The 144,179-nt window shown below is 34.9% G+C and overlaps 1 protein-coding gene across 2 annotated transcripts; it reads left to right on the top strand.

The window, feature by feature from the left end:
* Positions 1-26,819: 26,819 nt before the first annotated feature.
* Positions 26,820-143,303, top strand: LOC149543822 (Homeodomain-like superfamily protein). 2 transcript variants are annotated; one of them, XM_089798508.1, is made up of 6 exons: positions 26,820-27,098; positions 79,275-79,467; positions 122,732-122,818; positions 133,767-134,156; positions 141,002-141,176; positions 141,332-143,303. In XM_089798508.1, the coding sequence occupies exons 1-6, from the start codon at positions 27,046-27,048 to the stop codon at positions 143,077-143,079; spliced, it is 2,646 nt and encodes an 881-aa protein (XP_089654634.1). In that variant the 5' UTR covers positions 26,820-27,045; the 3' UTR covers positions 143,080-143,303. The 2 variants fall into 2 exon arrangements, with proteins under 2 accessions (XP_089654634.1, XP_089654635.1); XM_089798509.1 differs by lacking the exon at positions 122,732-122,818.
* The last annotated feature ends 876 nt before the right edge of the window (positions 143,304-144,179 follow it).

Here is a 144,179-nt window from a genome sequence, read left to right as displayed (position 1 = left end):
AATCTCTTGATTAGTTAGTATGTAAATAGACATTAGTAGGATCTTGAAGAAACCTTGACTATAATGTAAATTCTATAAGATGAATATTACTATAAAAAAATTATGAAATGATGAATTTAGATCAAATGTCTTTAGAAAAGAAGCTTAACATCTAAATTTCTTGGTAAGGAAGATTTCATGGAAATACTTAGAAATAAGGAGGATTACGATGTAAAGGAGGAATGTCATATTTTTGTTTTATAATATCAACAGTAGATCTATTAAAATAAATTAAAAACAACTATTGTATTTTGGATGGTCCTTGATCTATTTGATGGTTTATGGCATTGCTTTATATCACTATCCATTAGCACTCTCTGGCTTTTTCCCAACTGGTAATGGGGTTTAATAACCTTTAAGGATCATCACTTAGAGATTTGTAGTATTTATCCTTGGAAAAGGGTTCTCCAAGAACAAACTTATTACTTTCAAATAAGTAAAACTAGAGGTAAACAAAAGGTTAGTTAACATAATTAACTCCGTCCTAATAAACATACAAACCAAAATCCCCATCTTACAAAAGGTTCACATAAAGCTTCAATTTGTCTACAAACAGAGTTGCAAACCAAGATTAAGAGGAAACTCCACCTAGTTATCCCTCAATCCTTCAAAATGTATTATGTCAACTTCAACTATTTTTCACCCTTGTATAAGTATGTATTCCTAATAATTAAAAGGTTCTCATAATATTAGTCTCCAGAACCTTAACCCTAAGCTTCAGAGGAATGCAAAAAGAATAATGGATAATTGGTGTTCATGGTAACTAATACGTAGGAATTGTAATACTTAAGTTCATATCAAGTCTTAAGAAAAATGTTCTTTTTGAAGGATCCTTCATAATCATAATCAATTAATATCTTGGGAAAGATCAAAGTGTCCTAGGTCATCCCAAATGATCCATCATTTCACTCTTTATTGTGGCTTTAAATAGACCAAGTTATTACTTCTCATATAGGCTCTCACAATGAACATTGTCATCAAACTTAGGAGGCGACATACCAGGCAACCTTTGATGAACCAATATTAGGTCTTCATTTAAGATTTCATCTTCTTAAAATATATTTTCTAATTTCAAAATCTGTTTATAGAATTTTAGGTAAAGAATTTGTCACCAATACTAACTGGTACCAAGTGCACAATGACATCACTTATATGTTTGTATCCATGAGTTGTTTGATAGAACTGGAAAAATATTGCATCTACACCCCATGAATTTATTTTTTAAAGCTTAATTCTTAGGGAATTTGGAGAAGCCTTTGGCGAATATTCAAAATGATCTGCTAATTTGTATACCTTGCCATTATGATCTCCCTCAACAAGGGATATAGTTAGTCCCACTTTATCCTATTGTATCCTCTTTTGATTGTGCTAGACTTATTGAATGGTTCCCAATGATACATAGGAATCTAAACTTTCTTTTATATTATATGCATATTCATTATTCTCAAAATAGAGATTGGATGGAGTGCTTCATTGCAAAAGACAAGGTGGGAACATGGGAATGCACTTCTGATTTGGATGAGAATATATTAAAATTTCCTAGTGTAGAAATCAAATAATTTATAGAGGATCCTTACTCTCCCTCTGTTATGCTCATAGATTGATTAGCTTTTATAATCATAACTTACTTTAACACTTTAAAATTATTCTCATTCTTGTTTGGAATATATTCCAATGGTTCTCAAATGTTATTTATTGTGAATCAACAAATGCTTTAAAATATGTGGAATCATTAAGAAGGATTTCATATATAGCTCTTTATTCAATTTATTTAGAAAAATCATCATCGGTGTTTGGAGTAATAACCAACCTACATAAACTAATATAATAACTAGGTCAAGACATATTCTATCAATGTGCCAAACTCTATTTAGTTCAATCATTTCTAACCTTCTTCAATAAGGATAACAAATTAAAAAACCCTAAGGATATATGCTAATAGGATAAAAAATCCTTTAGAAGAAGGTAAATACGGTTCAAATATTTGAGAGAAGAAATCAATCTTTCTATTTAAAGAGTGGGTAATGAGATGTAAAGGTAAGAACATGCTCACAATTTGGTTTGAACTTGATTAGTAAAGCATTTTAACTATTTATATGCAAAGAAAAATAATAGATAATATAAGTTTTGGTTCTCATGTGGATGTGCGAAGATTCTAAACAATAATAAAACAATTATTTTCCCCAACTTTTGTCTCACAAAAATATAATAAAAAGAAAGAAAAAAGGTTCTAACTATAATGCCTACCCCTAGTTGACTTTTTAGATCATTTTTCTAGATTCTTTTAGGCCTATTCTATGATTATGTTTTATGATTAGCGGTACTCGATTACCAAATTGATTAGATTTTATTTCATACTCAGTTGATTTATGTGATGAGTTACTTAGTTATTTCACATATTCATGATTATTTTGATGATGATACATGTATGTTCATATAGTGATTTAGTTATTTCATGATATTAGTTAGAGGAATGATTTATATGCAGTTTCTATGGTTACTTACCCCATACTTTCATGTGTATGGCATACTTGTATGTTTTACTTTATGTATGGCATTTTTTATGTGGTTGAGGGAGGGAATCATAATCACCTACTAGTCAATATCTAAATGATGCACCACTCCCTACCATTTCCTATTTAGTTTAGATTATATGTGTATGTACATGCTCTGATTTTATGCAGATTGTAGGTATCGAGTATCGACTTCCCTGAATTGCCAGGATGAGAATACCCTAATGCGATATCTCAATGGTAAAAGAGGGGAGATATTTATTGAGTCCAAGTCCTAACCTTAAGCCAATTGTCCTAGAAAGTAGGACAAGTATATGAGTTGTTTACCCCTTCGAATTTGTCAAGTGACGTGAATTCATGATTTTAACCCTGGAGTTTGAATCTATGCTTTGTCCTTTTAGTTGAGTTTTCGTATTTGGTTTTGTGGGTCTATTGTGATAATTAGATAAAATTAAAAAATAATTTAATGCAAATTTATTAAAGAAAATCAATATTTAATTAATTGAGAAATAAATAAATTTAAAATATTTAATTAAAGTTCAAATTTTGGCATAATTATATTAATTTAATTTAATAATAATTTATTTAGGAGTTGCATTTTTATAATAAACTCTAAATATAGGATGCAAAAAAAAGATACGATGGCGATAGAGTGGGAAACAGGTGATTATGGCATTTGGAAGCAACGATCACCTGTTTATGGTGGAGGAAACCAGAGAAGGCATGAAGATTTTTGTTCAGATTTTCGCAGACACGAGGGTAGGATCTATGGGCAGCAAGCTAGACATAAATGGCCTTTCAACCGATATGCTAGCAACCAAAGAGTGATGCCCTATGCCCAACAGAATGATCAGTTTCATCCTCCACAAAGAAGACCATTCAGGTGGAATGAGAGGAAATGGGGAAATTAGTCCCAAGGGAAACAACTGGTTTATAGAAAATTTGATAGATTTGATTTTACAAAGATTATCCATGAGTTTTATAGGCCCAAAATGTAGCAACCATAGGAGGAAATGGTGAAGGAGACAATCAGAGATATGTCTCAATACCCTAAGGAGAATATAACATATGAGGTAATGTCCACTATGCACATTGATAATGTAAAATGGCAAGAATCTGTTGAAGTTTTAAAAGAGAAAGCCTTATTTTTTAAATGGTTAGGACCTTGGCCCTCTATAAGAACCATTAGGTTAGGATGCAAAAATATATGGGGGAAAGAATGTAGACTGAAAACCAATGTAGACTGAAAACCCTAGCTAATGGTTTTTACATGGGTTTGGCGCCAAGTAAATCTAATAAATGAGAAATTTAAAATAATGGACCATATCTGTTAGAAGGAAAAGGCATATATATGAAGGATTGGGAACCAAACTTCGATCCAAGCAAAGAAAAGTTACAAATATTCCCTTTATGGATCAATCTCTATAATCTGCCAGCGGAGTATTGGGGGGAGGAATCTTTGATAGAGATTGGTAACACGATTGGATCTTATGTAAGAGGGGAAGAAATGTTGAACACTAAGGATTCCTCTTCTCACCCAAGGATTCTAGTCAATATGAAAGAAGGGAATCCATGCCCAGATTTTATCACCATTAGCATAGAGCATGGAGTATGGAAACAACCTATAGATGTATGGGAAAAAGATTAGAACTCAATACAGGAAGAAGCTTTAGAGAACATTTCACTTACAAAAGGCAAAGGTTTAGCGGTGGATAAACTCCTAGAAATCTTGGAATGGATGAAAGACTAAAGAGAGAAAGAAGACAACATCCTTTTAAATTCTCACCAACACAAGCCTTGTGAAATTAGTAGCAGCCTACAACAAAGATAACTGAGCAAGGGATAGTTAATGTGGAAACAGAAGTCAGAATCCAAGAGGTGATGGAAACCCCCCTAGACCAATGGGGGATGAATAGGGAAGAGGTGTTGAAGATGGGGGTTCGGGAGCAGGGCATAAAGCCACAAGAAATTGTCTCTCCCTCAATGCTAGCACTGGATATTGAGAATAGAGATAATGCCCAGCCTAAGATTGTAATATCTGAAGGCTGTAAAGGAAATGTTAAGGAAATACCTCTGAAGATGCAAGCCCACAGTAGCAAAATCCCAATAGATGAGGAAATCCAAATTTTCAAAGATATAGAAATGTCTCCTACTAGGAATTTGACTGATTCCTTTGAGAAAACTATGGAAAGCAATAGTTTGAAGGAAGATGAAGATTCATCTTAGGAGAATTTGGAGGATGAGGACATGGTGAATGATCTTGACCTTTTTGAATGCCTAGGCATCTAAGAGGAAAGATCAATAGAATAAACAAGCTCAAAAAAGAAGAAACCAAACATGGGGAGTAGAAAGAAAAGAGGCCCAAAATCAATCAAATTAAAGTTGGAGGTGGTAGGCAATGATGCAAGTCAATTCAAAATCTTGAGATTGGGAAAAGGTTTAGCCTTTTCCTAGGCATTATGAAAACCTTATCATGGAATGTCAGGGGCTGCAATGCCCCTGACAAGATTCGGTTGATCAAAAGATGTCTTGATCAATCAAAACCAAACTTGGTGCTGCTACAAGAAACAAAGATAAAGGATGAGGACTTTTATGTGTTCAAAAAAAAATTTAGAAGATGGGAGTGCTTGCTATCGGGAGCCCAGGGAGCTTCAGGAGGTATGGCTATTCTATGGAAACCATATATTATAGAAATTATTGATTTTTTCTTGGATAGTAATTGGTAATGGGTTAGAATAAATGTGAAGCAATTACACTATTTTTTTTTTGGTTTACAATATTTATGGCCCAAATAATAGTGCTCAGAAAAGGTTATTATGGCAAACTCTAACCACAAAAGTGCAAGAGTTAGAAAATGAGGTGGCAATCCTTGGAGGGGATTTTAATGCAATTTTGAACGCAGGGGACAAAAAAGGGGGGAAAGGGTGGATTTTAGAGAGTTAGAAATATTTTAGTAACTTTTTCAATGATAATAGATTAGTGGATATTCAATTTAGGAAAGGTGATTTCACATGGACAAATAGAATGGAGGGTTTCGTGCATATAGTAGAAAAATTGGATAGATTACTTGTGGTTGGAAATTGGGTTGAGGCAAATTGATCTTGTTTAGCGGAAATCCTTCCTTATCAAGGTTTAGATCACTTTCCAATATGTGTAAGGATTCAAGATGAAAGAACTCCAGAAAGATGCCCCTTTAAATTTGAAGCTATGTGGATGAAAACCGAAGGATTTGCTACCCTTATTGCTAAGTGGTGGGAAAAGGCACCAATTAGGAAAGGAAATAAAGCTTTTATCTTTTTAAAAAAATTGCAATATCTTAAAGAGCAACTAAATATTTGGAATAGAGAACACTTTGGGAACATTTTTGATAAAAAAAAGGGAGGTAGAGGAGAAACTTAAAATTTTGAGTCTCCAAGTCATAGAAAATAGAATGTTTGAGGAAGACTTTAAGGAGGAGGAAGTGCTAAAAAAGGAATTAGATGACTGTTTAAGCAAAGAAGAATTTTATTGGAGACAAAAATCTAGAGAAGTATGGTTAAAGGAGGGGGACAGGAACACCAAATTTTTTCACAATTTAGTAAAAATTTGAAGGGCAAACAATAAAATATATGAGATTCAAAGTGCTAATGGATCACTTATACAAGATAAAGATGCAATCAATGTAGAGGCAATGAATTTCTTCTCTCATAGAGGCTAGCTAAGAGTGAAGAATCAGAATGAAGTTGATGAAGTGTTGAATGTTATCCCAACAAAGATTATCGTTGCACAAAATAAAGCTTTAATGGAACCAATCAAAGAGAGTGAAGTGGTGGAAGCACTAAAAGGTTTGGATGGAGATAAAGCCCCAGGTCCAGATGGCTTTCCAACTATGGTTTTCAAAAAATTGAATTTCATTTTTCAAAAGGATTTATGGGAGGTTGTTGAGGAATCTAGGCAAGGTGGTTTTATCTTGAAAGACTTCAACAATACCTTTATAGCCTTAGTGCCAAAGAAGGATACACCTGACACCTTTGAAGATTTTATACCTATTTCCTTGTGCAATATAGTGTATAAGATTATCTCAAAATTTATGGCAAACAGGCTTAAACAAGTTCTAAGCTCTATTATTTCAGTGAAACATAGTGGTTTCTTACTTGGAAGATCTATATTTGAAGGGGTAGTAGTAGCACATGAGGCAGTTCACACGATCTGAACCTCTAAAACACAAAATATGATGGTAAAATTAGATATAAAATGGGCCTATGATGAGGTAGATAAAGGCTTTTTGCTGAATGTTCTAAGCAAGTTTGGGTTTGATCAAGAATGGATAAAATGGGTAGAGCGCTGCCTATTCACACCACACTTTTCGGTGCTCATTAATGGAAGCCCTCAAGATTTTTTTGAACAAGAAAAAGGCATTAGACAAGGGACCCCTTATCACCCTTCCTTTTCATCATAATGGCAAAAGTTTTAGGGAGACTCATTCATAGGCAAAGGGAACAAGGTGCTTGGAAAAGCATAAAAATCACAGAGACAGTGGAAGCCTTAACCCACTTACAATTTGTAGATGACACCTTTTTAGCAAGAATAGCAAGCTTAGAGGAAGCCAGCAATATGAAGGAAACTCTAGAACTATTTAGTAGAGTATCAGGATAGTTTATAAACTGGAACAAATCCGAGATCTTCTTCTTCAACACCCCACAAATTATTAGATCTAGAATTTGCGGGATTATGAATATAAGAGTAGGGATGATGCCGAATAAATATCTAGGTATTCTTTTTTTTGCAGTCAGAAATAAAGCAGAGTTTTGGGACAGTTTGATTGAGAAATGTTAGAAAAGAAAAATGGAAGGATGGAAAGGGAGATGGTTATCCTCAACAGGTAGAATTTTAATGCTTCAAATGGTAATCTCAGCTATGCTCATTTTTTCAATGATGTGTTTGGATCTACCCAAGAAAGTAATTTGTATTTTAGAATAGAAAATGAGGAAATTCTTTTGGAATCAATCAAATGATGGAGACAAAATCCCCCTCTTTGCATGGGAAAAAATCTGTAGGCCAAAAGCAGAAGGGAGTGCTGGAATGAGAAACTGGCAATTAATGAATAAAGCTTTGGGAGCAAAATTAATATGGACAATGTTCAAGAACTCACAATAATATTGCGCTAGAATTTTGAAAGGCAAATATCTGGATTCTGAAGAGGCACATAGAATTTTAACAATCTGAGACCAACCTAAAGGTTCAGCTATTTGGAATTTTATACTCTCATCCAGACAACTAATAGTCAAACATATATCATGGCGTATTGGGGATGGCAAAGAAGAATTTTTTTGGGAAGAATCATGGAACAGGCATAAGATTTTGGATGAGGAGGTTACTAATATGGACCTAAAAACATATTTTAAAGGAAAATGGGCTAATTATGTAGCTGATTATATGATAGAAAATGATGGACCTTTAGGAGGATTGGTGTTGGAAAGATGTTTCAAATGAGGATTTAACAGAGGCACAGAAATAGCATATGCAGATCATCTTCAAACAGAGAGACATTATGATGAGTTCTAAATAGGACAAAGTAATTTGGTGTGGTTCCCAATCAGGGAACTACTCAGTTAAATTGGGTTATAATATGTTGGCTGAGAAAAATGAGGAGATCTTCACTTCAAAGGATCTATGCTAGGACAAAGATATTCTCCCTAAAGCAAGAGCTTTTGCATGGCTAGCTTACAACGGAAGAATATTAACAGCTGAAAGACTAAAGAAAATAGGTATCAACGGCCCATCAACATGTCCTCTATGCGAGAAGAATGAAGAGACTATTGATCATCTCTTGGTTCAGTGTCAATATTCAAAGAAATGCTAGGATATAATGCAATTCAAATTAGGATGGCAAGGCCCTAGAGATCAATGTGTCAAAGGTGTAATGGATGGATGGCCAAGAGAGCAGGGTAAAATAACACTCTCGAGCATATGGCAAGTAACGCCATCTCTTATAATGTGGGAACTATGGAAGGAGCATAATAGAAGAATTTTTAGAGGAGAAAAAGAAACTCTAAGAAGATGCTTAAACAGAATAATTAATGCAATTGAAGAGACAGTTAGTGTCTCAACAACAACTAGACAAGTAATGAATATCCCATATACAAAAATTGATAGAATATTACAAGCATCATGGCCAAGGATCAGATTTAAATCTCCATCAGGAGCTTTAGTAACCAAAAAGAAAAAGAAGGAAGATGGGAAAATTGACTGGAAAGTCCCACAAGAAGGTTGGATGAAGGCAAATTCTGATGGTGCAGCTAGTGGCAACCTAGAAATCTCAAGGGTTGGAGTTATTTTGAGAGATAACAAAGGTTGTGTCCTTTTAAAAGGTGCTAAAAAATTACCTGTAGGCACCAATAACATAGTTGAATGCCAAGTAGCTCTATTAGTAGTTAGTCTAGCAAGGAGGGAAGGAATTAAGAAACTGCACTTGGAAGGAGATTCTCTTCTAGTTGTGCAAGCAATAGCAAAACTACAAACCTACAAACTAAGACATCTGGCATCTTGAAGTTTTTATAAATCAGATTGTAGCAAAGTTAAGTTATTTTGAAGATTTCAAAATCTCACATATAAAAAGAGAACAAAATTCAGCAACAGATTTCTTATCAAAATGGGCTCTATCATTGAGTGATGAAGAGATTCGAATCCAACATTCAAATAAAAAGAAAAGTATTAATTTAAGCCCATATGAGGAAGAGTTATTATTGAACACCAAGTGATCCAGTGAAAGGACAAGAAAGTTTGTAGGACAGATATGGAAAGTTTTTAAAAATCATTTCAAATCTCTAAAAAATTGTGCAAGTTCTCAAAATTGTGTGTGAAAGGACAAGCTTTTAAGAAACGAGTAAATATAATGATGCAACATTAATTGATCCCATCCAATAGAGTGAGAGATAAACTCTATAAAAGTGGAGAGGAGGTGTTATTTTTTCATTCACAATTTGCATAAACTAGGGATAGTTGTAGGTCCAATGGAACCAACTTTTACTTTTAGAACATCCAAACAACAGAAAGCACTATTTGGGAGCATAGCAGATCATCGACTGAAAAAAATGGTGAAGTGCCAATTAGAGGAGGTAATTCACGCCCTACAAGAAACATTAGGGTCATTCTTTTAAGAGGTCGAACACCAATGGAAGTTGTAGGTGTACATAGCAGCCATGATCATGGCTTGGGGTCTACATATTGGGGAGCATGAACAAGTGGTCTCATGGGTGATGAAAGAGCTTTTTGAGGAAGCTTTAATTTTGAACATGGAAGCCCTATTGGAATGGGCTCACCTAGGTTGGACTTTTGACTTTAGTGAAGGATATGCAACTGAAGAAGAGGGTGCTAAAAAGAGGATTTTTCCCTTTGTGAACTAGCCGAGAGGACAAATTGATCAAGAAGCCTACACGAATGAGCACCACCATGCATGGCAGGCACTCAAATGTGCAATATTGAACTAAAATGAGTAGAAGAGAAGGGGGATAGTCCCTCAAGATTTTTTGAAAGGAAAATGTTCAGCAAGGAGTAGACGCCAGGCATGAACTGAAGAAAATGTATCCAAAATTTTGAAGAGGAAAGGACCCTTGTAGATGCGATCAAGTTTGTGAATGAAGAAGGCAGTTGGTGAGCATAGTTTATGAAAGATGTGATGGTTTTTGAAGAGCAGAAAGCTATGCAAAATGCCCATGCAAAAGAGGCGATTTTGGCTCGATGAAGAATTTTTTTGATGGAGTCCAGACTGAGAAGAAATGGATTATTGAAGTAGAGGAACTCCCTGATCTCAGGTGGAAAGTCGAGGTGTATGCGAACGTGGCAAAGATGTTATTAATTTTTTGTTAAGATGATCATGATGTAAATAGCCTATTAAGAGGCTTTTTGTCTTAGAATGTATAGGTTATAGTGTTTTGGAAAGGATGGTCCAAAGATAGAAGAAATGCCCTTAAAAGCATATTGTATTTACTACTATATTATTAATAAAATCAATCCTATTACCAACCAAAAAAAAAAACCTCTAAATATATTATTAGTTAAATTAATAAATATTTAATTAAGGACATCTTATGATTTAATAAAAGATAGAAATGAATTGACTTAATAAAGTTTATTTTAATTAAAATGCAAAAGCTTGCACATGAAAAAATTAAAATAATAAAGGAAAAGGGTTTCGTGTGATTGCAAAATTGAAGCCCTAATTTGGGGAAAGCTCTTTATCATGAAATCAACACTTATTTCTCCACACAAAGGTTTGGAGGAGCCAATTTCTGAGAAGAGGGGTTTCTAAATGAAAAATGATTCACTTGCAAGCTTTGTGCATTCATTGTGAGCTCTATGCATTTGTTGTTTCAACATTAGATCGAGATAGGATCTTGTGGGTTTTGCACAATAGTTATCATTCTTTGATTTCTCTATCTTCTTTGTGTTTGTGGTGAACTGTTTTTTTTGAATTTCAATCAGGTTGAAACCCTTTCTTGTGAAATTTATTGTTCTTTGTTTTCAAAGACGTACGTGAATGAATTTCATCTTTTTGAAACCTTTATTTGTTAATTTGGATATTCATATTTGGAATTGTTAAAATCAAGATAAGGGTTTGGAAAAGATTACCAGAAGTTAAATTGACAGATTTGATACGCTGTGTTTATTTTCATATTAGATCAAATTATGAAAATTATCAAAAAAAAATTATAATTGAATTTGCAAAGTTTATTGTGAGGACATTATTTTGTTTGTTTTAATATAAAACAAAAAATTTAAAATGAAAATAAATAAAATTTGAAACCTGTAATTTTATTTAGGAGGGCACTATTTTTTATGTTTTTATAAAAGTATATATATATATATATATATATATATATATATATATATATATATATATATATATATATATATATATATATATATATATATATATATATATAGAGTGAGGAGGGGTCATGACCTCCCCCCTCACGACTGCCAAGGCAGCTCGACTGCGATGCAGCAAGCACTGTCAAAGCAGTGGTTGCTGCTGAGACAATGAACACTGCCAAAGCAGTGGTTGCCTCAAGAAGCATACCAACTAGTGGTCTCCCCTTATGGAAAATGCATTTTGAAAACACATAGTTATGAATGCGATTTAGTTTATGTTTTCATTAATTGTTATTTTATTAAATAAAAAAATATGATTATAGTTTTAATAAATTATTATTATTAAAATTTAATAATTTAATTATTATGTTGATTAATTTAATATTTATTATTATTAATAATTATATATATTATTTTACTGACCAAAAAAATTATATATATTATTTTATTAATAAGTTTATAAATATTATAATTAATAATTAATAATTGTTATTAAATTTGTTTTGATAATAATATTTAATTGAATAAATTTGTTTAAAAATATTTATTTATTGAATTAAATAAATGAATAGATGGTTTCTTTGGTAATTAAGAATACTTTTATGAAGAACATTATTCTAGGAAGGGAGTTAGTTGTTAGAAAATATTTGAATACAAAAGAAATCTTATTTTATTGTGAACTCGAGAAAACTGGGAATGATAGGACACTTAAGGAAAACAAAATTGAAACCCTGGTTGTTATTGAATCTTTGTGTTTTGATGACGAAAATGAAAATTGAACTTTTGTGTTCTTAAAACCTATAGAGTTATGAAAGTTACATTGTTTTGTACTTGATGTGATGTGTGGGTTATTGATGTTGGGTTCGGGTTTTGAAATATTACTTTGACCAAATCAAGATGTTTACTGGAGGCTTGGGTTTTTTTCTGTGATGATGTTATGTATACAATCTTTTATACCTGACCATGGTGATGTGTCACATGTTTCTATGATGAGTTATGATCAGTGCTTGTTTGTTCTTTCTAGTTGCTTGTATAGAATTGAGGTGATAATTGTGACTTTCTTGTTGTAACCTTTGAGCTTTCGATCGGTTATCTTCTAGTGTCTTCTAGTTGCTTCTTTAGGACTGAAGTGATTATTGTGATTTGTCTTGTGGTGCTTTTCAATTACTTGCATAGGACTGAGGTGAGTGTTATGATTTGTCTTTAGGTGCTTTCCAGTTGCCTGTAAAGGACTAAGGTGAATACTGTGTTTTATCTTGAGGTGCTTTCTAGTCGCTTGTAAAGGACTGAGGTAAAAAATGTGATTTTATGAGTTATACTTTTATGAGCCTAGGGTAGGTAATCTATTTGTACATTGGGAAGTGGCTTGCAATGGAGGTCGGAGCCCTAAGTGGTTGCCTAGGTAATCCATTGTAGGTTGTTTTAATAAGTGATAATATTTCACTAAATGGATTTTTAAATGAATTAAGAAGAGTCTATGTTTTTCCTTGCCCATGCCTCGAGTGCTAGTATAAGCTAGGATGGGAGTAGAGAGGATGCTTGGTTGCAACCTTGCTTCATTAGTATGCCTTGTCTGTATCAGAGGATATTGGTACCGCATGCAGACATTAGGGGGGCAGAGTCCAGAAAGGCTACCATGGTAACTTAGAATTGGCTAATGAGATGACACTTGCACAATTACATATTAAATTTCCTACGTGTCTTTGTTGCCTCTGGGATTAGATGATACTTGTGTCTTGGTACCCTTTGAGATAGTTTGCTTTCAGGTGTTTCCTTGACTTAGATGTTGGTTATGACTTGTGTTTTGATATCCATTTGGGACTTGAGATTATCTCCTCAACACAGTGGGAGTGAGCCATTTAGTTCCATGAGGTCGAGTGGTAGTACATTTTTCTTATATCATTGAGATTCGATAGCTAGATATTGTTGCTAGATGTGTTTGTGCAGATGTTCCTTTCTATTTGATCTTGTATTTCTATTGGATGATTATACTTTGTTGTATGCATTTGATGATAAGAGATCATATGAGATGATGTATTATATTCATAATGTATATTCTTTGAGCTTTTCATACCCTGTGACAGTGGATGATTGAGCATTCTAGTTATGCCAAGTGGCATCTTATGTAATTGTATATTATTTAATTTGATTCATACTTGTGATTATTCCATGATGTGGATTTTGGTTATGTGTTAGATTTAATATTAATAAAACTTAAATGTGATTCAATGTCATGGGACCCTTAAGAGATTTAATTTGTTTATGATGGTTGTATGTATGTGAGTTATTACTTCTGCTATTTTATCTCTTGTTATTATTGCTTCCACTATATTATGTATGTTGTTGTTAAGTTGAAAATAAAGGGGTAAAAACTTTATTAAATATCAAAAAACACTAGTACAAAGAAACCAAGGACATAAAGTCTCGAGAAGAAATAAAATTACAGCCCCAAACAGAGATAAAACAACCAACACCATCATCTGACATCATTCTCAACCCTATCCTCATCAAGAATGCTCCTTAAGTCTAAATAGAGCTCTTGAGGAACCAACTCCCATTCCTCAATTCTCCATCCCTCAGCATGTTCGGAAGCCCATTTTGCCAAACAATCCGCTATCCTATTCCACTCCCTTGGAATATGAGCAAAAGTCACCATTTCCATCAAAGAACTAATTTGCAAAATTTGTTGCACAATCCTAGCCAATTGCTAATTAACATCAGCCACTTTCTATTCAATAAGCATGTTGATCAAAACCTAGGAATCAAATTCACAAACTATTCTTCTCCATCCTAGAGCGTGAGCTTTCTCAAGAGCAGCAAGAATAGCCAACCCTTCCACCAGGTTAATGGTCTAAATCCCTTTATAAATTGAAAAGATAAAAATCACTGAGCCCATAACGTCTCTACCAATCCTACCAATCCCAGATGGACCTAGATTACCCCTTGAAGATCCATCAGTATTGATCTTCAAGACCCCATAGGAGGGAGGTCACCATTTACCAACCCTGTTAATTTTTTGTTTCTCATGACGCCTTCTCTTAGCCCTATTTAATGCCAAAGAAGACCCCAAAGTCCCTAATCACTCCACCAACTATGTATCTCATTTAGCCAAAGGTAATTCCACTTCACACTTAGCCTCCATTGTCTCCTGAATCATGCTCAATAACATCTACCAAATTTGTTGCACTAGCCTCTGCTCTCCACGAAAATCCTTCGATTGTGCTCCAGCCAAATCTGCCATAATAAGAAAATAGGTCCCACAAACCACACCTCCTATAGAAAAGGGGCCATAGAGGGGGGACACCCCATCCCCTACCAAAACTCAATCAAGGAGGAAGCATGAACACAAGGAGCTATCCAAATTCCCCACCAAAAATGCCAAAGTTGTAGGGTGAAAGAGCAATGAAAGAACAAATGGGAAGAATCTTCCTCATTAGCCCCACATGTTGTTGTTAAGTTATTATCTTTCAAAAAAAAAATTGTTTGACAAACTTAGTGAAACTTTAGGTAAATTTATTTTGGGTTGCGACCTTGCTTCGTTAGTATGCCTTGTTTATATCAGAGGATATTGGTGCCGCATAGAGACACAAGGGGGATAGCATCCAGAGAGGCTACCATGGTAACCTTAGAGTTGGCTAATGAGATGAAACTTTCCCACTTACATATTAGATTTCCTATGTGTCTTTGTTGCCTCTGGGATTAGATGGTACTTATGTCTTGGCACCCTTTGAGATAGTTTGCTTTTAGGTGTTTCCTTGACTTAGATGTTGGTTATGACTTGTGTTTTGATATCCATTTAGGACTTGAGATTATCTCCTCAGCATGGTGGGAGCGAGTCATTTAGGTTCCATGAGGTTGGGTAGTAGTGCATTTTTCTTATATCATTGAGATCTGACAATTGGATATTATTGTTGGATGTGTTTGTGCATATGTTCCTTTCTATTTGATCTTGTATTTCTGTTGGATGATTATACTCTATAGTATGTATTTGATTATAAGAGATCATATGAGATGATGTATTAGATTCATAATGCATATCCTTTGAGCTTTTCATATCTTGTGACTTGTATAGTGGATGATTGAGCATTCTAGTTATGCCAAGTGGCATCTTATGAAATTGTATATTATTTAATTGGATTCATACTTGTGATTATTCCATGATGTGGATTTTGGTTATGTGTTAGATTTAGTATTAATAAAACTTAAAAGTGATTCAATGTCATGGGATCCTTAAGAGATGTAATATGTTTATGATAGTTATATGTACGTGAGTTATTACTTCTACTATTTTATCTCTTGTTATTATTGCTTCCACTATATTATATATGTTGTTGTTAAGTTATTATCTTTCAAAAAAAAATTGTTTGACGAACTTAGTGAAACTTTAGGTAAATTTCTTTTGGCTTCCCTAGCGGACCGTTACACTAACTTTCTTTAGATTAATAATCACTAATAATGGAAGTAAGCTAATAAGAAGGAAAATTGGTGTCTAAGTCTAAGTATCAATTAACAAATAGAGAATGTTATAAAATATTTCAAATTTTCATTTGAAAATTAATATGATACCATAAAAGAGACCCACATATCCAATATAAAAGAGCTAGAAATCATTCCCAACCATCACTAGATAAGGGTTCGAGATAATATACTAGTTAAATAATTGCATGCAGTCAAATATAGGAATAAATTTAGCATATTGTTCAAGTCCTTCCATTTTAATTTTGGTTACTTTCAAATTCACTAAAATATTAATTCAAGAACAATAAAGTTAGTCACTGATCTTTAAGCCACTGCAACACAAATTTCTTTAACTAGTGAAAAGATAATCCAAGCATGGCCTACAATAGTAGATTTTATAGACATTGGGTACTTAAGCAAGATTTATCAACTGATCAAAGAAATATTAACGAAAGGTAATAAATAAGAGAGGAGAAATAACTCACGACCTTAGAAGCATTATGTCACTTTCCTTTCACATATGGCTAATTATTTTGATAGATATAACAAAAAGGTTTATTTCTTAAAATTGATAGAATTATTATATTTCAACAAAATAAAAGGAGGAATGTCAGAAAGCATCATTCAAATGTTTCAATTCAAATATTTAATTTATGAATTTGGTCCTTTTTCTTCATCTCCTTGAACCCAACCATTCATGTAGTAGGCACTTGGGAAGATTTATTGCTAGAACTTCTACAAAGTTAAAAGCACATGCCTGGGCATAAATTGTACAATCTCTTAAAGAGAGAAATGAATGACATTTTAAATATAACGATTTTAAAGGAATGAATTCCTTCTCAAAATTCCTCTTGATATCCATACAAAGTAGACAAGATGTTACTGTCCCAAGCTACACCAGATATTTCTTTCCCATTTTCCCCCCCTGGTGCTTGCACTTGAACGAGGATAAAAAGACTGATGTAATTTTTTAAAATAATTAATAAAATATGGCCAATTGCCTTTTATTGATAAAAAGATATAAAAAAATTGCAACCTAATTTATAAAATCAATTCATATTATTTGTGCAACTTATTTTTTGGGTCTTTGATTTAATAATTAATTGTTTAGACAAAAAATGGAAGCACTTAAAAAAGATGTGAAGCAAATAAGACTTCCACTTTCACACTAACATTCAATATAAGAGAAAGAAGGGCTTTCAAACGTAACTCTCGATATAACCCAAGTTAGATTAGTAAACCCAAATAGAGGAAAAGATGCCAATACTGAACCTAAATTATATCAAGGAAGTATGCAAAAAATTCCTTTTTCATGCAATGTAAATTGATTAAAGTTATGCAATGTAACTGTGAATTTAAGCTATTTTCTTTAATGATAAGTGTAAGATAGATTTAGGTGGTAAATATATGGAATCAACCCAACTAAAATACAAAAATAGGTATGTTATAGGAAAATAAATAAATTATGAGGGTCTTTACCTTGAAATGTGTGAGAGATTATGTTTTTTCACTCTAAAAATCATGGATCTGAACGTATGACTGAACATCCGACCATGAATTTACAATCTCCATAGAAAACCTAGGAAACCTATTTTTCTCAAACTTCCAATAACATGTCAAGTTAGTGCTAAAGTGTTTGAAAACTTTATAGAAAGATGGACATGTTCCTAGAAAATAATTGAAAAGTTGACCCAACTTCTTTGGAGAGGTCTCGACAAGTACTTTTCATATTTGTAAACACAATTTGAAAACTTACTCCTATACACAATAAAAGTTGGTTTTTTTTGGTATGATGAAAGCTTGACTTGGTCAAGCCCTAGATCGAGGAGTCAACCTTGAAGTTGAAATATAAAATATGAAATAAAGTAATACAAATGTAAATATTCACCTTGCTTGAAGAAACCTTTATCAATAATGATTTTGTGATGCTTGAGTTGTCAATGTTGAATTTATAATGAACCATGTAAGAAATCTCCACAAATGCAATAGATCTACCAAAACCACATCATGAAGACATGGATGTAAATGTGCATCAATAAAGAATATGATGATAATCATAATGTAGATCCCTTTTCTTGATGACCAACAGATACTAGATCTTGAAGAGGAAATGCTCACATAAGACCCTTGAGTCTTGAATGCTTAATAAATTCTTGAAACAACTTAGAAAACTTGTTATTTCAATTTTCCTAGCATGTTTAATGATTCCTTGTGATGTGAAAATGAGGTGCCTGAGATTCCTTTTATACTAGTTTCTAGGTGTGAAAATCAAGCAAGTTGACAAGGTCATCCGATTTCCAAATATGGAACCCTGAGACTCAAAATCCGTAGGGAACAAGTCAACCTATTCTAGGGTTATCTTGAGAAGGGGTAACCTCGAGGTCTTGGAAATTTCACTGATGAAAATAGAAGAAGCAAGATAAAATAGGAGAAAGAGTTGATTGAGCACAAATCCATCCATGGTCCACAAGGTCACTAAAGGACATGAGCTAAAAGGTCTTAAATAATGAGTGCTTTCATCTTAAGTTGATACATTAATTAAATATTTTATTTACACATTTCTTCCTATGTCATAATTAATCTTAATGAATTCATTTCACCAAGTAAACACATGACAAAATTGACATGATTGAACTACATGAAAATAACTCTAAAGATTATCATGCTCAAGGTTATGTTCATGAATTCACGTCACCTTGATGAATCAAGATAGGTAGTAAGACAAATACTTGTCTATATTTTAGGATGATGATGGATTAGGATAGGATCAAGTATGTATATTATCCCCCCTCTTACCATTCAGATATTGTGATAGGGCACACTCATTATTGCAATTCAAGAGTGTCGATGCCCAATACCTACAAACATGCATAAAAGATGAACATGTGCAATAATATATTTATGTAGCTCTCAACATGTAGGTGATTATGACTCCCTCCCTCAACCACATCAGACACATCAAACAAAAATATAAAACAAACATGCACCCCATACACATCCAAATATGGGGTAAGTAATCCATAATCATAAATAACATCATAAATTATATATAATCATCATGAAAATGACCAATGCACACATGAAAAGTGGTCTAAAAGATTCTAACATAAATACCAAAAATTAGACTATTAGAGGGGTATTAAAATTCGACTAAGATTTTAAGTTTGAACTCTATTTTTTAAACAAGAGAAATGTAGCAATTTCTTATTTACTAATCTGGCCTATGATCATGATGGTCATAGACTCATACATACATTCAACTTCAAGACTTCACAATTGTACCAAGGTTCTAATACTAATTTTGATGTTTTCACATGTTACAAATTGACTAGAAGTTGTTGTTGTTCCCTTGTTTCTATAAAAGGGAATTTAGGGTCATTTTCTAAGGGCTATAAACTTGAAACTAGATATTGACTTTTAAAAATAGAATCACAAAGAGTTGTGTACTTCCTATTACTAATGAAAGAATTTTATCATATGTGTAAATAAATTAATGAGAGTCTCTATGAATTGCTATATTTTTAAATAATTAATGAAAATCTTCAAGAATTATACCATATGAGTTGAATAATGTAACTAAAATTCAATATTAATTGTAAAAGCTGATTGGTACATAAAATATCATCAAGTTATCAACCATATTCATATTTTTGACATTAGGATATGCTATTATGCACATTGATGATGAGATACATATAGTATAATAATAAGTTTAATAAATTTCCAGGACCTTGATGAAGAGTGCTCCCCTTAATACCTGCTCCCCTTAATACCATAAACCATAATAGAAAACAAAGAAACAAAAAAAAATGCAAGAACAAAATATGGACTTCTTATTTGCGTTGCAAATGCGAAATTATAGAATTCATAGGTACAATATGCTAACCCACATGGGTGCCTTCATTACAATAATTTGTAAGACAAATTATGAACTATCACCCAAAGCTATTATAAACAATGTTTGGGTCTTTCTTAAATAGGCAATTTTATGCCGCCCGAGAAGGTTCTAGACAATGAAACTTAATACCTAGGGCCAACAGACCCTAACAATACATATATAGTTGGCCAAATAATCTTTGACAATTATTTTAGATATTTCAAGTAGCCTTACTTCAGAAGGCCATAACTCTCAAACCCTTGCTCTAATTGGCTATTATAACCACTTTTTAGAAATGCCAGCTCTTGATCTACAGGATTGGAATGGCACAAACACCCTTCTATCAAGTTTTTGGACTTCATCTGGGTACTCCAAGGCCTCCAATAGTGAGCCTGAAGATTTTTCTTCAAAATTTTCCACCTAAAATCTGCAATAACTTCTTTGATACTTAAGTTGGAGTAATGAGATTTTTATGGTAGGCTTAAAACTCTAAAATGAACCTTCATATAGAAAATGAGAACATTCCAAGCTCGTATGAAAAACTTACTAAAAATAGCAAGATCCCATAAATAGTAACCACCCTATCTACTAGTCCTTATTAAAATAGAAAAGACTGAAATGAAAATATTTTTGGGTGATGCAAGATTGCTCTTACACCCAGGATGCTCCTGCATCAGACCTACTAATTTGACAATGGTTCAAGTTTCCACATCATCTCATTATTGAGATCCTCAGATTCCTTGCCATCAAGTTCATAACTTCCTTTATTCTTTGCTATGTTTTCTTCACTCTGCATACCGTCGCTTAATTGCATCTCAAGTTAAATGCTATCGATACTAGTACATGAGTCAGAAACATAATTATTTTTGGTACTTCAAGTTGGTTTAAAATGTTGCACAACCCTCGTCTTTGACATTTGTTCCTTCACATATTCACTTCCCTATCATAAGGAAAAGTATAGACATTATACCTAGATGTATAGAGCCTCAAGAAATTTTTTGAATTCTTGTTTCATTTTTTTCTTAGCTTTGAATTTAGGAACTCCAAAGCACTAGAAACTATCTCATTGTCTACAGACCCCAATATCATGGTCATACATAAATCAACCAGCTCAAAAAATTCTAATATTGAATCAATCAACATTTCTCTATGGAATTTTCCAAAGCCTTCTTGCTAATCCATCTTTGTGGGGGTTCTGCATAATTTTAAATTGGTCCCTCACTATTTGTAAGAAATGACTTGATTACTGTCTCAAATGATTTATCTAAAATTTAATTTAGAGTTACTCCATTGAATTCTTTGGTTTTGGAAAAATGATTTATCCAAGTTAGTAGCTTAGTTCAAAAATCTTTTGAATTGTTGAGACTTCAGTATCTAGGAACACAATAGCCATGGATTCAAGTAGTCTGATTGGAGGGAATCTTTCTCTCATTTGTGAGGAAAGATTATAGACAATGTGCTTCACAAAAGTAGTTACAGACTCGACAATCTTGATAAATTTTTCCCTTATAACACTTGATATTAACTTCCTTGGGTTCTTTCCTAGTTCCTTAGACTTGACTATCAAAAAATAATACATTGGTATCTCAACTCCACCTACTTCTATGCACAACTCCTCGTTTGCACCGATCTTTAAAAATTTATCAGGATTATCCAAATATATGATTTATAGCCACTTGGAAAATTTGACATCACATAGTGTTGGTTTATCTTTACATTGATTGTCGAGGGACACACATGTATCTATCCCTTTTTGAACTGTATTTGATTTTCCCTTTCTATGCACCGTCATTGCTAGTGGCATTTTTAGTCTCACCTAAGTTGATTATTTTATGCTAACTATTCATGGTTTTACCTAAAAATCTTCTTAAAGATCATTGTGATATCTTTAATATGCCATATAGGTTATGAATCTTGTAAATCTACTTGTGATGATGTAACTTCCTAATTTTGGTCATAAACTTTTCCACCACCAAAATATGATGATAAGGTTCTAATATTTTGCTAGCCTCTCTTGGATTTCCCCACATACAAGAGCCTTGTCCTTATTCTTGTTCGACATCTTTGATGAAATAAAGGTTGCTAAAAAAACTTGTTGAAGAAGTGAAAATAGACTATAATATATATGAATATGATTCATTGGCCCCATGTTATATATATATATATATATATATATATATATATATATATATATATATATATATATATATATATATATATATATATATATATATATATATATATATATATATATATATATATATATATATATATATATATATATATATATATATATATGCCATTATGGTAGAGGTCTCTTGGGTGACCATTGAACACTAACTAGTCCCCACTAAATAAGAATCAAATTAAAATTATAGACAAATAGAGGTGAAACCTTAAGCGAATTCATAATAATATTATAACATAGTACACTAAAAACTAATCACTTACCTTTGCCTCAATTGCAGTCGCTAATGCATTTAGCAATCTGAAACTTTGCCATCGATCATAATTGAAATATCAAAACAAATCATATTAGAACCAAGTTTTGTAAAATACCACTTATCTATGAATATATTTATACCAATTCTTTTTGGCAAATTCGACAAGAATATTAAATGGAACACAAATATTTGGTGAAGACATCGTAATTCTATTGTATCTTATGTAATTTTTGAGGCAATTATGGTTCATCCAATAATTTGCTATGATTAATAGAATTGGTGAAAATGACATTAGTTTAAGAAACGTGCCCATAAAATGCTATGCAAATTTGGTGCCTCCTCTAAATATATCTTTATAATACCATTAACAAATATAGGTCATTGATAAAGACAAGCTTTGGAAATTGTAGGAAAAAAAATCTATTTACTCTATACAAAAATTACATTCATTTGGCGATATTGTGAAAGAAAAGGATAACATTACATAAATCAATGGGCAATGGGCTTAGGCATTCAACTTATAAAGTTTAGATGACACGATCAACTTGATATACCCATTATTTTCACCAAATCCTAACTCACCAACGTAAAATATTAGCCAATTGGCAAATATTCACCACTAAAGTTACACCTGCTATATATTCCTAATTTTAAATGGACAAGGAATACAATATTATAAAATATGATTACATAATACACACTAACATTTTGCACAAACTAAATTTAAATGAATGCTTATAAACAAGGAATTAAATCATCATAAGGAGTGAGATAAAAATATTATAATATAAAATTATCCATCCAAGTAATTTCCGTAGACTAAGGTATATCTATTCTATCTAGATTTTTAAACTTTTAGTTGCTTGAACAAATGATATGGTTGGAACATGGTATTAGTATATTATGTTAAATATATAGGGATTTTGAGATCTTTAATTGTTAGCTATAAATAATAGATATCTACAATTTAAAAGGTTATATTTGTCAATCTGTTGGTTATGCATTGAGAATTTATTAACTGCTTCACAAATGCAACTTTTTAAGCCACACTTTCCCTATTAGAAATATACCCTCTCAAATCTCCGAGAATCTAAAAAAGTAGATGAAGCACAAGTAATTTTTTCTCATAACTAAGTATTTCAAAATTAGACGAATGATAAAGGAGTTAAGAATTAAGAAATTTAGAGCATTTGCTTATGTATTAATTTTTTTACAAAAGTAAATAAACAAGTGTAGGTTCATATTAATTATCAAACAACAAAATACAAGAGTCCAATTCTATGGTTAAATTTGGCTAATTTTGATAAAAAAAGATGAAAATAGTTAAAGTATGCATTTGATAAAAATTAAATATAAGAATTTATATTAAATATTTTGCCACCTTTATCAATAGTCCAAGTATTTTTCAATGAAATTTCAAAATTAATCATATAGTTTCATCAAAATTCATTTTCCCAAAAAAGTAAATAGAAAAGAAAGATAAGAAGAAGAAAAAGGAGAAAGATCAAAGCTCAAAAGAAATGGAGAAACCCTTCGTAGACTAGATATACAAAATGGAGAAACCTTAGGTCAACTAGATATACACATCTACACATTTGAACACAAAATAAATATAGAAATTAAAAGGAAAATGATAAGAGATCAAAATCAATAATCAAACCTTGGGTGGAATATATATACATAGGAAATTTAGAGACCCTAGATAAAGTAGATATACAAAGCAACACCTACAAAAGGGAAAACCAAAATAATCTAAAACCACAATTGTTTTACTAAACCTTCCAATATGTAGATGTTGAAAAATGTTTGATGGTGTGACATAAAATACCAAAAAAAATCTAGACAAATGACACTTAAACAAATTTAGGGACAAAATTTATCATACGTATAAGCCTCGGTGTTGAGAAACCTCTTAGTAGCCTGTTAAATATGCTATGTAAAAACTTAAAGAATGTGGAAAACTAGACAAAGAAAAACTGACCTTAAAAACAAAATACTTTTTTCTTTTCTTTGAGAAACCCTAGCTAAATTAAATATGCAAAGGAAATGGAGAAACTGCAATACAATGGAAGATAAAAAGAGAGAAAATAATAATACCCACTAATTAGTTGTGATTTATTTGGAATTCAAAAAATTCACAAGCGTACAATGAATTGATAGATGTAACATGAATTACTTGATTACCTCTTGTGAGTTATGAGGTGTAAAGATTACACAACATACTAATTAACAAACGATAAAAATCAAAAGTGAAAACTTTGCTCAAATAAAGGAAGGGGCACCTTAATAGTACTTGTCAAATTCTCAAAGCTTGGTTGTAAGTGCACCTACTAAAAATTGTGTTGAAATGAACTATTCTAAAGAACTCTTTTAAACTAAAAGCACTTGCATTAGGTCAATGCTCATGAGTTCCAAACACTTACAATTTTGGAGGTAGAAGTCTTTATTTTCAAGTTTGAACTTGTTACCTAATGTTATTTTTCCACTACCAAGACAAAGACTATCAAAATTATGTGGCCTCTTTAATTCCAAAACATTTTATAGACTACATTGTGAAGATCTGCAGATTTAGATGTCAAGAATTCTGAGTTTAAGATAAAACTAGGTGAACATCAACCCTGATTCAAATACTAATATGTAGGTCTGAATATGCGAATTCTGAGATGACTGTATTATTGAGATAATCTTAAACTGGAGTGTGAAATTGATACAAGGAACCCGATAGGATATATATACGCTTTTAGTCCAGACTGTATGTTTTTGTGTGTCCTAAAACTACATATATTACCTGTCTAAATATCCTTATTGAAGGGTATGTTCTTAAGAGACATGACCCTTTGAAATGCATCCATTATTAAGAGTCTCTAAGTCGGCGACTTTGGAATAGTAATAAGGCTTAACTAATAATTAATTACAAGTCAAACTAACAAATTCCAACCTGATTGCCGACACCTCTATAGAGACTATAAATAATATGCAATGTCATTCTTTAGAGAATATTTAGCAAGAAAAGTGAGGTACGATTCTGTACCCATAGACCTGTAGAATATTCAGGTTACTTTCTTAACATACATTTCAATTTTTTTTTACATTAAATGATATCTTGCTCTTAATTACTTGTACTAGATTTTTACATATCAAATTTTAAAAAATAAATGATATCTATGCTACCACCCGTAATATTTTTAACTAATTAAAATATAAACTATTACCAATATATAACTAATTTTTTTTTATAAAAACAATATACATAAATTTATAATATGTATTTTCTTAAAACACTATTTGATCAAATTAAATAATAATCTCCATAGAATACTTATGAATACATCCCATACATGCCCATAAAAATAAATTCAAAACTTATGAATACATCCCCTACTTTACATTTGCTTTTTGTAATCTTTTCACCATTTTTTTAAATCACTCTAGCAGATTTAAACTTGGAACCAATCACCTTTCCATGATAGCATATTCAAAACCTTTTTAATATAGGCTAAAACTAGCAGTCACATGCTTTTGTGCATGCGACGAGTGCATCGTTAGGAGATGCGATTTAAGAGAAAAATGTAGAATGAACATTAAATAATGTAAATATAAGTTTTTTAAAAATGAAAATACAACAATAAAAAAGTTGAAGATTAAAACATAGATATAAAATTTACAATATTTAAAAAAATTAAATATTGCTTGAGAAACATGTTCAATAATTTCAAAATTTTACAATTAAGTTCAATTTATCAAATATGAAAAAAAATCATTTAAAAAAAACTCCGTCATGAAATCTATTACTAAAAATTAATAAGAGAAATATAAAAATATATTATGAAAAAATAACATCTCTAACAAATATTCTATTGACTAAATAAATTATAAAGATTGAAAAAATAATATTTAAAGAAAAAACTAAACTAATATAAAAAATAATTTTAAAACTAAAACATAAATCAATTTAAAAAATTAAAAGTTAAATAAATAGAAATCACAATATAAGGTAAAATGTGGGGACCACAAATAATTATTTATTAAATAAATAAGAAAAGAAAAGAAAAGAAAAACCATAGTTAAAAGTAGATATTTAAACAATAGTTAAAAGTAGATTATTAATAATTTTCAATTTAAATAACATAATATTTACTAAAATATTTTAAATAGATTAATAAATATTAGTTATTTAAATTAAATTTATCAAATATAAAAAAAATCATTTAATTTTTTTTATAAAAATCTATTATGAAAAATTAATAAGAGAAATAAAAAATAATAATACGTTTAACAAATATTCTATTGACTAAATAAATTATAAAAACAAAAAAATAATACTAAAAAAATTAATATAAAAAAAATAAATTAAAATAATTTAAAAACAAAAATCTTAATGAATTTTGAAAATCAAAAGTTAAATGAATAGAGATCACATCACAATATTAATAGAAAATAAAAATAAAAATGAAGATTAATAAATAAATTAAAATAATTTAAAAACAAAAATCTAAATGAATTTTGAAAATCAAAAGTTAAATGAATAGAGATCACATCACAATATTAATAGAAAAAAAAAAAACAAAAAAATGAAGATTAATAACTATGAAAACAAAGTTAAAAGTGGAGTGGGATAAAAGAAATAGCCATTGGAAACATCGCTTAAATCTTGTCAATACATCCTTTTTTTTTCACTCCAGCAGATGCGAACTCGGAACTAGTTCCTTTCCACGACAACGTATTCCAAGCGTTTTTAACAGGGGCTAAAAACCTTTTGTAAATATTGGAGCTCAAAAATAGTCTTGCTGATGAACTCCGGCTGAAGCTGCCAATTCCAGACAATGCGTCGTTGTAGGAGATAGCAGACCACAAGACAGAAATGAAGCGAAAGGGACATATAACAGAAGGGGACGTGGCGTTGCTTTTGCGCAGGTATTTAAGTTCCTCTTTTGGATCAATTGGCTTGTCGCGCATTTTAATCATCATTTGTCTCTTATCCCATTTCTTTTTGCATTCATGGACTTCATTTTTGTTCTCAAGATCGACAATGCATCGATTATGCAAGGTTTCCAAACCCTTAATATTACAGTCTGGGAAAATCTTGTTTTTTCAAAAATATTTAGCTACGAGTCTTATGATTTTATATGCCATTAGAAAATATACATAAAACATGCAGGTTTTTTTTAGTGTTATATTTGCGATCTTACATATTTCTATACTAAAAATAGCCAAGCGCAGACGTCGTGTAAATATAGAATTATAATAAACCATACATGCAAAATTTTGCATTCGGACCACAAGAGGTACCATGTAAACTAGACAATGAAAAGATCTAGTCTAAATGCAAAATCCTAAGGGAAGGCTCAATTTTATGCCATCAGTTAATTGTATATCTTCTTTTTCATTTTTTTTGGGAACATCAAATCCCACTGTTGTAAATTACAAAGGGGATATTTTTATACGAAATTTTAACTCCTGCCTCTGGCTTTGATTGCTTCTTTCATTAATTACAACATTTCCAATTTTTCTGCTCGCTTTACACTGTATCTGACTGCTCTGTTCATTTTTTCCCACAATCTGAGTCTAACGGATTTGAGAAGATGCAAAGCTTGTTACCGCTGCATCCCTTGAATCCCTTTTTCATCATATTATTTTTTGTTGATAGAGAAAAGAGATTCGCGACTGGGGTCCTCATCCATCAAAAGTTAAGTGTTCAATGTACATTGTGTGTCCTTATGGGCTGTAGCCTGGACGTGTGGCCATCGGCTACAGCTAATCTAACCAAAGCAAAACTGTAGTTATTGAGGTTTACAGATGTCATGAGTGTTAGTAAATTACTGATGATCTTAAGAGAATAACTGTTCCAAGTAGGTTACAAAATCCAAATGTAATGTAATGCCAAACCAAAATATACACCCACAAAAACACTATTTATGTTAAGAAACCCTTTCAAAAAAATTCCAGCAGCAGCAACACCACTCTGATACATTATCTAAATAACAAGATTACAATGTACAAGATATTTAACTTATGCTAAGAGAGATCATCACCCTATATTTAAATCTAACAACATATGCCTTCAAAGAACCTATCCTAAATGTAGCATATACTTATAGAGAACCTCTAGCAATGCACTTTAGGAGGAGTTCACCTTCTTGTGTTCAATCCAACAGCATTTGGAACTGTAATGTCCCCTTTTGGGTTGATCCTAAATATTGCTGTGGAATCACAAGTGCAGTTAAAATAAGGAACACAATACCGCTAGAATTATATAATACTTGAAAATCTAGTCATGTAAAGATGTATACGAATTACATATCAAATGAAACTTTGACAAATTAGCAGTGTAACACGGGGACGTGTCCCCCCCCCCCCCCCAAAATTGGGCCGTTTCGGAGACAGGGACGGCATCTCGGCATTTCGGGTGGCGCCACTTAGAGCGCCACCGCCGTCGGAGACGGCGAGACGTCTCCGAGACGGCTAGAGGCCTTTGAGACGGGGGAGACGTCTCCGAGACGGCTAGAGGTCTCCAAGTGTGGGGGTGCAGGGGGATGCCAAGGAGTCTCCTTCATTGAGGGGGGACGCCAAGAAGTCTCCTTCATTGTGGGGGGGTGCCAAGGAGTCTCCATTGATTTGACATTTTGATTTGGACTCTAGGAGACTTGTAGTTTTTGTTTGCATTATATACTTATTTTGATATCATGATTCATGGCACATGATACTTATTGTAATCATCTTTATGTCATGACTCATATGATCATTGATTACTATTAGATAGTAGAATCTAGATACTCATACTATTGATTTGAAGGCTGATATATAGAGTTTAGACTAATATTTATTATTTGCTGATATTCAATGTTTAATGTTCATTGTTTGTTTGTCATTTGATCATGAATCATGATATTCCAGTTGATATGGTATATGCTATACCATATGTATAGTATATACAACCCTACTCCTTCCGCCACCCCCCCATCCCCCGCCGCTGTCCCCCCGCCGTCCCCTTGCCGTCCCCAAATCAAGGCCTCTCTGTCCCCCCGTCTCGGAAACTTGTCCCCCCGTCTCCCAGGGCGGTGTAACTATGCAAATTAGTAAAATAGCAAATTGCAAATACTAAATACCATAGGAATTGTATGTTTCAAATGTGTCTGCTGATAATAACTGATATTTTATGGACCACTGTTTATATGAAACCCTTATGCATTGAACTTAACTATATATGAAATGGAATTTGATAATATATTGTTGGATAAATATGACAGTAGCAATAAACATGGAAACACAACATAGACACCTCACTTCTGATTTGTATTTAGGGTAGTTAGCATAATCAGAAATAATGTATTGTAAATATATAATCCAAGATTTTTTTTAAACTACACTTTTGAGACTTATGGGGACAGGTGGGAATGTTTGGAAGTCTCTGCTATCTCTGAATGGTTCCATATACCCTTACAAGTGAATGATAAAGCTTTCCTTTGAAGCTTTTTACAATCATATCGAGAGCGAAATGTTCTCTTGTGCCCATCTTCCTCTTTGAAGGGTTTATCTTTTGATGATATGTTTATAGAGTAACTTTCATCATCCATTTTGGTGGTATCACTTCATATGACTTTTAAGATTGCATCTTGGAGAGTGGTTGGATCCAAGGCACTTACTATGCCTTGAATAGATTTTGATAGTTCATTTATAAAAAAGTAAATGAGTCCTTTTTGGCTATTCTAAGAACCACGATGGAGAGCTTCTTAAATATTTTCACATTGTCCTTATTTGTTCCCTCTTCCCTTAATCAAGTTATTTCCTTGAAGTATCCCTTCAAATGTTTTTGGTCAAACCTTTAAATGAGCTTGCTAGTGAAGTCATCATAAGATGTTATGTTTTGATAGTCTTGTGTTACTAAGCCATGGTGCCACTAGTTGTGTGCAACCCCATCTAAATGTAAGATGATGAATTTGGTGACACCTTGTTCCATCATGGTGTTAAGATATAGGTAGGTTTCTAATTTTTCTACCCCATGAATGAGCGGTGATCTTCCTTAATCTATCAGAAGTAGTAAGAGTTATTTTGCCTATTTTATGATGTGAGATTTCATTGAATTGACCCCTTTCCTTTCAAGGGTCAATTCTTGATCCGACCTCACTAAATTCTCTAAATGGAATATTTCTCCTAGTTTCAAGGTCAAGTCAAATTATGATTTATCAATTTCTCTAAGCTATAATTTGTTGTATTAATTTGCTTTTCTTCTCTAGTTGGCTCTATTGATGTGAGTTTCGTGATCACTTCAACATGTAGGATGAAATACTTGGTATTTTAGGATGAAATGCCAAATATTAAATTATCTCTTGAATAAGGAAGCTTAGATGCTAAACAATGGATATGACTGTACGATCAACCAAGACAACCTGAAGGTTCCTTCTTATTGTGGACTTAACTCAATTTTGTAATGTGATATGTTGGCAATCACTTAGGGACTTAACTCTGTTCATTCAATACATATCAACTTTGCAAATACAAATGATTTGGCAATGATGGCTCTATTACGATAATAGATAATCGTCTCTTATTAGTTAATGGTAATCTATTGTAAATATCTAGTTAGCTTTTGTTAGCTGTAGCTTTTTTAGCTTTCTTTCAGCTAGAATAAAATGTTTCTATTCTTTACGATCGTTTCCTAAGGAAACATCGTCGTTTTATTCTTTTGTATATAATGACCTTTCGGTCTTTGTTAATGAAAAGCAAATATTTTCCAATTACTTCGTAATATGGTATTAGAGCGTGGTTGAATTTTTTTTCAAAAATAAGAATTTCTTAATTGAAATTTTTGGATTATAATTTTCGAAATTATTCTGCACATACCTGCTTCCTAATACCTAGTCACGGCTAGGGTTTTGTTTTGCTTTGATCTTGGCTCGGGCTTACAGGCCTGAAAAAAACGCGAATTCAGTTTCCAACTTGAAAATCGCGGCCATCTGCAAATCATGATTTTCTGTTGGCTGTTCGTCTGCAACTAACCTTTATTCTGAGCGTTTCCTTGGGTGTTCCTTCTGCTATTCATGACTGTAAACAAACATTGCAGCTGATCACAGAAAAAACGTGGGCAACTCAAGCCGTCTATCATTTTTTTGGCTGTCGATTTGATCCCTCACACACGCTTCAGACACTTGCTGTAATGTTGTTTTTGCTACCCTCAGCCATTGACGACCTCAGACCAGCTGTTTGTGACCACAAATCGTCAATTTTTCTGCTTCTTCTCTCCATTTTTCTGCAACTTTGACCATTCATGGCTGCTGACTAGGGTTTTCTTCGAAACCCTAGTTTTTGGCCTCGCGTATTTTTTTCCAATTACTTTGTAATAGGCTCTTCAATTACTTCTAATGAAACAAATTGCAAATAGATAAGGGTTTAGAAAACTAGGCTAGCTCTACAATTTAAGAGATTAGTGATGGTGAGGTGAGACTCTAACCAGTCCTTGCTTTGCCAAATGAACTATGCAAATAAGGGGACTATCTTCTAAGGTGTGTGGATGATTTTCATATTGTCAATAGTCATTCATATATCCAATTATGGCGCAATCCAAATGAACATTTCCAATTAAAGTTAAATGCCTGCAATAAGGCCCATACTAACCTTACACGGATACTGACTATCAACAAGAATGAAAAGTTATGGACCCTAGTTTCACCATTAATCATCAACAATAACGTCTTCCATTCGTCTACTCAACTTCTTTTCTTTGACATTAATGAAAATTCTAATTGAAGTGAGGAAATGTCTTTTTCATCTTGAAAGTCTTCTCCATGTTCCCCTTGAAAACAAGAAAATACTTGTGGCAGTTCATAAAATAGTGAGTATAAATGAGATAAAGCATTCCCTCTAATCTCAGCTTTGAGTTGTATCAGAATTAATCCATGCATTAACATCGAACAAATCTCAATCCTATTTGAAATATCATTTAAAATGTTGTCTTAGATGTTTATTTGAAACTTAAAATTGCTTACTTGAATTAACAGATTCAACGAATACACATAGCAATTCACAAGAGCTTCAAATCGAAACTTAAGTCTTAAAATAGGAGAGAAAACAGTAAATAAAAACACCTAAAATGACCATGAATATAAAAGATTCTGCAGAGCCAGCTAAAAATAGCAAGAGACTAAAGTAGTAAAAGAATCTAATCTAAAATATTCTAATACCCTTCCTTGATGGTGATTCTATCGACTACCCTACAGAAGACAATCTGCCGGTCTTTTGGTCACAAATGTCTAGAAGGCTGCTCCCTTCTCGTCACAGATGCATAGAGAAGGCTGCTCCCTTATCATCAGAACACTTTGCAGAATGAACCTGCTACTGAGACCCTCCTTAACTCTGCAAAACTTCTGCAAATGAATAAGATAGCAAAAAACTCGCCAACCTGATTGGTGGGAAACAAAGGTATCACCCCCCATGTAGTAGAGATGCCAAAATGAAACTAAAAGTCTAAAACTATGATTTTGAGAAAAATCGCCAAACCCTTTTGCAGGAGAGCAGTACTCCATAAATAGGCTGCAAGATACCATGATTCTCCAAGAACTTTTGCAGATGAGCACTATGACTGCAAGAAGCGACAGTTTTTATTGAAATACTGACAAAACCCTGAAATTGAAGTTTGCAAAGCTCATTTTTTTTGGAAAAAGGGTAAAAACCTGGAAACAAGAATACTATTGTGGAAAAAATTAGAAAACCCACCAAATGAGAATTCACAATTTCTGTGGACAAATCTTACAAAACCCAGACGTTGAAACATATAATAACTGAAAGTTCACAAGTGGAACACATATCAAACAGGGCCAATACAAAATGTGGCAGTTGCGGCTTAGGAAAGCTAGAGAAGTCCTGCAATGCAGAAAAAATTCCCACAGAAAGAACTATAAAAAACTATGGCACAAAATGCGAGAGTGAGAATGCGGGTCACTGGCGAAAAAAATAATACCATAACTGTTACACAAATATTAGGGCACCTGAATAAGAAAAAATGACACGTACAAAGCAAGATGTAGGTTACAGACAAAGAAAGCCGATGCCTAGATATTACACGTTTCTTGCAACAATGATATCTGGTAAAACATTTTTGTCGCCAAAACATTTGAACAGAAACCAAAATATAAACACAGGCTATAGAAAATAAAAGGCTTGTTTCAATCTGCAAAAGCCCAAAACCGTTATGGAAAAAATCACAATTTCACACCAGAAAACCTCAAAATGTGCAAAGAGACAGATCACAATTTTTCTTGGAGAAAAATTCTTCCTTTCAAAAATTCAGGAAGAATTGTTTCTCAGAAACCCTAGGCGAGCCTGGCAAAATCCTCCACAAAAAAAACTCCAAATTTCTCAACAAAAAAACCTGCAGTTTTTTTTTTCATCAAAAACATCTTAAATAAAACCCTCGATTTTGAAGAAAAATGCCCCTCCCAAAATCTTGAGCCCTCCCTTGAGGGAGTCAGACTTCGATCAGCTCTTGCTTTAATACCATGAAACTTGAAATTGCTTACTTGAATTAACAGATTCAATGGACACTGAAGTTTAAGTCTTCTCAAAATAGAGGACTAAAATAAAACAACAAACTAAAACACCTAAAATAACCATTAATAAAGCTAAAAATAGCAAGAGACTAAAATAGTAAAAGAACCTAAAATATTCTAATATACCTTGCTGACTGATATTAAAAATCTTTGTGTGTAAAGTTAAGATCTTGGGTGAACTCATCTCAATAAGGCTTTGATTGGGAGTTTCAAATAGCCCTTTTCAAATCGCAACCTCTGATTTTCTTATCCAGATCTAAATTTTGTACCTTATAGACTTGAAAATTGAGTTTAAATCCTTGAATTTGCCCAAAATCTGATGTTTCTTTAAGTCTAAATTCAAAATGTTTTCAATGTTTTCTTCAAATTCATGTAGCTGATGTGAAATATGCTGTATTTCCAATCTGATTTTGAAATTGACTTAATTTAATTCCCTTATTATCCATTAGGCCAACTTATACAAGCAATGAGACTGATTTGCAGTGATCAACTCACCCCCCAATTCGTAAATAACTGGGCAGAGATTAGGGGGTTGCCGGAATTTTAATTCCAACATATAGGTGCATTCTAACCTGGTATTGGAACTCGAGCTCTGACATGTGGTTGGATTCCAATCTAGTCCCAGAATTCCATTAATTCTTTGCTTGGTTTCCAAATTGCTAAACTCAGTCCTTTCTCATTTGCACTTTACAATTCCATCTTGATTTTGTTCTCACATTGATGCCTTTTAATCTGATTTTCATTGTGCGCTGGTTGAATTTTGTCAAGGATCTGATTTTTATCCTTCTCTTTATTTTGAAATCAGATAACGCATCCAAAACTTCCATTGATTTTCACCTCACTCCCTTGATTTATATCTTTTTCACCCATTTGAAGCTGAAACTTCATCTTAGACTCGCTTGGACAGTCCCTTATCTTGGGCAGAAATGAAGGGGGTCTCTGAATTTTGTGTGCTAGGAGGAGCAGAAATTTGGGGCCTGTTGGAAATGGAGTCCTGAGAGATGGTTGGAACTAGACTTCCAAGGTCCTCAAACAATTTGGCTAAGTGTGGGCTCCCCCCCTTAAAACTTTAATTTCTTCCTCTTCACTTGGCAGAGAACTCCTCCCCTTGCCATCTTCTCTTCTGATTTTAAATGACATTTGTCTCAGATCTGCGTGTTGAAATTCTCAGTTTACACAACTTCGTACTCATATCACCTTTTCAATCATTGAGTTTCTTGCTTGTTCATGTTGGAATATTCAAATAGGAAGAATGCTTCTGAGAGAGGGGGGGGGGGGGTGAATCAGAAGTACTGTATTTTAACCATTAAAAATTTAAAACCTTTTAACTGAAAGTAGATTGCATGCATATGAACATATTAGACAGTTATGAAAAACACATAAGCATCACCACATAACACTTGAGATTTTTGTAACCCAGAAATCCTCCAGAAATAAGAAGGTAAAACTGGGGTGGGGATGATACCCACAAAATCACTGCAGTAATAATATTTAACCACTTCTGATGGTCTGCCCTATTAAAGGCCTGCCCTGTTAAAGGCTTTACATTGTATCAATAGTGACCTGGTTAAAGGATTTACAAACACTTTACATGAAGTGTCACCCTATTAAAGGATTTAATCACCTATTTAAAGGATCTACAAAATAGCCGTTAAGCTAAACTATCACCATAGGGTTTTTCATTCTAATACAATTGCTAGAGAGTATTAGGTACAATAAACCTGATAGCTTACAATAAACCTGATAGCTTGCAATCCTTCGTTTGCTGAATACAGGCACTTGATCTGCTTTCTCTAATCTTGATCCTCTGAGATCTGATACTCTTTACTCTGAAATAGTGTTCCTTCCACACCCTTGTACATCCACTTTTTTAATGAGATTTCGTCCTCCTTATAAAGACATTCGAAGACTTAGGGTTAGGTATGGATTTACGATCCATATTGAATCTTTGCTTCCCGCTCATTCCTTGCACTTTTCTTATTGGTTGCATGCCTTCTCCATTTTTCTTATTGGTTGCATGTAGATTGCATAGAAAATACAAAATATTCAATCCTATCATTTAATCCTTCAAGATTCGTCATATGTCGGCCATGAAAACGGTTTACATATGAATCAATGAAGTTACAAACTCATATGTACATTCTGTGTTACTTGGCACTTTTTGATTCTAGATGCTCGGCACTAATATCAAACTGGCTTACTCGGCTCCTGTTGCATTTCTGTATTGCTCGGCATCATCTGTAACTCGGCACTTAAATATCACTCGGCACCTAAAGTCATTCGGCACTTGAACTTTGCTCGGCACTTGATCTTCACTCGGCACCTGATCTTTACTCGGCACCTGAAGGCTACTCGGCACCTAAAGATCACTCGGCACCTGAAGTCTTTCCTGACTCGGCTCATGTTGTGGCTCGGCATACATGGTGTACTCAGTTCCAATATAGGAAGTGGTTAAGTGTATTGGCACTCAAGTGTCAAAAACCATTATGAGGTTAACAATCTCCCCCTTTGACATGAGTGACAAAAACACTTACTAATCTTATGAGTACATTAACTAATCTGCTTGGTATATACAGAGGTTTTAAAAATCTTTAATAAAATTTGTGCAACTTACAATATATATACCTCAAAATTATTGTAACTCCCCCTGAGTTGGTTGATTGTACCATTATCTGTATATCATGCTCCCCTTGGTTTTCTTGGTTTTATTTCCCCCATTCTCTCATTCATCTTATAATATCTCCCCTTTTGTTAATAAAATATATATCTCCCCCTTTTTGACACTTATGTCAAAGGATTTTAAGGGTTAAGACCATATTTCGCCAAAAATGTGCTGTTTACCTCCATAATCATCCTGAGAGCTGCATCCCAATTGTTCAAAGCAATTTCCAGTGATTTGTGCTGGATGGCAGTCTCTGCAGCAAGATGAATAAGTCCATCTGAAGTAGAAAGATTGGGATCTTTCTTGAGAACAATTTCTGCATAGACTTGTTCCTTATGGAGTATTTCCAAATGTGGGGTAATGGAGGACTGGAGCTGTATCAATTTTGCCTTGATATTGGCCTCATCTGCTGATAATACAGCTATTTCTTTTTGAGTGTGAAGCGATTGAGCAAAATGCTTTTCACTTTGAGCTGGATCATTTGGTAGCTGCATGCTTGAAATATTTAAATTTCTTTCCAAGCTCAACATCTTTTGGCTTGTCTCTTGTGTGAAGTAAGAAAAGTCACACAACTTTTTGTACAATGAGAATATATTCTCAAGTACCTTTTTCACTTTGTCTATTAGCTTTGCCAATTCAACTTGGGAGAGTGCAATTTGACTTGATACTTGCTCATTTACTTTTCCCTGGAATTTTCTTTCAGACCATTCTATAAGTTTTGCATTTGTCTCTTGGTCTTCATTTGTCACCTGGTGAACAATATCTGATAATTGCTCTATGATATGCTTTGACTCATTTGGTGACTGTAAACTGAAGGCATCCATAAAGATGTCCTTAATCTCATGTAGTGTTTGCTTTTGTTTATACTCCCTCCTGAGTATCTCTTGTCTCTTTCTCCTATTCAGTGCTTCCTGCAACTCATTGATTTGATCAATGGTTATCGTTTTTGAGTCATATCCTGGTATGACTATCTCCTCATCTAATTCAGGGTCTCCATAGTGAAGTACCCTTGCAACTTTTGTAGTACTAGATCTTGGTGCAAATATTTGCAATGGTTGTTGTGAAGGAGTTCCCAAGGTAGGCAAATTTATCAATGTTTGTATTGCCTCTTGCTCTTTAGGAGTTTTCTCTATTTTCTCCTCCTGCTGTCTACTTCCTTGATCAATTATGGTAATCTTAGGAAGTGCATCTTGTGTTTGTGTTGTAGGATCAGATGTAATAGTCTGTCCTGTTTGTTCTGTTTCTTTTTCTACAGCTGCACTCGGCTTCTGTATTGAGGTGTCAACTATGCCTAATGAAATAATTGTGGGCATTTGAGGTTGACCACTAGTAGTTGTAGAGATGATGGAAGGTGGTTCTTGTGGATTCACCTTTTCTCTAACTATGCTTTCTACTAGTTTTTGTAATTCATCCATACTGACCAATACTGGATCTGTACACAATCTTGCTTGCTGCGTACATTGGTCAAGGATTCTTTTGAGGTCTTCTGCAGTTAATGGATTGATGTTCTGACCAGAAGTGTCAGGAACATCTTTTATAATTATAGTTTCTGCAGGTGTGATGGGTACATGAGGAGGGCTAGAGGGTGGCAATTGTGTGTCTTGCACACTCTGGTTTGGTTGTTGCTCTTGCTCAACTGTTGCCGTTACATCTTGTTCTTGTGTCTCTTCCTCCTCTCCATCTTTCTTTTCTTCTTCCTTCTTCTCTTCTTCTTCTCCTTTCTTTTCTTCTTCTTCTTTCTTTTCTTCTTCTTTTTTCTTTTTTTCTTCTTTCTTTTCTTCTTCTTCTTTCTTTTCTACTTCTTTCTTTTCTTCTTCTCCCTTCTCTACTATTGTCTTCTCTTCTCTCCTTTTTCTTCTCTCTTCTGGTGGAGCAGCTGCTTCTTCCTTGTATTCTTCTTCAAGAAAATCTTCAATCTTTTTGTACAAGTTTTTCCATGATTTCATTGTTCTTTGAACAATTTCTTCCATCTTGTTTTGGAGAATAAATAATGCCCTGTACTTAAGTGTAAACCTAGTATTATGCCTTTTGACTGCTTTCTTTATTTGTTCCTTAGTCAAATCAGGCAATACGCTTGCTAGGGTTGATTTCCTCATCTCCTTCTCCATTTTTAAACAAAAATGCCATCTGTCTTCTACAATTTTAGACAGTTCTTTTGGCAATTGTCCATCTAGTTCAAGAGGAGTGTACTTGAACTGTGCCATCATTCCATAAACTGTTTCCTCTATCCTATTCTGTTCTTCTTTAGTAAACTTATTGAAACCAACTTTATTTAAGTTGCTTAAATCACCATTTCCAATCTTTTTACATAAAGTATCAACTGAAAAATGGCTTACCTTTTCAGATTGATCTTCTTCATCAGTATTAGGTTGAGCCACATATCTTCTTCTTTTCCTCGGCTCTTCCTGTGTTTCCTTGATTGGTTTCTTCTTTGTAGCTTCCTCTGTAGCCTTTTTAGTGGAGGCTCTTGTTGTAGCTCGGGTTGTTGGCTTTTGAGGTGATGGCGTAGCAGATTTCTTTGGTTTTTGCTGAGCTGGAGGCTGTTTTGTTGCCTTCCTTTTCTTTGACTCAGCTTCAGTTGGTGCTTCTTTGGCTTCTTTTTTCTCTGCACCTTCCTCCTTGTCTTCACCTAGGCCTTGGGTTAATTCCATTGGGCCTTGTTCTTGTTCATCTTCATCATCATCATTGTCATCTTCATCTTCTTCTGCTTCAGCCTCAATTCCTTCACCAAATTTCTTTTTAATTTTCTTCAACAATTTGTCTTTCTTCTTTAATGTGGAGGCAGTCTTTAGCTCCATATTTATCTTTGATCTTACCACATCATAAGTGCCAAAGTGTGGAGCACTTTTATCTCTCTCTACTGCCAATAATGCAGTTATTGCTGCAGAAGCTTCATCTATATTGATTTCATACCCAAATGGCCTTAGCCATCTCACCCTTGGAATTACTGTTTGAATATAGGTAAAATCAATGTCAACTAAGAAGCACAAATCATTAGTATGTTTTTCCACTAAGGAAACTGGTATTCTTGATCTTTGCTTCATGGATTTCTTGAAATCCTCAAAATAACTTGTCATCAGTGTATCAAAATTTTCTCCCATCTGTTCTATATATTCATTGATTTGGGCAATGATAGTCTTATCATTCCTCAATGTAACTTTGCCGAAAGAGGGAAACTCATTCTGAACATAAAAGAATATACAAACTAGAATTGCTCCAAATTTGCATTGAGCACCCTTTGTCCTTCTTATGGCAGCTAGGTTTTCAGTAATCTGTTGTAGTTGCAGTTCTGCAAGATCATAAGTATGATCATTTTTCACCAATTTGTAACCTACATCTACTGCAATACATGGCACACTGTTGAGTCTACTGGATTGATAGAACTTATGGGCTATGACTCTAACAACAAACTCAACTAGAGGATCCTGAATGGTGTGAATTGTCATTCCTCTTTTATTCCACTGAGCACCAGTGTTCTTTTAAATAACCTCCTTCAATTCTCTTCTCAAGGTTTTGAACCGATCTAGGGTAGGATACCCAGTTACCCTATGTATGATTCCTTTGGTTAATTTGATGGGAATATCTTCCAACCAAAGACTTCCACCATGAATTCTGCTTAACACAAGTTTAACCCATTTTGTCTTGAATATGGTGGAAAAGCTCAAAACTCGGGTCAAACCCTTCCTTTCAACAATTTTGAATTCATCTTTTAAGACTCCATCTACGCACAATTTTTCATAGGCTTGCCTTATCTCCATATCTCCTAGGGCTCCTATCTTACAATTGTAGCATCTTCTCACGTCTTGAACCATTACAACTTTTGGGGGTATTTGGGAGAGAGCTCCGGCTGGGTTGTTTTTGCATGCAACTTCAGGGATGGGACGAAACTCAGGTTGCTTGACCTCATTTGACACTAACTGAACTTCAAACAACTCTATCTCCTCGGTTTTTATGGAACTTGACGCCATTTATGCAAACTAAGTTATCCTTTTTACGAAATATGAAACTGCATAGCTTGGCACAAATGAAAATACCTCAAAATTGATGAAAACGCGTTGAGAGATGTTGCAATCTGCTTGAAATGCTGAATCTTCTGCTATGAAGTCACTATGCTCTCTTTCTCTTCTTTGCTTCTTGATCGCGATGAGGAAAACTGATTGAAATCGCGATAATATACCCTATTTTCATCGCATTAAATGCTCAACTGCCAACTTGGCTTCTGATGGATTTTAATATTACTCGGCTTGTACTACACTTCCACTTTACTCGGCTTGCATTGGAGTTAACCAACTCGGCATCAGTTATCAACTCGGTCATTGTTAGGAACTCGGCATGTGTTGGAGTTTAGCTTGGCATCCAAAGACAGCTCGGCAACATCATTTAGATTTTGTCTTGACATCTTGTCTCATGTAGATTTATACTTTGCATTACTTCTTTGTCTTGGGACTGATTTGTGATATAACTTTGTATATCAGTCCCATATACTTCTCATGCTTAGTTTGATGAAGTGTGATCACTTGACCCATTGGGTGAAGTGATCCCTCCACTTGATGTGTTGTACTCATCTTTCTTTTTCCAAGTCTTATTCATTTGCCTCCTTATCTTTTCGACATTAATCTTTTCTTTGCCCCTATTTTCTTCAGTCTTGGGTGCCTTTGACCTTGTCAGACAGTTTCCTCTGGTATGCCCAATTTTCAGACAACTGAAACATGTAGTTTGGCTCAACCATCTTTTATAGTTTCCTTTGAAATGTGTTCTTATGCAATTCTGGGGTGTATGTCCATATTCCTGACAATAATGACAGCTATACCTGGTGTTGTAATCCCAATGATAGTGACTTTCATTTCCTTTTGATTTTGCTGGTTGATTTGATGTCCACATAGGCTTTGATCTGCATTCAAATGCTCTATGTCCATACTTCTTGCAATTATGACAATGTCCATCAAATCTTTGAGTCCTTGTGGCATTGGATCTGCAATCTTGTGTTATATGTCCTTGCATGTTGCACTTGTGACAGTAACTCTTGCTCTTGGGTGTATTTGTCTGATTAAATCTCCTACTCCTGCAAATATTAGTAGTATGTCCCTTTTTATTACAATAATGACAAGTGGGTTTAGAATCCTTACCTTTGTCACTTCTTTGCTCAACACTCTTTGACGATTCTCCAACTTCAGTGCTGTTGTATCCAAGTCCTGATGTATCATGGGCGGATTTTGGGGATTTCAGCAACTGTTCAAAATACTTGATGGCTTCACTTGACTTGTTGAGATTCTCTGCTACCTCTTTTTCTCTGTTTAATTCATTCTTCAGTTGTTCATTCTGCATCTTCAAAGTAGAGATCTCAATATCTTTCATATTGAGTTCATGATGAAGGTTCATCATTTAGGCAAGTGTATCCATCTGCATGTTTGAGATCCTTGATAATTCAGTACATTTTTCTTCAAGTTTGTTTGCAAGATTTCTTTTGTCATTTTCCATCATGACTTTGTCCTCAACTGATCTTTTCTTTTGTTTAGTGATTTCACATAACATTATGGCCTGTGATTCATGTTCCATCTTGAGAGATCTTATCTCTTCTGCTTGAACTTTGTTTTTCTCCATTAGTTCTGCTATTGCTGCATCAAACTCTTTGGTGTCTCCATTGGCACACAGTTTTGTGGTATCAATCTCCTTGTAGTTTATATCATTTTCAGCTATGGCTATATCCTTCCTTTTCTTCAAGGATTTTCTCAATTCCTCCCTTGCTTCCTCTACTTTGTGTAGAGCCAGTTGCACATCAATCACTTGATTGTCAATAATCTTCCCAAGTTTGAAGACTTCCATCTTTAGATCTTTTTCTCCAAGTTGTTAGACTTCTTCTTGTGAGAACCTTGCTCTGATACCAATTGTTGGAATATTCAAATAGGAGGGGGTGAATCAGAAGTACTGTATTTTAACCATTAAAACTTTTTAACTGAAAGTAGATTGCATGCATATGAACATATCAGACAGTTATGAAAAACACATAAGCATCACCACATAACACTTGAGATTTTGGTAACCCAGAAAACCTCCAGAAATAAGAAGGTAAAATTGGGGTGGGGATGATACCCACAAAATCACTGCAGTAATAATATTTAACCACTTCTGATGGTCTGCCCTGTTAAAGGCCTGCCCTGTTAAAGGCTTTACACTGTATCAATAGTGACCTGGTTAAAGGATTTACAAACACTTTACATGAAGTGTCACCCTGTTAAAGGATTTAATCACCTATTTAAAGGATCTACAAAATAGCTGTTAAGCTAAACTATCACCATAGGGTTTTTCATTCTAATACAATTGCTAGAGAGTATTAGGTACAATAGACCTGATAGCTTGCAATCCTTCGTTTGCTGAATACAGGCACTTGATCTGCTTTCTCTAATCTTGATCCTCTGAGATCTGATACTCTTTACTCTGAAATAGTGTTCCTTCCACACCCTTGTACATCCACTTTTTTAATGAGATTTCGTCTTCCTTATAAAGATATTCGAAGACTTAGGGTTAGGTATGGATCTACGATCCATATTGAATCTTTGCTTCCCGCTCATTCCTTGCACTTTTCTTATTGGTTGCAAGCCTTCTCCATTTTTCTTATTGGTTGCATGTAGATTGCATAGAAAATACAAAATATTCGATCTTATCATTTAATCCTTCAAGATTCGTCATATGTCAGCCATGAAAACGGTTTACATGTGAATCAATGAAGTTACAAACTCATATGTACATTCTGTGTTACTCGGCACTTGTTGATTCTAGATGCTTGGCACTAATATCAAACTAGCTTACTCGGCTCCTGTTGCATTTCTGTATTGCTCGGCATCATCTGTAACTCGACACTAAATATCACTCGACACTTGTATCATGCTTGACACCTAAAGTCATTCGGCACTTGAACTTTGCTCAGCACCTAATCTTTAGTCGGTACGTGAAGGCTACTCGGCACCTAAAGATCACGCTGCACCTGAAGTCTTTCCTGACTCGGCTCATGTTGTGGCTCGGCATACATAGTGTACTCGGTTCCAATATAGGAAGTGGTTAAGTGTATTGGCACTCAAGTGTCAAAAACCATTATGAGGTTAATAGTTCAAGTTGTTCACTTCAAGCCTATCACCTTCAAATTAAGTTTTAGTTTTCTCATGTATTTCAAACTTGCCTCACATCAGATTGCAAGGCTTCAAATTTTTGTTTTTTAATGTGTTGGTTTTATCTTGTCTTCACATCTTGATTATCATCTTATGTCCTCTTCACTCCACTCATCAATCCTCTTTGAACTTTACTTCATTCTCTCCTGAATGTGAAAACTTGGATTCTAGATCAGACTCTTGACTCCTCAAGCTAAGACTTAATCTTACTTTGTCACTTGAGGAAGTGTTGGACGGTTGGTTTATAACTCCATTCTTCCTCATGGATGTTGAGATGTCCATATCTCTGATGCCACAAAGTGCTGAAAGATAAATCACGAGCTGCCATAGCTATTTTAGGAGAATCACCAGTGTTAGTAAGCCGATATAGGCCATGATCCTCTAGACTAGTAGCAACAGTCAGACGAGTCTCTCAATCAATAATGGAGCATTTGTGGGCATTGAACACCACATCCAACTAAGAAGAATTTCTCATAATCTGACTCAAAGAGAGAAGATTGAGTGCCATACCAGGAATGTAGCAGACATTGAGAAAGATGAGTTGACACCCACCAGATTGTATTTGAACATTTTCTTTGCCAATAATTTTGAACTCCTCTCCTCTGCCAAACACAACTGAATCATTATATGGATAGAAATCTGTAAACCAGTCATGCCGATGAGAGAAATGACGTGAAGCACCAGAGTCAATATACCAAGCAGAGGATTGGGTTGAATCAAAAGGGCTTTTAGCCATAAAAGCATAGAACACAGACTCCTTTGTCTTAGAATGTTCAGCAACATTGGCCTGCTGATTGGACCCTCCCATACCAGTTTGCTGATTGGACCCTCCTAGCTTCTTCTGTTCGGAAGCGAGTCGCTGACGACAATCTTTCTTCATGTGGCCGTACTTACGGTTGTAATGACATTGAACACTCTTTTGCTGAAAACTGCCTGAGGATTGATGGGAACTACTTGGCGGAGATGACTGAGATGGCTGAAACTTAGCTGCAAAGGCTTGTTCTGACGAGGGTGAGGAAGCATGATTGCCAAACTACTGCTTCCAACGATCTTGCTATAGGAGTTTGGTGCACAACTTTGGGAATTTCAAATCAACATTAGTTGAGGTAATGTTTGAGAGTCTCTATGAAATGCTCATATGATGTTGGCAAGCTTTTCAAGGTGATAACTACCACATCTTCTTCCTCCATTGTCTGACCGATGGCTTCAAGCTGATCACGGATGTCCTTAATCTTCGTGAGATGTTCTTGTAAGGACATACGTTCATCCATCATAATGGAAAACAACTGATTGTTCAGAAAGAATGCTCGACTCTTGTCGGATGTTTCATGTAGCTCCTTTAAATATTTCCAGATGTCTGCAGCCGACTTGCCAGAGGGAATCTGAGGTAGCTGATCATTTGTAATAAAGAGCTTGAGAAGCATAACAACTTTGCGATTTTGATCATCAAACTTATCTTGATCTATTGTAACGGAGGTCCCACCGAGCGTGCCAGTGGGGGCAGGACGAGTTTCTGTACCTAGAACAAGTGCATCCAAACGACAATACTCAAAGATGGTTAACATACGCTACCTCTAGTGGTTGTAATTGGTGCCATTAAACCGTTGATTGTTTTCCAACATCAGGTTGGTCAAGGATGCCATTTGCACGACGTTCGAGGCACTGTTTAGGCTGACCCAGAAAAAAATGATAAGTACCTAGAAGAATCAGAGAATGACCTAGAAAAGAGCTCGAAAAACCCATAACAAATACGCTTTAGGTTTTTGGATCCGCTAGCTCGAAAATCGAGGCACCCAGAAAAAATGGACAACCCAGTTGAGCTCTCGAAAGACCCACCAAGAATCTACAATCAAAATTTTTTTTTGGACCAAAAAAATAGGGTTAAAGCAAAACCCTAGCCGTCGGCTGGAAAGGTCGAATCTGCAAAAAAAGGGAGTTTTGCAGACAGAGAACGACTGGTTTGTTTTCACAAAGAACTTCTTGTGAACTTAGACACGTGTTGGGTTGTGAAGAACTCCCAATGAGGCACGAACAGGCAGGCTCGGAGCAAAAAAATTAGATAGACCCGTTTTTATTAAAAAACGTCACCAAGAAATCGCGATTTCGTGGAGATCTTGTTTGTGATCAGATCATGTGGATTGGGCTTGATTTGTGGCCACGATTGGAAGCCTTTGAAGCTGCGATTGTTCCTAGAAATATGAGATATGCAGAAAATTGTGATTAGGAGAAAAAACGTGCAGTAAAAGTCACGATTAGGGCACAAACCAAAACGTGAGTTGCAGAGAAAAACGACCATGATTTTCCACGCCAAATACCACCGAAAACGTGATCAGGAACCCTAGCGGGTTGTTTGTGAAAGATCATAAATAATTTCGAAAAATCATAACAAATTATTTTAATAGAAATTATAAAATTTTCGAAAAAAATTGAAATATTTGCTCTGATATCTTAAAATAATCGAAAGATTATCTTGTGTATTAAATAATCAATGAATGAATTACAACGAGCTTACAAGCTCATATATACAAAACGTATATACAGAAAATAGAAACTATCTACATACGATAGATAGAGCATTATTAGAAATATTCTAATACCTACACTATTAATTCAATGGATAACAACTGCTTTAACTTCTTGAGACACTTCCAACCAAATTAACTGCAAGGAAATAAAAACTATCAAACTCTAAGAATGTAAAGAGAATGTTGATGATGGGGTGAGCTTCTAATCAATCTTTGCTGTGCTGTGTCAACTAGGCATAGGAGGGCTATCTTCTACATATGCAAGAATGATTTTCACATTGTCATTATTTATCCAAATACCCTATTGTAATGTCCCCAATTTAGTAGGATCTTGGAGTATGGGTTTGTCAGCTCATCATCACGACCCTTGTGAGTTGACGTTGGTTTTGGGGGTCCTTGTTGTGGTTTTACCATTTTTGGACTTACTATTTTTAGTAAGTCACTTGTGACCAGTTTCTATTTTTGGCAGGGCAGTTTTGGCAGTGGTGGTTGTCTATCATTTTGCTCTTGGACTTTGGATGAAATCATATTCAATTATAATGAGACTTTATAATTATTTAATGCACTTGCAATTATTATTGTGCTTTATATTATAAAGTAATTGGACTTTATATTATAAAGTAATCTTTAAGTGAAAGGTCGCATGGTGATGCTAGGTTGCATACAAAAGCATTATAAATATGACTTCATTTGAAGGGAAGAGATCATCTTGAATATTATATTTTCTCATTGATTATCTGGCTGAGGGTTTCTTTGAAGCTTTTCTAAGAATTGCTTTGAGTATCGTTGCAATTTGTTGCTGAGGTGTAACAGATTGCAAATTCTCCTACTGTTTCTTACTGTGTCTAGGAGATTGGAATTGGTTGACACTAGCTGATTTGTGGAGGAAATCATTGTGATGTTCATGTCAATTTTCTGTGGAATTGAAATAATATTGGAAGATCGATTTATAACTGGAGGCAGTGATTTGGATTTGTTTGCATTTTGGCAAATCTCTGAGCCAAATTCTGATCATAATGACTGGGCGGCAAGTCACATTTGATCTTGCAAAAACCAATTAGAGGAAATCGTGCATGATTTGGGAGCTAGCGGCTAAGACCTGGGCAATCCGTCACCTTTACATTGGCCTGCAATTTCATTTTATGATCTGCGTCTGCATTTGGGAGGACTCACGATAACTACAGCAGGTGTAATCTTGCCATTAGGGGGTCGTTTTCCATGTTGAAGGGCCTGCAATCTTGGAACCCTGCGATTTAGCATTTCTGAGGCATTATTAATACCAATTTGTTGCTACAGGCAATCGCCAGGACCTGCAAGTTGAAGAATCTGTGGAGCCATTACATTGTGCATGGTGAATTGAATTCAGGTTCCTATTTGTCATCATTTTTAGTATACAATTAAGCAATCAGATTTGTCTATCTTAATTCATTGTGGTGAAAACTTGTATTTAATTTTCAGTCATTCTTTAAAGCAATTTTCCATATTAAAAAAAAAAAAAACATATATTCCAAAAATTACAAAAAAATCAAAAAACTTCAAAAAAATTCAAAAAATACCAGTTGTGCATCAGCATTCCAGTTAGAAGCTAGTTCGGGTCTTTACACCTATGAAGGCGCAATCTAAATGAAGATTTCCAATAGAAGTTGCAACTTTTCAAAGGACATCTTTGAGGCTCAAAATTATATCTATTGACACTAGTCCTAATCTTATATCTAGTTTATTCTTGTCAAGGAACTGCTTGTCAAAGTTGTAATATAATTTTTTTCTTTTATTAGGTAAAATGAAAATCTTACACAATTCTCTGCTTGATGAGCATGTTGATATTCAAATGTTATTTGAAGCAAAATTTGTAGTAACATGGAAAATGTCACAAATGAAGGACAATGTGTATGGAATAACCTCTGGGTTTTGACATTTCCTGCAAGTTTGAAGCCCTTCAATTATTATTTATAATATGATATTGCATATATCTTTTTGATCTGTAATATTATGTTGTGTATTATATTTTTAATATTATTATTTATTTGTATTGTGTTTTATAGTTTTATCATCTATATTAAATGCAATATATTTTATCTATACATATTAGTTATAATTTTATTAATTTAAATAAATTACATATTTAAATTTTATAAAACATATTATAACTAATAGTAATATATTCTTAATATATAATATAACTAGCTAAGCACTACCTAAGAGGTAACTCCCTTTATTAAAACAGGAAAATATTATAGTATATCATGCGAGATGGTCATCACTCCATTCATCAGTTTATTAATTTGCTGGACTGGCTGAGGGGAGGACAAGTCACCAAATTCACTAATAAAGTTAGCAAAGGGCAATAAATCCCTTTGCTCTAAACATTCTCTGCATGACTCCAAAGTCTTTGCAACCATCTGGTTTTTCTGGACAGCTTCCAGGTCAAGATGCCAGCAATATTAGTGCTCTTTGGAATCACTTTGATAGACAAATAGCCATCTCCAGATTATAAAGGAAGTCTTCTTTGATCATATGATGTGCAAAACATCTGCATGATCAATGAAACCAGTAATGTGAGCTGCATGATCAATGAAACCAGTAATGTGAGCTTCATAAGTATGGAAAATCTCAAATACTGTACCATCATAATTATGACCTTTCAATTTCTGCTCAGTGATGATTTGCTTGATAGACTTCTTGTTTTCATCCTCTGTCTTTAAAAGTCTTCGTAATTGTTGGTCGACTGTCTCCTGCTCACACCTGCAACCAACTTCAAAAGGCCTTCTTTGAGTCATTGTTTAGCATCCTAACCCCACCATGCAATGTAAAGCCATGACACAGGGTCATTGACAGTGCATAAAATTTGAAAGTCGATAAAGGAAAAGACTTGGATAAGTAATCACTCAATATCTGCCCCGTTTCCAGATGCACAGAGGTACAGAAATACAAGAATCTCTCATGGAAAATCCCAAGGGAACCTGCCATCTACCCTCGCCCTTCTTAAGTCATCGATAACTCAAAGCAAATGCCTCTGCTGGCCATGTCATGCCTGCAATCTAATCCTGGTCATGTCCTGCTCCTGCCAGAGGTCCAAGTCCCGTTTGAGTGCATTTTGCAATTCATCCCAATGATCCCTATGATTTATTTTGTTATGTTTGATATATTTTTAATATTATTTTTATGTATTATTTTTTTAATAATTAAAAATATATACAAATTTGAAAATAATAATCATAAATATAATTATAATGACATTTTTATTATTTAAAATAAAGTACATACACGTACAAAAACTTTATGGGTACCTAGGGCATGCCATATTAATTTAACATAGTATCTAGACTTGCCAAGACTTGGCAAGTCTCGAGTTTGGTGACCCTTGATAAGTTTGAGAGGCCCGGCTCAATTTGTTACATCCCAAATTTTGGCCCAATTTATAAATGTTCATATAGCCGTTAAAGTTTCATGTGAAGTCAGTTGATAGGTAAAATTAGTTACGATTCATGTGAAGATGACATGTTATGATGTTATTATATTGAAAACTTAGAAGGTTGAATTATTCATGATAGATTCTTTAGAGGTGTAATGGTGGTTAGCCTTTATGATAACTTGTTATAGTAATTGTGATTATATTAAGGAATATGATGCAGGAGCACGTCGAGGGGGGGTAAGCATTGCCAGAAAAGAATTGGGCACAGGGGGCACCACCATCATTGGGTAAATAGGTGCGAGTCGTGAACCCCTATGGCTAAGGGAAAATGGCTGGACAAGCAAGAGTGTATGTTGGACAACCATGAGCTAACCAATTAAATTATATATATCACTTAATAATAAAAGAAATCATTAAGCATAAATCGAACTTTGAACAACTTGGTACCTTCATAATTGTGTTATTTGGTTGGAGCCTCATGGTGTTAAAGCATGTCCTAACATATCGACACTATGATACCTAAACATTTATACATATACATACATGTATATGTGTATATATGTAAGCCAATTTTATATATACAAGGATGTATACAAATACTTAATATTTGGCATATACATAAGAAATATGTGGTTTGGGTTTAAGCATGTACACGTATATACATACATACATATATAGGTATTTATAGATACCATGATGCTATATATTAAGACAATATTATTGTTCTTGCATTCTTGGCCAAAGTCTTATTTATTTTGACTTGAGTGGCCACCTTGCTAGTTATTTCTTTGGACCTTATGTCTCTTCGGTGACCTTTATAATATTTAAATTTATGCCACATGTGTGATGGTCTTTTGTTTTCATCTATAACTCCTCAACCGCTACTTTTCTTGTTCTGCTTTATCAAAGCATGAGGCAGTTTATGCAAACGTTGAGTCTTTTACCTTTGGATGGAAGAAGGGAAATATCACAGCGATTAACAAGCTTTGGAAGCTTAGTATCCGCCATCATTTCCAGCCATGACAACTTTGTCATTGGCATTTGACCTGCTGCCACAAATTTCTCCTCTTGTTCATGCTTAGTTCCTCGATGTTTATAAGCAGTACGGTGTGGTAATTGTGATTGGCAACTACTTGATATTGTCGAGCTCGTGTAGAAATCCAATATGGTATTTCCTAATCAAATTTGAAAGTTATTAACCAAAGTGGGTGGTATCTTCCTACACTGATACTCAATCATATCCTTCAAACCGTATCTATAGATTCAGGTCATGCATTATTGATCATGTTTATTTCATGCATTTTGAACATGTTTTGCATTTTAGAGCAGGCCTTGCTTGTTTAAATTGAAAGCTAGAATCAGGTGGCATTGCACGATGTATTCCTTTCAATCAAAACTTGTCACATAAAAGTAATTATATGATCACCGAAAGGGTATTCATGTGATAGTAATTAAATTCGAAGGTACATATGTTTTTTGTCATGAGTACCGAACCATACAAAGATATGATTCATATGTCCCTGAGATGGGGAGCTGCTCTATATGTAAAAGTAATAATCAGAATAGAGGCTTAAGTCACTTATGATGCCATAGGCCAGAATTGGGATGAAAGATGACAAATGTATAAGTACTCCTAGAACCAGATATCATTTAAGGAATCACCTAGACATTCATCCAGGAAGACTAGTATGGTTGAGATGAAGGGTGTAAATGGGAATAAACCTGCATGTAAAAGGTAAGACATGAATTCGTAACATTAATCATTTTTAAATAACTAAGTCGGTTCATGATAGTCCAATGTTTAGATCTTGTTGTCTAGTCGAGTGGTGGGTTGATAGTCTAAAACCAGGTTGCTCAGTGGTTGGACAGGGGGTCCCATTTCTATTTTCGGGTAGGGAGCGCCTTTCTCTGTTTTGATTGTGTGGGGATATTTAAGGGTCCACGATTGGAAGGTTAAGCCCTTGACAGTGCTTCTCCTCTCCACCAGATGCCAAAGCTTGTAGAAGATAAAGTTATAATCTGCATTCAATATCTTCTGGTAATGGTTAATTTACTTTTATGATATTTATATTCTCAAGTTGAAGAAATGTTAGATGTTTAATATCGTTTAATCAGTTATTACCTTCATTGCTTAGAAATCAGCTCTTTTATAAATGTATTATGAAATCAGTGAAATAAACTAATTTTACTAATTGATCATGAAATGTAACTGCCTGTATTGGATAGACTTACTTTATGGTTGTTACAAGTGTCCTTCATTCATGTGAATATGAATATAAATGTATCTTTTATTTACTTTTAATTGTTATGATTAGAAATAGGAGAAAAGGATGTTACATTGGTTTTGTTACCCTAAATGGTATTGGTTATTACGATATAATGGTATAACTTTTGTGCCCTAAGTGATATATGTGGACTAACCTAGGGTTTTGTAGATGTTGCCCTAGGTGGATTCCGGTTTCGGAATTTAGGGTATTGCAAACTTAAATCCTCAATTTAGTTTTATTTGGTAATGCCCCACAATTGTTCGTTATGATATTTTGGTTAAATTGATTGTAACCATTAATCTCTATCGTATGAACATGTAAGATAACTGTTATAACTGTCTTTTCATGAATGTGAAGTAGTAACTGTATTTTGATGATATGCTAGTTGTTAGCTATCGCTTGGGAAAAGGGGGTGTTACACAATCTCAACTAAGTTTTCAGCAAGATTCGCGAAGTCTCAGAGTCTCATCAAATTGGCTGAGTTTGAGTGATTATTGATTCTCAGACTCTCGACAGAAACTGATTATTTTTTCTGTTTGTCTAATTTTTTTAACATTTTTCTAGGTTTATGATTCCAGAATATACATGATATGCAACATTTAACTCCCCATCTTTGCCTTCAAGTCAGCCTCATTGTCAGGATGTTTGAGAGTGGTTTCAGATCTCTAAGAGTTACAATGCAAATTCTAGGTTTTAGAAGGTATTATAACTTTTCGGACTTCATTAAGTTTCAGTAATCAGCAGGCTCCAATCAATGTTCTTTCGCTCTCTCTATTTAACTATCTTTATCTGCCTTGTAACTCTAGACATATCTCTTTCCCTATCACTCTTCCTCTATCCCCTCTCTCCTCTTTCTTTGCTACCCTCAAACTTGTCCTGGTTTACCCCCAAAACCCCATCAAACTATAAGTCTAAGCAAGTAAAAGGTCAATGATATATCATGATCATAGAACTCTACATAATGCATATCCCTTGTTGCAAATCTTTTCTTATATGCAGTTTAAAAAATATTATTGCCCCTATATCATCTAGGATGCATGTCTGAGCCATAAATTTAGTTTTTGTTTTGATATTTGTTTGGAACATTTGATGCAATGGGATACACATTTCTTGAGTTTTGTATATATTTGAGAATATTTATATATCAGGTGTGCTATTTCTTGAAGCTACTATTTTTGTTCATGGTTATACTTAATGTGATTGATGTAAACTTGTGTATGTGATCAAATTAGCTTCTATTGGATGATGTTATTATCTTTTTAAATTTTATTTGATAAAGGTTGCATGAGACATGTTTGAAATCCTTAAACATCTATAACTCTCTTGGGTTTATTCACTTTGTCAAGTCCCAATTCCCGAGTTGGGTTAGCCTGGTAGTGTTGTAGCTTCAGCTGGATTAGTTCAATCAAGAGATTGAACTCTTCTTAGTAATCATGTTTATTAGTTAAACATTATTACCACTAATTAATAATTATTAGATGAGTCACATACCCACACACACATACACACCAGAGTGTATATATATATATATGTGTATGTGTATGTGTATGTGTATGTGTGTGTGTGTGTATATATATATATATATATACATATTATGTAATGTTATTGACATATAATAATTATTAATTAATGTAAAGTCATTGATCAACACTAAATTTTTGTTAATCTGATTGAACCGATTGCATATCAATTGCTGCCATCGATTATTGAGATTGATGATTATAATTGCAAACTTACAAGTATCATAGACCGTAATTCCTGTTTTGGTTGACAGTTATTAATCAAGGATATTGTCACTAGTAAAACTGTGCTTGTCACTTGTTATGAATCACAGCATTGATAGGGATGAACATATTCCATGTAGGGACATTTCCCTATGTGGCTTGGGCCACATAGAGACATGTCTCTTCTAATTTTATATATTCATCAAGATCTGCACTTGGAAAATATATAACTTACAACAGTATTATTACAAGTTGCAGTGACCCATTTTGTATGTGAGCATTTCATATTTTATAAATATAAAATATACTTTACAGGTTGCAGCAGTTTTAATTGTACAAATCTGCAAGGCAAATAAATCAGTAATATTATCAAGGAGATTCTATGAGATTGATATATCATATCAAGCGCATATAAAGAAAGTTATTATAATCAGATCCTCATTCCTTAACATGGTATCAATGCTAAGTTGAAAAATAATATGAAGATTAAATATAACTATAGAAATCTAAAAACACCATCAAAATAAAATTAGCAATCATAGTGAACAGAATTAGTGTAACAACCTCTTTATCTGGGTCTTAATTAACAGTTAACATATCAAAGAAATACAGTTTCTACTTCATATTCTTAGGAAGACAGTTATAATAGTTATGTTCATGTGAATAGGATTAATGGGGAAATTTCAAAACTAACAATTGATAGCATCATTGATAAATCTAAATAGAGGAGTTAAGTTTTCCATATCCTAAATTCTGAAACTGGAATCCGCTTATGGCAGCCTCTGCAAAACCTAGGTTAGTCCACATAAACCACTTAGGGCACAAATAGTTATACCACTATCGAAATGCCAGTTACCATTTAGACCATCAAATACCATTGTAACATCCTTTTCTTTCCTATTGCTAGTTATGGCAATAACATATAGTTAAAAGATACTTTCATTTTCCTTATCCATATAAAAGGACAATTATAACATCCATCAAGTAGGCCTATCTCAAGCATATAGATATATTTCATGTTTAATTGGAAGATCAACTAATCTAACCAGTTACCAATTACATTGACGGGAAAAGTTGATTTTATTGAAGGGCATAACTGATTCAACGATATAAATCAATCTAACATATCTTCAGCTTGTAATTTCAAATATCATAAAAGTACAATACTTGTTACCAATAGATGTTGAATGCATAACTTATCTCTGTCTTGTGCACGTCGTGGCATTTGGTGGAGAGGGGGAACATTATTAGGGGCTTAACCTCCCAACCGCGGACCCTTAAAATATCCCCACAAAATCTCATCCGAGAAAGGCTCTCCCTACCGAAAATAGACATGGAGCACCTTGACCAACCATTGAGCATCTTGGTACTTAATTCCACCTCTCGATTTGACAACTGAGTATACTTGGACAATCATGAGCTAACTTGGATGTTCTTTTGGAAATCATTATATATTTTACCATGTTTATATATTGAAGTTCTGATTTTTGTTAATTTTCCCTTGCAGGGATTCCCTCTTCTCCACCCTCTTTCATTGGCTATACCAGCCAGGGTGAGTCCTTGGGTAATGTAATATCATTCTGATATAAAACCTCGTAATGATCATGCATTGTTATCCATTGGCAGGGGTACTGTGAGCACCAATCTTGTGCGATATTGTGTTCTATTCTGGATACCAGACATATTACAATATTTCTCTAGAATGGAATTCGTGTGATAGAGAGGAAAGTGGACAAACAGCGAAGTCATGTGATAGAGAGGAAAGAAGATGAACAATGAAGTCGTGCTCTCTGCACTACTAGCCTATAATTGCTCGATAAAAAAAATGCAGAGATTCAAAAACAAAGCAGACCATAGAGAAATTGAATGCAAGGTCATAGAATATAACATGGTTGCTAACCATTGTGCCAAGAAGACCGATGCCTCAAATCTGCATGGCCTGATTGCCGATTTTTGTTGGCGACTAAAAAGATTTCCAGTGAAAACCAGGCAGTTTGATGATAAGAAGAAGTATTTTCTGGTGAGATGAAGGTTGTTCCTTGTTTGATGCTAGACGTGTTAAAAATATATCTTTCCCTCCCTCCATTGGCTCAAGCGAGCCGCAACCTTAGTTGCTTGCTTTGCTCAAGATGACAGTTTCAAGATCATCGGTTTCAGGGTTACCGAGTTTGAAAGGTGGCACCAAGTGTATGTGGTGAAGAGATTATAGGTTTTGAACTATTAAAAGTTCCCTTTTCTCAAATCATTTATTTATGTGCATATATATATATATATATCTATATATATATATATAAGTTTAAATTATTTTAAATATATGATATCATCATGCTATTATTATATCTAAAGTCGCACCTATAAATATACGTATATCGATATATGTGTGTAGTTCAGAGAAATATGGTTTATTTCTAATATCATATCCTCTTTGTACATGTACATGCACATGTATGTATATATACATATATTAATGAGTACGACTTATAGACATCATCCTAGTATCATGGTGGCATCATATATAAATTCTTAATGTTAAGATTGCTGGTGTCTCAAAACAACAGAGGTAATAGTTCTTATCATGATATTATATGTTTAATATTTTTCTTGTTATAAAAATTGATCAAGTAGCTCATGGTATTGCCCAAGGTACACTCTTGCTTGCCTAGTCTTTTACCCTTAGCCATGGTGATTCAAGATTCATACCTATTTGCCCAGTGATGGTGGTGCCCCTTGTTGTTGTATAGCATCAATTGAAGTAATATTGCATACTTGGAATTATGATTTAATGAATTATGTTCATTTACTAATGGAAAATATATAAATACATATATATATACACACACACATACATATGTGTTTATATATATACACACATATACATATGTGTTTATATATATACACACATATACATATGTGTTTATATATATATATATATATATATATATATCTTTATATATGTGTGTGTGTGTGTGTTTATTCACAAAGTATACTGCATGTGTATCGACTTTGTATCTTGAAGGTTATCGGAGATTTGTATTTGCCACCGATTAACAAGTAACTTACTATACATGCTAGCGATTACAAAGAAGCATGTTATATGGTTGTCGGTTATGTTTAGTTAGTGTTAGTCATGCCTACGTAGAGGCATGACCCTGTGTGACCTTTGGTCATGTACTTCTCTTTGTGTTAATATATATATGACGAGATCGCTGGGATAAATATCAATCTAAGGCATACGAGTCCCAGCAATCTACTTCTCCTCTTTGCAGATTATTACAACTAACACTGTAGATACTCCATTGCTGAACAATTCTGAAGATTACTGGGCAACAACTAAATCTAAAGATTGCATTATCTGATATACAAAATCACAGGTTTGCGTCATCCCTTCTAAAGTCTAAGATATCAAGTAAAGTTGCAATTGTTCTATTCTGATATATTAGTTTGCACCTGTCAAAGATCCTAAAATTAACATGGTATCAGAGCCATTCTGATAAGAAACTCTATCATACAAAATTAAATCTAAAATCTCAGATTTATAAAATTTAAATTATATCCTCAAATCAAAATGGTTAATCACGTAAGGTTAGAGGATAGACTTGAGGGAGCATCAAACTTTTCATCATGGAAAATTGAAGTTATGATAATATTAAGAGAAATGGAATTAGAAGAGTAATAGAATCAAGCAAATCCATGCTTGAAAATGATCCAGATAAAGCGACATGGAAAAGACAAAATAACAAGGCCACGAAAATTATAAGATTTTGTGAAGGATCATATTCTTCCTTCTATATCTAGTCTTAAGGCTACATTTGAGATGTTCACTACTATTAAAGATATGTTTGAAATCAACAACACTAGTAGACTCCTAACCTTAAAACAAGATCTGCTATACATAAAGATGAGTAATGGGGAGTCAATTACGTCATGTTTTCTAAGAATTTCTGAATTAAAAGATCAACTTGCAGCAATTGAAAATCAAGTTGATGACAAAAAACTTAGCATGATAGCATTAAGAGGACTTCCTTTATCTTGGGAAACATTTATTTGAGGTCTAAGCTCCTGATCTGAGCTTTCTAAATTTGAATTACTAAAAAATGAATGCACACAAGAAGAATCAAGATTAGTTTCAAGAGGACTAAGTATAAATCAAGAGGGAGACATTCAAGCTCTTCATGCAAATTCAAACAAGAAAAGAAAGTTCAAACATAATAAGGAGGAGTTTTACAAACTATATAAGAAACGTGATTTGTCTAAAGTAAAATGTTTCAAATGTGACAAAATTGGTCACTCTCACAACTTCTGTCCAGAACAAAAGAGAATTCAAGCAGCCCTAGCAGAAATCAAAGAAGAGAAAGTAGAGAAAGAGGAAAAAGAAACGTATGCATTTTATTTATAGCTCTTTCAAGTGAATTAAACTCAAACAAAATCACTTGGATTATAGACAGTGGTGCATCTCGGCATATAATAGGTTTTAGAGACAAATTTGAAAGCTTCTCAGAATACTCCTCAGAAAAAAGTCACAATTGGAGATAATTCTACTCATCCAATCAAAGGTATTGGCTCTTGCTCAATTCGCCTAAATTCAGGCTTTACTCTCCAACTCAAAAATGTTTTATACGTACCTGGTATAAAAAGGAATTTGGTCTTGTTGATCAAGGATTCAAAGTCATCTTTTAAGAGGAAAAAGTTCTATCTTGGCCAAAGAACTCTAATATTAAGAAAGCCATTTCTATTGGATTTAGAGACAGAAGTCTATATAAACTTTGTAATAATCAAAATTTAGCCCTAAGTCATGAAACTTCAAATTCTACCGAAATTTGGCATAGGACGCTAGGTCATCTTCACTATCGTGCATTATCATCTATAGAAAAAATTGTAAAAAGATTACCTAGTCTCAAAACTGATCACTTAAGCATCTGTAAAGGGATGTGCCCTTGGGAAAAACACTCATAAAAGTGTTCACAAATCAAAATCTATTCTTGAACTTATCCACACTGATCTTTGTGGTCCTATGTTTGTACCTTCCTTAAATGGGTGTCTCTTTTATGTAATTTTTATTGATGACTATTCTAGAAGAACTTGGATCTACTTCCTAAAACAAAAGGAATTAGTTGAAGTATTATCAAAATTCAAAGAATTTAAAGCTCTAGTTGAAAACCAATCAGGACAGAAAATAAAAATACTAAGGTCAGACAATGGAGGTGAATACATCTCCAAAATTTTCAAAAACTTTTGCATTACCATTGGGATTAAGAGGGAGTTTTCTGTACCATATAATCCTCAACAGAATGGAGTTGCAGAATGTAAAAATAGATCAATTGTTGAATCAGCTAGAGCAATGATGCACGATCAAAACTTTTATATTTCTTTCTGGGCTGAAGCATCTAACACTGCAGTTTACATTCAAAATAGATGTCCACACTTAGTATTATAGAACACCACTCCTGAAGAAGTATTTACGGGTATTAAACCAGATCTAAGTCACTTGAGAATATTTGGGTGTCCGGTTTATATTCACAGTCCTAAAGAGAAAAGAACGAAACTAGAACCATTTGGAAAGAAGGGGATACTCATTGGATAGAGTTAAACAACCAAAGGCTACAGGGTTTTTGTTCCAGGTCAAAAAACAATTGAGATAAGTAGAGATATGAAATTCGAAGAAGATATCCTCTTCAATCTTTCTAAAAATAGTGATGAATCACTTACAGAACTTGTATCTGAAATAGATGAAAATCACGCAGTAGAAATTGAGAGGGAGAGTGATATTGAACCTTCTTCTACCACTACATCAAATCCTGAGGATTTTGAAAATGTTAACAATAAAAAGAGGCCACTTTGGGCTAAGAAAATGATAGAAGAGAATCACGTTGAACCTAATGAAGTAACTCGAGAAAGTAAAAGAACAAGAAACCAATCATATTATGTCGCATTATTAACTGAAGTTATAAAACCAAAACCTTCTAATATTGAAGAAGCTTTAACAAGCCAACTTTGGAAAGAAGCAATGCTTGAAGAATTTAATTCTATACTAAAAAATGATGTATGGGATGTTGTACCCAGACCTAAGAACAAGTCAATTGTTACCCAGACTTAAGAACAAATCAATTGTTTTTTCTAAGTGGTTGTTCAAAATCAAGCATGCACCTGACAACAACATTGAAAAGTACAAAGCCAGATTTGTAGCACTTGGTTTCTCATAGAAAGATTGCTCTAGTTGCTAGGTACACTTTAGTTAGAACTATCTTGGCTATTGCAGCATCCAAAGGATGGAAAGTTCATCAAATGGATGTTAAAGCAACATTTCTAAATGGTAAAATCGAATAAGTTTATATTGAGCAACCATAAGGGTTCTACACTCATGACAAAAAATCACACGTATGTAAGTCAAAGAAACCATTGTATGGTTTCAAATAGGCTCCTAGAGCGTGGTATGAAAGAATAGACAACTACCTAACAAAGTTAAGATATTCTAAAAATGAAGCTGATCCTAACTTATACTTCAAGATAGATGGTGATGATATGATTATTCTTGTATTATATGTTGATGATTTGTTGATAACAGGTGAAGAACATCTCATAAATAAATGCAAACAAGAACTAATAGAAGAGTTTGATATGAAAGATCTAGGTCTTCTTCACTACTTCCTAGGACTAGAAGTCTGCCAAAAGGGTAACTACGTTTTTCTAAACCAGGGAAAATATACTGTTGATATTATGAAAAAATTGGAATGATGGAATGTAAACCAACTACTACTCCTATGGAAGTCAATCTACACAAATTGAAGGATGATATGATCAAATCTAAATCTACGGATCCTAACATACGTCCTAACATATGTTATGCTACTAACACCTTAAGCCAGTTTATGTGTGCACCAAAGAAAATACATCTACATGCAGCTAAATACATCTTGAGATATCTAAAAGGCACTATTGGCATGGGAATCAGATATGATCAAGTAGACATCAATCTTCATGGATATTCAGATTCTGATTGGGCAGGCAGCTTTACTGAACGTAAGAGTACTTCTGGATGTTGCTTCAGTCTTGGATCTGGGATGGTTTCTTGGTTCAGTAGAAAAAAATCCTCAGTTGCATTAAGTTCTATTGAAGCAGAATCCATTGTCTCTTCTTTGGGAGCTAGAGAAGCTGTATGGTTATGGAAGTTGTTAGTTGATTTGTTCAAAAAGTCTTTGAAGCCCATTGAGATTCATTGCGACAATTAGAGTTGTATCAAGCTTTTAGCTAATTTAGTTTTCCACAATTGTTCTAAGCATATTGAAATTCCATATCACTACATTAGAGATATGGTGGATCGAGATGTTATCCATTTGGAATATATCAGTACTAATGAGCAAACAAATGGATATCTTTACCAAGCCTCTTGCTAAAGTGAAGTTGGAATACTTAGAGAAAAACTTGCTATGATTAAATTGTAATATTGGATATTGAATTTAAATTTTCAATTTATGTGTATTTATGCTTCTATGGTTGTTTAGTTGCATCAGATATGTAATGAAAGGTGACAATCTTTCATGGACATACATATTCAGAAGGTAACTTTTGTAAGGTGACAATCTTGCAAATGATAGGCCTGTTATCATGATGTTCTTTTCCGGTTGTGTTGGAAGTCATTGATAACAAATGCATTATGATTACTCTAGATATTGTTTCAGACAATTAGAGATCATAATATATGTTATGATAGTGTTCATAGCATGGTTATTAAATTATTTGACAAGTCACTATTTGAGAGTGTTAAACTTAGATAATGTGTTATGTACAGTTTTGTACTTTGGTATCTATTAAGGAGTTTTATTACTTCTCCCTTGCTAAGAGGGAGTGTTGATGTATAGCATTAGTTGAAGTAATATTGCATACTTGGAATTATATTTAATGAATTTTGTTCATTTACTAATGAAAAATATATATACATATGTGTTTATACACATGCACACACACACACACGTCTTCAAATATTCACAAAGTATATAGCATGTGTATCGGCTTTATATCTTGAAGGTTATTGGGGCTTTGTATTTGCCACCAATTAACAAGTAACTTACTATACATGCTCGCGATTACAAAGAAGCATGTTATAGGGGGGTCAGTTATGTTTAGTTAGTGTTAGTCATGCCTACGTAGAGGCATGACCCTATGTGACCTTTTGGTCACATAGAGTCATGTCTTTACGGAGACGTGACTCTTTGTGTTAATATATATATGATAGGAGATTGCTGGGATAAATATCAATCTAAGGCATACAAGTCCCAACGATCTACTTCTTCTCTTTGCAGATTATTACAACCAACATTGCAGATACTCCATTGCTGAACAATTCTGAAGATTACTGGACATCAACTAAATCTGAAGATTGCATTATCTGATATACTGTGTCATAGGTTTGCATCATCCCTTCTCAAGTCTAAGATATCAACTAAAGTTGCAATTGTTCTATTATTATATAATAGTTTACACTCTGTCAGAGATCCTAAAATTCACACCCCTGTGCCCAATTCTTTTCTGACAATGCTTCCACCCTTTTGACGTGCTCCCTACACGGAATTTCTCCATAATTAAATCATATTCCTCAATATAATAATAATTACCATAGCAAGTTATTAATTGTAAACTATCATAACAGCTAACTGCCACTTCACTTCCCATGAATTCCTGATGAATAACCAACCTTCCAAGATAACCTTAAAGTATCATCATAACGGTTAACTAGCATGCCAACTTTATAAGGATTAACCATCTTACCCTTTCACATGGTCGTAACTAATTATACCTGTCAACTGACTTCACAGGAAGCCTCAGCGACTAAATGAACAAATTTAAATTGAGCCAAAAATAGGGATTGTTGATGTTGTAGCTTCAGTCGGATTGATTTAATCTAGACTCGATCCTTTATGGTTATTGTTTAAACATTATTGCATTTGATTAATCATTGTGTATATATAGTTGTTAATAATGTCTAATGACAATTAATTTACAATAACCAATATTAAAATTAAATGTAGAGACATGTCTCTTCTAGTCCTATTTATATTCATTTGGATCTGCATTTGAAAAACACATACCCTACACCGGTAGTCCTATTACATTTGCAGTGATCCAAAAAATCCAACATGGTATCAGAGCAGGCTACAAATGCATCAGTGAACCATGGAGAAAATCAGAGAATATACCACCATTAACCATATGGGAAAGAGCGACAATATATTATCCTAATCTGATGTTAATTTGACATCTATGGGTCTTTTATGATAAGTACATTGTAGAATGCAACTCTGCATTCAAAGAGACTTTGAAATGAACCAGCAAAATTGGAAATTAAGTCAAACTTGAGGTCTAAAAAAAATTAAGTGATGGATCTAATTTTCATGCACGTTTGATCTCCACCCAGAGATCTATCATCTATGTGCATGAAGGAAAAATGGAGGTTGTGTAGGCCCTAATATACCTTTGTTATTTCCCCTTTGATCATTCATGCTGGCAAAGAGACAACAAAAACATGGACAGTGAATGCACGATGTATGATAGAGGGAAACTCGATTTAGGTTAAAAGTTGGAGTGACAGATATAACTCTTCTCTTCACTATTTTCTACTCACCCCCCTTTATTATTTCCACTGCGTCTTGCCTTCGAAGATTTGGTTCAAGGATTGACTATGTCATTCCTTTAGTTCTATTAATTCTTGAGATGTATTATGATTGATTGGGAATTTAAAAACTAGTCAAACTCATATTTGATTTTATCTCTGATTGCATTCACTCGATTATTTTGTCTACATGATATTTTGTCATACATGTCACAATTTGACACACTAATAATACATGCCCTCTTTTGGATCACCCTATATTAACATGCTTCATCGACGGGTCCCTCTATCTTCTCATGGCACATACAATGTTATCTTCTAGCGTCATCACATGGAATGTGTTGGATGTTGATACTTCACATTGGCGGTTATGTTTAGTGGTACTGTTATCCTCTGTGTTATGCAACAAAGTGGTAGATGCATGATGTGTCATCATTCGTTCCTCGCTTTTCCATTTTATAATGGAGTTATTACTTTTAAATATGATTTTTCCTTATGCATGGTGATGTCGGCGTTGCAAATAGTAAACACCTTTACAAGCACTTAGATATATATTAAAGGTGGAATGAAGGATTGATGCAAAGGCATCGAGAAAGACTTGGGCGAATCACTTGAAAGGAAACAATATACTTTAGAAAGGTATATTTTATAAATAAAATTGTTATTGTTAATATAGATGTTGTGGTTATTAGTTAATTATATATAAATTCATATTTATGTACATTAACTTGTATCAATAAGAATGACATTATGTTCACATATAAAACTAATTAATATAACTATACTTCATTAATATAATATTATAATTATACTTCATCCTATTATATTAAAGGTAAATTTATTATATTAAGATTATATTAAGTATAGAGATAAATTTGATATAATATTTGTTAATAATAAAGAGATTCATTAAGAGAATATAAAAGGTATGGATGAAGTATAGTTATATTCGGCTTCTATAGTCACTAAGTATTTATGTAATGAGACGAGTTTAATTACTAACATTCTTATTTGTATATATAAGAAATATTATTCTTGATCTTTTCCGAGGATTTTTCTTGCAAGAGAAGGAAGATTGATATCTGACTCAAAGGGAGATTGAGAGGTAGAGGGAGACTGGCATTTCATTATGAGGATATGGTTCAATCAACCTTCAGTGATCTCAGTCGTATTGGTTTAGAGAGAGTAGACCATGTTGAGATGGATTCTCTAGTGATCAATAAATTGTAGCAGTCAAGAGGACTATGATTTGTGAATATAGTTCAAGACTCCTTGGGCCTAACCCTTGTGTACATCATGAGGAAGTGACGACTTCCAAATGATTATCACTTGTATCTATAGAAGTTATTGAAAGGCGACAAACCTTTCAATAACTTAGCCTTCTATTATGATGGACATTTTATGATGTTTGAACCAAATCATAATAGATTGTAAACTTGCATGGTGGATTAAGTTCCTTAAATAGACCATGGCCTTCTATTATGATGGACATCTTTTGATGTCTAAGAAAATTTTGATAGATGATATCTTGCATGGTGGATTAAGTTCCTTAAATAGACCATGGTCTTCTATTGTGATGGACATCTTATGATGTCTATGAAGATCACGGTAGAAGATTACTTGTATGGTGAATAAATTTCCTCAAACAGACCATGACTGTTCATATGGTGAGCAATATGAGAACGCCTGTACACATACCTTATGAACATTTTTGATATGTTATGCAAATTGATATTTTGGAGGCCAATACTCATGATATCAAATTGTTGAATATCTTTTGATCAAGGATTTTCCTATATTACATTGAGGTAATATATGGTCATGTGTTTATCCTCCCTAGCTAAGAGGGAGTGTTGATGTTGTAGCTTCAGTCGGATTGATTTGATCTAGAGTCTATCCCTTATGGTTATTGTTTAAACATTATTGCATTTGATTAATCATTATATATAAATATATAAATATGCAAATATATATAGTTGTTAATAATGTCTAAGGACAACTAACTTACAATAACCAATAGTGTTGATTAAAACGTAGAGACATGGAGACATGTCTCATCTAGTCTTATTTATATACACTTGAATCTGCATTTGAAAAACACATACCCTACACTGGCAGTGCTATTACATTTGCAGTGATCTAAAAAATCCAAGAGGGATGTAACAATTAGATTTGAAGATAGACTTGAGGGTACCACAGATTTTGTCTCTTGGAAACTCAGATTAATAATGACACTTAGAGAACAAGAAATGGATTCATTTGTGGAAAATACTATACCTATAGTAGATGATGAGAATGAGAAAACTAAGTGGAAAAAGAATAACAACAAAGCGATGAAGATCCTAGTGGATGTAGTAAAGGATCATATAGTTCCTATTATATCAAAATTGGACACTGCTCATGCCATGTTTACCTTCTTCAAAAACCTATATGAGATAAATAGTAGTAGTCAAGCTCTTGCACTAAAGCAACAATTGCACCATATAATAATGAATAACAGGGAAACTATTACATCCTATTTTATAAGAATAATTGAATTAAGGGACCAATTATCTACAATTGGACATATAATTGACAACAAAGAATTAACAATGTTGGCTCTCAACAAACTTCCCACATCTTGGGAATCATTCATACAAGGTACAAGTGCTCGATCCAAACTTCAAAAATTTGATTGATTGAAAATTGACTGTATTCAAAAAAGAGTCAAGACTGATCACTAAAGGGATCAAAGTAAATAAACATAGTGAAGAGATTCAAGTATTGAATACAAACTCACACAAGAAAGGGAAGAAAGGAAACTTAAATGAAAAAGGGGAAATAACAACAATAAACATTCATTCAAAAGGAAGAAGGATATGTCTAAGGTATAGTACCATAGATATGACAAGTATGGACATCTCGTTGTAAAATGCCCAAAAAGACTCAAGAACCAAGCTTTACTAGTAGAAGTCAAGGATACAAAAAGAATGATATTCTTCTTAGCATTCTCAAGTGAAATAATGACTAGCAAAAATACTTGGGTCATTGATAGTGGAGCATCTTGTCATATAGCTAGACTTAGAGAACAACTAGATAACTTTGAAGAAAATTCAAATGAAGAAGTCACTATTGGAGATAACTGTTAGCCATATTTTCCCTCCCGCCAAAAATTAGACAGTCATATTTTCAAATATTCAAATATTCTAAAGTTATAAAGGGTACATTTAAAACCTTGGGTTATGCTTTATATCCTAGGATTGCGATTACTTCAAGTTATAAAAATTCCGGTGAGCCCACATCTTCTCATCCATCCGATCCTCCAAAATCCACAACTGTCGCTTTTTCGTTATCAAAAGTTGCATGACCAAAAGTCATAACAACATAGCGACAATGTGCCATGCGTCTCGGTGGGCCTTCCTTCTTTGCAGCTGGTGGAGTTGTCATATGAGGTAACAGATGGCGAAGTTTTATTTGTGCTTTACAAAAGCGGGCCAGTTTCTTGAGGTACCTTGTCCACCGTCAGATTGGAGATGATCAACGATTGTTGCTATGTCACTATGGGAAAATGTACGTTCATTTTTCTTAGCGAGATAGAAACGATGTGACATGTGGACGTGTGAGACCTTTTTCAGCTGTGGGCCGTAGGCAAAAAAGGGATGTCAAAATGAGTTGGCATAAGGCGGGGTTTTGATTGCTCGAGGTACTGACAAAGGTCGATGCATCTTCAAGGCCGTCAGATTGAAAGTAGATCGAGTGTCGTCGTTATGTTGCTAACCAAAGATGTGAGGCCATTATCCATAGCGACATAACGACGGGTGGACATTTGTCTCAGCGGGCCTGAGTGGTGAGTAAGTAGTGGCAATTAGTTTCATTCTTGAAAGGTCGTGAGCATTATATGTTGTATTGATTTCAAGTTGCGAAACAGTGGTAACGGTTAGTATGAGTTTGCGGTTTCGCAAGGCAAACAATTAATTAAGGTAAAAAGATGGTGAAGTTGTGACTAGGGTAAGGTCGGTAGGTCAACATGAAGTTAAAAGCCAGACAAGGTAGCGGAATATTTAAATAGTATTGGGCCACATTGTAGGATTAGGCGGTCAAATCCAATTGACTTGCTGATTTACCCAATTTGGCACGTCGATAACATGGAGTAAGGAACTCTTTAATGATGGATCGGATCTTTTCGATCACCTCAAATCACTTTCATTGTTCTCCATGCTTGATAAATGCGAAGGACATTCTCTTCATCGCCTGGTTATCGATCTACTCGGTTGAAACATTAATGGCCGTTGTTTCTGTCTTCTCAGGGTTCTGTTCGATGAATAGATATGATTTTCTTGCATCTGGATTTGTACCACGATCGGATTCTTCCCCTAGATCTGCAGTGATTGTTCTCTAGCATCTTAAATGTAGTTGTTGTGCTTTGCCTTAGGGTAGAAGTTATTTGAGTTATGCTTGAACTATAAAAGCAGATTTTGTAACCCTTCTTAGGGTTAGTCATTTCTTCTCTGATTCTGTAACAACAATATTCTATACTCTGCTATTGTAATTTCCTTTTGTCTATGAGTGAATGTAATCGTCTGTTTTACCTCATTCTCCTATCAACATTAGTGCAAAATCTTCTTGCCTTTGTTGATGTTTTGTTCGATTCTTCAATCTGCATACAGTATCTACTCTTGCCTTTGAATGTTATAGAGTGAAGTTCCTTCCTTGTGATATTTCATTTGGTTTCTAATTTGTATGCAACTGTTGGATTAAGATAAAGGTTGAATCAATGTATTTTGAGGTTATATTGATTAATAGTGCATTATTAGGTAGAGATATGACTAAACAAACTATTTTAGTGTATCACCCCCTTTAGATTAGATTAGGTAGCTTTCTTTCATGCATTCCTTCTCCCTTTTTCTCTTAAAGAGTAGTTAGGTGCACCCTGATATTAAGGAAGCCGAACTTCTCCGGAGACTCAATCTCATAGTTCAAGTCCCGCAACTTGGAGATTGTTTCCATGTTTCATAAGGTTGCTTTTAGGTAAAGACTTTAGGCAAGGGTGCAAGCTTTTGTGACAACAATAACTCCACCCACACTCTGAAAGGAATTGGGACCTACACAATTTAATTAAAATCCAGAGTCTCCCTACGACTAATTGGAGTGCTATTTGTACTAGGAACCAAAAGAAATCTAGTATCCCTCTGAGCCCTGGAAGACAAAGGGTATCATATCACCTTCTTAGATGGGAAAGCTTGTACCTAGCCTAAGAACTCCAACATCAAGAATGCATATACAATAGGAGTTTGAGATGGACGTTTGTACAAACTTTACAATATTCAAAACCAAGCCTTGACCCATGATGTTTCCACTAAAATGAAATATGGCATAAAAGGTTAGCGCATCTTCACTTCTATTCCCTACATTCCGTAGAAAAACTGGTTACATGACTACCTAAATTAGACCTTGGACATGAGGGAATATGTAAGGGTTGTGCATTAGGTAAGAATTCTAAAGGGACCTTTCATTGTAGTGAACACAAATCTAAAAATGTTGTTGAACTTATTCGCACTGATTTATGTGGATAGATGACTGTAATATCCCCATTTCCGAGATCAATTTTAATAATACTAGAGTTAATATAAGATTAAACAAACAAACAAATAATTTATAATTATGATAGTAATAATATTTGTATTGATGAAGTCAAACAAATATTAATAATACCCTAGAGGAATATTAGTTTTCAAATAATTATTTAATAAATAAATTACATAATATGATAAACTATATGTCAATTATATAGTGTTTTTTTTTGGGAAAACTTTATATTTATATTAATAATCATTTGGTTCATAATGTCAATTATATAGTTATAATAGAATAATATACTATCAATAAAAAAATATTATAATATATATATGAATAGAGATACTAATAACCAAGATGTAATAAATACATATTTATATGTTATAATATTATTATATTTTAATATAATAAAATGACAATTAATAAGACTATGAATATTTGCAACCATCTTAGTAATAGATATATCACACATAATGTTTATCATATTACACATAGGATGGAGGGAAAATAAGATTCGAGAAATTGCCAATACGTAGACCCTTTGTTCCCTATATTCAATTGCTGGAAATATTAAGGAAGTTCGGTTGACAATAATGAGTCATCCGTCAAGGAGAATAGAAAGCCAAACAATCCAACTCAGCGATGCATGAGGAACATAATCAGCATTCCATTTCATAGTCAGCACATTCATACACAGTCAGAAATCATACATAAAGATATACTCATAGGAAAAGGAGAGCAAGATGAGATATACAGTCATGTGACCATGTCAGCTAAACAAGGAATAGGAGGAGCATCGAATGTTACATAGGAGTTTGAACATTCCAAATATATTAGCTAGAGGAAAAAATGAATGAGGATGAATGGAATGGGAATGAAATTGGTCAACAATCTAAGGAGTTCAATCTGTAGTTTTTTATAGTCAGTTGGGTGGCATGAATTTCAATCATAGGAAGATATAACAAAGAGACACATCGATATAATTGGACCTAGAGTAATGTGAATCGCTGCGATTTAGGCGATTCAGGCGATTTGGCTATTTGATTAAGGATGAGCGGTTCATGGTGAGCTGGTGAATTGACTCGCCCATTTTTGGGTCAGACATCGTCAAAATCACGATTCATGGTGATTCACTAAAAAATGCCCAAAATCCCCTGAAATCGGCTCGAAAAATAGGCAAATATTTCATTATAGAGATTTCATTAGTTGACAAATATTTCCCAAAGCTGGACAATCTCATCGACGAATTTGCATCGAATACTTAGTATGGATGCATGATTGAATCTCGTCCTATATCATGTTTGAATTCATGAGAGAATTGAGTTAAAATGACAAGCATAATTTCCCATCAAATTTATGTAATATTATGAAGGCACCAGATTTAGCTAAAGAAGCTATGTCGATTCATGAAGAATATCAAAATGCAATTTCGTTTCAACATAAATCAATCTTGCATTTTCTTATGGTAGCATTGACGCACATTCATCCACAGGAGCTTCATTTTTCTCAGAAAACCCTAATTTTTAACTTAAAATTGCAACATCAGGAAGCCTAATATTGAGAGCTTGCGAATATGGGAAATTGCAAGGGTAAGATTGGAGGATGCTGGAAATTGCAAAATGTTAAGTAAAAATGGCGAGTAATGTTTTAATATATATTATTTTATTCTTTATCATTTTATTTATTTAGGAGATTAAAAATGATGAAAAACATTCTTGTTCCTCATTTATACTTTCATATATGTTTTAAAAGGTAAAAGAAATTTGATTTTTATAAATTTTTTTAAAATCGAATATATTTACAAGTAAGAGATTAATGTTAACTTGGAGATATTTATAAAATCTTTCACAATGTTATGAAAATTTATAAATATTGACAACATTTATAATTCTATAATCTATATATCTATGTCATGACTCATTATGATCCTATGATTTTTATTTACTTAAGCTACAATTTACATTTTACGCATGTGATGGATTTATCAATTAGGTTTCTTGTTTATGTATGTTAACTTCTATTTGATGATGTTATAGTGTTTTTTAGTTATATTTAGTAAAGGGTGCACGAAACGAGTTTTAAATTGTTAAAATCTTTAAATTTCAAGGGTTTTTTCACTTTGCTGATTCATAGTGGCGATTCAAGCGATTCATGATTCGAGTAAGCCTTGCCAATTCTGATTTGATTCCGATTTTTGGTTCTTTGATTGGACCATATCCCTACAAATTTATTAAGGTGGTTCGTACGACAGAGTAAACAATAAGAGAAACAAAAAATTATAATTTTTGTGTGGGAGATATTCTGGCAAATGGATAAGTATAGGTAGATTGATATAGAAAAGCCCAATCATTTATATTAATTAATCCAAGGACAATAGACAGAGAATACGTAGAGTGGGAAGAGCATCGAATAAAAACAAAATCAATTGAATATTGTAACAAACGAATTTTCATAACCAATTTAAATCTTCTAATACTCTAATTTAACAAGTAACTGATTCCATTTCACACGACAATGTCTTCCATTAACTGAACAAAAGTAACTGTAATTCATATTCAGCTGATAATAAAGTAACGACTAACTTTCTTAATTGAATTATATCAACTGAAAATATTAGTCAAAGTAAATGTCAATATTTATGCTATATAGAAAGCTAAACTATCTACTTATTCTTCTAAGGGTTAAAAGTAAAAGTGTAAAAGAAATATACAGTAATAACAAAATAATCCCTTCATCTTGTTGTTCAAGCTTTGGCTTTGGTGAGAGGAGAAGCATTGACATAGGCTTAACCTCCCAACCTCGGACCATACTTATACCCACACATCCTAATTTATTAGAATGACCCTCCCTACCTTGAGATCGGGCTTGGGATGTTCTTCAGTCCAACCATCCGAGCTATTGGGTGGTTTGAGTACCCCATCACTTATACCTATATAACTGACATCTACGGATAAACAAATGATCTCAAGATTGACACATATGCCTAAAACTACCTTGGCCAAGGATTTCATTTGGGTTCATGAACCCGATCTCCACCACTCGACTTGACAACAAATTCCATTATTGGGACTTACATGAGCTATTAATTAATCATTATTCAAATCTAATTACATTATTGTTTCTTGCAGGTTAAATTCCACCTCTTCACCATTCTATGGCCTCTATGCCAGGTGAATCCTAGTTGTCTTAAAGATAATAATCATTTTGTTATTAGTTACACCTTTTCACCATTCCATGGCTTCTTGCTGGTGAGTTCCTCGGTGTTGTGAGATTATAGCATTTTGATATTATTGATGCACCTCTTCACCATTTCATGGCTTCTTGCTGGTGAATTCCTCAGTGTTTGTGAGATTATAGCATTCTGGTATTATTGATACACCTCTTCATTTCATGGCTTCTTGCCGGTGAATTCCTTGGGGTTCTGAATCCATAAGTATTCTGTTCATTATGACATCATGTTTATTGAAACTGATTTCAATACTCTTTACAGTTACAATTTGATTTCATAAAGATGTTACGAATTTACAGAGATAGAACTAAATGATCTCAATAAATTCAAAGGATTTGCAAAAGACTATTGGCAAAGTAAAAGTATGTTGGTGCATTCGGTTTGCTATCTAAGGAGGATAGAATTATGATATTCAATTACATGAAATGTTCCATTCACAATCCTAGTGATATATGAGCGGTTTTACTCCAGCAAGGAAGACAATAATCGTTTTCTTTCATACACTTCGCATTGTAAAAGCCGACTGCACTCGGTCCTATATTCATGGGAGATGGAATAATAATATGGAATGCAAAGCAATTAAACCATGACCTGCGTTTTGGCCGGATGTTAGTCGGGATGTGGCTCCTCCCGTCCTTGGCCAATGCTCCTGTAGCACAATTCCTTTCAGCGCTAGCTTGATCTCTTGATGAAAATAAGGAATAATTTGTGTTTTACCGACTTAGCAAACATAACTTAATTGGCTCGGCTGGGAATGGGTAACACAGCTTAAAAGGATTGACGCGGCTTAGAGGAGAGACGTGACCAACGAGAAAGGAATGAATAGCTTGGTTGGCTTACCGCTCTTTTAAAGACTTAGCCGAGACTCCTCGGCTTCTATCGGTTTCCAAGATAACCAATCGAATTCAAATATTAATTCGATTTGAAAAAGAGGAGAAATAAGGAGGGAAAAGAAGTAAGGAGTTGAAGAGTTATAAATTTTATTTTATTATTATAATACGTTCTTATATACGTTCACATGAGTTTATTGATGAGGTGACATCATTAGATTATATTGTTATAATTTATTGGTGCCATTTCATTTTTATATTTATGTGTTCATATTTAAGTGTTTATTATAATGATAAGATAAAATTTAATAAACCATCTCTAAAAGTATGATTTATATTTTAGTTTAGATTATTTTATGTTTTTATTATATCCCTTCCTTAATAGCTCATGTGGTCCCATAATGTAACCTGTGGACAAGTCTTCGTATCCTTTCGAAGGAAGTCTTAGGTCATACCTGTCGATCCTGATGACTGAACCAATGAACATCCCATTCCGATGATCCCGTTTAGCAATGCTTCCCCTCTCTTCAGTCTTCTCCTACAATCACCCATGTAAAACATTCTCGCCAAAACATTAATTCCATGGTAATTCAAAACAAAATATATTGATCGTTAATTCAAATCAATTAATTGCTAACCATCTAATAACAGTTATAGGTTACTGGTCATTTCATCAACGTATATAAATAACTAACTCATTTCACATGATCATGAAAAGAAATAATTTGTTAACAGTTGGTACAACGCATATAAGTAACTAACTCATTTCACATGATCATGAAAAGAAATAATTCATTAACAGTTGGTACAATGTATATAAATAACTAATTTCACATGATCATGAAAAGAAACAATTCGTTAACAGTTGGTACAACGTATATAAATAACTAACTCATTTCACATGATCATGAAAATAAATAATTCGTTAAACTAAAAGTTATGATCAAATTAAAAATTAGGGCAAAATTTGGGATGTAACAAATATAATAGCCTCATTTGGAAAGCGGCAGCAAAATATAAGTATTTTGGTGTGGAAGATATAAAGGAAAGGACTGGATGGCATTCATAGAATTAATTTTTCTTACTCTAGCAGATAGAAATGTCAAACTCAGTACATGCTAAGTATTTGGCTGGAAATCTCCAAGTATTAACAATTAGAAAGGATTAACGTACACCAACCGCATGAAAACTGATTGGATTGTTCAGTCATTGGGGATATTTCGGGAGGTTGAAAAGAAACATCAGGCAGTTAATAAGATTGGGAAGTGGAGGATATGTGTTGAAAGACATCACTGGAAAAAAGGTGCCAAACAAATATTATCATCGCAGTCAGTTCCAGCGCACATATCTAAAGATTTATATATTAATAATTTGATCACTATTAACTTCCTACGAATCAGTACACCTTCTACATTGGCTGAATATAACTCGGAAATTCATTCTTACATAGGGGTCGACATTAGAACTCATATCAGAAGATCACCTATGACAGCGGTAGGAAAGAACAAGCCTGAGGCATTAAGGCATAAACAAACCAAACAGGAAGATCGTGGTCATAGAACACACAAGCAGTGTATAAGATTTGATATAAACTGCAACCCAATCGAAGACTTGATTGAATATTCTGAGCATGAAGGCACGCAGGAAAGAGTTACTAAGTTAGAAAATCAAACAGGGAATCAATATCTGTTCAGTGATTGTAAATAAAAGATATTAAAGCCAAAACAAATAACAAATAATTTTAGAGAGGTGTGATTTGGAATAAAAGTCAATTTATTTAGAGAGATTACTTTTAACACCCAAACAATACAACTTTTCAAATTGCAAGATATATAACGTGAACCAATACCATTCTCAAGAAAACAACAGAAGATTGGAATTGAATGCTTACAGATTTTTCTAAATATGAAAGGAGTTTAGAGGATAAAGTCCAAAGAAAATGAGAAAGTGTTAATTACAGAAATAGGAGAATTCATCTGCTTTAACAGTTACATAATAAAATTGCAAGTATATTATGATCCTTATCATATTATGTACAAATGTAATTGTTTCAACCTCAAAGAGCAATGCAGATTTGTCACAATCTCTATCGCGATGTTCAAGAACCAAAAATTTGATAAAGAAAGTGAGGAAAGTTTAAATAGTTGTCATTAATAATTCAACCTGATTAACTCGGGACATTACAATTACAGTACCCTCCTTAGGTGGATTTTTGTACTATGTTTTTTTGTTGATGACTATTCTAGGAAGACTTGAATTTATTTTCTAAAACTTAAAAAGCTTGAAGTACTAGCAAAATTCAAAGAATTTAAAGCCTTAGTTGAAAATATGACTGGGAAAAGGATCAAAACTCTAAGGCTAGATACGGGGGAGAGCATATCTCTGAAAACTTTAAAGAATTTTGTAATACTATTGGGATTAAGAGGGTGTACAGTATTCCATATAATCCTCAACAAAATGTGGTAGCAGATAGGAAGGACATGACCATAGTAAAAGCTGCTAAAGCTATGTGCATGATCAAAACCTTCATGCGTCTTTTTGGGTAGAAGCCTCTAACACTGCACTTTACATATGAAATAGATGTCGTCACTTTAGTCTTGACAGTATCACTCACGAAGAAGTTTTTATTGGAAACAAGCATGACTTAAGAATATTTGGGTGTCTAATTTATATTCATATTCCTAAAGAAAATAGATCCAAACTAGAGCCATCAGTAAAGAAAGGGATATTTGATGGATATAGTGAATCATCCAAAGCTTACAAGGTATATGTTACTAGTCAGAAAATAATTGAACTTAGTGGAGATGTAACTTTTGAAGAAGACATCTCATTCAAAACATCTAAAATCATTATTGAGATAGATGATGAGTCTTCTCAAGTCATGTTAGAGGATCCTGGAATTAAACTTAAGAGGGAGATACTTGTAGAAAATAATGAACCTATGAATTCTACTCTTGAACCTCCTGAACCTGCTAATAATAGGAAAAAAGCCACTTTGGGCAAGGAAAATAATTGAAGAAGCAAAAAACTTTGCTTGACCTAAGGGCATGTTTAGAGAAAACAAGAAACCAAGAGGTTACTAAATTAGTTGCTCTTATGAGTGAACTTATTAAGTCCGAGCCTCCAAATGTTGTGACAATATCAGTCCATTCTAAAGAATGATATTTGTGAGATTGTGCTTAGGCCTAAGGGAAAATCAGATGTCTCATCTTAGATGGCTATATAAATTTAAACATGAAGCAAATGGAATTATTTAAAAACAAAGTCAGATTTGTTGCTAGAGGTTTCTCCCAAATGAAAAAATGATTACGAAGAAACATTTTCTATAGTTGCTAGGTACACTTCTGTAAGGACCATAATTGCCATCACTGTATAAGGGATAAATTAAGGTGGGATTCTCCAATTATGGTCCAAGAACAAAGTATGAAGGAATAGACAGTAACCTCACAAAGTTGGGATTCTCCAAGAATAGAGTAGATCCTAATCCCTATTACAAGTTAACAAATGGTGATATGTTAATCCTAGTTCTTTATATTAATAAATTACTAATCACAGGTGAAGATCATCTCATATTATGAAATGCAAACAAGATCTTTCTTTTGAATTTGATATGAAGGACCTAGGCCTCCTGCATTACTTCCTGGGATTAGAAGTATGGGAAGAAGAAAATTGTATCATTCTAAATCAAGGTAAATACAATATTGATATTCTAAAGAGATTTGGAATGATGGATAACAAACCTATCTCTACACCCATGGAAACTAATCTACATAAACTAAAAGATGTAGCCTCTGAGTCAGAATTAACCGATCCTACTCTCTATTGACAGATAATCAGATCCTTGATGTATTTGGTGAATGCTAGGCCAGACATTTGTTATGCTACAAATGCCCTCAGTCAGTTCATTTGTGAACCTAGGAAAATACATCTTGTAGCAGCGAAACATATCATGAGGTATCTACGTGGAACTATTGGACTAGGATTAAAATTTGATAATGTAGATAGTCTACATGGATATTCCGACTCAAATTGGGCTGGGAGTGTTGTTGATTGAGAAGTACCTCAAGGTGCTTTTTCAGCTTAGGATCTGCCATGACATCCTAGTTCAGCAGAAAGCAAACTTTAGTTGCACATAGTTCTACGGAAGCTGAGTACATTGCAACATCCATGGGAGCTTGAGAAGCAGTATGGTTGAGAAAACTACTTGGAGGATTGTTTGGACAAACCATGGACTTCACTATTATACACTGTGATTATCAGAGTTACATAAAACCATAGTTACACCACCCTGGGGGACGGGGGGACGGCGAAACGGGGGGACAAGTTTCCGGGACAGGGGGACAGAGGGGCCTTAATTTGGGGACGGCGGGGGGACGGTGGGGGGACGGCGGTAGGGGACAAGAGGGGTGTATATATCTATGCATATGGTATTTAAAAATGTTAGTTATGAAAATATGTATTGCAATATAGGATGTAAAGATGTAAAAGAGTGAATACTTGAAACATTGCATTGAATTGGAACATCGAACATTAAACATAAATAGTTGAATTTGCAAATAGTGAATAGTAGGATGTCCCCCATCCTCGGTGGAGGTGGTGGAATCTAGTGGCACCGCTGGGGACGGGGAGACGGAGTCCCCAAGTCTCCGGTGCGTTGAAGTCTCCGAGACGTCAGGCAAAAAGGGGGGGGACGCGTCCCCGTGTTACTATGCATAAAACTTTCAGTGAATCCAGTATTTCATAATAGATCAAATTATATTGAGATCCCATTATTATATCAGGGATATGATGGAAAGAAATGTCATACAACTGAGATGTATTAGCATGGATGAGAAAACTGCAGACGTTCTAACCTCTAATTAATAATTATTAGATGAGTCACACACACATACACACCCACACACACAATAATGTTATTGACATCTAATAATTATTAATTAATGCAAGGTTATTGATTAACACTATATTATTGTTAATCTGATTTAACTGATTACATATCAATTGCTGCCATCGATTATTGAGATTGATGATTATAATTACAAACTTCATAACACAAGTATCGTAGACTGTAATTCCTGTTTTGGTTGACAGTTATTAATCAAGGATATCGACACTAATAAAATGGTGTTTGTCACTTGTTTTGAATCGCATCATTGATAGGGACGAACATATCTCATGTAGGGATATGACTCTTCTAATCTTATATATACATTCAGATCTGCACTTGGAAAATATATAACTTACAGCAGTATTATTACAAGTTGCAGGGGTCCATTTCATAAGTGAGCATTTTATATTTCATAAATATAAAATATACTTACAGGTTGCAGCAGTTTTAATTGTACAAATCTGGAAGACAAATAAATCAGTAATATTATCAAGAAGGTTTTATGAGATTGATATATCAAATCAAGCATATATAAAAAAAGGTTTAATAATCAGATCCTCAATCCTTAACAAGCCTTGCTGTGTCTGAGTATAGGAACTATGACTTAAACGAACTTAATTATTTAACTACGTAAAAATAATTTTGTTAATTTTGTGGATATTATTTATTTCATTAAAAAAGTTAAATTTATTTAAGGCAAATTTAATCATGTTTTTTTTTGACTTGAACATTTTGACATAGCATACACATGGACACACACCCACACATAAATATATGTATAGGTATATATGTGTGCGTGTCCATATTTACTTATATCAATAACAAAATAAAGTTTATTTAGTGCAAATTTAATCCCAGTTCCTTTTACTCAAACCTTGTGATAGCATACATTTGTACATGCGAATTTACATGCACACTCTGTGCACTTGCATATACAAACAGGCATAAATTGGGGATTTGTATGTACTTACATATATCTATATTCTGGAAAAGCTGTTGTTGCTTCTGGTTTGGGTTCCAAAATCTGACTTAAAACTATCAATCATGGAGTACAATGATATAAGCTAGAGCCCTGCTCAAAGTTCAGCTATGCGTGTGTGTGTGTTTGATGTATCTGTTTTCATACACACATCATTATTCGGGTACTTGGAATATTCTTTATAATCTGTGTTGTCCAAAATCTGGAATAAGAGTATGACTATGAATAGTGTTGCAGGAAAATTTATTGCTTATGAGTTCCACAGTCAGTGTTATATGAATCCATGAGCACAATTAGCATAAATTTTTTGGAATAAGAGCTTAAATAAATTGAATAGAATTGGAATGTTCACGCTTGTTTGGGCTGTTTGTAATCTTGGAATAAGAGCATCAATAATGGGGCAGCACAAAAATTCATCCCTTGAGTTCAACAGATAGTGTAATTTAATTGATTTCATAAGCACATATAAGTTATAACATTAAAAATCCCATTATCTCTACTACTTCTGTTTCACAAGGTCCCAAACATATCCATCTTTTCCTCTCCAAATAGAAAATATTATTCTTCAATTTTTTCATTGATATGTTCTAATTTTTGTTGAGCTTTTTCTTTGGCTTTACTGCCTATCGTGCACATTTCAGGATTTGCTGTTTCATGCATACTTTTTTCTTGCATTAAACCAACATCAGCCTACTTTATGATTGTATACAGGTATAATGCTACAACAGTGCTAGCCCTCTTACAAGAAGTTGCCAAATGTGCCAGTGTGAAGATTGATTGGAATACTCTTGTGAAGAACACTACCACTGGCATTACCAATGCGCAGGAATATCAAATGTTATGGCACCATCTAGCCTACCACAAAATAATTCCTGACAAGTATGAAGATGGTGCTGAGCCCTTGGTATGCTTAACACTTTGAATTTGTGTAACTTATTGACCTCTACATTTTCATTCATGCTGCTGTCTTTTCACTTTTTTCTGGCATATTGTGATTAACTTACCTCTTTTTTCTGGCATATTGTGATTAACTTACTTATATGGGAGGTGATTTAATATCCCACGTGTTTAAACTCAGTTGCACTACTGGGAAGTAATTCTTAAAACTTTCCAGTTCGCTTAAAAATGTCAAGCCATAAATTGCATAGATTTGGTGAAAAGTTAAATTCTAATACACTCTAAATCAGCAGTGGCAAATACACTAAATTGTCTTGAGGTAGTTTTGTAAATGTTGTATGGGAAGATACACTGATAACTGAAACTGGTATTTTAAAACTTTGAATTGAAGCCATCAGAAGCAGGCTAACCACTAAAGCAGACTGTGGAAATTTTGGATTAAACTTCAAATGCCATAGGGAATCAATAAGGGATGATGATTAATAGAATGTTATTGGAAAATTAAGGAATATTTTGAAAAGCTGAACTCCAGTGCAAGAAATTCATGGAAACTCCTAGAAAATAACTCGAATCTGTTGGAAACATTTCCTAATTTGCCAGAAATGTTTTCTGAAATTTGTTGTCCTTCTGAAGGCGTTTCATGATGTTTCCAGTATGGGGAAAGTTATCGGAGACTATTCTATTGTTCCAACATAATTTACTTGGCTTGAGTTTGTGTTTTGATTTGGTGACAATATGTTAGGTAAAATTTTTGTCAGTTACTAAGACTACAACTTACAAAATGGAAACTTTAGGCAACAATGTAGTAAGATAAATCTCTCCTCTCAGCAATAGGGGAGACTCCCTTCTTACCATAGGTGGCTACAACATAAACCTGACTAAAATTGACAAATGGGCAGTTCTTTGAATCAAATTCTTTTTTTTCAGGAATGATTTTATGGTAACAACTACTACTTGCAAATTTAACAAAAGGAATCTACTACCATGATAATACCGGTGGCTTAGTATTTGATATAAGAAACAACTTTAAGACAATAGTTGAAATTTAAATTGTGTGATTGATAATAAGAACCCAAAGCTTATAACGATCAATCCCTTTTGGATAAAAGACGAATAGCTAACAAGGCACAAAGTCTCTTGCCAACTATCCAATTTAAAATGATATACTAGGAATTAAAGCATAGAGTCTTTACCCTTAGTACTTGCAACCACTACTAAACTATAGGAATCTCATTTCCAGAAGCTCAAAGTCTTCAAGAACCAAAACCAAATGCTCAAATGCTTCACAAAGATGATTATAATGGAACAAAGATAAATTGATCTATGCAACATATGAAAACAACGATCAATTCCAAGCCTCACAACACAAATATTGGGAAAACTTGCTTCTTTATTCAATTCAAAGATTTGTATCTAGAAACACAAAGTTTTCAAGTTACAAGCATAGCCTTCTTGTATAAAGCAAAAGATGAATATTTGCAATACGCCCTCTCCTAACTAACTTTGACTTATTCTAAGTTGCATGCCTAATGCTGTTGCAACTTGACTACATGAAGTATGTATATAGGTGTATGTTTCATGTATTTACGAAGTTCAGTTGCTTCTACATGCAATCTGTCAACACTATCCTACTTTTGAAAATCATGAGAAAGAAGAGAAGAAGTAACCTATAGCACTTAGAAGGATCATCACAATTTATCCATCAATTCTCCAAATTTCTGCAATGATTCTTGTAGAATTGTTGTATCTGGCTCTCTTGTGCTTTGTGCAACAACAAATAAGTTGCAGATGACATTTGCATTTTCCAGTAACCTTGCTACACTCTTTTATCTTATCTTGGAGAAGACGAAGTGAGAATCTATAGCCTGTGAAAGTATTTATCCCTCCAAAATCGAAGTCTTCCCCCAAGCTATAGGCCAATAACTTCCTCAAACTCTGTTATGAGAACTCCCTCATCAACAAGTTATCCATCTTTAGTGGTGATCACACATGTCAACTGTTGAGAACCATTGCAGATCATATGCTCTTGGTCTTGTAGACATTTCACTGCTGGTTCACCTTTGACCACTAGGCTTTGCAACACTTTTTCCTTCTTGTCCATTAGATGCAAGGTGTTGTAGTACATCTTTATTGAAGAGAAAATATTGTAATCATGCAAAACATCTAAGTCAACCTCAATCATGATCTTATACACGTTTCAAGTCCAGAGCAAGAGACTTAAGTTGTTGACGAAATGAACTAAGAAGTTCTCTCAACCTTGTTGAAATCTCTCTTCCATGTCTAAGTATCTTGAGGCCATCCCTGATCACATCTATCCGCTGGATCACCAACCTATCACACTAGTTGTCCATGGCCTTGGCTTTCTTCGCAATTTGTACCGCATGCTATGAAGATTCAGCTGTCAAAGAAGAAGCTTTCATCTTTTCAATGATATCCTGCAATCTGACATTCTCCATCTTGAGCTTGTTCTTCCTTTCCCACAACTTATAATCCTTCTGAGTGAGCTTATCGAGAGCATCATAGGCATCTTGCTGACAAGCGAAGCAAGATTATTTGCCAAGTTCAATGGTGGTAAACTTGTAATCACTGGTCTGCATCAATTCGACCAACTTTTCAACAAGGGGCTCAACTACTTCGGGCATACTTGGTGTTATCAACACTCACGATGATCATTGATACCACTTTGGCCTTTTTCGTCTTTGGAACCTTGGCCTTTGCAACCATACTAGAGTACCACAATAGTAGTAGTAACTGGAGTAGACATAGGATCAATCTGTGCAACTGTAGCTACAATAGGAGGAGCCTCATACATAATCACCATTGGAGCTGGGCTACTATGTGTGACCTCTGCAATGAATTGTTCAAGCTATGCTGATGAAGTATCCATCAATACCATGGAGGGAACCACTACATTTAGGATAGACATGGTATATGCATCAAATGCGCTCTCAAAGCTCTGATATTGTACCATTTTTGGGATTGCAAGGGCAGCTAAAGAGATAGGCTTGGCCAGTGTGATTAGAGTTGGATCCTCATGGAATGGTGCTTGCTAAGAATGAAAAGTATCCATAACATCATGTGAGGGTGACTCTATCGACTCATTTGAGCCTGGTGCAGAATCACGAATGATGGTTGCAACCACGGCTTCTGGAGGAGGAGATTTCTTTGGTGAGTACTTCCTCGGTGGAGGAGGAAGCTCGTCATTGCTAAGGAAAATGTGAACCTTTTGAGGTTTAGTGGACTTCACCTCAAGAACACGTCCCTTCCGTTTGTAACCCTTGATGGTGAGCTTTGGAATAGTTTTTGCCAAAGATTCTGTGCCATCCTTGTTTTCCCCCATCTCAACTCTTAGACAATTGGACCAGCTGGTTTAAATTCTTTCCCCCACTTCACCTTGATAGCTTTCAACTCCCTTTTCTTCAACCAAATGTTAGTCTTGGCAAGAATAGGCTTAAGATGGTCCCAAATAGAGACGTTTTCCTTGGATGAATAAGATAGTGGTGGAATGGGCCACTTATGAAGATGTTGCTCCACATATTCTAGATCTTGGATTTCAATATCATCTTCAACCCTTGCAGGGAAAACTGCGAGGTTGAAGTCCACAATCTGCATTAGGGTTAATCGGTAATAATCTATCTGCGGATATCAAGTTCTTTGCACAAATCAACCCAAATATGTTCAAGACGATGATCATGAATCTATGATTTTTTGATTTTATCATTGACTCCTCGCCAATCAAAGCAAGCACGGGCCATGAAATTCCTGAAGCTGATTCTTTGAAGTTCAAATTCCATATTCTTTGCTTTTGGTACTTTATCATGTAAATAGCCACCAATTCTTAGAGGATTATACCAGTGCCTGGCCTATGCAATGAAGATTTATATGATTGCACTACCATCAAATGTCTTGCCAACAACATGAGAATGCTCCTATTGATGGGATACCTTGGAAGAGTATATGGTTCATCTTTGAAATGCCCAACTCTCATATAGGTAAAGTTGGGAAATTGGAGGAAGAGACAACCATACTCATTTATCTTTGTCCATGCTTCATTTTGTACCCTCTTCTTTGGAAGCTCCTTGTCGAACAAGCACATATAATGCTGAAAGAAGGCATCTTGTACTCTCCTATAATGCGTGCGACTAGATCTCAGTGTGAGCTAATCATAGTACATCCATGCATGCACTATCATACGGTCACCCTTGGTGGGAAGACTTGAAAAAGATCCCAGGGCAGCGGCAATGTATACCACGTATGAATTCATGTAGAACCTATCGGTAGAAGACAGTTGAGATAGCTGCTCCAATATCATATCACTTATCATCTCCCCAAAATATCTTCTTCTTTGTACAGATAATGAGAGAGATGTACTTGTACATCCATGGCTCAAAGAAATTAGATTCCTTGAGTCTGGCAATGCGACTAAGCAAAGTGATGAGATCATTGATCCCCTTCTTGAAATCAGAACGACACACACCCTTTGGCCATCTAACAAGGTTTGGCCTCTTGTTGATCAACTTGTTGGCATTTACATACCTACAACGTTCAAAAATGTCATCGTTCCATCTTTCTAGTGCCTTTTGTTTGGTGATGTTAGTTACCACTGGAGTAGGTGGAACTTGAAAAATCTGGTCAATGGTCTCTGGATCCAAGCTGATAATGGTGTTACCATCATGATCTCATATAGTTTTTGATGGAAGATCAAGATTCTTGGCACATGCAAATATGAACTCAGCTTCATGGGCTGCCAAAGAGAAAGTTGACACTAGATGAATGCAACTTTGTTTGATGTACAACATATCGCATGTGGATGCTTCATCTACCCTTTTCAGGAAATTTTCGATATCCAAGTGTGAGATATTGGTATCCTTGACATCTTCACAATAAGAGCAAACTTGTGAAGGAGGCATGGATTTATGATATTGATCATACTGGTACTTCATTTTTTGTCTTTATTTACCTTTACCTAGAATAATATCCTCTATGATAACAAGTGTAGATGTGCAAGCAACTATGACATGGAAATTCTGAAGTGTAAGTATATCTTCAAGAGGAGGATCCATAATGAAGTAGTGAGCGTTCAAGCATGGAATATGGGACTTTTGCATGAAATGTATGGTTAGAAGTTATTGGGATAGCGAATGCAAATGATGATCTTAACTCAAAAACATGCATTTATATGCTAAAAATACGCAAAAATGGGTTTTTTCAAACACAAAAGCACATGCGGATAGCAAGGGTATATTTATGGAAAAAGTGTGGAAATGAATGGAAAAATATTTGCTTATGACGAGGCTTCGAATTTTCATCATAAAAAAAGTTGTATGCATATGTAAGGATTTATCATTATGAGTTTTCGAAATACATGACAGCAGTATGCAAGATATGAAAGGAGCATGTGTGAGCATGGAGATGGGGATTTTTTGCAAGCAAAGCATATGGTAAATGTTCTTTCTTTGTGAGAGTTATTTATAAGAACAAGATTTTTAATTCCGACTACACATACAGGCAAGATGAAGTACTTGTACATGCAACTTGAAGAATGTAGACGGAAAATAAGAGCACATCATATATACGTGTAAATCTGAAAATGGAAATGAAGAGACTTGCATAAAAAAGACAACAAATATATACAACAAAAACCTTATGAAAAATAACAAGGAATTTTACCTTTTCCTCAAGAGGCAAGAGAAGAAGTCTTTTTAAACACTAGTGAAAATTTTGAAAATGCAATTAAAGAGATTTCTTTGAAATAGACTTCGAATCTTGACTCATTCTTCATAAGAGATGAGTTAAAATTCGTAGCTTGCTAAGTGTAGGAAGTTAGAGCAAAAGATTTAAAGATCTTGAATGTAAGCTAGGAAGTATAGGAAATGCTTTCAAACATACTTTGATCTAAACACTTGCTATTTTTTTTAGTGCAAATTGCTCAAAACTAAGACATTTTTGAGCAAAAACGTGTACTAGATGGGTTGAAAAATGAAGAAAACACTCAACAAACTCTTTTTTTGAGTAGCGCAATGTGTTCTTTTGGTGGTTTTAGGCAAAAACAATATATAGATCAAGAAATGAGCATTTGAAGACTGGGAAACTCGTTTTTGGTGAAAAACACCCAAGAAAATGGAGTTTTGAGAACCAAAAAGATGTGTTTTTGTTTAAAAATTGCCACTTTAGGCTATTTGATAAAAAAGGCTCATATCATGAAGTAAAGACACTTTTTGGTTGCAAAATGCTTTTGGCATAAAAATCTCCACTATTACGCAATTTAACACTAGCATGAGTAATGACATGTTATTTAAATTGAAAAGCATGTGTTTTGGAGTTTCAAAAACCCGCCATATGCAAAAACACATTAAAAAACCCCTCATAAAGAAATAAATACATGTTTTTGGGGAAGGAAAACACATGTTTTGGAAATTGCATGTGTTTTTGGGTTGGAATTACCCACTTATGTGCTTTTTATGTAATGAGCCATGCTGGCTCTCAAACAATCTATGTTGAAGAATTGATTTCTTTTTTTTGTTTTTTGAGGTTTTGCAAGTTTTGATACAACAAATATAGCAACAAAATAGAAGATATTGCAATAATAATTTCAACTCAAATATTTGGATATTACATAAGGAATATATAGCTAAAATTCTAGAATTTAATATCATTTAGATACTGAGTATTTTCACAAAATACCAACAACTAGTTGATAAAATATCCCCTATTATCTAAATCAACAATACCTAGAAAAATTAGAAGTTACAATCCATGAACTTACACTTAAAACATGCCTTGAAACCCTCTAAAATGAAGACTATCAGTAGCAAAAGAATTTGTCAACAAACAAATGCATCTGTAGATATGGAGAAAGCTGCTCCCAAAGTGTAGATAGAATATAACACCCAACAACCTATATAAATGGGAGCTCAACCAACTCCAAATTAACCAATACACAATTCGATATAACAATTCTAGTGAATCCCTCCAGAAATTTTAGAACAACCTCTAGCAGCAAGAGAAAATTAAACTTCTCCTTAGCAACAATTAATATCAAAGTAACAAGAATCGGAATCAGATCGGAATCGGCCATGAATTAGAATCGAGTCGGCCATGAATTGGCAAATTAAAAAAACCCTTGAAATTTAGTAACTTATTTCATAAACCCTCTATCATTGATTTGATTCACCAATTCACAAAAAATCGTTTGGCTTAAATGGAATCGCCGAATCACGTGAAGCGCATGAATCGCCATGATTCTCAGAACTATAATATAGTAGGAGAAATGACAAATTTTATACCTCTGGAGAATTTGCCAAGCAATCTCGGAATAATTCTTAGAATTAAATCTACAATACTTCTATTCTAGATCACAAATCCTTATACTTCAGCAACGACACAAAAAATCAGAACTTCAGGAAAACGTCACAAAGACGATAAAGCAAAATAAGATTATCAAATGATCGAATTCTTTTTTCATCAAAATGGCTCATATTTATAATATCCAAATGACACAAGTTTCCCAAATGAACTCGACTTAAGAAGCTTCCTCAACGCAAAATTAAAATATCATAAAGTGCCATTATAATATGATTTATTAATTGTTGTGTGCTCCCAAAAATGACCTTTTCCACCATAACATAATATTTTGACACAACCATTATTTCTTGTGCCCACGATTTAAAACTTTTCAACCCGATTCCAATGAGCTATGATACTGAGGTGACCAACATACAACACCAACAAAAATAACAACCTCAACATATTTAGATGAAGAATAATAATAATTCACCTGTCTTTTGAAAACAATTAAAGAGGCATCAAAACCAAAATTTGACAACACCAAAGTGATCTTGATGAAAAAAAGTAATGAATGAACTTGATGTGGTGACTTACTATAATTAGACACTCCCTCCAAGATAATTGGAGCCCAAACCAAAAGCCCGAATTAAAAACTGAGAGCATCACTCAACTCCTCTAACTCAACTAAGCTCATCAAAACCAATAGTTGACTTGCTATAAATAATAAGTCCTTCAAAAGGAGCCAAAACACACCATAGACTGTTGGAAAGCCTATAACCCCACAATTGAGACCCTCAAATCCCATTGTCAACTCATGAGGGTCGCGATGATGAATTGACCAAGTCAACTACAAGAACCTTCTAAAAATGGGGGCATTACAATTCTCCCACCCAAAGATTGCTTGTCCCTAAGCAATCCCATAGAAAAATGATCATAGTCCACTTGGATCCCAGGGGTAGAACTGCATACTATCCTTTCTTTGTACAAGCAACTCCTGTAGCACCAGCACCCAAATAACTAATATCAATGACAAAATCATTTGTAAACTGATTGTAGACATTGATGGTGGTAATAACTCAAGAGAACTCAGTCCAACTGAAATACCAACTCTGTTAACATTTGAGTCCCTATCAAATTGACACACACACCGAACTGCACTGTGTAGATGATAATGACCATAAGTACTTGAATCATTATTACCAACTCCAACCTTTGATAAATTGTTTTTGGTGTGTAGATATTGAAAGTGGTCTAACTTGCATCTACCGATCCCATCTGCAAAAGATGGTGCTAACCCATCCCATAATGAATGGTATGAAATTAGAGCCAACCCACATGACGTGAAACCAAATTCTCTACCTGTGGGTCCAAAGGGAAGTGACGAGCACACCTAATTTTATAATGTCAGTAGAAAGTCCCATCTCTGTCAATGGCTCATTAGTACCAAACTGGGAATCAGGAGACGACTCCAATCTCTTACTCCACACAACTACTGGCTGGGTAGGATCCTTGGCAACCCTCTCAGAAAACCCAACCGCAAAATCCTTGATGTGAAGCATTGTAGCCAAGGTCTCTACAATCTTCACCACCAATTGCTAGTTAGCATGAGAGCCTGAATGAGAGTACCCCCAGACACTCTGGATGAATCCTCTCGCAAATCTGAACTCTCAAGGAAATACACCACGAGCGACTCAGTGCATTAGAAATTATATGTGGAAGTGACAAACTGCTCCCTTGCAACCTACAACTGATTTCTCTGAAAATGTGGCATTGTCAACTGTCCAATGCTACTAGCTTCATGAGATGAAGAAATAGATTCGCTTCCAGCAAGAGGGAAATAATCATGAGAGCTCCTCTCCACTGATGCTCTTACCTCCTCCATACCTACTGCATCCATATCCGGGACAAATGTGTTAGCTACATCATCACGTCCATCATCTTCAACTGTAGAAGCAAACTCACCACCAACCACAATAGTTGAGTAAGGTCTCGGGCTGTTGTCGATTGTACCAACTCTAACACCACGGTAACTTCATCCAACTATGACTATGACTTTTAAAGAACCAATTGAGTACGCTAAAGAGAGTCTACAGTCACCTCAAGCTCCTGGGTGAGCTCAACCACCTCCTCTTTTCTTAACAACATCTCATAATAGATGCTACTCCACTCTTGAAGCTAATCTCTGTCAACATAGGAGCACCCCAATCAGATGTAGTTAGCATTTGGTGGATAGCATGATAATGCTCAAGAGGTGAAGACATGTCATTATCACTCACCTTCAATTGATTGGTCACATGATGACTCTACAATCTGTTGGCTCCTGATTTAACAATGATTTCAATTACCAAGTAGACAAGACAGGATTGCATCGAAGGGCAGCTATCTCCTATGATAGAGACAATTTGTCAAGAACCTGGGCCAACTGTAAGGTTGAATTCCTCCTCCTACTTCAGGCTCTGCATAACCTAGGCAGGTAGACCTTTAGATTCGTTCATATGGTACCAATTCAAAGCATATATCTGAATCTATACAGAGCAGATTAAACCTTATTTCTCCTATGCTCATGTAATAACAGAGATATGCAGTAGCAAGTTACAAAACCTATGAAATCTATGAAATCCACTAGTTGAGTGAGGGTATCCTTTCAGCTCTTAAATAGAAAGGGAAAATGGATGATTGAGTATTTGATTTTGAATCAGAAAAACCCCACATATGCAATAACAAGCTGATAGAGGGCCACACCACTCTAACAACTCACAACCAAGAATGCAACAATATAGAGACCAAAAAAAATGCTTCACAAATAATTTTATTATACTTGAAAAATCCTTACAACACCCACAAGATGATATGACTTCTTCAACATAAGAGAAATCCTAAATAAGAGTCTTCACACCAAGAGCTTCACCAATAACTTCTACTTGAAGAGCTACACCTTTAGAGTTTTCACACCTTGAAGTCTTCACGCCTTCTAGCTTCTACTTCTCAAACTTCTCCTTGAGCTTCCACTCCTCAAGCTACTCCTTGAGCTTTCACCTTCTTCTCAAGCTTGATTTAGAAATGCTCATAGACCTTGCTTAAATAGGCACTTACCACCCCATGCATGACTTATCCACAACCTTCTAGAATTCCTCCACAACCTTCTACAACTTCCACAACCTTCTACAACTTCCAAAACTTTCTACAATATTCATAACTTTCTAGAATTCTTCCCACACACCTCGATAAATGAAATGACAACTATTTATTTTTTTATTTTTTTCCTATTATGCCACCTATGCACCTCGAAAATAGAAATCCTCTTTTTCTTTCTTTTCTCCTTTTTCCCCTTTTTATTTTTTTATTATTTTTTCTCTAATTTTCGTCACTTTCTCTCTCCTCCACATTTTTTTTTTTTTTTTTTTTTGCAAATTTTTTTTTTTTCAACTTTTTTTTTTTTTTCCCAATAATTTTTCCATGCAAGATGCTCTTGCATCAGACTCCCCCGGTAGATAGAAAAGTGTGTCCCACACTTTGACGCCAAAAGAAAGATCTACCACCATCTTCATCTTCACCAAAGGCTTCCACCTCAATAGGGACAACAAAACCACCATGAAAATCTTCCACATCTGCATTACTCTATCAAACACTAGAATCTCAACCATCCAATCAACAAGCTCATGCCCAAGAACAAACTGAATGTAATGCTTCATTAGCAAACTCCCATTCACATCAACAACTAGTGCGTCCATACCAGCAATAACAAACTCCACATCAGCATCCACATGTACATTTCCATCAACACATGCCAAACTCTCAACACTAGCAACCTCATTGCTCACAACAAGATGCTTTGCAATACATAACTTACCTCCAACAACAACTGGATCATCCACGACCAAGTGCTCTGCAACATACAAGTCACTACCAACATCAACTAGATCATCCACAACCGAGTGCTCCACAATCTCCTCAACCAATTGATCATGAAAACCAACATCTGTCCCAACATCAATAACATTAGGAATATCTTTAGCAACAACCTCTAGTTGCTCTACAAGTTCTGCATCAGACTCCACAGACTGATCAGCAAAACCAACCTCTTCCACCTCAACCTTGTGATGCCATCTTCTCTCACGAACCGCCTTAACTTGATCAGCCAATCTATCATCCAATCGAGAAATCATCTTAGAAAAATTCCTCTCCACTATATCATGAATTTTCGCAATCATCCTAGGGTCCAATCCTCTTGGAGCCATCTCCCAAGATCTTCGTAAACCCTCTGCAACAAATCCTTCCCACGCTCCTTGTGACAACCAAATTGTTTGCAAGTCAGATTGCAACCTGCCACCTCGCACGAACAATCAGGAACCACATCACAAGTCTAGGACAACGGATTTGCAATCCACAAGCTTTGATAAACTTTGCCCAACCAAGGTCCTGGTACAAACTGCCTCACACTTCGGCGATCTACTTGTACACTCAGGAACTCCCGCTCTGATACCACTTGATAGAGGGCCACACCACTCTAACAACTCACAACCAAGAATGCAACAATATAGAGACCAAAAAAAATGCTTCACAAATAATTTTATTATACTTGAAAAATCCTTACAACACCCACAAGATGATATGACTTTTTCAACATAAGAGAAATCCTAAATAAGAGTCTTCACACCAAGAGCTTCACCAATAACTTCTACTTGAAGAGCTACACCTTTAGAGTTTTCACACCTTGAAGTCTTCACGCCTTCTAGCTTCTACTTCTCAAACTTCTCCTTGAGCTTCCACTCCTCAAGCTACTCCTTGAGCTTTCACCTTCTTTTCAAGCTTGATTTAGAAATGCTCATAGACCTTGCTTAAATAGGCACTTACCACCCCATGCATGACTTATCCACAACCTTCTAGAATTCCTCCACAACCTTCTACAACTTCCACAACCTTCTACATCTTCCACAACCTTCTACAACTTCCAAAACTTTCTACAATATTCATAACTTTCTAGAATTCTTCCCACACACCTCGATAAACGAAATGACAACTATTTATTTTTTTATTTTTTTCCTATTATGCCACCTATGCACCTCGAAAATAGAAATCCTCTTTTTCTTTCTTTTCTCCTTTTTCCCCTTTTTATTTTTTTATTATTTTTTCTCTAATTTTCGTCACTTTCTCTCTCCTCCACATTTTTTTTTTTTTTTTTTTTTTTCAAAATTTTTTTTTTTCAACTTTTTTTTTTTTTTTCCCAATAATTTTTCCATGCAAGATGCTCCTGCATCACAAGCTGAATTAATCTTATAGCTTATCTATGTTCTTTGTCCATAAACCACAAAAGATTGTAAACAACAGAGAAAGTAGACAATAATAAGAATGAAAGTAAGTAATTTTGTTGTTCTTTGTATTCATTCCTTTGAAACAAGTACGTTCGAGATGCATGAAAGGCTCATAAAACACACCAACAGATCAGAAATGTACTCTATCTTTATTATTGCTGTTCATACTAGAGAGAAAATGCTGAAAAATGGTGGAAACCCAGCTGAGAACTTGCTCAAAACTTTGGGAACCAACCTTGCACAATGAGAGAAGAAAGAAAGATATAAATGATGAAGTTATCCCAGATCTGATCTGGAATCGACACTTGTCCACTTGAATACCCATCCAATGCTGATGGCAAACATCTTTTAGGGTTGGTTCTCATTGTCTCAGGGCTCAGATTGATCACCATATGGATCAGGTTGATCGATTATGCCAATTATGCACTCTAATGGAGGTTGAGATCGAGACTCACTTCATATTTCGTTGTCCTCATTACTACGAGATCAGAGGGAGATTCTATTGCTTTTTCAGAGACTATTCTTCTCTCTCGATGTTCTTCAGTTATATTGATCAGCGGTGTTTAGCACTTTATCTTCAGGAGGCCACCCATCTTCGAGAGAATACCCTGCAGTCCTTTCATTAGAGACAGATTTTTGATTAGCTCATTACCACCTTTTTCTCTCCCTTGTCTTCTTCGTGAGGTTTGAAAAGGCCTTTCACTACTTCACATTCCAGATCTGTCAGACATTGTACTAGTCTCTATAGGCAGCATCAGTCCTATGAGGGTTCTTCATGGCATTCGAAGACTATGGATTGTCCACGGATGTACCTCTCTATTACGAATTTCTTTTTGATTACGGATTTCTTTTTGACAATGAAGGACCCTTAGTCCTTACCTTGTCTTTCTTTCTTCTTGTTGCTTTGTTCCTTTTTAGTCATCATTTGGTGCCTTTGCTTGGCTGGCTCTTCTGTTTGTATGCTCAGTCCCATAAACCGTTTTGGTTTTTCTTGGACATTAATAATTTTATCTTATCTTATCTTATTTTATCTTATCTTATCTCTCTAGAACTTAAAACCAGATCAGATCCCATCATTTTGTATAACAAAAATATCTTCTTGAATGATGAGCAAAGCCCCTTTTTGATAAACTATCAAATTTGATGTCAAAAGTTGCCAAAATCCACACTGCAAAACTTTGGAGGCAAAACAACATCTCTGCTAAGGCCCTCTCCAAATTTGACACCTGCCCATTTCACCATTTTATCAGAAATTGAAAATGAACTGCCTATACCATAATGTAGTTGCATAAGGAGCACTTTGGACAAAATCCATCATAACTTTTACACATTGATACCTATGCAGAAACAAATGGCAAATTTGAAAACTAGACTCCGAGTGCTTTCCATCAATATATAATAGTCCTATACTTGCTTAATAGAAATGCCCAAGGTAGCCATTTGAACTTACAGGTTGTAGACTGATTCTTAGACCTGAATTTTTGCAAAAAATTTAATCACACTATAAATTCTAAACTTATAGTATAAACTTCATCAAATTTAAAAGACCTTGTACGTTGATTTTGAGGAAAATATAAAAAAAATGATTTTTAAAACTATTTGCTTTTTTCCTCCTTTTCTCCATCCGGGTCAAACTTAGTTTGACCAGTCTATGACATGTGTCATGCTTTGATTGGTTTGAATTGCCTTATCATCCTACTCTATCAACACCTTTTGGACAGCTTTGCCACCTTCTGGACTGTATTCAAAATCAATCACTTGATCATTTTAAAACTCATTTTCATCCTTCAGCAAACTGTGAACTTTTGTATAGGGAAGCCTCTGAGCCAACCTTAAAAATTGATTAGATTGAACAATCGGGCCCTAAAACATTACACTCATGTTCTTTGGTTCACATTCTTTTACCTTGTCAGATTTCACCTCATGACGACATCTGGGTCAAAAGATATTGACCGTCAAAGTTGCTCACTTGAAATTGCCTGCAATCAAACATGTCAGAAAACAATAAAGTGCATTTTGGTTTTGGATTTGAAAGCTATTCAAACGATCACTTGGAGGCACGAAAACTAGGGCATTAGTTTACTATCACGAGGAGAGTATTAATCTGTGATTTAGGCTCATGACGAATAACTGGGTTAATTTGGCAAGCATTCAAAGTAGGGTATTTGGATTTGCGGAATTGAGAACACTAGTAGAATAGTGATTTTTACAAATAGAATGAACCTAAGAAAGTGTGCAGACAGATTCGTCAAGACTTGAAAACTGGCACAATTGAAGTAGTTTTTAGAGTAGAATATAGTGGTACAATCCATTTGGCTCAATCTATCACGGTTTCAGAGTTATGACATCTTGAATAGGGCTACTGAGCTATCGATTAATCTACATTTTTGGACACTAGTAAAATTCAGACATTGCATTTGGAATCACGCTTGAAAACTAGTCAAATGGATTCGTTGTAGGCTCAAATCTGGAACATAGCAAGTGTCTGACCCCTAGAATGCAATGCAAAAGAAATTTTCTCATTTCGGTCAACTGGGTCAAAGTTATAACTGGTCAAACAGGGCATCCCGAAATTTTGAACAATTTGCATCAGCATGACAAACATTAAACAACCAACTTTGAGAGATTCAAAACCTAGTCAAAACATATCGAAACAACTTGAAATCTGAAACATAGGTTCTGTAATATGTATACTAAACACTTTCAAAGTGGCGAGTCATGAAGTTTACCGGGTGTAAGATATTCAATTGCAAACTAGGCTTTTTGTCGCTGTTTGACTCTTAAGCAAAAATGCAGATTTAAGCAATGCTCAAAATGAAACTTCATGGAATGACTCAGAATAACAACTTATTATTATGGGACACATGCATACACTGAATGCAATGTGAAACACTTCATAGGCCTCAAAGTGACGGCCGGGTATACATACATGAAAAACTCTCATAGGGGCTTAATTTGACTTGGTTTTCAGAATGGTACTCAAAATCAAGGCTTCAATTTTGAGTGCCAACGCAATCCCAGCCTCCTATGTAAGCTCTATGTCTCACTAACTGCATTGTGGTAGGAAACTGAATCAGAACTACTCACCACAAGGTTGTTGACTACATTTTCCCTAACAACATCTCTTAACAAGTGCTACCCCACTCCAGAAGGTAATCCTTGTCAACAACTATCTGAGAGTAACTATGCTTCAAGATCTAGACAACCTCTCGAAGCGCATGAACCTCTGCTAGGGAAAGATTAATATTACTGTTCTCACCTAACATAAGAGCACCCCAACCATATGAAGCTAGCATATGACGGATAGCATCTTAATCCTCAAGAGCTGAAGAGATGTCATTATCACTCACCTTCAGCTAAAGGGTCACATGATGCCTCTATAACCCCTATGCAAGTTCTCTGTCTCACTAAGTGCATTGTGATAGGAAATTGAATCATAACTGCGCACCACAAGATCACTTATTGCATGTGTGCTACCATCCTTGCACACATCTCCAATTGAGGTACGACTACGTGGTGTATACGAGGATTAGTAATGCAAAGAACACTAAATATCAAATCAAAAGTATTCACAAAACTAAATAAACGTAACTTCAAGATAGACTAAGATGAGCTCTCAATTGAGAATATGAGCCATTAATTGGCTCTCTCAATGAGAAGCTCTCTTGTTGAGTAGCTTTGTCTAATTAGATAGGATGTATGCTCGATTTTCCAAAGGCTTTAATGGTGTTCTTGATGGATTTTGGCTTGGGTGAATGGATTTGATGTAAAATGGCTTCTCAAAAATGGCATTATGGCTTTACTTCATGATCAAAATGGCATTACTTTGTTACTATGGGTGATTGTGTTAAAATGGCTTGGGAGAGGATTCCTTAAATAGGCAAAGGGCTTGAGGGATCAAGGGCTAGGATGCAAGGATGAGAGAAAGTGTATGGAAGGTTTAGATTGAATGAGAGGAGAGCACATGGATTGTGCTTCTTTACAGCCAATCAGGGAGTGACACATGTCATAGGGTCATTGGTTAGAGCAAGAGGGGTTGAGGGGTCAACAAAGGAGGCTCAAAGCTCATAAAGACCTTCATAACGGCTTGTAAGAGCAATGAATGGGCTTGTAAGAGTCATTTATGGCTTTGTGGGCTTCATAAAGTTTTATGGTTGGGATATTTGTGAGAGAATTGAGATATTTTGACTTGGGTTGGATTAAGAAAGTCTTAAGCTTGACTTAGGAATGTGCAAATGATTAAGGCTTGGATTAGGTTTGGGTTAAGATTAGATTAAGCTTGTTAGAGATGGGCAAGCGGATGGCATTTAATGAGAGTGGGTGAAGGAGGAGATATTTGTTGGCTTTGGCTTGGGTTAGCAAGTCTTAACCCATGTTTAGGGAATGTGACAAGGTTAGGGGGGGGATTAGGATTAGGGTCAAGGATAAGGATTGACATCTTCTAGAAGAGTCTAGGCTTTGGATGAGGCTGAAGACTTTCTAGAAGAGTCTAGAACTTCCTAGGATGAGGATAAATAAGGTTTTTAGGAAATAAATAAAGTTTTATTTATTTCAAGAGTTTGGGTTGAGGAGATATTTATTAAAGTATTTTTAATAAACATGAGGATTAATATTTAATCTTAATTAAATATTTTGAGTTGGGATTAGGGGTAGGAAATGATGGGATTAGCCTTTAATCAAAATTAAAGAAGGATTAGAAGATTTTGGAAGAGGTTAGTGGTCTTAAGGAAATTGGCCAAGTTTTGGGCAAAAAATAAATAAATAATTTATTTTGAGATTTTTGGTCAATTTATTAATTAAATAATTAATAAATAAGGAAATAAATTTTAAATAAGATTTAAACATTTTTGGGAGGGATTCATTAATTAAATATTTTTAATAAAGATAAAGGGATTTAATGGCATAAAAATAAATAAATAAATTAAATACATAATTAATTAATAAATGATGATGTCATCAGGGACTTTTTCAGAAAATAAAAATACTTTATTTTCTAAAGGATTTAGGTGTCTACGTTTTGCCCCTTTTTGACAGTGTTGAAACAACACTATTTCAAAGAAGTTTGAATATAAACGACACGAGGAAGATGTTTTAGCAACAAAGTTGCCCCAGTCTTGGATAAGAAGGATAGACTAGACTATGAGATGCCCCCTCAAGAAGGCGGCGGGGAGAGAAAATGAGGCTCGACGGTTTCTTGAAAAGTACAAAAATTCGAGATGAGCAAGGAGACGCAGATTGGCAAAGAGAAGGGGCTGAATTAGCTCAAACTCTCACTACGGGAGAATGATAAAGGGAGAATCAGAGGCACAAGAGGAAGCAAGCTTAAGACTTTAGGGAAGGTGGAGGATGAAGGAGCGGAGCACTATAAAAAGGAATTCAGGATAAGAGAAGGGATGAGGGGATTATAAAGCTGATGCAATAGGATTTCAAAGAGTTAGATTGGTGGAAGATGGGTTTCGGAGATCCCTAGGACTAGGATTGTGGATCTCGAAAGATGAGGCTTGGTGGATTGATTGGATTGGTGGATCCCTAAGACTAGGATTGTGGATCCCTAAAGCTAAAAGTGAAGATTGATTCAAAGAGATACTGATGCATAAGATGGGGTAGGTGAGACAGATGTTGGATACAGATAGGGGATAATGGAGATGAAGGGAATCCATTGAAGCTTTTTGAGCAGGGGGATATTTCAAAGAGAAGTACTACTATATAGTTGAGCACTAGATTTGCTATAGGACTATTGGTTAATTGCCAAGGTTACCAAGAACATCAAAGCCGTGTCACCAACCGTCCAGAGGATTGACGAACTGATTGGAAACAAACACACAAGGATTGCCCCAGCATCACACATGAAACTCGAAGGAAATAGCGTGGAACCGACATTGGGTAACCCACAAGCAAAAAAGAAACAAATGAAAGACTTGATCAAAATCGTACGCTCAGAGTGCCCCATTCGTAGCATACCATGATATGGAAGATCGTGGCAACCTTGAGGAGGGAACAAAAAGATTGCTTGGAAAAGATACTGCAAGACCCAAAAGGGAAGATTCCAAATCAAAAGAAAGCAAAAATCCAAAAGAGAACTGTTTGCCAATGAGATGGGTAGGATGAGGTACTAACGGACCAAGATCAGACATGAGGAAAGCTATATCTTGTAAGGATCGATTGGAGAGCACCTAAGCTGGTGGATTTGGATGAGTGATGCACTAGGCAAGTTGAACTGAGAAGGATAACACTTTGATGACAGGAGATCTAGCTAAAGGATGCATTGGAATGGCTAACCAAGATTTGTGCGATGTATGCAAGATGCTGATCAAGGATAAACTGACATGAAAGCTGGATAGATACAATGGTAGTAAGCTAAAGAGGATGTATAAGCTGACGGACCAAGATATGGTACAAATGTACAAGTTGTTTTGGACAAGATTGGATATACAAGCAATGATACAAGGTATGATACAAGTATTGGATACAAGATTATTTACAAGCTGTACAGGAGCTCCGGATGATAAGATAGCGGGATGGCTCAAGTTGGTGCAAGATGCAGAAGCTAAGGATGAGGTGATAGCGGAAGAGATGGATTTGGCAGGATGCATCCAATGATGAGGATAGATGTGCGACCAAGGAGGGGACAAATCGAAGGTTGGTGGTAGCTGAGCTGATAGATGGCTAATGAGAGGATGACATTGGATTTGCATGAGGATAGCCTAGAGCGAGATACCAATGACAAGGGAGGATGGACAAGACAAGATCTCCAAGGAATACAGTGCCCCTAGTCAGAAGATGACATGCGGAAGGAGGTCTTATGATGGATGTGATAGGATTGAAGCTAGGATGGAAAAGCTGAAGGTGCTAGGGAGATGGATGATAGCGGGGATGATGGGGTGAGGTTGCAGAAGATAAGTGGATAGTGATAGATAAAAGCTGGAGGATGAAAGATAGGTGGATAAATTGGAAGATGGAGCTGGATGGCAAGATGTGACCAAAAGCATGAGGATGATAGGCTAAGCTGGGGATGGCTGGATTATGCATGACGCTTGTTTGCCAAGTTTTCATCATGGTACTTGTCCAAGGCGCTTGAATTGCCAAGTTTTCACTAGTGGACGCTTTATTTTTCTTTATTATTATTTTTTGACTTTTTTGACTTTGGACTTAGTTGGGATGATTTTGGCTTTCTTCAGTTGTTTTTGCCTTTTTTTGGGATTTTTCACTTGCTATTGGAATGTTCAATTTTGTTGTGAGTTGTTGGTACACTGGATGTGTGATTTATGCAATAGATCGGATTAGATGGGATTGATGGTAGGAGATGGAGGGATGAAAAGGCTGGAAAGGAGCAGGAGATGGGGATGCTTGTAGGATCAACATTGGCACATGTTGGGACGAGTGTGAAAAGAGCATATGGGGGATAGATGGTAGATGCGGGCTTGATGGAGGATTTGTGGAAGCGCGCTTGGGGATATAGGCACCCAAGATGGAGTTAGGAGATGGGGGACACGAGTCACTCGATGGGGGATTAGCAATGGTGGATGCCATTATGCATTGGGTTTCAACTTTTTTTTTTGGGATCCACATGGTTTTGGATTTTCTTTTCATAGGCTTTTGCATTGTTTTGCATTCTTTGATTGGATTTTGCCTTTTTGGATTATGTCTTTTAGAATATACATATGATTGCCTAGGATGTGGATTTTTAGCTTTATGCATTTTGAAGTTGGCATTCACATTGCTGTGGTAAGCTTTGGGAAGATGGTTAGGAGAAGCTTTGTGAGATGGAGAGGATATGGAAGAGCGTGTAGGGGGATGATGATGGATGATGTGCCCTGATATGTGCCTTTGTTGATCTTGCGTAGGAATGGAGGGAATAGGATTTTTATAATGGCTGATAGGAGGATGGAGGATGGTAGATTTTGGGACATAGGGACCCAAAATGGATTTAGCGGATGAAGGGGGGATATGGTAGGTTGTTTTGGGTTGCAAAGATGGTGGAGGGGGGAGGACATAAGATTTCTTGAAGGAGTGATGGGAGGCTGGCATGGTGGGCTTGGAGATAGGCTTGGTTTGGGGATGGCGTGTACCAACACTTTTAGATGGTGAGCCTTTGGATACATATCCAAGACCATGAAATCCTGGATTCTTTTGTGCAATAATAGGCTTTTTGATTCCTTGCTCTTGTGGTCCTAAACCTTGACCTTGATAATGTCATCGATTGAGCATTTGAACGAGCTGAGGAAACTTTTTGCTTGTAGAAAATGGTAGAAGTGCTTTATTAGATGTACTGCAATGTGGAGATATTGTTCTTAATTCTTCTGCTGAGAGGGGGCCACCATGGATGAATGTAAGTGAACCAAGAGGGTAGATTATAGATGGTGGAATAGCTTGGATAGGTGGTACGATGGAAGCATGGAGCAGAGGAGATGGTAGGATAGGATCTTGATTTAACTGATGAGATGAAAAGATATCTTGCAGTAGAGGAGGTATGGCTTGAGGTTTTGGAGATGGAGGGGATGGTGACTGCACTATGGATGGAAGACATGGTACGATGATATCTTCGTTTATGCTTTGGGGGAATTTCAACATGCTTTTGGGCAGGATCTTGATAGGATTGGATTGGAGTGGATGGTGCGATAGGAGGTGAAGGGATGGATTCTTCAAAGGTAGCGGATGGATAGATAGGGGATTCGGTAGTGGAGATGGGTGAGTAGAAGATGGATGCATAAGGGTCATTACGGGAGATTTGGGAAATGCTTGGAGGTGATGTGGATAGGATTTGGAGGGATTTGACAGGTGGTGGGATTTTGATGCTTGCGGGAAGTGGAAGGATTTTAAACAATTTGATGGATGGTATGGGGATGATAGCTATGGGAGATGGAGGTGATATTATAGATGGGGAAGCTTCATCACTGACTACTTCACATGGTTGGATTAGATGACATGACTTATCGACTGTTGGAGGCGGCTTTTCTTGTATTTCCTCTAGGAGATTCCTTGGAGACTCGTGTGTCGGAGGTGGAGGTGGTGGATTGACAGGAATAGCTGCAGTGATGGGGGTGGAAGATTGGAAGCTTGGTTGAGTGGGTGATGGAGGAGAAGCTGGGATATGAGATGGCATGACTAGATAGTTTGGAGGAATGCTTGGATTTTGGGGGATGGTTGGCGGAAGGCATCTAAGGCTCTCAAGATACCCGTCATAGTCAACAAGATTATTATCATCATTGGAATAGGATGTAGCGGGAGAAAGGACAATGCGACCAAACTCATCATGATAGGGTTGGGATTTCATGTTTTGATGATGAGTTGGATGGGGATGGGGTCTTGCATATGGATGAATACGGAAGCTCATGGTTGGATTTGGATTAAGCACAGATTTTGGATTGGCTGATGAAAGATTTCCTAGGGAGAGTCAAAGCTGCATGACAGACCTAAGGAGGATTGGTTGGAGATTTTTGGCTTTCTTGTGGATGGAAGACTTCAAGGGTATGCTGTCAAAAAGTGAGAGTTTTGCTTTCCTATGTACAGGATTGGTGGCTTTTGGTGTCAGCTTGAGGATAGAGAAATGATCCTATGGGCATGACACGAGATTGATCACTTGTTGATCCCAACCTTTAGCTTAAGGTGATGAGGGATGGCAAGTGACAAGGCTAGATTACCCTAGACAAAGCTCTGTCAAAGTGATAACTTTGGGGAGATTGAGGGATTTGGATAGCAAACTCTGGCAGAGTAACAACAATTCCTTAAAGGCTTGGGTGATTTTGGATTGGGTTGCTAGCTGGCTGGGGGGATGATTTGGATGGACTCTGGATTTGGGATTGTTCTAAAGCAAAGAACTAGATAGATTCGGTTGCGGCGGGGGAGCTTGGATGATTTTCTGATGAGGCAGTGACTACGCTAAGTATGCCTTGAGCTGGGAGATTTCTGCTTTTCTGGGATTTTGACCAAAGTTGGCAAACATTCATTCAAAAGCTATGAACAAACAAGCAGACAAAAGTTTGGAGCAAGCACGTCAAACACACCAACATCCTAGGAAGTTTTCTTCAAGGATGAAATTTGGTTTAGTTAGGGAGTCCTCGATATATGCAAGGTACGTGAGGCCCAAATCCGTAGATGAAACCAAAAAGATGTCACACAGCCAAGAGGAGCGGTAACCCACTTCTCCTCTTTCACTTCTCAAGGGTATAAAGTTCCTTGAGGCTTAGCCCGAGTGACAGAATTTTGATCCCAAGAGAGGTGTCTTTGGATTCACCTCCCGATCTTTATACTCCGTCGGAACGCTGGAGTTGAGGTCGTCCCAAGGGGTGATGAAATTCCCGAGCAGGCCTCTTAAAACTTAAACAAGATTTTGGATCGTAATCCTAATCTTATGCACCCAAGATGGCCCCGAAAGACGACAAGGGGAGAGAAGATTTGGATGACCTTGGGCTAAAAACACGTTTGTTCTTTTACCAACTGATTCTTATGTGTGCTAATCTAGACTTTGCAAACACTCATGTTTAAGATACAATGTTTATCCCAATTTTGAAGCGTCAACAAAAGTAAAATCGATCGAAGAATGCAAGCAAGAAGAAGAGTTAGGGTCAACAAGAAAATAAACCCGTGCACCCGGAGGCCCTCCACGTCAAGTATCGATTGATTTTCTTTAAGGCATTCAAGATTGAGTGTGATTTTGTTTTAAGCCTAAAACAAAGATGTGTGTAAAGCTCGATTTCATGTGCGCACCCGGAGGCCCTCCACGTCAAGATTTGTTCAATTTTTTATGCCCAAATGAAGTGTTAGCGAGACTAATGTGCATTCAAGAAATTTTCTATTTTAGAAAAATCAATAAAAATTCAAGTGAGTGGAGTTTGATTTTTGTGGAGCATTTAACACCTTCTTAGGTAGACCCATCCCTATATGTGGCGTTGATAGTGCAACCAATGGTTAGAATGATGAGTGATTAAAGAGGGTGAGTCCAACAACAAACTCACTCAAAGTGTCTTTATTTGTTTTTATAACTTAGAAAGTTTCTAAAATGTGGATTCTTTTTATGCCCCAAAAGACGAAGTGTGATGTATGATAATGATTATTTGATCTGGGGCATTCAAGATTGGATTTGTTATGCATTCCAATGAAAAAAAAACAAACTTGATTTTAATCCATGACACTCAAGAGTGATTTTAGCAACATGCATTCAAAGATGAGTGTTTAAACATTCAAGTTCTTTCCTTCGAGCATTCAAGATTGAGATTTTGCGTGTTGTTTTAAGAACTTTGAAGTGCTTTGTTTTAACCTTAGATCATTCAAGATTGAGTTTGTTTGAACTGAAATTCAAAGAGGAAGGAATAGGGATGCTTTTCTTTCCAATTTAGATCATTCAAAATTGTTTTTGACTCAAAAAAAATGACTCTTTGGACTTTGGTATTCATTCAAGATTTTTTGTTATTTTTTGCATGTTTTAAGCCCAAAAATGATATTCCTAGGTTGTTTTGATGCATGAAAAACCTAGGAAACATTCAAGATTTTGCAACAAGACATTTGTTTGGAACAAATAACAAAGCTTTTAGGACAATTTTGGCAACCATTTGGGACTCTTAGTTTTCATGAGATTTTAAAAGAACTTTAAAATATTTGCAAATGAAGTTCATTTTATCCCTGATTGATGCTTTGAGTTTGATTTAGAATTTTGTGTGCAGTTAGTGTTGATTTTGAACCTTTTGAAATGAAAACTTGAAGTTCTTTTTAAGTTTCCAAAAATGAAGTGTTCCTAACTTTGCATGAATGCATCTAAAACCTTGATGTTGCAAGGATGCAAATGATTGGATTGATTTAATTTTGTTTGTTAAAAGATTTTTTTTGCAAATTTTTAGTTTTTTAATGGATTTAAGTATGATTTGGGGGTTCATTTTAAGCACTAAAACAAGGTGTGTATGATTTTGCTCCCTAAAAAAAAAAAAATTGGCCAAGATCCCACAAGAAGAAGAAGAAGAAGTAGACGGAATAGAAGAAGAATATAGACAAGAAGAGGAAAAAGAATTCCAATTGCTCCGTCCACCTATAAGCTTGAAAAATCTGAAAACACTCTAAATCCCATCAAAATGTTTGCAAAAAACTCTTGCTTCATCTTCTTCTTGCTTCCTTGGACCTGCAAAACCTGATTAAATGCCCCTACCAATCACCAAAACATGAAAATTAGCCAAAGTTAGTACAAAACATGCAATTTTGACTACAAATGATAACAAGCATGACCCATGCGGGGTCCCACCGAGCGTGCCAGAATGTATAAGAGGATTAGTAATGCAAAGAACACTAAATATGAAATCAAAAGTATTCACAAAACTAAATAAACGTAACTTCAAGAGAGACTAAGATGAGCTCTCAATTGAGAATATGAGCCATTAATGGGCTCTCTCAATGAGAAGCTCTCTTGTTGAGCAGTTTTGTCTAATTAGATAGGATGTATGCTCGATTCTCCAAAAGCTTCAATGGTGTTCTTGATGGATTTTGGCTTGGGTGAATGGATTTGATGTAAAATGGCTTCTCAAAAATGGCATTATGGCTTTACTTCATGATCAAAATGGCATTACTTTGTTACTATGGGTGATTGTGTTAAAATGGCTTGGGAGAGGATTCCTTAAATAGGGAAAGGGCTTGAGGGATCAAGGGCTAGGATGCAAGGATCGGAGAAAGCTTATGGAAGGTTTAGATTGAATGAGAGGAGAGCACATGGATTGTGCTTCCTTACAGCCAATCAGAGAGTGACACATGTCATAAAGTCATTGGTTAGAGCAAGAGGGGTTGAGGGGTCAACAAAGGAGGCTCAAAGCTCATAAAGACCTTCATAATGGCTTGTAAGAGCAATGAATGAGCTTGTAAAAGTCATTTATGGCTTTGTGGGCTTCATAAAGTTTTATGGTTGGGATATTTGTGAGAGAGTTGAGATATTTTCACTTGGGTTGGATTAAGAAAGTCTTAAGCTTGACTTAGAAATGTGCAAATGATTAAGGCTTGGATTAGGTTTGAGTTAAGATTAGAGTAGGCTTGTTAGAGATGGGCAAGTTGATGGCATTTAATGAGGGTAGGTGAAGGAGGAGATATTTGTTGGCTTTGGCTTGGGTTAGCAAGTCTTAACTCATGTTTAGGGAATGTGACAAGGTTAGGGGGGGATTAGGATTAGGGTCAAAGATAATGATTGACATCTTCTAGAAGAGTCTAGGCTTTGGATGAAGATGAAGACTTTCTAGAAGAGTCTAGAACTTCCTAGGATGATGATAAATAAGGTTTTTAGGAAATAAATAAAGTTTTATTTATTTCAAGGGTTTGGGTTGAGGAGATATTTATTAAAGTATTTTAATAAACATGAGGATTAATATTTAATCTTAATTAAATATTTTGAGTTGGGATTAGGGGTAGGAAATGATGGGATTAGCCTTTAATCAAAATTAAAGAAGGATTAGAAAATTTTGGAAGAGGTTAGTGGTCTTAAGGAAATTGGCCAAGTTTTGGGCAAAAAATAAATAAATAATTTATTTTGAGATTTTTGGTCAATTTATTAATTAAATAATTAATAAATAAGGAAATAATGTTTAAATAAGATTTAAACATTTTTGAGAGGGATTCTTTAATTAAATATTTTTAATTAAGATAAAAGGATTTAATGGCATAAAAATAAATAAATAAATAAAATAATTAATTAATTAATAAATGATGATGTCATCAGAGACTTTTTCAAAAAATAAAAATACTTTATTTTCTAAAGGATTTAGGTGTCTACACGTGGTACTTCAATCGTCACTTCCTCTGAAGAAGAAGAAGCCCTCACTGTATCGCACTCCTTGCATGACTCTACTTCCTCAATAGAAAGTCCCAGTAAATCTTGCTCTTGGGACCCATCCAAAACCTCCTCAGAGTCATCACCTAATATCTAGCAAGGGATATCATATTGATGCAACTCATAGCATCATCCAACAAATCATCAGAGTTGTTCATACTCTCTGTATCCACATTTCCTAATAGATGCTCACTTGCAATCCCCTGACTTTGCACACATGACTCAATGTTAGGCTGTGAATCAATAATGTTAGAGCATGATCCAACATCCACCGACTCCACTATAATACCCAGATCACCAACATGATAGCTAGATGAGTCCATATATGCATCGGTCCCAACAGGGAAAGCAACTACCTCCTACAACTGACATATAAATCTCCAATAATAATCCCCTTCTTGAGAGAGTTTGAACAATCAGCAATAACTACTGCCCAATAGCACCTGCACTATTTGCAATAACTCTGGAATCCTCAACTCGTCGACACTCAGTGCTGCTGTCCACCAGTTGCAGTGATATATCCACATGTCTTTGTGTGGAAAGTCCATCATTAGTACTACAGATATGACTAGTGGGTGCTACACTATACATAGGTACATCTGCATCCTGAATGCCAACTGAAGAGAACTCAAGCCTTCTTCCTTGCATTTTGGGTGCCAATCTCCTAAAAGCGGAAACCATATACCTCGTTGCCCAATCTATCATCGTCAAATTCAACAGTCTCTCTGCAAACCTCTGCTGATGAAGCGTAAGTTTCTTCACACTCTCTCTTAAGGCATTTATTTTCCTGTTATCTTCCTCACTACTCCGCTAGCTCCCGAAACTACTAGGCCTCTTGTGTCTTTTCATAACTGGAAACAATAAGAGTGCTGATCATTCCAATCACTACTGCATATCTGAATTAATAAATACTTTTGTACCCCACAGGATGATTGGAAACCGCTATTATAGCATTGTAATGAGCCTTGCTGGCTCTCAAATAATCTATGCTGAAGAATTGATTTCTTTTTTCGTTTTTTGAGGTTTTGTAATTTTTGATACAACAATATAGCAGCAAAATAGAAGATATTGCAATAATTATTTCAACTCAAATATTTGGATATTACATAGGGAATATATAGCTGAAAATTCCAGATTTTGATATCAACTTAGATATTGAGTATTTTGAATTTTCACAAACTACCAACAATCCAATTGATAAAATATCCCTATCATCTAAATCAACAATATCCAAAAAAAAAGAAGAAGTTACAATCCATGAACTTACACGTAAAACATGCCTTGAAACCCTTTGAAATGAAGACTATCTATAGCGAAAGAATTCTTCCACAAACAAATTCATCTGCAGATATGGAGAATGCTGCTCCCAGCACACAAATAGAAAATAAAGCCCAACAATAGATATAAATGGATGCTCAACGAACTCCAAATTAACTAGCACATGTTTGATATAGCGATTCTAGTGAATCTCTTTTCAAATTCCAGAACCACCTCTAGCAGCAAGAAAAATTTAACTTCTCCTTAGCAATAGTTAATACAGTGGGAGAAATGACAAATTGTATACCTAAACACAATTTGCCAAGCAATCTCGGAATAATTCTCAGAATTAAATCTACAATACTTTAGCTATAGATCCCAAACCCTTATACTTTAGCAAGGGCATAGAATGTCATAACTTAAGGAAAATGTCACAAAGACGACAAAGTAGAATAAGATAATTAAATGATTGAATGCTTTTCTCATCAAATGGGTTCATATTTATAATCTCCAAATGGCACAAGTTTCCCAAATGAACTCTATTTAAGAAGCTTCCTCAACACAACATTAAAATATAATAAAGTGCCATTATAATATAATTTATTAATTGCTTTTGGGCCCAAAAATAACCTTTTCCACCATAACATAATAATCTGACACACAAAGCCACTATTTATTGTGCCTACGATTTAAATTTTTTCAACCCGGTTCCAATGAACTATGATACTGAGGTGACCTCCAAACAACACCAACAAAAATAACAACCTCAACATATTTAGATGAATAATAATAATTCACTCGTCTTTTGGAAACAACTGAAGAGGCATTAGAATCAAAATTTGACAACACCAGAGTGATCTTGATGAGGAAAAACGATGAATAAACCTGACGAGGTGACTTACTTTAAATAGACACCCTTCAAGATTCTTGGAGCACAGACCAAAAGCTCGAAAAAAATTAAGAGCAGCACTCAACACCTCTAATTGAACTGAGCTCATCGGAAGTAACAATTGATTTACTATAAATAGTAAGTCCCTCAAGCGGAGCCAAAACACACCATCGGTTGCTGGAAAGCCTATAACCTCACAATTGAGACCCTCAAATCCCATTTTTAGCTCGCGATAGTCACAATGATGAACTGACCAAGACAATTGCTTCCTTGGTTTGGAAGCTTGGTAGAAATATGATGGTATTCTTTTGAATAAAGGAAAATGCACTATTGACATTCCGAAGAGATTTGGTATGTTCAATTGTAGACCGATGTCTACACCCATGGAAACCAACTTACATAAGTTAAAAGAGGCTACAACAGAATCTAGATTTGCAGATCTTATTGTTTATAGACAAGTAATTGAATCATTGATGTACCTGGTTAGCACTCTACCAGATATTTGCTATGCAGTGATGATTTGAGCCAGTTCATGTGCAAACCATGAGAGATACACCTTGTATCTGCAAAACATATATTGAGGTACCTTCAAGGTACTTTTGGATATGGTCTCAAATATGGAAAAGTTGACCTACATCTACATGGATACTCTGATTTAGATTGGGCTGTAAGCGTGATTGATCATAAAAGCACGTCAGGATGTTGGTGTAGTTTGGGATCAGCCATGATTTCTTGGATAAGGAGGAAATAGTCTTCAGTAGCACAAAGTTTGACAGAAGCTGAATACGTTGTAGCCTCTATGGGAGTTAGAGAAGTAGCATGGATTCGAAAGTTGATTGTGGAACTATTTGGTGAGCCTGTGAAACTTACTATTTTTCATTGTGATATTCAAAGTTGTATTAAGCACTCAGTGAATTCAGTGTTCCACGACCAATCTAAGCATATAGAGATCCCTTACCACTATGTAAGAGATATGGTAGAAAGGAATGTGATTTAGTTGGAGCATATAGAGATCCCTTACCACTATGTAAGAGATATGGTAGAAAGGAATGCGATCCTCTTGGAGTATATTAGTACAAGCGATCAAACAACATACATTCTCACCAAGCCTCTCCCTAGAGTTGAACACTTCAGAAAGAAACTTTGTATGGTTGAAATGTAAGTTCTTTAGACTATGTCTCAAAATTGTTTTTGTGTGCGTGCACACACACGCGCACACACACACACACACACACACACATAAAAGATATTTAAAGTGCAAACTCTTTTTGTCATGTGTGACTATTTGACTTTATGGGCGCCCTGTGTATGTTATTGAAAGGTGACAATCTTTCATATAATATACACTTGTATTTAACACTGTAAGGTGGCGACTTTATAATGTTCACTATCATAGTAAATATCATGTGACTTAATACTTGTATACATGTCATGATAGTTTGTATCTCTTGAACATTTTTGATAGATATCATGAGACTTGATATCAATTGTAGATCATTATGTTCTTTTTGAGATAACCATGGTGGATATTATGTGATGTAATATCCGTGGACGTGCCATGACATGTTATGGTATACATCATGAGACTTGATGTCAGTGCACAATTCATAATTAGGATATAAGAAGAATGTCATGTGATTTGATGTACTTTATATCCTTTTATCTGGTGAGTTAGGTGGTATCTCCATTGATTTATACTTAACTATCTTCCCTAGCTAAGAAGGAGTGTTGATACATAGTAGTTTCAGTTAGATAGAAGGATGATTGCTTGTATTGATTATATACATATGTGCATGTATGTATGTACTGACACACATACACACATACACAGTTCTTGTGCTCAATAAGAATTATCATTTCAAATACCTAGGAGACAAAACAATCATTCTTGCATTCAAAAAACTCTATGCATTAGATTAAGTATACTAAAATATGTATCAGCAGATTATAATATTATTCACCTTCTCTTGGCATAGATCGAGTAATGATGTTATATATGCATAGAATCAATCAAGTGATGGTCGAGTATACTAATGCTAACATAATTTGGATCGAGCAAATGATCTATTCACCTATACGCTGATCGACGATTTGCAAGATTAAAATTGGTTAACTAATCTGGTCACGGTCATGTTAAATGTTTTTTGTTTAATTGAAGAGCCATACCATGAGCGGTCATGGAGACGTGTCCTCTCATGATGTCTCTTGGAGACTATACTTACGCCAATACCGAAAGACCAAGAGAGACATTGGAAATCAATAACTGTTCTCTCATTTGGAGTTTGGCACTTGCAGACTTGAAGATCAATTATTTTCTCATATCTAAATTTATATTCCTTTGTTATTAAAATACCGATTTCTTCAAGAACATAAGTCTGATCGTAACCTGCAAGAAATTAGAAGAAATTAGTGCATTACAATCTCCAAATTGCTAGATGTCTACTAGTCTGATAAGATGTTTAATTACATTTACAGTTATAAAGTTTTCTTCTCTTGAAATGAAAATACTTTCCTTATGGTGTCTTAGGATTGTGACAAGTAAACTTGTCTTTTAAGGAAGGTTCATTTAAGCACATGGAATGTTTTCCCTATGGAAATCCTTTATATGAAAAGATAGTTTAAATGTAAATGTTTTCTTTTCCTACGATGAGATAAGTGGTTATTCAAATAGACTAGATCCAATTAAGATGTTAGATAAATGAGTCTGATATTGTAATTAGAAGATTATCATTAGGGAACCTCATAGGCTCATAGGACTTGAAATCAGTATCAATAAAAAAAATGTAAACTAAATGTTTCAAAAAATAAAAATTCCCCAAACTTAACAACTTTTGAAATGGTCCTTCCGGGTTCCTTGGTGGGGCATGTCATGGTTCTTCATTTCTATTGACTACTTTTGGTTGCTCTAATTAGGGTTTGTATTGGATTGGTCTAGAACGTTGATTTCAATTTAATCTTGGCCATTTATTGCAGTTGCAGCTCCTCTATAAATCCTACCCCTCTCATTTGTAAATCAGGACTTGTTCGAGAATTGTTTTTAAGATAATGCCAAATTTGCTCTACATTATTGTTGTGTCTTACATGGTGAATTGTTATGATCAAGTTCGCATTATTGAATGGTGAATCCATATTTCCTCACTTAACTTAGGATTTCATTTCATGTTGTTTCAAAGTAGTTTAGTTGGATGAAAGAATTGTGGATGTTCACTTGCTTGATTCAAATATAAAGTACGCCACGAACCTCTTGTTGATGGTAGAAGTGCGTTGTGTGGTAAGTTAGTAAAAGTACTCAAATTGATATCTAATCTTTAGTTTGCATCCATTAATGTGATTGAAGAGGGCATATATTGATTGGTAAACCATTTGAGTATATCCTTAGAAGCTTGCACTAGGTGTCTGGAGTCATTGATTAAGCTAGATCTAGTAGAGTCCAAGTCCATCCATAATTCCTTGCATTCATTGTTAGAAGTAGAAGTAGTTGTAGAATTTAAGTTAGAGCCCAAGAGTTGAAAACCAAAATAATATTTTTATTGCACATTGTGAAGCGAAATCTTTAGAAGTGCATTGTTCATAAATCTTCAATGAACTAGTGTAAGTCTACTTGACGATCCAGCAAATCACATCATTCCAACTGAGTGAGTGTCCACAGTAAAAGAACCTTTAAGTTACCTTGTGATCTTACTTTGTAGGCTTAGCATAAGAAGTGACTTTATGTCAAGAGAGTTGAATATTTGGTGTTTCACTTTGAAACATTGAATGTTTTATCATGCATGTTGTAGTGGACTAAGACTCACATCAACAAGTGTCACATGCATTGCTATTCCCAATGTTCAATTTATTTATTATTTTGTATTATTGGGTCAGCTTATGCTCATGTCATATATTTGAAGATACATAAATAGACATTTGTTCTCTCTGGTGTCTTTAAGCATATTCAAATATATGTGTCCTCTATTTTAGTTGTGGACTTCAACGCTTTCTTTGATATGGACATGGTTGTGATGTTATGTATAAAATATGCATAAATAGAGGTAATCTTGCTAACCATTTTATCCAATTAATTCTGATTCTTCATTATATTGCAAAGTCATTCATTCTCCCTGGTGTCTTCCAACACCTTCACATATATGATGTCGTCTCTTGATACATCCCCAATTTTGTTGATTTTGAAAAAATCATTTTACCATTGATATTTCAAGTAGTTAGTTGAATCACTTACTCAATTTTGAAGTTCATATGAATGGAAAAATTTGTTGATCGTTATGTTTCATGTGAAGAGGAAGATGTTAGATTATCTGCTATTACAATTAATTTGGTTGTTCGTTATGATGACTAATTTCAGTTGATCGATTTGGGAGTATGCTTTCATCATGCTAATTCTTCTTGCATTTAGTGCGGCGACGGGGGAAGCATTGGCAGAGAGGGAATTGGGTACGAGAGCACCATCCTGCTACCAAAGTTAATAGGTATGAATCTAAACCACCATGGTCAGGGAACACAGGCTAGGACAAACTAGACATACGCCAAGTGACCACCATGAGCTAACTAGATCAACAAGCTTAATAAGACATAAATATTCACTGGTGCTATAAAGTGAATTAGAAACAAATGTTACCTTTGAGTAAATGAGTAAATCTCAAATCCTTTTTGTAATGTCAGACTTGTTCTAGTATAATGGTACCCATGGTACTTACATACATTTGAACATGTTATATACATGTATATTTATGTATGCGTATATTCAAATATGATGTATATGTATACTTAAAATACAATGTATGCATAAAAATAGGTATATTTGGAATATTACGTATATATGTATATAACATATACAAATATATGTAAATAAAATAGGCATCATTATAGGACAACATTGGAAGTAATTTATTAATTCTAACCTATGAGAATGAATTATTATTAGTGCCCATCAACTATATTCTTTTGACTCATTAGTTTGGCCTTGCATTTTAATTCAAGATTGCAACTCCTGTTTGCCACCTTGCACCTTCTTTACATGCATTAAGTCTTTTTTGGGCTCATATTTTCAAGTAATCAAGCCTCATTCTATAAGATGCCCGATTGCAACCATTCAAAGGTTGCTTCTGAGTGAGTATCCTTGTATATTTACTGCACATTATTCTACAATATTGTCTTGTTAGTACAATATCACCTTAGTGGCAGTGATAGAAAAATATCAAGAGATTATAGAGCATTTTTCTGGTATTGCATTTTCGAGTGGCCTCCACTATAGCATTCCAAAGTTGGAGCATTTGCATCATATTTTCAGTGTCTCATACTCATTAAGTTGCATCTCAAATTGCTCGTAATGCTTTTAATTTATATCATGCTTGGTTTATTTGAAAGATAGTTATCGAGCCTGCAAATATTATTAAATTTTACAAGTCTATTTCTAATGAAAGATTTGCTATAGCATGACATGACATTGCATAACCAGTTCTGATATAAAATCCGAACGACTCTGTGAGAGTTGGAGCCTGTTGTAATACATCATGGCCTTTTTCAATAAATCTATTTGTATTGATTAGCTAGGCGAAGCTGCAAGTACAAGGACATTAATTATCCATGTCTCTGAGACTGGAAGGCTTACCTCTTGGCAGTGGACCTTCTAGCATGTTAATCATGATTTGAATCAGGGAATAGTATCATAATCTCATTTAATGACTGCCTTAAGGAGTGGAGAGACTTGTTCTATAAAATAGAAATCTATAAGTACCATGAATGCTGGATGGGCACACAAATGATCATCAAGGACAACCGAGTAAGGCAAAGATGGACAGTGTAAATCATGGAACTATGGACTGTGTGGGAATGTCCTGTAAAATTGAGAATCATGTTAGTAATAATATAAAGAAGAAAAGTAAAGCTAAGACTGGAAACTATAACTTAGTCAACTCATGGTGGTTCATTAAGGAATGTCTTGTTTGTCAAGTCGAGCGGTGTGTGATCAGACACACAATGTTTATGTAAATCCTTGGCCAAGGTAGGTTTAGTGGCAATTGACGCTGTTGTGATCGCTAGAGTTCATAATAGCCACCGAGGGTATCTAGGATCTGGTTGGCTGAGTGGTTGACACTCTAACACTAGGATGCTCCGGTGGCAGGATGTGATGGTTTTCCCTTGCTCTTGCCCGCGCAGGGTAGGGCCATTCTCGGTTGAGAGTGAGACGGGATATAGTAGGTCCTTGGTTGAGTGGTTAAGCCTTTGTCAGTGCTTTTCCTCTCCACCAATGCCCAGACTTGCACAAGACAGATCAGGATTTCATTCATAGCCTAATGCGGTTAACAGGTATCATCTTATTTGTTGCCATGTCTACCTACATTCAATTATATGTATAATTAATTTTGTTTTTGTTGCATTACTTTCCTTTCAGTAATTGAAAAGATATTTAAGTGTATCAACTAGTTAAGATCTTCTGATCTTCTATATAATGTTCATAGCAGTTAGTTTTCAATTCTCTTGTCATTTGTTAGTTATGATATTTTCGAGAAACGGTTAGTTTGTTATAACAGCTAATTCCCTTGCTTATGAACATGTAATTTGCTCATTCTTGTATGATAAAATAAGTCAATTAAAGGATAGGAATTTAGGTAATTATATCTCTTTTACTTGTCCATTTCAAAATTTAAATTGACATGGACTTCTGTAACAAATCATAGCTCTTCAGTAGTGCAGTATTCTTGCTAACTTTATAATGCTAAATTCCCTCATTCCACTTGAAAAATGTACGAAGATATTCTATTGCTCTTTGCTAATTAAACTTGCTGTATGCATAATGTGTCATTGAGACACAACTTCAACACCAGGAAAACTACCTTCTTGTTTTAATGTAGCTTCAGAGATACACATTGGTTGTTTTTGTTGCTCTATTGCACATATTGATCATTGAGGAATTATGAGCTATTATATGAGTTGATGAAAAGATTGTCATTGATGCCAAAGATACAAAGAATTGTCATTGATCAGCATCACCAATGTCAAAGGTTTGCATAAGGTTGTCATTAATAAGAAGTCTAATATCATCGCAGTACACGCTATACCATATGTATCACAATCAAATATAATATAAGAAAAGTCAAATAAACAACAGAGATATGAAGAGACGATATTAAAGTTTAAATTAAAGATTTAAACTTCAATCATAATATGAAAGAAGAAAAACTATGGAGCAAAAGAAGTCAAATATTAATCACCACTCAAAGATACAAAAGACAGTTTAATATCATAATCAATGTCAAAAGTTAAGTATGAATACACAGGCTTAGATATATTGTGACAGAACTATTGATAATCAAAGTAAAGCATTATATGTTGGGTAAGTACTAGGCATATGTATGCACGTCAACAATTCATTAATTACAAGGAGGACAATACAGTGGTTTGAAAGATAATGAAGTATACTTGTTGGAACATAGAAATCATACACGGAAGACATATATGAACAAGAGACACAATGCGTCATAGTTCCTGCCTAACGCATAATGGTTGTAGAGGTGTAGATGAGAGAATCTAAATTAACATTGTGAATGCATTAATTTTTGCCTAGAAATGCACTTGTGATTTGATAGGATTGCTCATATTTTGTTGTTAAATTCTCGTCCTAGAAATGTGCTTGTGATTTGATAGGATGACTCATATTTTTTTGTTAAGTTCTTGTGCTATATTATTATATCTTTGGGCATTTAAGCCCAAAAATAAGAGGCCAAAGTCTCCAATATGACACTAAGTACTTAATATCATACTATGATCAATACATATGCTTTAGACAAATTTGCACCTTCTACATTAACAACTTAAATTATGTGCAATGAGGAAAGATTTCCATACCAATATTTGAATTATAGAACTTGAAGAAGTGATGAAGCATTTGGACTATCACATTATATGTTTAAGCATACCATGCATGCTATTAAAGAACCATAAGTAGTTGGAATAACTCCCCCACTATGTATTATTCTCATCTTGATTATCAAATGGAACTCACACTATTTTTAATCATTAGCATTGGACAAAAACTAGGATATGGATATAGATAGAGATAAATAACAGTATACAATAATAACAACATAAACATATATGCAGAGGAAAAAAAGATAGATAATATAAAGGAGGAAGAGGAAGAGAGATAAAATAGTAAGATAGAATGATACCAACATAAGTTGTGTGTGTGTGAGAGAGAGAGATAGATAATTATTTTTCTTAATAAAACAAATAGTCAAAATAAAATCATGGTTATAATAAAGAAAAAAGATATTATAATTTAATTAATGAAACTAAGAATTTAATTTTTATATTAAAACTCACATTTCTATAAGAAAAAATGATATGTATTGAAATATAAAAATATTTTATTAGTAAAACTAATTGTTTAATTTTACACAATTAGAGAAGGTTTACTATTTAATGTTTTTGTATTTTCAATTTTCTCATAAAATTAAGTAATTTTTAATTATGAAATAATATCTATATAATTTAATATGTACATTTGTAAATAATAAATAGATGTAATACATATAAATTTGATGTTGATGAATAAATATGATGTCATGAATAAGAAATAAAATATAACTATTTAATTTTAATACATAGTTTATAAAAACTAAATAATAATTTATATATCTTTTAGAATTGAATTATTTCTTTTTTATGGTTTTTTTCTAGTATTTTTTTTTATATAAAATATAATTATTAATTTAATATTAAAATATATATTTAAGTTTTAAATGTATTTAAACTAAATGATAAATTATTTAAATAAAAAAATTTAATAATAATAAATGATATAATTTATAAATTGTAACACTTATCAATTATACATATTACAAATACTATTATAAAGTATAATTAAAAAATAATATTGTTTAATTTATTTTTATAAAAGTAAAATAATGAGGTGGAAGATAAAATGATTGAAAAAATAAAATCTTATCAACTTGTCACAAATGTAGATAAGATAAAGTTGTAATTAATACATTCCTTAATGCAAGACATTCATTAATGCAAGATGAAGTTGTTAGAAAATATTTGTATTTTTTTGTTGAAGAAAATTAATTTTCTCCCCCACCAAAAATAGTATGGACCAATAGAATGGATGAAAAATGTGATTTATAAAATAATAGAAAATTAAAAAAAATTTAAACATTTGAAATATCATGTAATCTTTTAAATTCTTTGATTTGATTGATTAGTGTTAATATCATATTTGCATTGACATGAAGGCATAAGTATTCCTGCCATGCAGGCACTAAAAAGCAAAAGTAATATCGATCTACAATTGGTAGCAAGGACAATTGAAATTAATTATGAATGAATGTCAAAGCGGCAATATAAGGCATAGACGAGTAAAATATTCATTAGAGAAGATGAATAAGTTTGGAAAGAGCTTCAGCAGAGAAAAACTCAGATAGTGAATAACATAACAGGAACCAAATGGCTGGAATATGCCAAGACTCTCTACGAATGTGATCTAAGAGAGCATAGTACCATGGAAACAGAGACTGCAGGGGAGTTATTCAGTGAAAATGATATTATTCAAGGCATTAGGAGGTTAGCTGCTGGTAAAGCGCAAGATATAGATGGGCTACAAGCGGAATACTTAAAATGGGGTGCTGAAATCCTCACACCACACATCACTAAGATTTTCAACAGTGTCAATAGAAAAGGTTTCCCTGTAAAATGGACTACAAGTGTGGTGATCCCACTCCACAAAAGTGGAGATATAAACAATCCTTCTAATTACCGAACCATCATGATCAATCCACTATTTGGCAAGTTATTTGGTAGTTTGGTAGAACAAAAAATCAGCAACTGGGCTGAAATAGAAGACAAACGTGCAAAAGGGCAAGCAGGCTTTAGACCGAAACACTCTACTATAGATCGCGGCATCACTCTCAGACATTTGATAGAGAAAGTTTGGGACACTCCGGGGAACGAGGCTTTTTGTTGTTTCGTGGACTTTAAAAAAGCTTTCGACACAGTGCCACGTAATAAACTATGGGATAGAATGGTAGAGCTGGATGTCCCTAAAGAACTTAGGTCAGCGGTCTACAGATTATATGAGCAGGTCAAAGCTAAAATCAGAACGGTAGAAGGGATATCAGAAGATTTTGACAGCAACATCGGGGTTAAGCAAGGGTGTCCGCTTTCTCCAACACTATTCGGGCTCTATATTGACAAGTTAGAAGAGTGGATAAACAAGACCAATGGTGAGGGGGTGCAGTTGGCCCACTTCGTGATAAGATTGCTCTTATATGCAGATGATCTCATAATTCTTGCTAGAACAGCTAAAGGTTTGAAAGAGCACTTGAAAGCACTAGAATTTTTTTGTCATGATGTAGGAATGCAAGTTAACACTAGCAAAACCAAAATTATGATCTTCTCACTAAAGAAGAATAGGGGCATACAAGACAAGTTTCTGTTTGAAAATAGCCCCCTTGAGATTGTGGAAGAGTACAAATACTTGGGCATCGATTTTCATAACAAACTCAACTGGGATACTTGTAGATCGAAAAGGATCCAAGGGGGCTGGAAGGCGTTATACTCTTTACAGAACAAGTGCAGGAACGCAGAATTATGGGATTGGACGACCATGAAAACTCTGTTTGGTTTGCTGGTCACTCCGGTTATTCTATACGGATGTGAAGTGTGGGGCGGTAGTATGTCCAAACAGAAATGGCGGCAAGTAGAAAGAATTCAAAAACACTTTATCACATGCAATCTTAAAGTCAAGACCAAAGTTTCGTATGAAATCCTCTTGGCGGAGGTGGGTTCCTTTCCATTAGAAGTCGTTGCATTGATCCGAATGCTAAGCTATTTAAAGAAAACCCAAGGTCTAGAAACACATCGTTGGCCCAAGTTGGTAATAGAGGAAAAATTTGTGAGGCGGAAAAGCACATGGATGAAACAAAATGACAAATGGATGCAAAAATAGGATATCAACATCCAAGCTTGCCCAGATAACATTAAAGAAATAAAAAAGTTTGTCAATGAAAAATTTCGCAATATTCTGTGGACAAGAAACATAGGGAGGAAAAAATCTTATTACATTAAAGAATTTAATCCCACATCTAGTCATGATGAAAAGGCCTATATAACGGCACCTATTAACTGGAAAACAAAAATGTTGATGGCACAAATTAGAACTAGTTCACATCAGCTACGATGTGAAACTGGTAGATGGCAAGTTCCAAAGGAAGAGTGGGCAGACAGAACATGTTTATTCTGCAATATGGGAACAGTGGAGACAGAGCAACACTTTGTCATGGAATGCTTGGCTTACAACGACATCAGATCTGATTATACAAAAATTTTGCAGAACAAGGACTTCAACTATTTATTTGAGGAAGATCAAGTGAAGAGAACAGCGGATTTGATTATCAAAATTCAGAGAAGAAGAGACAAGTTAACCAAAACTTTGCAACTGACTAGTTTGGCTCCTGACTCGGGAGGGCGATTGCATAGGTCCCATAGACTACTTTAGTCTCGTGGACGTCATTAAAATCTATCATATCATATCATTGCCTCATATTCCAAACAACTGTAAGACACGGTGATAAAAGAGCAAACATTCAGCCTTACACAGAGATGAATATGAATCAGAATTCACGTGCAGTTGGAGTTATGGAATAAGTGACAGGCAGCGATTAAAGTCAAACTTATTATTGGAGCTTTCGAAGGTGAGTATGGGAGAATCATTGGAAAGATATCAGCGAAACAAGATAAGAAAGACAAAATAGGAATCGACGGCAAAGAACTATTAAAGCAGCGGTAATATTAATGGACGACTTCATTAAGATATGTGTTGGGTTTCATGCAGCGACTCCAACAACAACGACGACTATGTTGAAGTCAATCCCCATATAAGGCAAAGGGAATGATAAAGTAACAGATTATGCTCTGCGGAAATTTCAGCGACTTGGATATATAAATAACATCAATACACAGTGGAATCGTGTGTTGACTAGAGGAGAGTCGCCGCGTGTATACAAAGGTAGCATTCAAAATAAAGGTCCTGAACAATAGAAAAAGCCAGCAGATAGCGTATGGAGTCTTGACTAGTGTCAAATGTACTTATTGAAATGACATAACAATTTCAAGGAGCGATGTCAAGTTCAGAGACGATTTCAGAAGTTTTTTTTTTCATATATTACTCTCAGGATGATGTCGTTGCTTAGTTGGAGATAATACATCGACTCCAGCAAATGTTTTGAATTCTATTCCGACACATGGCAAAGCAGCGATAATTTAAACAGCGGCAAGGATATGAGACAAAGTAGCCAAAGACAAAAATCGATCAACGTGAAAACTGTTTGATGCAGCAAGTGTGCCGTCAAGTGTCTTCATAAAGCCTGGCAAGAATATGGAATGATTATAGATCCCGAAAATCAGAGATAGCCAAAAGGAACTGGGGATTATTAAGAGACAAACATATGTTTAGAAGCGGCAAATCCTGACAGCAGCGATGAAATATATTTGAGCTCCTGGTGATATCGGTTTGCAATTACATAGGTCCTATCTTGTTGTCGGTATGAGTAGCGACGAATTCATGGAGTAAAGGAAAGGAACCATGTAAGGCTAACACGAGACTTAAATAGCAGAATTATAGAAACGGATTGCATGGAGATAGCGATAGAGATTAATGCGGGTCACTCAAGAAATTAATTTCTTAACCATGATCAAAGTTCTGAAGATTTATGGCAGTCTATGCTAAGGGGTGACGATAATATTCAACAATGATTCAATATAGAGATGAAGCCCGATAAAGACAAGACTTCAATAGTTTCAGCAACTTTTCTAAAATAACCTCCATATCAATAATATTAAAGTTGTGGATTAATAAATGTGAAGCCTGATGAAGATGCTATTATAAGGAATTAAAATAATAAACTAAGACTAAGGTGATTAAAACTGAAAAGGTGCAAGAAAAATGTTTCGAAAAGATACACCCATTTATGGTTGTGATATAAAAAGAATATGTTATTTGGAAAATAGATGTAAGGTGTGAAGTAGGGAAGTGCCGTGAAGCATAAAGGGAGAAGGAGATTTAAAATGAAGAAACATTAAAAGGTTGCAGAGTATAAAAATATGTGTACGGATTTATATCTGGCATACATATTAATTTGAGAAAAGGAATAAATAAATAGAAGGAAAAATATTGATTTAACTTGCAGATACGACGAGATATAAGAGAGAAAGGTGTGTGTGCTGAAGTTAAAGAACTCATACAGATATAAATATCAAATTAAAGAAGAGAAATATATGCAATTAAAGATATCCATCATCTGTTGAAGTAAGCAACATAGTCAAGGTGGAAAAGTGGTTTGTGCGCAGTGGGTTGGTGCTCATGAAGACAACATTTGGGGTTAGTGTTTCTAGTAGGTCGGTGCCTACAAAGTGTGGGAGTTGGAGCTTCCAGTGAGTCGGTGCTTATAAACATAGAGGTTGTAGCCTATAAAGCAATTGTAAAAGAACAACTTATATAAGAAAGCAATTATTTGCCGTGGTTTTCTCCCACATTGGGTTTCCACGAAAATCTTGTGCTATAGTGATCATGTGCACAATTGTTCATTTGAGCATTTGAAGTTGATTGTTTGGATGAAAGTTTAAATTCGGAAATATGTTAATATACTGATTCACCTTCCCCCCAAGTATATTCGTTTGCTCTTCATGAGTAACTCCAAATATTTGTTTTTATCAACCTATCAATGGGAATTTATAAAGTTGGATGTCGTTAAGGTTGGTATTTACTATCAAATGATAACCATGCTACCATTCATGCGAAGTTTCTTCCCATCTTGTGAAGCTATTTTATGTTTAGTTTGAAAATGGGCTTTGGCAAATAGTTGCTTCCCATAATTTGTGTAATGACCAATCTAGACACTTCGTATGCATTTACTTATAAATAGAAGTCTTCTAAATTATTTATAGAATATGTTTGTTGTGTAGTTCAAACAAGAGAAGCCATGCATTAGGTTCCTGTCACGGTTTAATGAGTTTACTGAATTTTGTTGTATCTAATAAATTGAGTGATTTCAGTAATGTAATTCAAGGAAGTTAAAATAATTTTGAAGTCAGCAATGCAATTTTATTAAGGTCAAGATTTATTTGCATATTGATTTACCCTGCCACCGCAATTAAAAATTGCTATTACGATGTATATAATAGTGCTCGTGTCATTCAAGATTAATAGAGTTGAAATGCGATTCAATGGATTAAATGCATTGGGCATAATATAATAGTGCTCATGTCATTCAAGATTAATAGAGTTGAAATGCGATTCAATGGATTAAATGCATTGGGCATCTGCTTTATTTAAAAAGAAAAAAGAAAAAAGAAAAAGATTTTTGCATTGACTGTGCCCAACATGAACCGATAGAAAGAAAGATAACAATTTTACAGTTATTTAAAATAAAAAATTGAATTGCTTATTGGCTAGACTAACTAAAGAAATTGAACACATTGGTAAAATATAATTATTTTATGTATATAATAGTGCTCATGTTGTTCAAGACAATGTTGAAATTTGATTCAATGAATTAAGTGCTTTAGTCATGCAGTATAGAAAAAAGACGGAGGAAAGAATTTGATTTTTTTAATTCTATGTGCTTTTTGACTTTAATAATAAAAGAAATTGAATGCAGTGGATGCATTAGTATTCTTGCTCTGGTAGGAGCTAATAATGGTTCTTTTTAATCTGGTTCCAACTATTTTTCAGGATGCTGATAGCGATTTGGATTTTGAGATTGAGCCCTCTCCTCCTGTCGCAACTGAGGCTTTGGCAGAGGCCACAGCTTGTGTAAAGGTTAATGTTGTGCCATTTCCAATGTTATTTCGCATCTTGTTATTATCTTCCTAATCATTTCCAAATCCAAATGTGAGTTTAATCATAATCATACCATGGAATTAGTCGAATATTACTATTTTGTAAGAAGTATTATGAAGACTGAGCATGTGTGAAAATCTCTCTGCAAGATCATATCACCAATTCTTCCAATTCTTTATCTGTATTTATTAAACATTTTTAAACTGTCGTCCAATTTAAAGTATATATAGGGTCTAGGCCATACTATGACACGGTTATAAGTATCTATTTTGCTAAAATGATGATATGTACCATCTGGATTTTCAAACAATAATAACTTTTTAACTGCTTAAAAACTTGAGACTCTTTTGGATGCCGGATGCCAATAGAAATTACAATGTTTTTGGTTGTCAAATATGAAAAAAGTTGGCCTACATTTTTGAAATAATGAGATTGAATCCACTACAATGAACTGTGATTTAATGTTGATTTGAAAATTAATCTGTATGTAAAATTGTAAATATAAAACTATCCAAGCTTGATTTCCAAATGAACAAACCACAATAAGCTCAGATTTATGTGGACAAATAATTGCAGGGGAAAACCCCACCAGCAACAGATGCCAAGAAATATATTACTTCAATATTTGAGTAGAACAAATATTCTTCCTCAAAGCTCAACAACCTGTAAAACAACGTAGCTCCTCAGACCTATAATATACACGTTGAATGATGACCATTGTTTTACCCCAGCACATGTTTATAACTCTCCATCTTGGGCCCCACAAAATTAAGAATTGCCATTGGGAATTCAAAATTGAAGTGTCACTTATGCCCTTTAATCTTCAAAAATTCACTCCAGAAAGCCAATGCCTCACTTGAGAAGATAAACCTTTTGATTGTTAACCTTTCAATTCTGGAACATGAATAGTCATTTTATCCTTAAAGCTAGGCGCTTGACTTTGAGGAACCAAAAGGTCACATTATTTGAAATTACAACAATAAATTATGCTTTTATCTTCCAGGTTCAATCTACAATATATTTTATATTTGTTTAATTTACAGTTCCTGATTATCCTACTTTCGACGATTTTATTTACAATAAATTTTGAAATAAACAGATATTTCATCCTCTAACACCACATATGCCTATGCATAGATTAAAATATTGCATAAATATCGGAGATAAGTAGTCTTATTGTGATAAGTTGTGATTGAGTGATAAGATCCACAACTGTATTGCCAAATTTACACTGATTAGTTGTGATTTTATTGCTGATATAATCAAAACTTATCGTCGATAAATCAGCGATAAGCTGATAAATATCAGCCGTAGTACACTAATAGGGATGGCCAGCCCAAATGAAACTCATTTCACTTTTTCTGAAGTTGCCAAGTGGTGTTTGGGAGGCTAAAAAAGGGTTTGAAGGAGAAAAAAACATGATTTTGCAGCATTTTAGAGCAATTTTTTGTGGATATGAAGTAGATTTGACGAGGCTTTCGAACCAAAATTGGGTTCACAGGGAAGTTTTCAAATTTCTTTAAAAAAAATCGTCTATTATTTGTTGCATCTAAGTTTATAGAAACTCTATAATAGCATTTCCAATGTATTCTAAATTGTTTTAGAGTGTTATTAACAAGATTTAACACCAATTTTAAGCAATTTTTGTAAATGTTTTCATAGTTTCTCAAGGATTTCATATTTTCTAAATTTTTTCAAACCCTTATACCTATTTTTGCAAGTTTTGACCATCTTTAAAATTATCAAAAGTTTTAAACTAATTCAGTTTGTTTCCTAAATTTCTTTGTTAAAACATGTATATTAATTTGTGGTTTCAATTTCTACGTGTAGGTTGAAATTTGAGTAAAATTTTAAATAGAGATGCATCCACCATTGGGTCAGTTGTAGGGTCTGCTAGTGCCTCAGTAGATGCATGTCCATTTAGATATGCAGGCGCATGTCCTAAAGGGACTAGAGATAAGGTTTGGACGTATTTCTTTGGAGAACCCCAAATTAATTCTGTGATTTGCATAAAATGTGAAAAAGTAATTAGTGGAGGCATATCCCATTTGAAATACCACCTTAGAGGGATCATGAAGCATGACACAAGGGTTTGTGACAACATGGAAGAAATAAAAAGAGAAATGAATACCTTGCTGCTGAAAAGGAGAAAAATTGCAAAGAGAAAGGGCAAAAATAGTCACGAGGGCAGGCATTTCTAAATTTCAAGGTGTTTTACATTGTCTCCATTTTAAGAATCATTTATTATTTTCAATCACCATTATTTTCTTGGATTTTGCTAAAACAATTTAGATTCAACCCAAAAAATAAAGAATTATATTGAAATAATGTGGGTTGTGACTAGGTATTTTAGTCTACCTTGAAGAAGAAGAAGCAACACTTGAGGGCATAGTGGGCTCTCTTCGTGGTCTACATATCTGCAAACCTAGTATCCCCTCGGCCACCACTTATGTGGCTTCTAGTAGACCACCCCATCAATGCCACAACCATCTTCTATAGAAATAATTTTTATGCACACAAACACACCTGAAGCACAACCATCATTGGAGGGTATTGGGTGGAATAGCAATGTGCATTGGCAATTAGACATTCTATGTGCCAATTTCTAGTGCTTCAACAACATCCCCTTCAATGTTGCAACAAGTTCATACTGGCTGAATTTTGTAACTGGAACTATTGTGGTGAGAAAGGGCTACAAGACGTCTTCTCCATCAGACTTGAGTTGGAGGTTAGTTTAGTTGTTTTAATTTTAAAATATTTTATAGTTTACTTATTTTTGTTGAATGTAAGTTATTCTTTTAATCAAAATTGTGTACTTCAACATTAATTTTACTTCATACTTGTAGGTTGCTCATAGATGTAGTTTCTAGGGCCAAAGATGTGGTAAAAGAGCAAAAATTACAATGGAAACAATTTGGTTGCACCATTCTTTCAGGTGAATGGACGAATGGAAAAAACCCCGCCACCATTAATTTTTTTGTTTCTTGCAAGGATGAAGCATTTTTTGAAATCCTTGGGTTCCTCCAACAAGGTAAAGACAATTGGCACTTTGGCTCTAATGTTAGAGCAAGTTGTAATGGGGTTGGGGATTGATAATGTGGGGCAAATCATATCTGAAAATGCAGAGGCATATGTGGCAGTGGGTAGGATCCTCCAAGATAATTATAATAAACTTTTATGGTCTCCTTGTGCAATGCATGTCCTTGACCTTCTTTTGGAAAACAAAGGAAAGATCAATTGGGCGAGACTAATTGTAGAGGATGCATGAAAGATAACAAAATATATATACAATCACCTTTGGGTTCTTTGTTTGGTGAGGGCACCCCTAAGGGAAGGAGTATGTTGGAGAAGGAGTCACAATGTTTACAATGGTTTTCATAACATTGCAAAGTACTATTACTTCTTTGACAGCTTTGAAACAAATGTTTGTGAGTCAAGCATGACTAGACTCAACTTATTCAAAGAAGTCTAATGCAGAAAGTACTTCATACATTGTCTTTGACAACCAATTTACACAAAGTGCTACAAAAATTGTGAAGGTAACTTGGAAACTTCAAAAGTTGAATATTTAATTTTTTTTGTATTCAAGAATAAAGTCGTTCATTATTAATTTGTAACTCTAGTCTCTAATGATTAATGATGATCTTCTACTTCTCAAATTTAGGTGTTGGAGCTCTTGGTTGGAGTTCTTAGCTTGGTAGATGGGTATCAAACTCCAATGTGGTATCTTTATGAGGCGTTGGGTAGGTCCAAAGAGGCTATCAAAAATTGCTACATGGTGGACCACAGTTCAAAAAAACTGCGTTATTTCACTAAAATTGTGATATATTGCGTGTCAGAACCTACAAACAATATTATTGTAGTAAAAATCGTCTCTGAGAAATTAAAAAATGTGCAGAGTTCTTTTACCAAAAAATCGCTAAAAATTTGCGAGATTTTTGTAGAAAAATCGGCGACATAGTCATATTAGGGTTTTTTATCGCAATAAATTGGCGAAAAGCATTATTATTAACAAACAAGAATTTCTGAGAGTTGATTGTTAACAAACTCTGGGTCCCTGGACATGGTTTTTTTTGTATGTGGGTGGAATCAATGGTAGAATCATGTTGTTACATTATAATTTCTTCCCAGTTTCCTGAGAAAGGAATTGATGCTTAGAATAGAAAACAATGAAAATAAATCCTCAAAAATCCATGATTTTCCTTTGTAGACCCACTAAAGTCTAAACGTTATAATGCTATTAAATTATTTGACTTAGCTGCTCACCTTATATTAATATTTCAGCTTAGCTTAGGCTTATAGTAGGCCATAAAATAACTAAATTGCCCCATGGATAAAGACGCCGCGCTTTGATTTAATTATTAGAGCATTGACTTTGGATTAAAACAAACAAATCACTCAACTTGTCTAATTGCCTCTACAACAATATGATAATGGACCATTTTACTAATTAGATATGTGCAAGTTATTCATAACTTTGATTATATTTAATTAATGGCTTTATTCCTTAGTGACTTCTAAAAGGTAAAATTTATAATTATTGTATAATATTATATTTATATATTTCAATAAATAAAATATGAATTAGTAAATAATATAATAATAATAATTTGCATATATCAATTTTATTTTTTATTTAAAAGAATAATGTTGTTTTTGTATTATTTATTAATATATATTAAAAATATATTCTATATTACAAACATTGAAAGAAATTGTATATTTTCAAATGTTTGATAAAAGTGCCGATTTATTGTCGAGTTTTTCAAAAAAATTGGGTCCACCGAGTTATTGTTGAGTTCGAGTTATTCAACTATGAGGGGGACAGCCTCAATTTTGAATCCATGTGGAAAATTATTGATAGGAGGTGGAATAATCAGCTCCACCAACCTATCTATATGACGAGGTACTTCGTCAATCCTTGTTTTTGCTCCTCTTCATCCTACTTAGATCTTAGTGGAGAGGTCGTGGAGGGCCTTACTAAGTGCATACAAAGGATGGTACCTGAGGTTGAGGTGAAAGACCTCATATGTCCAAATTGGAAGTGTTTTAGAATGCAAGGGGCAAGCTTTTATCTTTAGGCTTAGCAAAGAGAGGAAGAAACACTCAAACCTTTGGTACAATGTTTGGATTTTTCGAGTCTTTCACATGCACGATAAATTAGATAAAACTAAGCTACTAAAAAATGTATTCATCTTGCTTTATAACTCTTTAATATTTCATTTTGGAAATTCTTGGTGGTGAAATTGGGTTGGAAATGCCCCAAATCTGCAAAGATTTGCCCTCCAAATCGTATGCTAGCCTTGCAGTTCATCGAGTTGTGAGTGCAGTTGGAGCTTGTTCGAGAACATTTACATGAAAAAGAGGAACATGTTATTAAAAAAATGCCTCAATAACCTCGTCTTTGTGTAATACAACCTTAAATTGTGCATAAGAAAGGCAAAGGAAATGCTAGCTGGTTCATTTGATCTGGATGACATAGACTCTTATTGTGATTGGACATCATAGGAGCAGCCTGTATTGTTTACAGAGGATGAGATCTACAATGTGGGGAGTTGGGCTATGGAGGAGGGTGGATTTGTAATGGGATCGGATGACATTCAGGAGGATTCAAATGATGAGGAATCATTGCCAGTGTTAGCATGATTTACATCCGAGATAGAAGTTGAGTCACAACCAATGGAGTAAAGGGAGGAGGCATAGCCATAATAGGTTTCTAGGGCTAGACCTCCTACTGCAATAATTTTTAGTAGAGTTGCTAGGAAGGTGAAGAAGAAGATATAGACTATTTTGGTTTTGTACTTGTATTTACTTATAGCTTTCAAAGACAATACTCTATTTTTAGTTTGGGCAACATAGAGGCCTTTCCTTTGTCTTTGTGTGAACAAGACGTGGGGACCAAAGGCACCTTTGGAAGTTGTGGAACCTTAGGTGATCTGGGAGGCTTCTCGTGGGGCACATGCTTCTTTTGGCCCGTGACGAAGAAGGGGCCAAGGAAGTGACACACTGAGCCTCACGAGAGGAAGGGACACCTGATGTGGCCATAGCATGCAAGCTCTTCTCATCGACTTAGTATGCCTAATAAGAAAGGAATGTGACATCTTGCAGGGGACATAGGGGCCTAATAGCCTTAGGATAAAAGTGATCTAGGGTAAATCCAACACATGACACCAACGAATAGTAGCTAGTGTCCTCGACTGTATGTATCGTCCCTTCGTGGGGAAACTTTAATCAGTTGTGAATCACTAAAGGGACAACCTCCATGGACGTTAGACAGGGGATGCCCAACTTGATCCTAAAAAGGTTTGATTCAGGGATCACTATGAAAGCAGTGAAAATAGCCTTGGGCCCTACTTGAATGGTTAAGGTGGGTAGACCCCAAGGGATTCAGGGAAATTTTATCATGCGTAGAAATAACATCACGGTCATCATACATGTTGTGGTTGAGCACATTTACGAAGAGTGCCTCCTTTGTGATGATCTCAACATGGCTTGAGAGGTCCACCAAGATACCCTTGATGGTGGTGTCATTGACAAAAGTCGAGGCATAGAGAGGGGCAAGCTCCTTGATATAGGACTCATCCAAAGGTATGAAGGATATAGTTGTTTTAGGCACCTTTTGGGGTTGTAATAAGATAGGTGTGATGGTCACCTTGTCACGACGTAACTATCACAATGCCTCTTTTAAAGAAGGTTGTTGTTCACATCAAGTTTACCAAAATGTGGAGGAGAAATAATGCACCAATCTAAAGACTAGTTGAAGTCTCAAGGGACACATGACTCCCTTCTAATCACTTCTCTTTGTCGGCTAGGAGTGTCGAGGAGATTGGACACTAAGGTATGGCTAGCTTCTTGGATTGAAAGTTGGCTTGGAGTTTCAAGTGATCAAAGAAGAGTGCGTGTGTGCGATATCAATTAATTGATAATGTAATTGAGTTGAACTATACCAACTATGTGAGGGTTAATTGATGAACGATTAATGCTTATAAATGGATGTGAGTTCTTGTGTTTCTTTGGTGAATTAATGAGCAATTAGGACAATATCAGACATGTACAATTATTTTGATCACATAAACTAAAAGAGCAAGTCAAAGAGGTCAAATTTTGAGATTGACTAGCCACAACATTAGATAGATGTGTGGGTCTAGGGGATTACAATATGTCGAAGGGACAATAGCACGACATGCTAGTGTCCTATTTGGACAAAGTGACAGAGTCACATATTCAAATAGATGTGTGGGTCTAGGGGATTACAATAACATCGCTTTCACGACACTTTGTTCAAGATGGCACTTATGGACACTACTCTTATTAGGCCCACTATTCACTATGGTTTGTTGGTGTGGGGTCCCTCTCTACTAGATTCCAATTGGGCTTTTGTTGATTAGGTTCAAAATCTATTTCTCCGACTCATCATTAGGTGCAAGTAGTCCATCTTGCACTACATTATTCTCGTAGTTTGGGGCTTGCCTCTTCAAGGCTGTATTTGATTTAGTTTGGTTCCTTCATCACCTTTGGTGCTTTGCTAATTCTGTTGAGGGACGTCACAGGTACCTTTTCCTCACTTACTACTCATTGAGTCTATTGTTTCTTTAGTGTCCTTTGATCGGGCTCGTGGTTGGTTTGTTGGGACTACAACCTTCCTTGGGTCTATTGGGATTGAGATGGATCATCTCCTCCTATTCCAATACTTTCTTGATGCCCCTCTCGTTTTCTCCCTCCTTGGTAGGAGTTGAATAGGTGTGTCAAGGCAAATATCTATAGGCAGTTCATCCATACCATCTAGGTTAACTCCGAAGAGGACCTTTGTCCTAAGATGGTTTTCTACGAGGAGCATTTTTTGGATTTGAAGGATAAATTTAATGTCCACCCTTCCTACTTATTCCACCACTGATTTCATTCCTTCCGGATCCCCTTTGGTTCTTTTTGAGTGGGTTCTCATTGGCTCTTCTTGAGACAACCATCGGATTGACAAAGAGCATAGGATCTGTTAGCTTTGTAGTATCAGGGATGTTGATTGTGAAGTGTACTTTATCTTTTGATGCCCTTTACATTACAAGATTAGAGGGAGGTTCTATTGTCTTTGCAAGGAGGCGCAATCTCTCTCCACCTTCTTTAAGTACATGAATCGAGAGTGCCTTGTTCTTTATCTTCAGGAAGCCATTAGACTGAGGGACTGTGCAATCCAACACTAACATCTTGCCATGCCTTAGTCTCGCCATCTCATCACCTCCTTCACCGAGCTTCAGTTGTCTAGCGGGTTACCTGACTTCATCAAGAGCACTGTTGTGGTTAAGCAAGGTTGCCCTCTATCACCAACTTTGTTCAGTATCTACATTGATGAGCTTGAGAGTTTTCTTTAGGACCATACTCTTGTAGGTGATGGTTGTCTTCTCCACCATGTCTTGATTTCTATTCTTGTCTTTGCCGATGGCATTGTTCTTGTGGTTGCCTCTTCGAAGGGCTTGTAGAGACATCTTGATGGTCTAGCGTCTTTTTGTGCTTTGAGGGACTTGACAGTCAATTTACGAAAGACCAAGAGGCACCTAAGACCTCTCACCTCCATTTCTATTAGAGGGGTGTGGAGGTGGAGATTTCTTCCTAATGCACTTATCTAGGGGTTAATTTCTTTGGACCCTATTTCAGCATTAGAGCTTCCCTTCAAAAATGGATCAACAAGGGGTATGGTTCTTTGGCTCTCCTTGGGCAACAATTTTTTTGACACCACTTTTAGGACACTTTGTCCAAGAAGATGCTTATGGGTACTCTTATTAGACCCACTGTATTCTATGGATTGGTGGTGTGGGTTCCATCTCCGCTGGATTCCAATTGGGCTTCTACTGAGTGGGTTTAAACTTTAGATTTTCCTTCTTTAGTGCATCATTAGGTGCAAGCAGTCCATCCTGCGATACATTATTCTCTCAAAGTTTGGGGTCGCCCCTTCAAGCTTGAGGCCATATTTGATTTGTGTTGGTTCTTTCATCACCTTCGGGGCTTTTCTTATTCTATTAAGGGATGTCATAGGTATGCTTTCCTGACTTACTGCTCATTGGAGTCTATTGTTGCTTCAATGTCCTCCGATCTCGTGGTTGGTTTTTTGAGATTGTGGCCCTCCTTGGGTCTATAGGGATCGAAACTGATCGTCTCTGCCCCTATAAATACCCTCTTGATGCCTCCCTTATATTCTCTCTCCCTGGTAGGAGATGAATAGGTGTGTCAAGGCAAATATCTATAGGTACTTCATTCATACCATATAGGTTAACTCCGACAGGGACATTTGTCCTATGATGGTTTTCTACGAGGAGCACTTTTAGAGTTGACGGACGAACTTATTGTCTACCCTTCCTACTTATCCCATCACTAGTCTCACTCCTTCCAAGCCCCCCTTGGTTCTTTTAGAGTGGGTTCTCATTGGCTTTGTCCTAAGACAAACTATCAGATTGACAAAGAGCATATGATTTGTTAGCTTTGCAGTATGGGGGAGGTTGATTCTGAAGTGCACTTTATTTTATGTTGCCCCTTATATTACAAGATTAGAGGGAGGTTCTATTGTCTCTTCAGGGAGGCACAATCGCTTTCCACCTTCTTCAAGTACACGAATCAAATGCTCCTTTTTCTTTATCTTTAGGAAGCCATTAGACACAGGGACTGCACACTCTTAACACTGACATCCTGTGATGCCTAGTCTTGTCAACTCATTGCCTTATTCATCCAGCTTCAGCCAGCACACGACACCAGGCGACAACTTGTCCTTACCCCTTGTTCCAAGACCATGAGCCTAGAATGGGTTCTTACCAGCAGCAGTCTTCATCTTCCAAGAATATTTTGAGGTGGTCTGGACCTCCATCTAGCCCCATGGTTTAGCCTTCAGTGTTGAAGTTCTTTGCAGTTTCTGAGGATTCTTAGTGTGGCTCTGGGGGTTCCCCCTACCCCGCTTTGTTTTGTTAATGTTTCTGTTGCTTCTCCAAATATTGTTTGGTATCCTTACTGTGGGCTAGCCCTCTTTGTTGTACTCGGCAGTCCCTTTGACCTTTTGTTGTCTATTTGTTGTACATCAATAAATTTATCTTGCCTAGTCATTGCCCAAATTACTAGTGGAACAAAAAAATAAGTTGCCAGTTTTAGTACAAGAACAGATGCATGTTGAAAGTTTGGATAAGCTGGTATGGCAATAAATTTTAACCTAGGTACGAGTACTGTCTATATATATCTATATAACACTAGCAAGAAATCAGCTGAGACAACAATCAGTGGATTTGTTATACCAAAGTTCCATATGAAACAGTGATAATGAGTCATAGCAGCTATTCATTTAGTGACAACTGTACAAATCAGTAAAGTTATTACAGAGCATAAAATGATAAGTAATTAATGGTAGGGGTACTGCATCAATTCATATCAAAGTTGATTTCTGCTTTATATAAGAAAGGTGTGGTTTAGTATGAGTGACGTTGTGAGCTTTCTAAATTTTCTTGGAATTGAGTGCTTCATTGTCAGTGTTATTTTTCAGTAATTGTACGATTTACAAGAAATGTATAACCAGCCAGATATCAGCTGAGACAGAATGAGTGAATATGTTATACTAATATTCCATATTAAGCAATGATAATCTGTCATAACAGCAATTCATTTAGTGATAGCTGTCCAATGTCATTGAAGTTATTACAGAGCATAAAATAATAAGTAATTAATTTTAGGGGACTGCATTAATTCATATCAAAGTTGATTTCTCTTTTGCTAAGGTGGGCGTGGTTTAGTATCATTAACAGTGTGAGCTATCTAAATTTTTCTTGGAATTGAGTGCTTCATTTTCAGTGTTGATTTCTAGTGATTGGTGTGATTTACAAGAAATTTATATCAAAAATTGATTACAACATGTATTATTGACATTAAAGGATATTAATTTAAGTCTTCAATTGTTTTTCAGGTTTTAGAGGCATCTGGGATTCCAAAAGGTTCTGGTCAACGAAGTCATTCTGTTGTAGAAGCTCCACTAACCATTAACATACCTAGCTCCACTAGTGTTGCTGATGTGCACACAAACAATCAGCAATCAGTGATTTCCACACAAGGAATGAATATTACTGTGCCAGTTTCAATCCAAAAGCAACCTTTCCCAGCAGTATCTTCCTCAGATTGTATTGATGGAAATGTATCAATGAGCTCTGTCCATCCACCAAGAAGGAAGAGAAAATTGTGGACTGCAGAAGAGGACCAAGAGCTCATTGCTGCAGTCCAAAAGTGTGGCGAAGGGAACTGGTCAAGTATTCTGAAAGGAGCTTTTAAGCATGATCGAACAGCATCTCAGCTGTCACAGGTATATATCATATAGAAGTCTCTTAATTTTAAAAATATTAGTTGAAAATAAATGAGCTTTCATGTCTTCATACCAGGTAATTAAAAGATATTGTCCATAATGTTGTGGAATGGATTCCAAAAGAAGGGGTGACCAAAGATTTGTGACAGCCAATCTCATTTTCTGGATTTACATGTACACGTGTATACTATTTAGATATCTTAAAGAATTAAGTACATGTGTTCCATGTTCTTGAACACATCAAAATCACAAATTTGATGGGTATTTTTGCTTGTCTACTATCAGAGGCCTAGGATCAGGCATGATGCATCATTTGAAGCGATTTATTACTTATAGACTATTGATATTCATCCATCATAGATGAATCAGTATGCAATGCTGCTAAATTATTGTGTAAATAGCTTCTTCACCAAATCTAGTGGCAGAGAACACAGTCAAGTATCATCAGGCTAAATTACTAGACAGAAATGTTATATAAAATGGGAAGGGAGATCAAGTTGAGAAACAGCATTGAAAGAATCCAAAGGTAGAAGCCATATAGGGTTTTCATATGTTTCTAGATAGATATACAAGAATTTTTACGTTAAAACCCTATATGGCTTCTACCTCTGGATTCTTTCAATGCTGTTTCTAAACTTGATCTCCCTTCCCATTTTATATAACATTTCTGTCTAGTAATGTAGCCTGATGATACTTGACTGTGTTCTCTGCCACTAGATTTGGTGAAGAAGCTATTTACACAATAATTTAGCAGCATTGCATACTGATTCATCTATGATGGATGAATATCAATAGTCTATAAGTAATAAATCGCTTCAAATGATGCATCATGCCTGATCCTAGGCCTCTGATAGTAGACAAGCAAAAATACCCATCAAATTTGTGATTTTGATGTGTTCAAGAACATGGAACACATGTCGCTAGACTTTCTGCAAAGGGTATTTGAGTATTGAATTAAATATGAAGAACTTGACCATACTCAATATCATTGAGATTGTTTCCATTCTTCAATTATATTCTGGATGTGATTCTTGTTAAGCTCATGGGCAATTGAAGCTGCAGTAGTCAACTGTTCATCTCGGATACGAAAAACAAATAGCACACCTATAAGAATGCACCGAGCTATCCATAAGGATTTTTCTTAATAGTTGTTAACCCATTTCTAAACTTGCCAAAATAAACTTTTGTGCCAAAAATACTTGAGCTAATAACCTATGAATCAAAATTATCCCCAATCATCCACCATTCTTTTGCTTCTTGCCATCTCTATGTGTAACCTCCATCTGTTCAATCAAACCTTCAGGAGCAGCATTGTAGATTGCAGGAAATTATGAAGACAGTCAATTTTTGTAATTTTGGTTAGAGTTGGCGCAAAATCCTTTCATGAGAAGTATCTTGGTAATATTACATGGAATATAGCAAGTTTTCATGCACAAATGCCTACTGGTTTAGGAAAACTTATAGAGTGGTTTATAAAAATAATTACATATGCAATTTCATAACAACTGAGGAAAATTGTTTGACAAGGATGTGTGCGGTATCATTATTGACTTGAGCAAAAGTTGCACGTTAATCTTCATTTCATGGATTGGGGGGTTTCTGACGAATTTATAAGATCTGTGTATTTTGCATTGACTGCAAATGAAGACATCCAAGCACTGATGTCAAGGTTCATAAGTGAAGAATTCCTATAATTGTTTTATGGAGAAGTGGAATTTTAAGAGACTTGACATGCTTAAATGACTTGAATGGTTACAATAGCATCATTCATCTCCAATGAAATTTTAATTTCTTCTTCATATGTTGGAAGAAAGAGAGAGATGCAGAAACTAAGCTTCCTCATTGCCACGTTCGAGAAAGTTGTTTACTCATCCATGAAGGCACCAATGAGTTATGTAGGATGCACTTTACACTCAAACAAGTAATTGATATTATAGAACGGGTCATTTTAATGGCTTTTCAAAGTAACTTGAACTACCAATGAATTTGTGAACAAATTTCTCAACACAGTCAAATAAACCTTGCATAGTACAATGCATTGATCTTTTGGCTTAGTTTCCAATTCATTCTAAGTTACTGATAAAAGTTGGGATTGACTTTCTATGCAGATGACTAGGCAACAAACCTTGGATTAGCCTTTTTGATGAGTTGCTTAATTGTTTTTAATAACTGAAGAAGTTACGAATATGCCTTTGAATGCCAAATACAGAATGGGTAACTTAGTTCAGTTTTCAACACAATTCAAATTGCCAATGAGGTTAAGGATAATCCTTTTGTAATGGGTAATGGGTTTTAGTTCGCTGAATAATAAGAGTAGGGCACCACACTCCTCAGGAAGTGCTGATGGAGAAGCGAACATTGCCACATAACAAGAATATAGAGAAAATAATGAGTTGGTTATATAACTGCTTGTTTTCTAAAGTAGATGTGGACAAAACATGGAAATATAGATAAACATGAAGTGCAATTTGAGAGAATGCTTTAAGATATGTCATCCTGTGAAATAGAAATATTGCAGGATATGCAACAAAGCGATATGTTGAAAAAGCTTCAGAAACTTTTGAGCAAATGAAATTAATAGGTTGCAAAACCAAACTCCACGACTATCAGCATCTTCCTTGTTTGACTGCAATGAAAATCTTGGGACAGGTTATGATGTCCATCAAAAGTGAAGAACCCATGAATCGTATTGCATATTGGGAAGCACTGTTAAGAAAGTTGGTAATGCCTGTTTACACTAGATCTGCATGACTTTCAAGCAAATGCAACAAGCAGTTAAATTATCACTCCTTGTGCCAATTTTTTTGTTGTCAGATTTTATAGTTGGAAATACTCTCATAGTCTTGCATGCCAAATGTGGAATCATAGAGAACAAACCTGAATTGTTTGACAGAATGCCTCAAATGCCTGTCATCTCATGTATACTGCAATTGTGAGATATGCACAAAATGTCTGTGCCAAAATGTCTCTAGCAAAATTTCAGGGGCATCCATAAAAACTCGATAGAAAAAAGTTTTTTATTAAGTACTGTAGTTACAAGTTCCCTGCTCAGTGCAAATACAAAAGGTGGAACCATAAATGCAGTACATTGATGGTTTAACACAAATCCTCCTAGAGATGTCACCTCATGGAGTGTAGTGATTGCAGGATACGAATGGGATACATTTTTTGAGATCTTTAAAAATCTTTAAGACAACGGCAAAAATGAGGCAAAGTTTGACCATTTTGAATAGCTTTCTGCAAATCTGTGCAACAAAATGAATACTTTGGACCATTGTACTTTATCCATCAGAGCATAACAGAAGGTACAACTTTTGACAGATATTATGTTACAACTTTTGACGAATCTGTGGAATCATAGATAAAGCACTATAATTGTTTGACAAAGCACTCCAAAGAATGTTATTGCATGGTATGCTAAATTACAGGATATTCACAACATAGATTTGTTGAAGTTTTTTAGAACCTTTTGCACATTAATGCAAGCTGTGGGACAGCATGTGGACATGTTAGTAAAATGTGGATGCATAGACAAAGTGCATGAAATGCTCGACAGAATGCTACTAATAGAATGTCATCACATAGAATGCAGTGAAATAGATTGTTGAAAAGCCTATAAAGACTTTTAAGAAAATGAAATTGGCGGTTGTGTGGCATGTGAAATATCTAAAGCAGTGCTTCAAAGAGATTTCATCTTGTAAATGCAATTATTACAGGATACACACTTAAAGATTTGTTGAAATGTAATGGTAGGTACAGTGCGAAGTCCTGCAACTTCTGTCAGCACCCTGTCTATGTCAAAGTGGGACTCATAACTGTTTGTTATTCAATTCTTAGCAACACTAAATTTCTGTTATGGTGGTTAAGATAGATTATGAGGGGGCTATCTTTCTTTGGTGAGTGGTTAAGAAAATATTTCCTTAAATTGGTTCTAACGAATATCACCACTCTCTTTCTTGATATTGTTATACAAAGTCTTGTTGGAGTTACCTCTCACATTTGCAATAGATGAGATGGCTAATACAAACATCACTGCCAGTATTACAATATATAAAAACACAAAGCAATATTCAAATCCTACGCCTACCAATAATTGGGATCATTCATATTGACGCACCTATTTATTTTACAATATATAAGCTCCATATAAGACATGCTACAAGATTATGGAGTGAGATCTGGTAGAACTGCAAATCTTGGAGTTCATTTTTTTTTAATAAAGTATACCATGTTCTCATCAAGGTGGTTACTTTAACCATTATTGACTCCAATTCTACCAAAGGCATTTGAAGAGACTCTATCACAAGTATAGGACACGTGATATACATATGAACTTCTCAAATCCGGATGATGGATTTGTGTTGACACTTGCTAAATCTAGTGACCTTGAACTCATTAAGAAGGTTGTGATATTTTGTGAGGGTCTGTGATACTATTTAGATCTGTCTTTCCGGTGGGTAAGGAAATGTTGAAAAGATTGAAGAATTGGAGTGAGGAACTCAAATAAGATATTTGAAGAAGGAAGGTAGTAATTTAAGATCAAAATCTCCTTTTCAAATGAAATATTTTGAAGTTACCAACAATGAAAGGTAATAAGATTAAGATTGGAAATATCCCAGGTCAAATTGTCAAAACCAAGTCACACAGTGGGTTCAACCTTCGAGCTAATATTGTTAAAATCTTGATAATCCCGTCGAATAGTTTTTATTTGAGGAAAGATAACATGGTGTTGGAAATAATATTTTAATATAGGGTATGGTGAAAGACCCATTTCTCTTGTATCTTAGTATCTTAAGGTTACTATGGTGACCATGGGGAATGAGGTAGTTGTATGAATGTCATGAAACTTGACCATGATCTCAAAGATCAATTATATAAATGGCCATAGTGAATATTCACTCTACCATTTGACCCAAATATTGATTAATCCCATCATGAGCCCCACCCTACCCACTACCACGTAACGTTAATGAGTCTTTTGTAATGTTTTGTTCAGAGATGATAACAATGAACATATCTTAATCTTTGATAAAGTCAGAAAAGATATTGATAGAATCATAGATGCATTGAATAGGTTAGGTGTCACTTGTAATCATCAAAGAGTGTCAAACAATTGGATGAGATCGTGAAAAGATTTTGCCACTTAAGATGACCAAGAGTTCATAGAAAGAAACAACTCTTACTAGATGTAGATGGAGTGCGTATCCCCAAAGGCCAAGTCATTATTGAGCAAGTAACACATGGATTAAGAGAAGACACAATGCTCATCTCAGTGCAAGATATAACTTGTTTTTTCATTAAAGTTATAGGTTTCATAATACCTATTTGTAAAAAGTGACCTATGTTATTCTACCCAAAAGTTAGAATTTGGATGATTTATAGTGATGTTAGGTCAATCCTAATTTGTTCCTAAAAGGTTAGTTACCAAAAGCAATTAGTTTGGTAGTTATGCAAAGTGATTTAGGTGGTTACAGAAAGTGGCTATGGGTAACTTATCAGGGAGATCCTATAATACTAGGCTAATCCAAATGCAAAGGGAGATTTACAGAAAGTCTGGACAAATTTCTAGAGAAACTATGATCATACTTTGTACCTAAAGGGTTTTTGACCTTGCATATATCCAAAAGCATAATGAAGCATGCATTGAGTTTGTATGTCTGAATGTATTCATGAGGTATTATTATTAATTACCTGCTTAATTTAGTAATCCCTTTATGAATTGGTGGAATTAATTGGTTTCAGTTCAATGATCTATGTAATTGATTTGATGAAACACATCATTTCTTGGTTTCTTGACTTGTAAGTTATATGTGCTAGTATACCCCATCTCTTCATATGTTGAGATTTTTTGTTGTGTTTCTTTCATCATCATTGCATATCAAAACATACTTTATCATGCAAACCCCCTTGTTATTGATATCATTTATGGTCGTATTGGTACTCTTATCTCTTTGAGTTGGGTTTTTGTTATCCATCCTCTTTTAGTTTTTGGTTCTCTTTTACTTCTGGTTAAAAGTACACAAAATCCCTAAAAACTGCCATCATATTAAGGGAGCTGCCCACTCAAATATAGAGGAAGATGTTATTCCATCACAATCTCTCCAATAGTTGGAATGGTTGTCACTGCTCTTTGGGCAAACAAGGTTAGAGAAACAATTGCAATGAAAAATCTGTTTACCAACAATACCAATAGTCTATGGTCCATGAAAGAGATTCATTATATCAACTGATTCCACATGTAATTTGTTCCACAGATTTGGTGTTTGTATTTTGTATACAATATAGTGATACTGTCATATCTTGGAGCAATAGAAGGATAGCATGAAAACAAAGAAAAACAAGACATTTAAGGGTTTTGGTTGAATTGCCTTTTCTGGTTGTTCACTATTCTGACAATTGTGCTATTTACCATTCTGACAAGTTTTATTTGGTTATTTAAGGATTCCTGGCAAAGGCAAAGGAACCACCCACCAGAAGTGGGAACATGTTATAAACTGACTAGTCATTTCATCTAACCTAAGGGAACGTATATTGTTAGAATTCAGTGCTATTTAGTTTTGTTATTGTGAGCTATTGCAGTTTACTACTGTGCTTAGAAATAAAGGTTAAACAGCTACAGTTTATAATTTTTACAGTATATTGTCAAAGAGAATTCTATAACTTGTAAATTAAGGTGTCATAAACCCTCAATATTTTGATAATGAGCGTGGTGTACTTTTATTTCACTGGGATGACTTTTCAATTCCTGATAATAATATCCACTGTATTGATGTTTAATTGTTTTATGTCTTTTGAATGTTTTCTAGTCTTGTTTACAACTTAATGCCGCTTTTGCATTGTTCCAGAGATGGTCTCTTATCAGAAAGCGCAATGTTGTTTCAAGTCAAAGTAATCTTGGAAATTCAAGCACTTCGTCTGGACCTGTAGATCTACAGCATTCTTCAGCTTTGGTTGTTCCAGTAACCGCAACCATATCATCAGGCGTTAGCGTAACTGTGACTGTTGGTCCAACAATTGCAGGTATTTAAGTCTTGTCTTTTGGCTTATTCCAACTTAGTTTCTCTATTTTTCAACTGGGATATTATGTTTTAGTGGCAGATTATTGAGTAATTTGCATACATTTAGGTTGAACTATGAATAAAATAAAATGAATAAACCATTTTCATGCCTCACAGTCACTGGAACCACAACTGGCACAACAGCTGTAACAATACCTTCCAGCTCATTGACACTACCGACTGCTTCAACTGGGTCAGGGAGCTCTTTAATCCATTCAACTGCCAGAGCAGCATCGGAGAACACTACATTGCAGTTACCTCAAGGTCATCAAGGCGTAGAGCAAGGACCTCTTCATGGGATTGCTGGTTCTTCAAGTCTCTGTGCCACACCTTCCTCTGTAAAGTCTAGACCTAAAAGCAAAAAGCATACAGTTAATAAATCAAGTACAGGTCGCATGATTAATCCTATGCCACCTCCGGCCACGACTACAGCCATGTCATCAGTTTCAACACCAGCAAAAACTGCAGTGCCCATACCTGCTGCAAGCCATGGTTCTGGAAGATATGGGATCAATCCAGCTACTCAGTGTGGTATAAGTGAAGCATTATGTCATGGGAACTCAATGCCATTGAGTGGTCCTCATCCATTGGTCCAAGCTGCTGCAGTTGCAGCCGGAGCACGAATAGCTCCTCCATCAGCTGCTGCCTCTTTACTTAAAGCTGCACAATCTGGGAATGTTGTGCATTTTGGAGTAGGAGGAGTTCAATTAGCAAAATCGGGATATGCCACTCAGGCAGGGACTGCATGTGGAACAGCAGATAACATTAGGTCTAGTAATGTTTGTATTAGTAGCAGTGCAAGGGTATCATGTGCTGCTGGCAGTAATATGAGGGCTTCAAATGTGCATTACATACGAACTGGATCAGTATCATCTCCTCCTGTTTATACAGGTGTAATGCCAAGTGTTCAGAGATTGCCCACTTCACAACCAAAGGGTCATACAGCAAAAGCTGTTACAACTGCCGCATCAAGTTCCCAATCTTCTAGGGTTAATCTGCTAACAGGAACAACTTTGCCATCAAAACAAGCTTCTGAAAGCTGTGGTGCTCCTCAAGCACAAAGCTTTGGTATGTCTCCATCCAACGTTTCTGTTCTCACTAGCAAAGGAAATTCTAAGTCTCAAATTTTCCCATCTATTACAGAGGCATCTCAAATGTCTCAATCAGAAAATTATTTGAAACCTTCAGTGAGTGAAACCATCTTATCAGTACCTCCAGTATTAACTTCCACTGCGAGTCAGATGTCTACTGAGCAAGCTGCAGCCATTTTACAGCCAGCTGGTGAAATCTGTAGTGGAGCATCAAGTTCTTTATTGACATCCAATTCCCCTTATCCAGAGATTGAGGCTTGCCAACTTACTAATGCCCCTGCTAACATAAGCTCTGTCCCAACTGTATGTGAGGATATAATTCTAAATGATGTTGTAACAATTCAAGAGGGTAAAATCACGGAGCTGAGAAATAATTATTCTTTATCTACTGCTAGTGGAAATTCCCAACATCAGGCATGCTCTGAAAGGCACAATCCTGGGGAAACAGCAGCTAGCCCTGAAAAGCATATGCTTGGGGAAACAGCAGCTAGCTCTGAAAGCCATGTGCTCGGGAAAACAGCAGCTAGCTCTGAAAGACATGTGCCCATGGAAACAGAAGCTAGCTCGGAAAGGCATATTCCCGGGGAAGCAGCAGGTAGCTCCGAATGTGCTGATGTCAGAGCCACAATTGAGGTACATAATGAGAATGAAAGTGAAAATATTGTAGAAATTAAAGATAGGCCAGGATCACTACCTGTTGCTTCACACCAAAATGTGTCCAGCTCAGCACAAAATGATATTTCTGTTGACAGTACTGTTGTAAATGGAAGGTAAGTTAGATTATGTGAATTCTTGTTGTTTGCAGATTGATGCAAGTTCTAATAACATATTGTTGTGAAGATTCTTACTGAATAAGCATCTATCCTTTCTTGATGCACACACTGATGAATGGTAGAAATGGAACAATGGGCTCTCTTGACATATATGACCTAAGATAAGTTATAACAATTAATTGATTACTTCACTGTAATAATTTTTACAGTAGCTGACTGGTGCAATATCTTGTAGAAGTATGATTTGCATTGGGAGTATTTATGTGGCATTACTGATTCCCAGTTTATTTCTCAATTTGATTCCACCTGGGAAGTAGTACATGACACATTTTTATAATTTTTTTGAATCCATATTGTTACATAATTAAAATTAGAATCCAAAGCTGGTCGAACTCAATTTTCAGATTATCATAATGTTAGGGCCTTTGTTGGGTACATGCAAGTCACAATTTGATGACATTTAGCACCTGTTAACTAATCGAGCAAACCTATGTCATTCAAGAATGCAACAACATGCAGGAGAACGCCAAGCTTCTGCATGTAATGGCTAAAACTGCTCATTAACACCTGGATTGGCTCTTTCAGTGCATATGATTGTCTACCAATTTCCAGTAAGGAAATCAAAGGGAATAGATTTTTTGATTAATAAATTTCCTAGAAAGGGAAGCATATCTAATTGTTCTGGCATATGTGGTCTTTCAATTGTTCTAGAAGCAACACTGACTGAGAAAAATATGACATTAGGTCCTTGTGCTTTGTGTACATTTGTGAGATTAGTTTGTTCCCATAAATTACATGTTGCAATGGGTCCGTGGATCAGAAATGTTCTATATTCTTGATGATTTTTCTAGTAATAAAATTTTAGTAGCAAGGAAGAATATAAAATGTTTTACATGCCCTATTTCTTTGGGAACATATATGAGGTGGTTATTTGCACTCATCAATGTTAATGCCACATTTGAAAGAACAATATCATGCATTTTAGCTATGTTCCACAATGTTTTGGGGGGATGGGAGGGATGCTTTTCAGGAATTATAGTAGAAAGGATGGTATTTGGGGATGACAACATTTAATATATGTAAAGGGTAATATTATATATT

Source organism: Cupressus sempervirens, chromosome 8, assembly GCF_028749045.1.
Source record: "Cupressus sempervirens isolate cs-2001-9-10 chromosome 8, ASM2874904v1, whole genome shotgun sequence".
Taxonomy (NCBI): domain Eukaryota; kingdom Viridiplantae; phylum Streptophyta; class Pinopsida; order Cupressales; family Cupressaceae; genus Cupressus; species Cupressus sempervirens.
Note: the sequence above shows the minus strand (reverse complement) of the source record. Positions and strands in the feature narration are given on the sequence as shown.

Bases quoted from the DNA above. Each gene is read 5' to 3' on its own strand.
- LOC149543822 (XM_089798508.1), top strand. From the start codon at position 27,046: ATGAAGCGAAAGGGACATATAACAGAAGGGGACGTGGCGTTGCTTTTG. The intron at 79,468-122,731 runs GTATGCTTAACA...ACTATTTTTCAG, and splicing joins AAGATGGTGCTGAGCCCTTG to GATGCTGATAGCGATTTGGA. The intron at 134,157-141,001 runs GTATATATCATA...GCATTGTTCCAG, and splicing joins CAGCATCTCAGCTGTCACAG to AGATGGTCTCTTATCAGAAA.